At 45.1% G+C, this 144,179-nt stretch overlaps 6 protein-coding genes, 2 long non-coding RNA genes and 2 pseudogenes across 22 annotated transcripts; 3 read left to right on the top strand and 7 right to left on the bottom strand.

Annotated features, from left to right (window-relative positions):
* Positions 1-7,919: 7,919 nt before the first annotated feature.
* On the bottom strand, positions 7,920-14,288 carry LOC123088466 (disease resistance protein RGA5). Its single transcript, XM_044510676.1, has 8 exons — positions 14,064-14,288; positions 13,443-13,636; positions 13,107-13,365; positions 12,325-12,547; positions 12,095-12,218; positions 11,468-11,680; positions 10,468-11,381; positions 7,920-9,937 (listed from the first exon to the last, which is right to left on the bottom strand). Exons 2-8 carry the CDS (start codon positions 13,605-13,607, stop codon positions 8,041-8,043), a joined length of 3,795 nt encoding a protein of 1,264 aa, XP_044366611.1. The 5' UTR covers positions 13,608-13,636; positions 14,064-14,288; the 3' UTR covers positions 7,920-8,040.
* Positions 14,289-45,921: 31,633 nt separating this feature from the next.
* LOC123088465 (disease resistance protein RGA5-like) lies at positions 45,922-52,866 on the bottom strand (annotated as a pseudogene).
* Positions 52,867-55,462: 2,596 nt separating this feature from the next.
* On the bottom strand, positions 55,463-62,973 carry LOC123084473 (uncharacterized). Its single transcript, XM_044506058.1, has 4 exons — positions 62,904-62,973; positions 61,052-61,615; positions 57,177-57,247; positions 55,463-55,557 (listed from the first exon to the last, which is right to left on the bottom strand). The coding sequence occupies exons 1-4, from the start codon at positions 62,971-62,973 to the stop codon at positions 55,486-55,488; spliced, it is 777 nt and encodes a 258-aa protein (XP_044361993.1). The 3' UTR covers positions 55,463-55,485.
* Positions 62,974-67,087: 4,114 nt separating this feature from the next.
* LOC123088472 (disease resistance protein RGA5) lies at positions 67,088-74,431 on the bottom strand. Its single transcript, XM_044510680.1, has 10 exons — positions 74,181-74,431; positions 73,613-73,806; positions 73,277-73,535; positions 72,393-72,615; positions 72,160-72,283; positions 71,602-71,814; positions 71,386-71,514; positions 71,129-71,263; positions 70,057-70,973; positions 67,088-69,490 (listed from the first exon to the last, which is right to left on the bottom strand). The coding sequence occupies exons 2-10, from the start codon at positions 73,775-73,777 to the stop codon at positions 67,561-67,563; spliced, it is 4,095 nt and encodes a 1,364-aa protein (XP_044366615.1). The 5' UTR covers positions 73,778-73,806; positions 74,181-74,431; the 3' UTR covers positions 67,088-67,560.
* Positions 74,432-75,446: 1,015 nt separating this feature from the next.
* LOC123088474 (uncharacterized) lies at positions 75,447-77,304 on the bottom strand. Its single transcript, XR_006441921.1, has 2 exons — positions 77,178-77,304; positions 75,447-77,071 (listed from the first exon to the last, which is right to left on the bottom strand). It is a non-coding gene; the product is annotated as an uncharacterized lncRNA (long non-coding RNA).
* A 22,011-nt stretch (positions 77,305-99,315) lies between these two features.
* Positions 99,316-100,319, bottom strand: LOC123088468 (probable L-type lectin-domain containing receptor kinase S.5). The gene has a single exon (XM_044510678.1). The coding sequence runs from the start codon at positions 100,307-100,309 to the stop codon at positions 99,500-99,502; it is 810 nt and encodes a 269-aa protein (XP_044366613.1). The 5' UTR covers positions 100,310-100,319; the 3' UTR covers positions 99,316-99,499.
* A 5,250-nt stretch (positions 100,320-105,569) lies between these two features.
* LOC123088470 (uncharacterized) lies at positions 105,570-110,567 on the top strand. 15 transcript variants are annotated; one of them, XR_006441917.1, is made up of 7 exons: positions 105,573-106,017; positions 106,549-107,992; positions 108,117-108,278; positions 109,007-109,089; positions 109,702-109,787; positions 109,890-110,089; positions 110,166-110,567. XR_006441917.1 is itself a non-coding variant. In XM_044510679.1 (2 exons), the coding sequence occupies exons 1-2, from the start codon at positions 105,765-105,767 to the stop codon at positions 106,833-106,835; spliced, it is 540 nt and encodes a 179-aa protein (XP_044366614.1). In that variant the 5' UTR covers positions 105,570-105,764; the 3' UTR covers positions 106,836-107,993. The 15 variants fall into 15 exon arrangements, 1 of the variants encoding a protein (XP_044366614.1); XR_006441918.1 differs by having other exon boundaries at positions 108,983-109,089; XR_006441920.1 differs by having other exon boundaries at positions 108,117-109,089; positions 109,972-110,089.
* Positions 110,568-112,817: 2,250 nt separating this feature from the next.
* On the top strand, positions 112,818-115,387 carry LOC123088475 (uncharacterized). Its single transcript, XR_006441922.1, has 4 exons — positions 112,818-113,222; positions 113,301-113,360; positions 113,495-113,683; positions 115,157-115,387. It is a non-coding gene; the product is annotated as an uncharacterized lncRNA (long non-coding RNA).
* LOC123088473 (disease resistance protein RGA4) lies at positions 114,020-118,100 on the bottom strand. The gene is made up of 4 exons (XM_044510681.1): positions 117,265-118,100; positions 114,985-117,038; positions 114,542-114,865; positions 114,020-114,081 (listed from the first exon to the last, which is right to left on the bottom strand). The coding sequence occupies exons 1-4, from the start codon at positions 118,098-118,100 to the stop codon at positions 114,020-114,022; spliced, it is 3,276 nt and encodes a 1,091-aa protein (XP_044366616.1).
* Positions 118,101-118,133: 33 nt separating this feature from the next.
* LOC123088467 (disease resistance protein RGA5-like) lies at positions 118,134-125,813 on the top strand (annotated as a pseudogene).
* Positions 125,814-144,179: the final 18,366 nt, after the last annotated feature.

Raw genomic sequence — 144,179 nt, 5'->3', positions numbered from 1 at the left:
GTCTTTCTTACGGTCCTTACTGTGCCATCGCATCAACTTGGCATGCTCTTCGTTTCTGAACAGACGTTTCAACCGTGGTATTATAGGAGCATACCACATCACCTTCGCAGGAACCCTCTTCCTGGGGGGCTTGCCGTCAACATCACTAGGGTCATCTCGTCTGATCTTATACCGCAATGCACCGCATGCCGGGCATGCGTTCAGATCATTGTATGCACCGCGATAGAGGATGCAGTCATTAGGGCATGCATGTATCTTCTGCACCTCCAATCCTAGAGGGCATACGACCTTCTTTGCTACGTATGTACTGTTGGGCAATTCGTTATCCTTTGGAAGCTTCTCCTTCAATATTTTCAGTAGCTTCTCAAATCCTTTGTCAGGCACAGCATTCTCCGCCTTCCACTGCAGCAATTCCAGTACGGTACCGAGCTTTGTGTTGCCATCTTCGCAATTGGGGTACAACCCTTTTGTGTGATCCTCTAACATGCGATCGAACTTCAGCTTCTCCTTTTGACTTTCGCATTGCGGCCTTGCATCGACAATGACCCGGCGGAGATCATCATCATCGGGCACATCATCTGGTTCCTCTTGATCTTCAGCAGCTTCCCCCGTTGCAGCATCATTGGGCACATCATCTGGTTCCTCTTGATCTTCAGCAGCTTCCCCCGTTGCGGCATCACCGTATTCAGGGGCACATAGTTGTCATCGTCCTCTTCTTCTTCGCCGTCTTCCATCATAACCCCTATTTCTCCGTGCCTCGTCCAAACATTATAGTGTGGCATGAAACCATTGTAAAGTAGGTGGGTGTGAAGGATTTTCCGGTCGGAGTAAGACTTCATATTTCCACATTTAGGGCATGGACAACACATAAAACCATTCTGCTTGTTTGCCTCAGCCACTTCGAGAAAATCATGCACGCCCGTAATGTACTCGGAGGTGTGTCTGTCACCGTACATCCATTGCCGATTCATCTGCATGCATTATATATAATTAAGTGTGTCAAAAACCATTACAGAACATCATGAATAGATAATTAAGTGACCAAATTAATAGAAGTTCATCATCACATTAAAATCAAAGTACATACATGGTTCTCATCTAACAACATAAAGCTCTCCAGAGCATCTAAATTAATTAAACCATACATTGAAACTATGTAAACCATTTCAATGCGAAAACAAATGCGATCATAATCGCAATCAAGGTAACAACTAATCCAACTGCATAATGATACCAAGCCTCGGTATGAATGGCATATTTTCTAATCTTTCTAATCTTCAAGCGCATTGCATCCATCTTGATCTTGTGATCATCGACGACATCCGCAACATGCAACTCCAATATCATCTTCTCCTCCTCAATTTTTCTTATTTTTTTCCTTCAAGAAATTATTTTCTTCTTCAACTAAATTTAACCTCTCGACAATAGGGTTGGTTCGAATTTCCCGTTCAACAACCTCCTAGATAAATAAAATCTATGTCACGTTGGTCGGCATAATTGTCATAAACAATAAATGAACCAATAGTTATGAAAAGATAATATATACCACATCCGAATCATAGACAAGACGAGGACCGACGGGGGCGGATACCAAAATCATCGCACTATATAATAACAAGCAATAAAATAGTAAGAAAATTAGACAAGTATCTATCTAAAGCAAGATTTTTTTTCTTTTAGAAAAAAGATAAGAACAAGAGGCTCACCACGGTGGTGCCGGCGACGAGATTGGCGCGGGCGATCGACGACAGTGAAGACGGGGATGGGGCGTGACGGGCCCCTAATATAAACCTAGACAAATCTCTGGAAAAATAGAGTTCGGAGGCCGTGCTTCGAGAGGAGAAAGCTTAACTAGTGTGGCTCAGGCATTTCATCGAACACCTCATGTGCATAGGAGGTGAGTTAGAGCACCACAAAGCCCTCCCCTCCCCGGCCAGAGAAAAACACAGCAGTGGAGTGCTCTGCTCATGGGCGAGGGGTATATATAGGCACCTCAACGGTCCCGGTTCGTGGCACGAACCGGGACTAAAGGGCAGCCTGTTGTTCCGGTTCAAGCCACCAACCGGGACCAATGGTGGTGGGCCAGGAGCCAGGCCCATTGGCCCCGGTTCGTCCCACCAACCGGGACCAAAAAGTCCAAACGAACCGGGACCAATGGCCCACGTGGCCCGGCCGGCCCCCTGGGCTCAGGAACCGGGACCAATGCCTCCATGGGTCCCGGTTCTGGACTGAACCGGGACTAATGGGCTGACCCGGCCTGATCCAAAGCCCTCTTTTCTACTAGTGAGAGTTTGCACAGGTGGTAGCTGCTTGCAGTTAGTACCATCTTCCCATTTATTTCTAGGCTTGAGCCCAGTCTGCATACAGGAACACTGCAGAATGAGGCAAAGCTCACAAACATAATGTTTGCATACAGGAACAAATAGATTGGACAAGCTTTTCACTTGATGCGATTATATTCAAAAGTTGTTTAAAAAAAGAGAGAATAGAGATTCACTTTCAAGCTTCAAAAGCTGTATCAGCTCCCGTCCAATCCCCACTAGTAGAAAACCAGCCATTAGTCCCGGTTCTTAAGGGCCTTTAGTCCCGGTTCATGAACCGGGACTAATGGGTCGTTACTAATACCTCCACCCATTAGTCCCGGTTCAAACCAGAACCGGGATCAATGTGCCTCCACGTGGCCCTGTGTGCCCACCCCAGTCAGGGGGCCTTTTGTCCCGGTTGGTGGCTCCAACCGGGACCAAAAGTCATTTTTTTAAAAAGTGGCTGCTTAATTTAGGGGTTATTTTTAGGTTGTTATTACAGCTAGCTAATAGAGAGAAGTGTCCTCTCTTATATCTTGGTCCTTGGTTTATCAACGCTGCTGCTATGTTCATTGCACCCGCAGATATAAAATGCTCATGCATGCTTGCATCATACATCATCATATATATATAATAACAAGTCCTACTAATCATGCATCATCATATACAACTTCTACTCATTATTAATAATCAGTCATACGATCATCATCCTCACAGTCATCGAACCCAACCCTACATAATTGTTCTTAGCACATGATCATCAGTATCAGGTAGGACCTAAACACCCTTAAGGTAAACTAGCATAAAACAATATAGACCCTGACTCTCCATTATGAAGAATGGCGATCATCCTGTCTCCAATTTTTGCCCTTCGCTGAATGTTGCTTCCAAGAAGCTCCTTACGACTGTCCATACATTTTTTCCATTCTTTGATTATCATGTCTTCACTTCTTTTAGAAACCCGGTATGGACAGTTGAGATTCGTAGGACGACCTGGGTGTATGTTCAAAACATGAAGGCTACCCCGTGTATACATCAGATGAGGCACACAATCATTTGGGATTATCTGTTAAAAAATATAGTAATAACTTCGTAGTTAGCAATGATATGATGTACTAGTTTTAGAAGTGTGCAAAAAGATGCACGAATGTTGTAATAGTAAAAAATCATACCAGGGTATCCCCATTGTAGTTACCGTAGTTCAACACGTGCACTAGTGGCACGTATTGACCATAATGTTGAGGAGTTCGATTGTAGACATTGTAATTCTCAAGATCAGTACAAAATCCGACCAGATGATTTTTCTCCTGATAAGTTAGTTCAGAGCCTTCGGTGTAGTAGGTTCTGTCTACCATCTTCCGCACATTCTTTGAAGAATGAAAATAAGCTGTCAATGGAGAATAAGTTGTCAACTATTTTCAAATAAACAATATAAATTACTTAATAACTATGTTAAGCTCACATGGGGGAAGAATTGGAGGTGTATCCACAAGGACGAAAATCGTAGGTCTCTCTTGCTCGATTGTAGGATCACCAAGATCCATGGTAACAAGCATACCCTCATCAAAACCATACATCTTGCAAAGTGCTTCCCAATTTTTGCAACCAAAATGGGTTACACTCTGAGCATTATACAGCTTTACTTGAAAATCCACACCATGATGGGTACTTAGGATAATTTTTTTGGTTTTGAAACTTTCATGGTCTTCAAAACCCATCCTCTCCAAGACATAGCGTCTTGCAAAGCATGGGATAAGCTAGTCAAATTGGAAAAGATGAAAAATATTGTCATGATTAAAATAGTTGAAGTCATGAGTAATTACGAAAAAAAACTATTATCGTCGGTTGCGTACCGTATGAACATCGAAGGTCTCCTCGAGCTTAATGCTGAAGCGCCGATCTTCGTCCAGCACAATGAACCAGTCGCAGATACCTCGGTCGTCGTGGCACCAGTCGTACTGCCCTGGGCGGTTTTCGTCGTCCGATGAGTACGACATTTCCGGCCTATACGTTCATAATTCAAATATTAAACTAGATCATTATTATTAATCACGGGTTGACTATCGATGATCGATGTACGTAGCTCCTCCTTTCATTCTCGAATGCATTATTAATTATATCAAATTGTCTAGCACACGGGAATGAAGGAGAAATTATCCAATATGAGCATTCAAATTAGCATGCATTCAATAATTATAAGCAAAAGTACATCATCTCTTGGTGTACGTACATCGTCGAATATTATTACTAATACAACCAGAACCGTAGCTCCCAACGGGTATCGACGCGGGCGGTGGACACCCAAAGATAAGGAACCATCACAGGATCATAGCTCCAGTGAGATCCCTGAAGAACCTGCCAGGTATTGTCGAACCTCCCCTCCAATGCAACCATGTAGCGACGGATGTGCTCGTCCTCCTCGCTGACACGGTGATGTACCACCTCCGCGGTGTCCGGATGCCTCACCACCGTCACTGGCCCACGCGACCGCCACCAAACAAGGATCGGGTCAACAACGGGCTGCCTCCTCACCAACCTACGTTCCCCGGAAGGTAGCACCTCCCAATACCAACCCGGCGGAGCCCAGTCCCGAACATGGCCCTGATCAAGCAGGCCTCCACCGCCGAGTCGACGACGACGAGGATGCGGGATAGGCATCGCCGACGTCGACGCGGGAACTACTTCTATATATAGTTAAATAAAAGTAGTTTTATTAATTAAATCAACTATGTAGTTCAACTACTAAGCACTTACTATAAATAAATACTAAAAACAAACTACTTCTATATATAGTAAAATAAATTAGTTTATTAAATCAACTAGCTAGTTCAACTATATATAAACTACTTCTTATTTTTTTTCCTTTTTCTAAATACTATGAACAAAAAAATCATTAAAATTCTATGAACAAAATTAATTACACAATCTAAATATCACCAAAAAAATCTATATAGGCGGCGCGGTGCAGGGGCGACGACGGGCTCGGGGCGGCGCGGGGCAGGGGCGACGAGGACAGCGGGCTCGGGGCGGCGACGGGGACGGCGGGCTCGGGGCAGGGGCGACGGCTGGCGACGACGACGTCGGGGCGCGGGACGCGGGCGGCATGACGGGGCGGCGCGGGACGCGGGCGGTGATTGGGGCGGCGATGGGGGCGGCGACGACGGCGGGCTCGGGGCGGCGACGGGGACGGCGGGCTTGGGGCGGCGTGGGGCGGGCTCCGCGGCGACGGCGGCGAGGAGCAGAGGCTCGGGGCAGGGGAGAAAGAGATGGGATTTGGCGAAAACAGCCAAGTCCAGTATATATAGCAAGAGCATTGGTCCCGGTTGGAGGCACCAACCGGGACTAATGCCCCCTTTAGTCCCGGTTGGTGCCACCAACCGGGACCAAAGGCCTCATTTCAGCAGCGCAAAGGGCGGGAAACGAAGACCTTTGGTCTCGGTTGGTGGCTCCAACCGGGACCAAAGGGGGGCATTGGTCCCGGTTGGTCCGACGAACCGGGACCAAAGATTTGCATTTGTACCGGTTGGTTCCATGAACCGGTACCAATGGACCCGTGTAACTACTTTTTTATTTTTTGCAGCTATTTTTTTGTTGATTCTTCCTGCAGCTGTTTTTTTAGTCCCACCTCGCCAAGCGAGAGGCAGTCGCAGTTTATAAGCCCTGAGTGCAGAGACGATGACGAAGAGGCTCAATGCTCCTGCACGTTGGTTAGCTTCAAGCCTTGAGGAATACGGTAGACTGCACAGAGCTATGTGCAGTGCAGTTGATACTATTCCGAAAGGCTTGAAGCAAATTAACGAGCATTGCACCTCTTTTTTATTTTTAATGACTTTACTAAAAAATAATTCTGACCGTTGCAGCCGGCGATGGTGGTCATCTCTTTAGTCAGAGGTGGTCGGCCTGAGGCTGGGTGTTCGGATCTCGGGATCCGTCATCTGGCACCAGCTGCGAGTCGGGGAGACGTAGTTGCCGGTGAAAACCGAGCTGACGACGGGCGATGGCGGCGTTCCATGTCGTTACCATGATGAAGGCATCGTCGTGTGACTACCGTTGACCCACTCGTATTGCTCTGGAGGAAAACCCTAGGATCTGGTGTTCCAGACCGGACGATGACGGCACTGCGGTGTTGTTTCTCTCTTGGGAGCATTGTTTTGTGGAGCAGCGCTGGAAGTCAGAGGAAGGAGGTGGAGCGGCTTCGTCTTAACGAGCATTGCGCCTCTTTTTTATTTTTAATGACTTATTACAACTCAGAAATAAAAACAAAAGAATAAATATAACAGAAAAGAAAAAAAACTATATAGAAAACTACTCAGAAATGAATAGAAGCAAAAAATAGTTGTGATTAACTGTACTAAAAAAGGAGCATATATCCTTATTTTTAATGGCTTATTACAACTCAGAAATAAAAAGAAAAAAATAAATGTAGCAGAAAAGAAAAAAACTATATAAAAACCACTCAGAAATAAATAGAAGAAAAAATAATTTTGATTAACTTTACTAAAAAAATAGCATAGATGTTTATTTCTAATGAATTATTATAACTCAGAAATAAAAACAAAAGAATAAATATAACAGAAAAGAAAAAAAAACTATATAGAAAACTACTCAGAAATGAATAGAAGCAAAAAATAGTTGTCATTAACTGTACTAAAAAAGGAGCATATGTCCTTATTTTTAATGGCTTATTACAACTCAGAAATAAAAAGAAAAAATAAATGTAGCAGAAAAGAAAAAAACTATATAAAAAACCACTCAGAAATAAATAGAAGAAAAAATAATTTTGATTAACTGTACTAAAAAAGGAGCATATATCCTTATTTTTAATGGCTTATTACAACTCAGAAATAAAAAGAAAAAAATAAATATAGCAGAAAAGAAAAAAATATAAAAAACTACTCAGAAATGAGCATAGATGCGCTTATAGAGGAAAATCAACTTAAATTCATAACGAATTTCAATCGAAATCCGTATGAATTTAGGCTAATTTCCCTATATAAAGGCATCTATTTTCATTTTCAGAGGAGCTCAATAAGGCAGAGAGGGAGGGGCTTATAAACTAGTCCGATTCCCCTTCGGTTGGCGAGGTGGGACTAAACTCTGGCCACAACGAGGACCAACCCTTTAGTCCCGGTTGGTGGTATGAACCGGGACTAATGGGCATCCTTTAGTCCGGTTCGAGCCTCCAACCGGGACCAATAGTGGTGGGCCAGGAGCGAGGACCATTGGTCCCGGTTCGTCCCACCAACCGGAACCAATAGGTCCAGACAAACTGGGACCAATGGCCCATGTGGCCCGGCCGGCCCCTGGGGCTCACGAACCGGGTCCAATGACCCCATTGGTCCCGGTTCTGGATTGAACCGGGACTAATGGGCTGGACCGGCCTGGACCATTGGCCCCTTTTCTACTAGTGCCCAGTTATGTACACAGGCATACGATGTTAACTACCTGACCTAGCAATTAACACCAAGGGGTTTAAGTTAAGTATAAGCAAGCATGGTACGTATACTAGACCAAATGCATCCTCAATCCTAGCATTCCTGATCTTCCAATCACAAAATAATCAGAATACGGCACATGATGCATCCACCTGCTTAATCATCAGGATTGCAGCCATTATAGGGAAGATCAGGAGCTAGCATGCATTCATTAATAATCAGAGTTACAGCCATTATATACATTTAGTTTACAAAAAAATCTAGTTCTTGATCTTCTAGATGTGAGCCAACAAGCTGTTACTTTACCTACTAACGGAAGGGCGGTTTGGGTGCACCAGCGAAGCCTCCTTGAACGCGCACACAACATCATGAGAGGCCCCGTCAAGTCGGATCTCCTGGAGGTGTAACAGGTGCTCCATGCCGACTGGTATGGTACCACCCCAATGCACCACACTGAGACAGAGGATTCGTAAGTTGGGCATAGCCCCTGCCTCGAACCCCAGGTACGCTGTAATGTCTTTCCGAGAACTACAATAAAAATACTCCAGAACTAGGAATAGTCCTGTGCCTAATATAGCTCTTTCAGCAGGGATTTTACCCGCTCCAAAGTTGAGGTAGACGAGGGAGGGAAGCTCTCCAAGAAGATGAATCTCCTCAGTTGACGTCTCCTCAACCTGCAGCTCAAGGACGCGCAGACAATGGAGACCATCCATCCATTTCGGAACTCTGCAGAACCACCATGTTCTCATGCAAAGTCGCTCCATATGTTGAAAAGGATTGGATAATGAGCCCAGCTGCAGGTTCTCACTCTCAAGATGGCAACCAAAGATGCGCAGACATTCGAGGTTACGGAGCTTTCCAATGGACAAGGCCAAAGCATCAACTTTTTGCGTCCCCAAACTGAACTCTTTTTTCACACTCAGTTCCCTCAGATTGGTCAGCTTGCTGAGATCCATAATATACTTCAGGGAGATCTTTTCCAGGTCAAACTCTTGCAGAGTGCGCAGTGATTTCATATTCTCGATACCTTCCGGCGGGTCTGTACAATTTGGAAGACCCAGATAGGACAGGCGGGGCAAATGAACTATATCTGAAGGGATGCTCTTTACCAGCCTGCATTTCTGTATGTCCAGCGTCTCCAAGTAAACAAGCTTACCAAGTTCAGTAGGGAGCTCTATTTTCCCATCGACTCTAACCATCACACACCTCAGCTGAAACAGTTGGCTAATGGCAGTGAGGTCAACTGTATCCTTTCCCCTAACAATGATGAGCACCCTGAGATACTTGAACCACAAAAAAGGTGGTATGGGATTCTCAAACAATATAAATGATCGAACTTGTGGCAGTCTAGCAGCAATAGCCATATCATACTCATATGTTGCTCCACCAATAGCCATGGAGCTCAGGGATAATCTGCGAACATTGTACTTGCAGCCATGCATCAGTCTTGCCATGTCCTCAGAATTGTACGCCACACTTAGAAAATTGTCTTCTACACACTTGATTAGGATCAAATCAAGCATCATGTCATGTACTGTGCAAGACAACACCTCTCCATACTCAGTTTTTGATGGCTGAATCATACTTCTATTGATGAGCTCATTGAAATAACTCCTGCCAATATCCTCCAAATCTGACCCATGTAAACTGCTGACGAAGCCTTCAGCTATCCATTGTCTAACAAGATGATCCCGCCATATAATGTGGTCCTCAGGATACATACCAAGGTACAAAAAACATGCCCGGAGATGAAGAGGAAGATGCGTGTAGCTAAGGTTTAATATGTTATTCATCTCTTTCAATGAAGGACTTGTGGCAGATTGGGCACCCAGAGATTTCCTTATGCTCTCCCAGTGTTTCCTTGACCTCACTTGAGTAGCTAATAGGCTAGCTATAGTGATAATTGCAAGAGGCAATCCGCCACACTTCTTCAGAATTTCAGCCGCAACGTCTTTAAGATAAGGTGGACAAACAACTTCAGACCCAAATACTCTGTTCGAGAATAACATTCTTGAATTCTGTTCATTGAGGGGCTTCATTGTGTAAATGCACTTACGGTCATTGTGACAGGCCACACTAGCCACATCTTCCACTCGTGTCGTTACTATTATTCTACTCCCATTTCCATTTTCTGGAAAAGCAAGACTAATAGTATTCCATGCTGATTGATCCCACAAGTCATCAAGTACAATAAGGTACCTGTTGAAATGTTTGCACAGGTTACATCGTATCAGAATATGACTAAGTTGAAGACAAAAGCATCAAAAATTAAAATGGACTAGATGAAAGAAATATGTTGCTCATATGGCTAAATTAGCATGATCACATAATATACAAGACGGGATAACAATGCCTGGCTGAAGAACGTTCATTATCATTTGGTCAGCTTATGCCTGTATATTGTAGCCACCTAGCATTCTTCACCTATGAGTATTCGGTCCTGTCTCTCAACCCCTACGAGTCTTTTCCAATAAACAACTAAGCAAGTTTTTACATTGAATGAAAAAACGTACAAAACTTCAATCAGTTGTTCCGAAGGTGTGTTTCTGCTCTAATGTTTTCTTTAAAATTTTGAATATCTATCACGAACATACAAAACAAGAAAACAACAAAACTTCCTACATGCATGGGAAAGCAACTCTAACCAAAATATGTACTAACCAATTAATTGCTACTTCAAATTGAAGATGGGCAGCCAATGCCAGTGACTATAGGAAGTAAGTAATTACCTTTTATCTACGAGATACTTCCTTAGCTCTTCAATGATGTCTTCAAACCCGCAATCATGAGAAGACACACTTATCCCAACTTTCAATTGTAGGCGACTGAGAAGCACTCTCATATCAGGCTTCTGTGAAACTGAAATGAATGCCACACTGTTGAAATGCCCCCTGATCTTATCATATACCTGTTTGGAAAGTGTAGTTTTACCCAGACCTCCAAAACCAACAACAGACACAACCTTGAGTTTTTTCTGAGTATCCATCAACCAATTGGCAACCTCCTCCCTTGGGCCGTCAATGCCCACAAGGCTAGTTGCCTCCTGGTAGACTGCTGACAGCCGAGGGTCGACACCCACAAAGCTAGGCTTGCAATCATCAATCTTGTAGCTCTCACGTCGAGCATTTGCTTCTACCACAAGAGTCTTGAGCTCTTCCATCTGGTTGGCAATCCTATGAAGCTCGCACAACCTCTTGTGAAGTTCAGCAGCCTCCCCGGTGAAGCTTGCTTCAGCATCCTCACCTCCAAATTGGCGCATGAAGTCATCAATGCAATTCTCCATGTCATAGGAGATCTCCCTGACATCATCCCTCCAATTTTTTACTGCTGGAGCGAGCTCATCCATGAGCTCCAGCTGCTCAAGGACAGCGTTTATGGTGCTCAACTCCTTCTTGAGGAAGGACGCCTGCTTCCTCACCTCTTTGCGTTTAATGTACTCGTCACCCATGAGCTTGGCAAGCTTGGCACTGAGGGTGCTCATCACCCCAGTCGCCACAATCACTGTTGTTGCCTTCCCCTTACTCTCTAGGCTCACTTTGCCATCCTCCTGCTCTACCTCCAGCACTGATGGCTGCAGTTCGGATGCTGCAGCGGAATCATCCATGAACTTCAATTCATCCACCAACTTGGAGGCAAAGCCTATCTGCAACAAAAATGAAAAGAAGGTCAGGACAAATCACTAAATAGTTAAATGGTGGATCATATACATTTACTATTGAGTAATTGTACCTGCCCTTCTGTCGAGGTAGCTACATCACTTGTAATAGACCAGTTTGAAATTTCCGCTTCACCCAGTATTCCACGAATGATAAACCATGTAGCAGGCCTATTCCTTGGGTCATAGTTCCTGCATTTTATCCCTATCTCAACACATACTTTTACTTGTTCCAATGTTGTCTGGCTCTCTGATACCCCGAACTTGTTTGCCCAACTTTCAACTACCTGCTAAATTAACAACTGTAATGAATTACGAAAAAAGGGTGGCATTTAGAATTGAATTGAAAAATGTGGATTTTAGAACTGGAAAATGGGAACACTGAACTGTATTGATTTAGGATTGGAGACCAAATGCAAGGCTACCTACCACAAACAATTTTAAATTTCTCACTTGATCGATTTCAGTGTTATTAATCTTTCGATGCACATAATGACTTCAAAAATCATAATCATTTCTATGTTACCTTTTTTGGAAGATCAGTACAAAGAGAACATTCAAATCTTGAAATTTGCAAACCCTACTGTTAATTAGATACTCTGATTGAATATGTGTTGCATTTTTGTTTAACAACGTTGTAGTTTGCGCTAAACATGTTGTCTACAATGTTCTTCTTGGAACCTCATATATAATATAATTACCTCCTCAACATTAGAGCATTCCTTATGTCTCATAAGGATCTCCATGATTATAACGCCCAAACTATATATGTCTGCCATGCAGGTAATTTCTCCATTATTTAAGAATTCTGGTGCCATATATCCCCTGCATAAAAATTAATGTAATTTATCTGATACTGATAAAGTGTATGCAAAAAAGTTGCTATATTACTGATAAAACATTAAGTCCTCAAAGAGAATTGCGAGCCTACATCGTCCCAAGCTTGTTTTCAGTAATAGCCCGACTCTGGCTCCCACTTAAGCGGTGTGATAGACCGAAATCCGCAATTCTGGGCACCATGTTATCATCCAATAGTACATTCTGAGGTTTGAGGTCCATGTGAATAATACGTTGTTGATGAAGATAATGTACGCCCTCACAGATGCCCTTGATTATTTGGTAACATGTGGTCCATTGAAGTTGACAAGATGCATCTGTGGAGAGTATACAATACAACAAATAGTTAGTACTATATGCGGTGGGATAAGCAGTCCAATAAAATGAAAAAGGGCCTTCAAGAATGATTGCCCGATTTTCAAAGCCAGTATGCTAACGAATTCAAAGGAAGTTCTCGAAAAACCTATCTCATTGCCAAAACGTGGGTGTCACAATTGGGGGGAAAAAGTAGCTACCACTTCAGTTCAAAATTCAGGTGCAAATATGTGGGCTTGCCAACATATTTGGCTTGGAAAACTGAGATGCTCTGAATTTTAGTTTGGTCATTCGATTAAGCTCTATCCACAACAGAAGATAGTTGTTAGAGCACTCTCTCTGAGGCAAAGAGGATGAGAATTCAAAATATGTCCAGACAGAAGAGTGCATGTTTTGCAGCGGTATAAGAACAGAGCTGAAACTACCATTTAGTGTGCAAAAAGAATTAACAAATCTCAGCAGAGTGGCAACCAATAAATACTCTGGACTGTAGTTGGTAGACATTTACTACTACTACATAGCAGAAATGCAAGGAAAGGTATAAGGCTAATCTGATTTTACCCGAGAGATAGTCAGCAAGGCACCCTTTGGGCATGTACTCGAAGCAGAGCAGCCTATGCCGCACGTCTGCCAAGACATGCTTCCCGTCATATGGCATCAGTACTTGCTGCGTTTCAGAGCAGTACCCGAGAAATCGCACGGTATTCTTGTGCCTGACCACCGCGAGACAGGTGACCTCGCTCTCGAAATTCTTGTCCAGGATCTCGTACCTCTCGAAGAGCCGCTTCACGGCGACAGTGCGACCACTTGGAAGCACTCCCTGCATCTCACATAGAACCGTGTCAGCTAGATTGTCTCTGGTAAATTAATTTCAAAGCAGAGGGTCTGGTTGCTTACCTTGTAAACCGCTCCGAACCCGCCGCTGCCAATTTCATTATCTTCAGAGAAGTTTCCTGTGATAGCCTTGAGAAGCGAGAAAGGCAGATCGACAGGATCGGCATTTTCGTCGAGCAACACTTTCTCGAGAGCAGCAAGTTCGCTGTCTTGGCCGCCATCCGTCATCTCGGTTGTGAAAGTCAGGTGTTATTCTCCTGAAGCATGAATAATTAGTGTTGTTCATTAGCCGTATTATTCAGTTGCCTGGAAAATAATCAGGTTACAAAAGTCGACTGAAACCAATACAGTACTATGTATTTGGGGCAATTGAAGAACTAGGGATTGCAGAAAAAATTAGTATATCTATCTGATGTCTGAAGTAGATCTGAAAAGTCTGAAAGGGACGGATGGACTTTTTCTCTTGATTAAAACAAACAAAAAAACATCTATGTGAAATCTGAAGAAGACGTCGATCTAAAAAGTCTGGAAGAGACCGACAGGACTTTGTTCTCCATTATTAGCAACAAAAAAGCATCGAAGAAAAAGGGATCCCTGATTAGATCTATGGATTACGGATCTAACACTAACTAACAAGGGGACGAGCACCCATCTATCACCATCTTAGTGGCTTACGGTAGGTACCTTTCTCTGCCGGGGAAGCGACGCCGCGGACCAAGGATGGCTGCCGTCGGGCCACAGAAGAACCTGACGGGATGATTGGAGGTGTGTGGAGGCGGCGCCCTCGCCAGAGAAGTACTTCCGGGGAGGGTGGGGGCTGGAGAGGCGGAATGCGGAGGGCGGAAAGGCCGTGCCGACAATGGAATGGAGGACGAGCAGGCTTGACCTGGATGAAGTCTGCGGGCGGAGACTAACTGAATGGAGTATGCACTCCAGACTTCACATCCGCGTTTGTCTACCTTTCCGTGATGCCCGTGAGGCAAGTTAATAGCATAAAACCATCATATTTGGGGCTTTTTCTGCAGAAAACCACCTGGTCCCTAATTATTTGCAAATCGCACCGCGCATTCAGTAAACTTTTTGCAAATAGGGTTGCTCGCTTTGCAGAGTTTGAGGGCGTTTCCGACAGGTGGGACTCAAAACAGGGGATGTGCCGTAACGGCCGGGCGGACGGCGTCGTTAGGTCGACACCTGGTCTAACCGATGCGGTCGGCTCACCCGATCGCACCAGCTCTCACTCTCTTGCCCGCACTCTCTCTCTGCAGTTCGTGCTCCCACTCATGGCGACGGCCAAATCCCGCGACGGAGGCGCTGCTGATGCTAGGTGCGGCGTTGATGGAGATCCGCCGGAGTTCGGTGGTAGCTCAAATCCATCTCAGCTGCAGCTTCCTCCCCAACTGCCGGCGGCAAACAAATCAGTTGAATCCGCGGCGGCGACTGCATTCGCCCGAGCTGTGAAGGAAGATCCGACGGGCAGCCAGAACTGAGCATCCCCGTTCGGCGGCGGCTGGTAAGTAATGCATACCTTCTCCCTTTTTTCCCCGATTGGGTTTGTAGGTTAGGTTTCTAGGGTTAGGGTTCTAGGGCTGGTGTTTGTGTGTTTGGGTTCTAGGGTTAGGCTTCTCAGGCCATTGTTCTTGCGTTAGTGTTCTAGGGTTAGGGATGATGCATTCTCTGAATATTAGTATACAGATGTGTTAACTGAAACTGTATATATGTTAACTGAATTTTTTTCTGAATATTTAAATGAAAATTTGTCTGAATATTTAGTTAATTGAAGTGTTACCTTATCTGTTAATTGAACACTTTTCTAGATATTTAGTTAATTGAAGTGTTAACTTATCCGTTAATTGAACATTTGTCTGAATATTCTGTAAACTGATAACTTTTTACTGCATTTTTTAACTAATCTATTAACTGAACTTTGAATATAACTTTTAAAGTATCTGTTTACTGAATAGTTTACTGTAATTTTGTTTGTAGTTTGAATGATGAAGTCTGGGAAGTTAGATGTTATTTCTTTGACAGAGATAACTTGGAGAGAAATATAAGCTTGTCAGACATAACTTTCTGCGATCTAGTTGCACTTGTAGAGCTAGAAGGCTATTGTTGTAGAGATTATATGTACTAGTAGATACCCCGCGCGTTTCGGCGGGAAATTGAGCAAAAAAAATTACTTTAAGAATAAAACCGTAAAAATATATAAAAAAGATGATTGAAAAAGAAAGAACATTATCATTCAGATTAAGCACATATCTTTATTTATAGTGGAATAATATTTTTCTTCAATTAAGAACCTTCTTTTCTCCATGTTTTTGCTTTCTCCAAATTTCTTGTCTAAACAGTGCAATAAATATGAGAGGGTGGTGGTCAGAGTTTCATATATCAAGCAAAAATTTAAACATTATGAACATAGTATTTGTGAAAAGCTTCCTCCCATATTTCCTTCTGTTGATGTTTGTGTCTCCTTTAATGCATCTTTTGGTTGCTGCATATATCTGTTTGGAAGAATTGACAAAAGAATATTAGTACTGCTAAACTATGCATGCTATACTTGAGGCAAATAAAGGATTTCATGAATCTGACTGAACCATATTGCATTGTCTAGTTGACAGAAGTATATTGGATAGACATAGGGTTAATCTGATTGAATCGTTTATTTTGTCGGCACCAGAAATTTATTCGATCAATACAAACGGAGTAAATCTTAACAGAAAGAACACTAAACATTCTTACCTTCCCAATCCTCTTTAATTTGGTAGATAGTAGAAGAGTCACGTCATCAAACATCTTTCTAGCAACCTAAGTATCTTGAATCAACAATGGTCATAAATTTGTTGTCATAGACTATAACACATCACTTAAATAGATGAAACCAGCATGTATTGTAATTCTGACGCAAGTGCATGTACCATCAGATGCCACGGATGGATGACGTGAGGTTGATTCTTGGTTTAGGATTCAAATCAATAGGTGGGTTCAGCAAAATCTGAAACAAAGGGAAAATATGTCGACTCATGTATATCTTGTAGTACCTGGACATGGATGTGCAAGTGGAGGTCGTCAAGCATCCTGCTGATGGACCTAATCAATTCCAAGGTCGTCGTGATGCTCGAGGATGAGACCATCAGCAGCTATCTTGCACGCGTGATCTCCCCTCGACGCCACGCCCACGCGGAAGTCTTATACAGCCCGTGATGTACACATCCGGCTGAACATCGTCAGGGCTGGTGTTCAAGACGATGATTTACGCGCTCATAAACTTGGGCTAATGAACCACAGTCGACACTATACTGGCCCTGCGGCCCTGTCGCGTGGTCGGGAAGGTGAGCAGAGGACACGCGAGACGCGCCGGCACCGAGCATGGTTCGCTGCCGCCACAGGGAGTCTTCCCGGCCTTCTGCCGAGGCCGCCGGCGCGCCTCCACAAGGTAATAGTCGGGCCGATCTCGGCGCGGCTGCATCCTCTGCAAGGTGCTCTGCTTCTAGTGCGGGGTGCGCCTACGGCCGGGAAGCCGGAGGCATAGCGGGGACGGCCGCGGAGGGACATCGTCAGTGGGGAGGAAGACCTCTCACCATCGTTCGTTGCCTCACGCATGACCGAAAAGAAATATCAGATGGGAGGAGCAATTGAATCGCCAGAGTAGTGGGATTTAATGAGGGAAAAGGAACCGTTTCTATTGCAAAATAATAGTGGGATTTGATGGAGATTGAAGAAGATAGAGAGGAAGTGGAATCCGCTTCGTGGGGAGACCCATGGGCTTTCAATGGGCTTTTTAGTCTCCAAAAATCGCCGAAATGTACGCCCAGCCAAAAAGTTGAGTCGGAGGCCAGCAGCGAGCGGTATTGCTGGGAAAAGAACGAATCGGTATACTTAGCGGTGGCAGTGCTTAGTAATTTCCTAAATCTTTGATCAAACGGCTGCGGCTTCTCAACTTTACTGAATCAACGGCTGTAACAATTGGGGTGACGTGGCTTCACGAGAAGGCAGGAAAATCACTTAGTGGGGTGCCCCTATTTAGATATAGAAGATTATGTGAGAGATCAAGGTGTTGGGATGACAAGGTGGAGGAGATGCTGGATGTGCTATCTAGTAATGGAAAAAATGTGGTTAATATTACAGTAATGAGAAGTGATGCTCCAACACCAGCTGATTTGAACAGAGGCACTATGTATGAAGAGCGGGTTCCTTTGTCTGAAATAGGTGTGCCACTTGTGCATGAGATAGATACATCTGGAGTTCTTTTCTCTAGTCCAGTGAAGCCACAACCTAAGCCAGTCCAGGTCATGCACACACATGATAGCATTGAACCAAAATTTGTAGTGGATAATGGTGAGGAGAGGCATGAATATTTCATGGATATTGATTAGGAGCAAGAGCAGATAGAGCAACCGATAGAGGAGATTAGGAATAAAGAGATTGAGAAGTTCAGGAGGAATAAGAAAATAAACACTTGTAGAAAAATGGCCTAATGTGAAGAATATTCATCCCGGTTTGTAACTGAACCGGCACTAATGGTTCCAACTGCTAGGCGGGCGGAGCTCATTAGTACCGGTTCGTGGCTAATCTTTAGTACCAGTTCGTGCCACGAACCGGTACTAAAGCGGTTGTGGCAGGCTGTGGCTAGGCTGGGGCCCCACCAGCACCTTTAGTACCAGTTCGTGGCATGAACCGGTACTAGAGTTTTTTAGTTGATTCTTTTTGCAGCTATTTTTTAGTCCCACCTCGCCAAGCGAGAGGCACTCGCAGCGGTTTATAAGCCCTGAGTGCAGAGACGATGAAGGAGAGGCGCAATGCTCATCTGCATGTTGCTTAGCTTCAAGCCTTGAGAAAATGGTGTAGACTGCACAGAGCTATCAGGGTTTCGGACGAAAACTACACATAGCTCCGTGTAGCCTACACTATTTCCTCAAGGCCTGAAGATAAGCAACGTGTAGGTGAGCATTGCTCCTCTCTTTCATTTTTTATAAATTATTTTAACTATGGACTTTTTGTGCCTTCATTTGCTATTTTTCATGCATTTACTAATTTGTTTTGAGCTGAATGACCCTGAAATTGAAAAACACTACAAATGAACTCCGAAAAGGTTAAAACTTGGCATGGTATCATCATTTCACCCATGTAGCATGTGCAAAAAAGTAGAGAGAATTATGGCAAAAACTGGATGCATTTCGTATACAAACTGGACAATCTCTTTCAAAGTATCAGGGTTTCAGACGAAAACTCATCTGTTACAAAGGCACTTCATTTTTTTAAACTTAATTATTACAACACTAGACTTTTTGTGTGTTCAGTATGCACCATTCAAAGCCACATCATCAACCTTCAACCTTTTCTGCCTTCATTTGCTATTTTTCATGCATTTACTGGTTTGTTTTGAGCTAAATGACCCTGAAATTGAAAAGCACTACAAAATGAACTCTAAAAAGGTTGAAACTTGGCAAGGTATCATCATTTCGCCCGCATAGCATGTGCAAAAAAGTAGAGAGAATTACGGCAAAAACTGGATGCACTTTGCGTACAAACTGAACAATCTCTTAGGAAGTATCAGGGTTTCGGACGAAAACTCATCTGTTACACCGGCTATTCAATATTTTAATACCTTAGTACAACTACGGACTTTTTTTGGGTACAGATGCACAATTCAAATACACGTCATCAACTTTCAACCCTTGCTGACATAATTTGTTATTTTTGATGCATTTACTGATTTGTTTTCAGAGCTAAATCACCCTGAAATTGAAAAGTAGTACAAAATAAACTCTGAAAAGGTTGAAACTTGGCAAGGTATCATCATTTCGCCCGCATAGCATGTGCAAAAAAGTAGAGAGGGTTACGGCAAAAACTGGATGCACTTCGTTTACAAACTGGACAATCTCTTAGGAAGTATCAGGGTTTCGGACGAAAACTCATCTGTTACACCGGCTATTCAATATTTTAATAACTTAGTACAACTCTAGACTTTTTTGCGTCAGATGCACAATTCAAATCCACGTCATCAACCTTCAACCCTTTCTGACATAATTTGCTATTTGCAATGCATTTACTTATTTGTTTTCAGAGCTAAATCACCGTGAAATTGAAAAGCAGTACAAAATGAACTCTGAAAAGGTTGAAACTTGGCAAGGTATCATCATTTCACCCGCATAGCATGTGCAAAAAAGTAGAGAGGGTTACGGCAAAAACTGGATGCACTTCGTGTATAAATTGGACAATCTTTTTCGAAGTATCAGGGTTTCGGACGAAAACTCATCTGTTACACCGGCTATTCAATATTTTAATAACTTAGTACAACTCCGGACTTTTTTGCGTTCAGATGCATAATTCAAATCCACGTCATCAAGTTTCAACCCTTTCTGACATAATTTGCTATTTTCGATGCATTTACCGATTTGCTTTCAGAGTTAAATCACCGTGAAAGTGAAAAGCAGTACAAAATTAACTCTGAAAAGGTTGAAACTTGGCAAGGTATCATCATTTCACCCGCATAGCATGTGTAAAAAAGTAGAGAGGGTTATGGCAAAAACTGGATGCACTTCGTGTACAAACTGGACAATCTCTTTTGAAGTATCAGGGTTTCGGAAGAAAACTCATCTGTTACACCGGCTATTAAATATTTTAATAACTTAGTACAACTCCGGACTTTTTTTGTGTTCAGATGAACAATTCAAATCCACATCATCAACTTTTAACCCTTTCTGACATAATTTGCCATTTTCGATGCATTTACTCATTTGTTTTGAGAGCTAAATTACCTTGAAATTGAAAAGCACTACAAAATGAACTGAAAAAGCACTACAAATTTGAATATAATGATAAAACACACTAATATTAAACATAAGAAACTCTAAATATAACAAAAAACTATTCAGAAATAAATAGAAGAAAAAATATAAACCACAAAAGAAAAAAACTATATGAAAAAAATTATTTCCGCGCTGCCCAGTGGGCCTGCTTGGCCTTGGGCGTGCTTATGCAGGCCCATAAGGCCCAGCAGGCTCACAGGGCAGCGCGACAAAGTTAGGCGCAGAGGCCTGCATTAGATAGGAGCTCAAAGGAGCAGCCGCGGCTGGGTTTATAAACCAGTGCGGCTGCCTTTCGCTCGGCGAGGTGGGACTAAACATTGTGCACCGCGGAACGGAAGCGCACCCCCTTTAGTACCGGTTCATGGCTCCAACCGGTACTAAAGGGCGTGTTATTAGTACCGGGTGGAGCCACGAACCTGTACTAAAGGGGGTCGCTTCCCGCCGCATCGCCTAGCCAAATATAACATTTAGTACCGGTTCCTGTCTCCAACCGGTACTAAAGGTCTCCCCTATATAACCAGCACTTATGAAAATTTTCAGTTATCTCATCTTCATCTTCGTCCCATCCCCGCGCCGCCCCGGTCGCCGTCATCGCCGCCCCCGTCACCGTCGTCGTCGCCCCCGTCCGTGCGCCGCCCTCGTCCGTGTGCCGCCCCCGTTGCTGTCGTCGCCGCCCCCGTCGCCGCCCCCCGTCGCGCCGCCCCCTGGCCCGCCGCCCCCGTGGCCGTCGTCCCCCCTGCCCCCTGGCTGTAAGATCGATTGCGTGCCCCTGCCGGCCTCCTGTGCACACATATGCACACACACAAACACACACAAACACACACACACACACACACAAATGTTTAATGTCAAAATGTTATATAAGAATTAGATAATGTTAGATGAGTTAGTTTTTTATACTTTTAGTTATAGATGAATTTATATTAATGTTAGATGAATTAATATATACTAAATTAAGGTATATGAGATTTGATCATCTAATTAAAATTTTAGTATATAGAACTAGCTACTTTATTTTTAGTAAGAAAATTAATAGAACTAGTTTAGTTGAATTAGTTGGACTAGTTAGTTGAATTAGGAGCTATACTTTATTTAGGTATATTTTTAGTAAGTGCTTAGTTGAATTAATTAGTTGAACTAGCTAGTTGAATTAATAGAACTTGTTTAATTAGTTGAATTAATATAACTAATAAGTGTTTAATGTTTCCCCTATCAACATAGGAAATGTCGTCTGACGACGAAAACAATTTCATTATGTGCGAAGACTGTGAAGACCAACGCGGCCTGTGTGACAAAAAATTTCTATTTAATGACAGACGCTTCAGCATCAAGCTGGATGAGACCTTCGAAGTGGATACGGTAAGTCACAACGAGAAGTCTTTTTTTGGAATTAAGCATGACTTATATATGCTTCATTTGCTTCAACTTATTATTTTAAATTTGCACTATTCTACTAGTGTATCCCCTGCCATGCAAGAATTTTTGTCTTGGATAAGATAGGTTTCCGTTCTAACAAACTATGGAGGTAAAGAGAGTTTACTTGAAGACCAAGCATGGTTATACCTCCAACGTCAAATTATACAACCATGACACCTACAGCCATTTTGAATGCAAAACTTGGCAAGCACTATGCAAGGCTTATGCATTTGAGCCTGATATGTTTATCACCTTTGATATTCGTCCCGAAGATGATATTGAAGGTAATAGAGACATTTGGGTCGATGTGCAGACGCCTCCAGTTCTACCATTATGTGAGTTTCTCAACCATATTTATGTTCGATATTGTTTTTTCAAAAATAGTTGACAACTAATTTCTATTGACAGCTTATTTCCATTCAAGCAAACATGTCTAGTGCTTGGTAGACACGACCGTCCACTGTCCCGGGGCTGAACTAAACTGCGGGGAGATAAGTCTATGGCCCTGTTTCGTTCGGCTGTGGATTTCTAAAAGCAGCTGTGAAAATCTGCTGTGAAAAAATAGCTGTGGAAAATCTGATGTGAAAAAGATGTAGGTCATTTCGCAAACCAGCTGATACAGCTTTTTCAGATTTTGGCCCGCAGCGGAATCAGATTTTGAAAAGCACGTCCTGGGCTGCTTCCGCTTTTGGTTCAGATTTTGGCAGCGGATTTCTGAAATCGGATTCTGCTGGGTTCGCCCTTTGGTTCAGATTCTGCTGCGCGGCATCATAATCCGTCGATAAAAGCTGAACCAAACAGGGCCTATATGTTTCATGGCTTGAGGATCTTGATGCTGTCAAGAGAAGTTATTTTCCTAGAGTTGCAGATCTTAGTACTCAAAACGTGCGACCAATAGTGTTCGTATTGAACTACGGTCACATGTATTTAGGAAAGGTGGTAAGATTTTTACTATTTATCCTCAGTGCATCTTTGGCATACATTATTTTTAAGCTAAACTTCATGTTGCTAAGTATGATACTATACGATGTTCTCTTCAACAGGGATTCCCGATGATAGTTGTGCCTTAGTGGATCTCGACTAACGGTCGCATGTCAATTGTTAGCTTACGGCCAAGACATCCTACATTGCACACGAGTGCATTCAGGATTTCTAGAACCGAGGAATGCTTAATAGTGAAAGACTGGAGCAAAATTGTGAATAGTACTAGGAGTTAACAATCAGAAGGGCAACCCACGATTAGGAGACAGGTTCATCTGCATGCTCCAATATGATGAATCGGGAGAGCTAAACATGTTCTATGCCATTTTACCTGAGAGAGAGAGAGAGCAGCATGAGTGATTAGCATGCTCTTAGTACTTGTCCTCTCATGTCCGTGTTCTTCGTCCGAAACTTAATCTCAAAGAGTGATCATGTTGAACTCGATGATATCTTTCCTTCCGGTACAAAATGAATGTTTCTTCTTTAAGCTAGTATTGGTGGTGATTAGATAGCGGTAATGACTATGATGATTAAATAGTGGTAATGACGACTAAAATGATTTTTAGCTAGCTAGTATATATACCGTTAACTTGTTGGTGATGATATATATAATGCAATAGCTTTTATATTAATATGATGATGATGATGAGTTATTATATCATTTATGAAAGAAACCGTAGATTAGTTTCAACTGGATGGATCCTAGCTAGCTAAGTGATCAAGTATATGCCATATCCATATTAATTACTTGCTCACCTAATATAAGTGATCAAGTAATATATATGGATATGGCATATATACTTTGATCATTTAGCTAGGATCCATGCATGCATCCAGTTGAAACTAATCTGCGGTACTTTCACCTAATGATTTAACAACTCATTATAATGTAAAAACAATCTCTAAATTAAATTGAAAACACAAAACTAAAGGAAAAATAAAAAATAAAACCAACCCCCCCGAACATTTAGTACCGGTTGGTGTTACCAACCGGTACTATAGGTCTCCCCCCAGCCGGCCCTGGCTCGTGCCACGTGGTGTCACTTTAGTGGCGGTTCGTACCGAACCGGTACTAAAGGGGGGGACCTTTAGTCCCCACCCTTTAGTGCCGGTTACAGAACCGGCACTAAAAGCCCTTACGAACCGGTGCTATAGCCCGGTTCTGCACTAGTGAAAAGAGAAATACGGAGCAGCTAAAAGGAAACTTCCAGAGTTGCTTGCTGAAGATTGTACTAACAGTGATACTAATAGTGAGATTCTAGCAGATGAGGACATAATTGCTAGGCTAGAGGCAATGAAGAGGCATAGAGATGATCCACTCAACCATTTTCAAGGTGGCACTGATGTTGAAGAGCTATATGAACCAGATGAGGACAAGGGAGTTGATGAAGCAGCAGAGCAGGAGGCAGCTGTGAATAGCAGCATAGGAGGAAGCAGTACAGGAGGAAGTTGCACAGGAGGTAGTTAGAGAAAGGGGCGAACAACCAGATCTCACGCAAGTTTAGATCAAATTATAGAAGAGGACTGGTACCCTTCCTCTGATGAGGAGAGCAACCCAGGTGACTTAAGCTAGGAAGACAATGATGGGGCTCATCCACTAGCTTTTAAGATTCCAGGTGGTAGGAAGAGTAGGGCCAAGAAGAAGAAACCAAGGGTTTGGTATGATGAGAAGAGAGAAAACCCACATGAGCAATTTGTGAAGAAACTATGTTTCCTAGATGTTAGCCAATTCAGGAGGGCACTTCTATTATTCCACATCTCACAGAACAGAAACTATTCCTTTCATAGGAAGTGTTCTGATAGGGTTATTGTTGTTTGCACTGCTGCAGAATGTCCTTTTTCCATTACAGCCTCTCAGATTGCACATGAGAAGACATTTTGTATAAAGAAAATGAACTTTGTACCACAATTGTGCTGCAGTAGGAGAGAGCACCAAAGTAACTGCCAAGTGGTTGGCACATGAGTGTGAGCAATAGTTGAGGGTAGACATTAACACACCAGTCCTGTCCATAATTCAGAATTTGAAGCACAAGCATGGTATAGAAGTGTCCATTCACATGGCCTACAGAGCAAGGAAAGTAGCTAAGATTGTGGTCCAAGGATATCAAAATGCACAATATACAAGGATAAGGGATTACCTCCAAGCTATATTGGATAATCCAGGAAGTAGATGCATTGTTACAACAAAGCATTTGAAGGCACATCCTAGCAATAATACTAGATTCCATGGCTTGTTCATGTGCCTAAATGCTTACAAAGAGGGTTTCTTAAATGGCTACAGACCTTTCATAGGTACTTAAGTGCTAATTGCTAGTACGAATCTATTTCTGTAAATGTGCACTGCTTTGTATCTAATATGCTATGTGTTGTTGTAGGTGTTGATGGGTGTTTTATAAAGATGACCACAGGGCAGCAAATCTTAGTTGCAACTAGAAGAGATAGTAATAACAACATTTTTCCTATTGCATTTGCAATTGTTGACAAAGAAGATACCGCAAGCTGGTCCTGATTTTTAACACAACTCAAGTATGCCATTGGTGGTGAGTTTGGCAAGTATGGCTACTACACTATCATATCTGATAGACAAAAGGAAACACCAAAATCTTATGCTCTGCAATGCAAATGCTTATTATTGTCAAAAAGTGCCTTGTTAGTAACACTTTAGTTGTTTCAAATAGGGTCTTATGAAAGCCATAAATAATATCTTTCCAAACTGCCCACAAAGATTCTTCCTTAGACATATTTCTCAAAACTTTCAAACTGTTGACTTTAGAGGTGAAGAGTTAAATAAATACATGGATCAGGCTAGCTATTCATATAGTGAGCATGGATATGATGTAGCAATGGATGGCATGAAAAGAGAGTGTGAGGTAGCTTGGAAATGGCTTAGTAAGATTCCCAAACATACATGGGCTAGACATGCCATGGACAATAATTGTAATACTGACTTGGTTGTCAACAACATTAGTGAAGTATTTAACAAGATGATACTTGATGTCAGAGGCAAGCCAATTAATACTATGGTTGATGGGATCAGAACTAAGTTTCTAGTTAAGTCCAATGCCAATAGGACAAAGACTGAGACAACCAAGTGGCAGATATGCCCAACATATGCTGAAAAGCTGGAAGAAGCAAAACATCATTCTAGATATTGTCAATCTATCAAAGCTGGACCTGATCTATACCAAGTTACAAGTGGAGAAACTATGTATGTAGTAAATTTGCAAGCACACACATGTGGTTGTAGGAAATGTGACATGACAGGGGTCCCTTCCAATCATTTAGTTTCTGCAATCAACAAGGCAAAATTACACCCAAAAGATTTTGTCAATGATTTCTTCAAGAAACCCATGTACCAAGCAGCCTATAGTGCAATAGTTTACCCTGTGCCTGGGCCTGATCTATGGCCAAAGACTGGTACCCCTGACATAGAGCCACCTGTTTCCAAAGAAAAGCCAGGAAAGAAAGAAACTAAGAGGAGGAAGAGTAAGTTTGAGAAGTCGGCTCCCAAGGATACTTCTAGGATGGGGACAATCACTTGTAGCAATTGCAACCTAACTGGGCATAGGTACACTAGCTGCCACAAGACTCTTAAGCCAGCTTTGGCAATGAGAAGGAACCAACATAAGGTAACTTTGTGACTCTGTCTAAAATTGCTTATGCAAGTTTCCTATCTTGTAATCTGTCTATGTTGCAATTCCAGGAAAATAGAAGAGTTGATGCATCAGCTAGGACAGCTCCATTAGCTCCTCCTGCTCCAAGGGCAGCAACAAGAGCTACAATAGTAGCCAGCAAAGCTACATCAGCTCCTCCTGCGGCAAGGGCATCAACCAGAGCTACACCAGCAGCAGCCATGGCAGCTCCATCATCTCCTCCTGCTCCAAGGGCACCAACAAGAGCTAAAACAAGAAAATCTCCATCAGCTCCTCCTGCATCCAGGAGAGTTCCAAGGGAAACAACCACTACTGCATCTTCTGGTGGGCCCAATTCCTCTACAACTACTGGGCCAAGCACCTCTACTACTGCTGTTGTTGTTAGGCAAACAAAAAACTTCTTGCCTCCAAGAGCAGCAGGTACTGGAAGAGTCAGAAAACCATCTTTTAAGATGTCTGAGTGGTTTAATTGTTCAAAGGGCAGTAGGTAAGTTTGTGTTGACCTGGTGACGGTAAAATCATTAGTAAGTATGTTGCCTGTGTTGGCACAATACTGTTTGGAATTGGTGATGGTTGAACCATCTACTGTTTGGAACAATGTAAGTTATCTAATTATGCTTGTGTGTGAGACTTTGTTGTAAGTTACCTAAGTATGTTATGTTGAAGACTTTGATGCATGAGTGCTTGTTGTTATGATGATTGCTTCTCTATTGTATGGTTCTTATGATGATTGCTGATGATGGTTGTTCTAAGGATGCTATCTTCACTATTTGTTGATGATGGTTGTTGTCGACAAAACCCCAAATGATTATATTAGGTCATTTGGGGTGGATCGAGGTCGACCAAACCCCAAATGAGTAAGTTAGGTCATTCTGGGTCGATCGAGGTCGACAAAACCTAAAATCATTATGTTAGGTGCTACATCTTGAGCTTGCGTTGGTTTTCCCCGAAGAGGAGAGGATGATGCAGCAAAGTAGCGCTAGTATTTCCCTCAGTTTTTGAGAACCAAGGTATCAATCCAGTAGGAGGCCACGCGCAAGTCCCTCGTACCTACACAAAGCAAATAACTCCTCGCAACCAACGCGAATAGGGCCAATTGATTTCACTAGTGGCTTCTCTCAAGAGCATAAGTATTTTACGGTGGGTGAACGAATTACTATTGAGCAATTGACAGAATTGAGCATAGTTATGAGAGTATATAGGTATGATCATGTATATAGGCATCACGTCCGAGACAAGTAGACCAACTCCTGCCTGCATCTACTACTATTACTCCACTCATCGACCGCTATCCAGCATGCATCTAGAGTATTAAGTTAATGAAAACAGAGTAACGCCTTAAGAAAGATGACATGATGTAGAGGAATAAATTCATGCAATATGATAAATACCCCATCTTGTTATCCTCGATGGAAACAATACAATACGTGCCTTGCCACCCTTTCTATCACTGGGTAAGGACACCGCAAGATTGAACCCAAAGCTAAGCACTTCTCCCAATGCAAGAACTACCAATCTAGTTGGCCAAACCAAACGGATAATTCAAAGAGACTTGCAAAGATAACTCAATCATACATAAAAGAATTCAGAGAAGATTCAAATATTGCTCATAGAAAATCTTGATCATAAACACAAAATTCATCGGTCTCAACAAACACACCGCAAAAAGAAGATTACATCGAGTAGATCTCCACGAGAGAGGGGGATTACATTGTATTGAGATCCAAAAAGAGAGAAGAAGCCATCTAGCTACTAACTATGGACCCGAAGGTCTGAGGTAAACTACTCACACTTCATCGGAGAGGCTATGATGATGATGTAGAAGCCCTCAATGGTGGAATCCCCTTCCGGCGGAGCTCCGGAACAGGCCCCAAGATGGGATCTCGTGGATACAGAAAGTTGCGGCGGTGGAATTAGGTTTTTGGCTCTGTATCTGATCTGTTGGGGGTACGTAGGTATATATAGGAGGAAGGAGTACGTCGGTGGATCTTCGGGGGCCCACGAGGCAGGGCGGCGCGCCCTAGGGGGGGCGCCCTCCACCCTCGTGGCCGCCTCCCTCCTTTCTTGATCGAGGGTCCAAGTCTCCTGGATCTTATCTGATGAGAAAATCACGTTCCCAAAGATTTCATTCCGTTTGGACTCCGTTTGATATTTGGTTTCTTCGAAATACTGAAATAGGCAAAAAAAACAGCAATTCTGGGCTGAGCCTCCGGTTAATAGGTTAGTCCCAAAAGTAATATAAAAGTGGAAAATAAAGCCCAATATAGTCCAAAAAAATAGATAATATAGCATGGAGCAATCAAAAATTATAGATACGTTGGAGACATATCAGGCATCCCCAAGCTTAATTCCTGCTCGTCCTCGAGTAGGTAAATGATCAAAAGAGAATTTTTGATGCGGAGTGCTACTTGGCATAATTTCAATGTAATTCTTCTTAATTCTGGTATGAATATTCAGATCCGAAAGATTCAAGACAAAAGTTCATATTGACATAAAAATAATAATACTTCAAGCATACTAACTAAGCAATTATGTCTTCTCAAAATAACATGGTCAAAGAAAGTTCATCCCTACAAAATCATATAGTTTAGTCATGCTCCATTTTCGTCACACAAGAATGCTCTCATCATGCACAACCCCGATGACAAGCCAAGCAATTGTTTCATACTTTAGTAATCTCAAACCTATAAACTTTCACACAATATATGAGCACGAGCCATGGACATAGCACTATGGGTGGAATAGAATATAATGATGGGGGTTATGTGGGGAAGACAAAAAAGGAGAAGGTCTTACATCAACGAGGCTAATCAACGGGCTATGGAGATGCCCATCAATTGATGTTAATGCAAGGAGTAGGGATTGCCATGCAACAGATGCACTAGAGCTATAAATGTATGAAAGCTCAACAAAAGAAACTAAGTGGGTGTGCATCCAACTTGCTTGCTCATGAAGACCTAGGGCATTTGAGGAAGCCCATCGTTGGAATATACAAGCCATGTTCTATAATGAAAAATTCCCACTAGTATATGAACGTGACAACATATGAAATTCTCTATATGAAAAACATGGTGCTACTTTGAAGCACAATATATGAGACTCGCTATATGAAGAACATGGTGCTACTTTGAAGCACAAGTGTGGAAAAGGATAGTAGCATTGCCCCTTCTCTCTTTTTCTCTCTTTTTTTGGGCCTTCTCTTTTTTATGGCCTTTCTCCCTTTTTTTTATTCCTCACTTGGGACAATGCTCTAGAAAATGATGATCATCACACTTCTATTTATTTACAACTCAATGATTACAACTCGATACTAGAACAAATTATGACTCTATATGAATGCCTCCGGCATGGTGTACCGGGATATGCAATGAATTAAGAGCGACATGTATGAAAGAATTATGAACGGTGGCTTTGCCACAAATACTATGTCAACTACATGATCATGCTAAGCAATATGACAATGACGAATGTGTCATGAAAAATGGTATGGTGGAAAGTTGCATGGCAATATATCTCGGAATGGCTATGGAAATGCCATAATAGGTAGGTATATATGGTGGCTGTTTTGAGGAAGATATAAGGAGGTTTATGTGTGAAAGAGCGTATTATATCACGGGGTTTGGATGCACCGGCGAAGTTTGCACCAACTCTTAATGTGAGAAAGGGCAATGCACGGTACCGAAGATGCTAGCAAAGATGGAAGGGTGAGAGTGCGTATAATCCATGGACTCAAATTAGTCATAAAGAACTCACATACTTATTGCAAAAATCTACAAGCCATCAAAAACCAAAGCACTACGCGCATGCTCCTAGGGGGATAGATTGGTAGGAAAAGACCATCGATCGTCCCCGATCGCCACTCATAAGGAGGACAATCAAATAACAGCTCATGTTTCAAATTTGTTGCATAACGTTTACCATACGTGCATGCTACGGGACTTGCAAACTTCAACACAAGCATTTCTCAAATTCACAACTACTCAACTAGCACAACTTTGATATTATCACCTCCATATCTCAAAACAATTATCAAGCATCAAACTTTTCTTAGTATTCAACACACTCATAAGAAAGTTATTATTATTTTTGTGTACCTAGCATATTATTATTAAGCAAATTACCATGCTATTTAAGACTCTCAAAATAATCTAACTAAGCATGAGAGATCAATAGTTTCTTTAAAACAAATCCACCACCGTTATCTAAAAGATATAAGTGAAGTACTAGAGAAAAACTATAAAGCTCAAAAGATATAAGTGAAGCACATAGAGCAAAACTATAAAGCTCAAAAGATATAAGTGAAGCACATAGAGCAAAACTATAAGGCTCAAAAGATATCAGTGAAGCACATAGAGTATTCTAACAAATTCCAATTCATGAATGGCTCTCTCAAAAGGTGTGTACAGCAAGGATGATTGTGGTAAACTAACAAGCAAAGACGCAAATAATACAAGATGCTCCAAGCAAAACACATATCATGTGGTGAATAAAAATATAGCTCCAAGTAAAGTTACCGATGGAAGTGGGCGAAAGAGGGGATGCCTTCCGGGGCATCCCCAAGCTTTGACTTTTTGGTGTCCTTGGATTATCTTGGGGGTGCCATGGGTTCCATAATCCATCAAAAAATATTCACCCAAAACTTGAAAACTTCACAACACAAAACTCAATAGAAACCTCATGAGCTCCGTTAGCGAAAGAAAACAAAAGACCACTTCAAGGTACTGTAATAAACTCATTCTTTATTTATATTGGTGTCAAACCTACTGTATTCCAACTTCTCAATGGATTATAAACTATTTTACTAGCCATAGATTCATCAAAATAAGCAAACAACACACGAAAAACAGAATCTGTCAAAAACAGAACAGTCTGTAGTAATCTGTAACTAACGCAGACTTCTGGAACTCCAAATATTCAGACCAAATAGGACGACCTAGGCAATTTGTTTATTGATCCGCAGCAATTGGAATCACTATTTTATCACGTTCTAGTCATTTTTTACAATTGTTTTCGTGAACCAAAAGTTCCTGGAAATTACAGCAAGATCAAATAACTATTATCCAAGAAGATCCTATAGGTTTAACTTGGCACAAACACTAATTAAAACATGAAACCACATCTAAACAGAAGGTATGTGGATTATTTTTTCCTAAACAAAAACAAAAACTAAAAACTAAAAATAAAAACTAGACATAAAAACAAGCGCTATCGTTTAACGCCTCTAGCTAGGCATAAAAAGAAGGATAGATCTAACGGGTGCCATCTTTGGCAATCGGAGAGGAGTATTTCTTTTCTATGTCATTCATTCTTCTATTTAAGGTAAGCACATGCCATTAATGGAAGAAGTAAGATTAAGCATGTTACGGAAGTTTGCCTCTAAACTAGACTTCATCTCTTTAATAATTTCATTTTGATAAAAGCACAAGAGAGTAGTTGATTCAACCTTATCATTCATGGGGTGCCCAAATATAGTTTTCATTTTTTCATAGGTGTCTATCGCATCCCCTTCAAGAAAACCTTCATCAAAAATAGAGTCTAGAACTTGTTTGAAAGAAGCAGGCAATCCAATATAGAAACTTTTTAGGTAAACCTCAATTTGATATTGTGGTACATAGCTAGCACGAATCCTTAATAACCTATCCCAAGCATCTTTTAAAGACTCATCAAGTAAATAACGAAAAATTCCAAAGTCATCTTCATCAAAATTATTTAAGCTCTCATTGGTAACCCTGGTGGGTCTTTCCGTAGCATCATTATTCATGAGCTTAGAGAGGATAGAAGGGTTATCCAAGGTACTAGAGCCCTGGAAAGGACCCTTAGTCCTTTTTGACTTGGCCATGGCAACGGGAAGGCAAACGGAAAAAGGAGAAGAAGATATGGAAAGAGAGGGCAAATAAAATGGCAAGGGTGAAGTGGGGGAGAGGAAAATGAGAGGCCAATGGCAAATAATGTAATGCGAGAGATAAGGGATTGTGATGGGTACTTGGTATGTTGACTTTTGCATAGACTCCCCGGCAATGGTGCCAGAAATCCTTCTTGCTACGTCTTGAGCTTGCGTTGGTTTTCCCCGAAGAGGAGAGGATGATGCAGCAGAGTAGCGTAAGTATTTCCCTCAGTTTTTGAGAACCAAGGTATCAATCCAGTAGGAGGCCACGTGCAAGTCCCTCGTACCTACACAAAGCAAATAACTCCTCGCAACCAACGCGAATAGGGGTTGTCAATCCCTTCACGGTCACTTATGAGAGTGAGATCTGATAGAGATGATGGATAATATTTTTGGTATTTTTGGTATAAAGATGCCAAGTAAAATAAATGGCAAAATAAAAAGCAAAGCAATAATAAAGCGTAGGAAGATTAATATGATGAAAATAGACCCGTGGGCCATAGATTTCACTAGTGGCTTCTGTCAAGAGCATAAGTATTTTACGGTGGGTGAATGAATTACTGTTGAGCAATTGACATAATTGAGCATAGTTATGAGAGTATCTAGGTATGATCATGTATATAGGCATCACGTCCGAGACAAGTAGACCAACTCCTGCCTGCATCTACTACTATTACTCCACTCATCTACCGCTGTCCAGCATGCATCTAGAGTATTAAGTTAATAAAAACAGAGTAACGCCTTAAGCAAGATGACATGATGTAGAGGAATAAATTCATGCAATATGATAAATACCCCATCTTTTTATCCTCGATGGCAACAATACAATACATGCCTTGTAACCCTTTCTGTGACTGGGTAAGGACACTGCAAGATTGAACCCAAAGCCAAGCACTTCTCCCAATGCAAGAACTACCAATCTAGTTGGCCAAACCAAACGGATAATTCGAAGAGACTTGCAAAGATAACTCAATCATACATAAAATAATTCAAAGAAGATTCAAATATTGCTCATAGATAATCTTGATCATAAACCCACAATTCATCGGTCTCAACAAACACACCGCAAAAAGAAGATTACATCGAATAGATCTCCACGAGAGAGGGGGAGAACATTGTATTGAGATCCAAAAAGAGAGAAGAAGCCATCTAGCTACTAACTATGGACCCGAAGGTCTAAGGTAAACTACTCACACTTCTTCGGAGAGGCTATGATGATGATGTAGAAGCCCTCCATGGTGGAATCCCCTTCCAGCGGAGCTCCGGAACAGGCCCCACGATGGGATCTCGTGGATACAGAAAGTTGCGGCGGTGGAATTAGGTTTTTGGCTCCGTATCTAATCTGTTGGGGGTACGTAGGTATATATAGGAGGAAGTAGTACGTCGGTGGAGCTTCGGGGGGGCCACGAGGCAGGGGGCGCGCCCTAGGGGGGGGGGCTCCCTCCACCCTTGTGGCCACCTCCCTCCTTTCTTGACCGAGGGTGGAGCATGGAGCAATCAAAAATTATAGATACATTGGAGACGTATCATTAGGTCATCTAGGGTGGATCGAGGTCGACAAAACCCTAAATGATTATGTTAGGTCATTTGGGGTGGATCGAGGTCGACAAAACCCCAAATGAGTAAGTTAGGTCATTCGGGTCGATCGAGGTCGACAAAACCTAAAATCGTTATATTAGGTCATTTGTTGTGGATCGAGGTCGACAAAACCCCGAATGAGTAAGTTAGGTCATTCGGGGTGGATCGAGGTCGACAAATCCTAAAATGATTTAGTTAGGTCATTTGGGGTGGATCGAGGTCGACAAAACCCCAAATGAGTAAGTTAGGTCATTCGGGGTCGATCGAGGTCGACAAAAGCTAAAATCATTATGTTAGGTCATAGGATCATAGGGTATCACAAACCATAACATAAAATAAAGAACACATCAAAATGACCATAATTGACAAAACTTAGTACTTAAGATTCATAGTTCAAGGATTATACATACTTAGTACTTAAGATTCATCACACAACTTAGGTCACACCTTACAAGCCATAGTTCAAGGAAATAATATAAACCTAGTACTTAAGATTCATAGGGCACCCATTACAGTCCATAGGGTACTTAAGATAATGACCAACAAGGTCAGATCGTCTAATTATTCTTCAACACAAATACCCCTTATCTCCTTGAGATTTCTCTTGTTTGTTTCACCTGCTTTTTTCAGGCCTACAATGCAGCACTCAAGGGTCTTATTATCACGGACCAACTTCTCATTACCTTTCATCAGCTCAGCAATGATGCAATCCAGGTTACTCTTCTCAATGCACAACTCATCCTTCTCTTTCTTCAAGTCAGCAAAGGAAAACTTCAAAGTGCTATTATCAAAGCTCATCTTTTCCTTCTCTTTAAGATGATTTAACTTCAAATTCTTATTGACATTGCTTTGAGCAACATGAATGAACTTCAACTGGTCAACAACAACCTTCAATTTAGTGATCTCAGCATCCTTTACAACCAGTTGTTCATTCAGATCTCCTCCATTGCTCTTATCAACATGGATACTATTGTTCTCCTCACCAATGCTGGTATGTAGCTCTGGAAGGTTATCTTGACAATCCAGCAGGTTGTTCAAATCTTCAACAAGCTTCTGATAAGTTTCCCGCAACTGATTTTTCTGTTCTGTCAGATTGTGGACAGTAGATGAATGTTCCAGTCATGCAATCCTATTGCAATGTTGGCTATCCTCATACATATATAAGCCAGAGTTTGTGAAAAGCATTCTGCAGATGATCTGGCCAGTCCTCATCTAGCCATTGCACTACTCCACAATTACTATCTCCCTGCAGTTGAAGATTCAGATAAATAGACAATTCTTTTTCAAAATTAAAGATTCAAGTAAATATCTAGTTAAATTGAACATCCAGTTCAATTAACAATTAGTTAACAATTAACTTAAGGATTCAGATAACCGTTAACTTAAAGCTTCAGTTAACACTTAAGTTGAAAATTCAATTAACACTTAACTTGAAAATTCAGTTAACATTTACTTTATGTAACTAAACATTCAGCTAAATATTCAGTTCAGTTTTGTTAATAGTTCAGATTAAACTAGTTAAGTGTTAAATCAAAGGTCTTGTTAACAGTCAACCTAGAACATGAACACTCAAAAGTGTGTATGAACATTGAATAGTGCCTAGTTAACCCTAGAACAAATTCTAAGTACTGGAAAGGAGAGCTACAACTGAAAAAACAGAACTAATTTGCTAACATACTACAATGCCACAAGCAATGAACCTCCTCCAAGTGCTAATCCCTTCGAATGCAAACATACTTCTTCCCTCGTTTGCCATGCTCGCACGTCACCTTATCATCGTCACCAAAGTGGTACCTGTCATCTATGGTAGCTAGGATCTGGTCAAAACAGAAAGACCAATTTCAAATGGACCGAAAGTAGCAGAAACCCTAAATCTGCTAGAACTTAACGAACTGACCTTCACACGGCAGCCGCAGGAGGAGATGTACCGCGCCAACGACGAATCGCTACTATCGCCGTCGTCCGACGACACCTTGGCCGCCGGGTGGCGGCGAGCAGAGCAGAGAGGAGAGGAAGGGCTCGCGGTCGCCAGAGAGCAGAGAGTGCAGGCGAGAGAGTGAGAGCTGGTGCGGTCGGGCGAGCCGACCGCGTCGGTTAGACCAAGTGCTGACCTAACGGCGCCGTCCCCCCGCCGTTACGCCACGTCAGCTGTTTTGGGTCCCACCTGTCAGAAAGGCCCTCAGACGCTGCAAAGTGAGCGATCAGTGCTATTTGCAGAAAGTTTACTAAATGCGTGGTGCGATTTGCAAATGATTAGGAACCAAGTGGTTTTCTACAGAAAAAGCCTCAAATGTGGTGGTTTTTATGCAATTAACTCCCCGTGAGCCAAATGCTCGTCTCTGGGTGCATCTTACTACTAGTTTCCAAATAATTACAACACCGTTAAACCAACAGTAATCCAAGTTTCCTAAAAGAATATATAATACCAGTTTGGACTCGATTTATTATTTGCTTTTCAAAGCAATATCCACCCTACAACTAGGAAAGGAGGATATATATAACAGGAAATATTTGATTTGCTGAAAGAACTCGCCAACGAATATAGTATGTCTGTTTTGCCAAAATATAGACTCGCTAACACTATCTGAATTACTTATGATACTAGTAGCTGGGATTGAGTAAATTGCAAAATACATCGATATTGAAGGCTAGGGTTGCAGAAACCACGATTCTATATTTTTGTGTCAAAAATCACTAATTCTTAGCCTAATTTTTTTTGCAAAAACACTAGTTGATTGCTTAGGCCATTTTGATGATGATTATGACAGGTGGGCCCCTCTTTTGCTGACATGGCGTAAAAGTTCTGACTAGATGCCGTTAGACGTTTTTTTGTGCAAAAAACTCCTTCCTTAAAAAGCTCACAACTAACTCGTCCATCCTCCTCCCGTGACTGCTCAGGTGCCTCGCCGCCGGCAACCCTGCTCACGTCGCCGCCCCTCCCACCCCGAGCCCCCGCAGTCGCCCCAGCCACGCCCTTCTCCTTCCTCCTCCTCTTTCTCTCCCTTCTCTCTCCCCTGACATCTCTCTCACTTCGCTCTAGGCGCCGGAGCACGCAACACAAGCGGCCCCGCCCCCAAATCCTCACCGCCACGCCGGTATTTGTTGCCTTAGCCGGCAACCGCCTGATCGAGCTCCGCCGCCGCGGCCATCGGATCGAGCTCCTCCGCCATTACGGCCATGGTTCCCAGCTGCGCCACGGCAGGCGACGATACCCCGTGGGCACATTACTCCCAGACCCTGGCGACACTGTCCCTCGCCGGCGACGAGACCCCATGGGCCGCGACCCGCCATGCTGCAGTGCGCAGGGCAGCTCAGGGGCTAATTGTTTATTTGTTTCTCTCTAAAGGGTGTTTATGTAAAATTCTAGGTCTTGTGTAAATCTGGGCAAACCTCTGTCTAACGCCGTCTGTGCGGAACCGTTACGCCATGTCAGCAAAAGAGGGGTCCACCTGTCATAATCATCATAAAAAATGGCCTAAGCAGCCAACTAGTGTCTTTTGCAAAAACAATTAGGCTCGGAATTAGTGGTTTTTGGCACAAAACTGTAGACTTGTGGTTTCTGCAGGCCTAGCCTTCAATGTGGATGTTTATTTGCAATTCACTCGCTGGGATTCGGTCCTCTGGTCACTGTGGCAAATGTTCAGACACAGATGAATATGAATGGCCAGCTCATGACGAATGTAAAACTGTTACATGCATCTGACCGAGAGTGATTGTTGCAGATGTTTGCAAACTGCCGTGATCCAATGCAGACCATAAAGCGGAGTTTCAGTAAGTGAAAACACCCATTCAACTGGGTTAACGATGCAGTTTCAGGAAATTGCATGTTGTTCGAGCAACAGACAGCGTACGTCATGATCTCCACAACACTCCGGGTTATCTCTGTCTATACTGAACTCTGGTGTATTTGACTTATTCACCTTCATGCCCCAAACAGAAAACCATGGTGTACAACACTAGGTACACCGTGCATAAGCTCCCTCTTCCCCCGGATACAGATTTTGTTTTGACATTCGAGTATGCTGTTTACTTCCCAAAAAAAAGCTTCCAGCATATATTTTTGCACAACTACACCAGTACATTCTGTTGAAATTTCCTTTTGCCATTGAAGTATTGTACAGAGAAAAAAGGAAAGAAGCAAAAGTCATGCATCTAAACGAATGTTCAGAAACAGAGTAACACAATATTGCTTCATCCAACAGTCTTGAGCTCAGTCCTGAAGGGACATTGCAGGATGAGGCAAAACTCTTGTGTACGTTTCAAAAAAATTAATTAGGTGCCAGATAGCACCACTTAACTGACACGAATGACTGTTTGAAAGAGAAATAGCGTATGTATGCATCCATAGAGCTTTGCCTTTTCTTAATTATTGGATCGCATGATTAAACATTGAAAGTAGCTTCCTTTGTTTAATCAAAGATGCAGTGGGTGCAGGGTGGGGAGATCGAGGTCAGAAGAGTGCCTAAGAGTCCAACAAGAACGCTGAGTTAATTAACGATGATGCCCTCGATCGGTTGTCGTTGATCAAGATGCTAACATAAGTTAATTATTAGTTGTTCTGATCGAGTCGAGCATACATTCATAATATACTCCAAGCTTTGCTAGCAACAGCATACTTTATCCATCTGTAAGCCATGGCAGCTAATTCGTAGTTCATATTAGTAGTACACTACACTCCGGCCAGTCCGTGCATCTTTCTCGATGCAGATCTAGCTGGTCCCAATCCCATCGTAACTTCAGATCCAGGTCGAGCTAGAATCTCAGGCTGATTTCGAAAAGGCGTACGGTAATGTTAAATGGCTATTTTTACAACAGGCCTTCCGTATGAAGGGTTTTGATACCGCTCGGACGAAGCTTGTAGAATCCTTTATACAAGAAGGCAGTGTCAGGATAAAGGTTTATGACGGCACATGTTTCCAGACATAGAAGGGATTTAGGCAAGGGGATCCAATGTTTCCAATCTTGTTTAATATCGTCGCTGATATGCTGGCAGTCCTAATTGATAGGGCCAAAGAGGACGGTCAGGTGGTGGGCTAATGCTATATCTTGTGAATGGTGGTGTTTTCATTATTCAGTATGCCGATGACACTATTATTTTTTACTCCATCCGTCCCAAAATTTTTGTCTTAGATTCGTCTAGATACGGATGTATCTAATACTTGATACATCCGTATCTAGATGAATCTAAGACAAAATTTTTGGGACAGAGGGAGTAGATTTGGTAAAGGCTAGGAATATTAGGCTAGTTTTATGTCTCTTCAAACAACTGTTTGGCTTGAAAATTGATTCCAGCAAAAGTGAACCGTTCTACTTTGATTGCACCTAGGAAGAGCAGAATAATTATAGATAATTGTTTTGCTGTGAGTTGGGATATCTCCCGTTTAGATATTTGCAAAAACCAATTCATCATCGAAAGCTCACCAGCAAAGAGTGGAAGTGCATAGAGGATCAATTTCAGAAAAAAGCTTAGTTGTTGGAAATGAAAGCTTATGTCTTATGGGGGTCGGCTAATCCTGATAAACACCATGCTTACAAGTATGCGGATGCTCCTTTTGTCCTTCGTCGAGGTACCTATTGGGATATGGATAAGATTGAACTTTTATCAATGACGCTTCTTTAGGCAGAGCGATGAGTCTAAATCTAAATATAGGCTGGCAAAGTGGGATATATACTATGCAAGAAGAAGGATCAAGGTGGTTTAGGTATAGAAAACCTTGAGATAAAGAACAAATGCTTACTCAGTAAGTGGTTGTACAGACTTTATGTAGATGACGAGGGAGTATGGATACAATTATTGCAAACAAATATCTACACTCCAAAACCCTCCCACAAGTTAGGGAGCAACCGAATGATTCTCCTTTTCGAAAGGGCCTTATGCGGACAAAGGTGGCCTTTTTCAATAGGACCAAATTCACTGTTGGGAATGGCAATTAAACTAGGTTTTCAGAACATACTTGGCTAGGGGACACGCCATTGGCCATGCACTATCCAACCTTTTACAATATTGTACAACGAAAAGAGGTTTTCGTTAGTACAATTATGGAATCAGTTCCCTTAAACATACAGTTCAGAAAGTCACTTATAGGGGAACAATGGTATAAATGGATACATCATGTGCGCATGCAGGTTGATGCAGGTTGATGCAGGTCAGCCTTTCTCATGAGCTAGATACACTGCACTGGAGACTTTCGGTGTCAGGAGTATTCTCAGTGAACTACACATTTGAAAATCAAGGTGCCCATAAAGATCAAGATTTTTATGTAGTTTGTTCACAAACAAGTGGTCCTGACTAAAGATAATCTGATAAAACGTAATTGGGTGGGTAGTAAACGAAGTTGTTTCTATGATAGAGATGAATCAATTCAACACTTGTTTCTCGACTGTCCACTTGCCAAACTACTGTGGCACACAGTGAATATGGCATTTAACGTCAGTGCACCTAATAGCATAAATACTCTTTTTGAGACTTGGCTAAACCGTGTTGAGCCTAAGTTAGCGGCGCATATTCGAGTTGGAGTGTTTGCATTACTTTGGGCCATTTGAAACAACCGGAATGACACGATTCTTAACATACAACCCATCACAATTTTTTTGCAGGTATTATACAGAGCAACCGGCTAGATCCATATGTGGTCATTACTCAAAATTGTGTAAGACAATAAGCATATGGCTTATGGGTGCAACCGATACGTACAATCGGTTTGGATGGCAGTCCAACAATATTCATCTAGTCCTGATTTGCTGGATGTGGCTTTGAGTTCTCCTTTTATTTATCTCTTGATGAGTTTTTGTATCATACTATACACTTGTTGGATCTTTTGGTTAATATAAGATGGTTGCATGCATAGTTTCGATTCAGAGGCCGAGGTTAATCCTCCTTTTCATAAAAAAAAGAAGTGTCAGGCTTCTCCAACTCATCTGATGAAGATAGGCAGAGTGGACAGAGTAGCAAGAAGTACCGGCGGGGGTGGAGAGACTGTGCCAACCACGTGTCTGATAAGTTCCTTGGCTTCTGGTTTCGGCCCAAAGAGGCGTTGCCCGAGGTGGAGATGATCAACAACTACGCCGTATTCACGGGGTGCCTCTCCATGGTGGTGAGGGGACTGGGTTTCCTCATGGTGACATGGACCACCGGCGTCCAGCTCGGTGGCTTCGTCTTCGTGCATACATGTGAGCTGTGTCCCTGGATCGAGGTCAGAATAGTTCAACAAGAATGCTGAATTAATTAGCGACGATGACCTCGATCGAGTTGCTGCTGGTCAAGATGCAAACATAAGTTAATTATTAGTTGTTCCGTTCGAGTTGAGCCTACAATCATAATATACTCCAGGCTTAGCTGGCAACAGCGTACTCTACCCATCTGCCGGCCATGGTAGCTAGTTGTTCATATTGATGAAACACAGATCATCCAATTCATGATTTAAGAACAAGAGAACGAGATATTGACTTCATAGTTCATATTAGTAGTACACTACACTAATTTGAAATTTATGCAGCAACCAACAATTGAAATTTAGCATCTTTTTCAATAAAGGGCGCTTTATTATTTAAAAGGTTTAAGCTCGAAAGTTAACATATGTATTTATAGTATACTACTAAACATTATGTTGATTGGCGACCAATTTGAGATTGAGAGTGGTTGTTGCATATAGTTATTGAACTGTAAGAACTGCACGTTCTTATTTTTGGTGTCTATTCAACTGGTTTAACATATACCCCGTCCCATGCCCCCCCCCCCCCCCGTGCGGTGGCGCCGCCCCACACCGGGGAGCCCCCTCCCTCCTCCTACAGCCGCGCCTCACTTCCTCTCCCCTCCGCCGCCGTCACCCGGGGCGTCACAGGGCAAAGCCTTTGTGGCGTGGCGGCAGCGGCGGTTTTCTCCTCGGATCTCGATCTGGATGGAGGCGGTGCTCCTTTCCGGCTAGACCGGCGGCGGTGGTGCAGATCGGCGGCGACATGGATATGGTGTGGCGGCGGTGGTGGAGGATGGCACCAGCAACGGCAGATCTGGCCTTGACTTAGTCGGGCTGATTCGTTGTGCTACCGATCTCAATCGCCGTCAACAGTGCACTGCTCCTGGACTTGATCTGCAACACGAAGATGTGTGGGGCGCCGACCCTAGGCTTGGTGGTGGTGGCCTTCTTCTTCGTCGGAGTTGGTCGGTCGGCGGCGGCGGAACATGGCCACTGGCAGCGGCAATGTTCTGTCTGGATCCCGGGACGGCGGCCCTGGATGGTGGCGGCCGGTTAAGCTAGGGCTTCCCACGGCGGCATGGCGTGGTGCAGTCCCTGTCCAAGGCGGATCTGTGATGGCGATCTGATCTACGGATTGGTTCGGATCAGAGACGGTGACGAGCCCTCCTCCTAGGATCCATCTCGGCGGCTCTCGCGGCTTGGCGAGGCGGGGTGGGAGCCCTCCTCCTAGGCTCCAGTGGTGGCACACTCAGGCGGTGGCGGTGCGCCAGGGCTCCTACAGTGGCACTGCTATTGCGGTTGGTCGCCAGATCTAGGTGGCTAGATCTGGGGCTTTGAAGGCGGTCCAGATGATGCACAGGTTGTCGGGTGGATTACTTGGGACGGATCCGGGTGAAAACCTAGTCTTCGGTCGATGGCCGGAGCCGGTGATGACGATGCCCTTATCATCGTTTCCTTCATGAAGGCATCATCGAGGTGAAGCTCCTACCTCCACTCAATACCTCCGGGGGAAACCCTAGATCAGCTGATCGGATGTTGGCGGCAATCATGTGTCGTTACCCCCTTGGGGCGGCATTCTTGGAGGTGCACTCGGTCTCGCGGGACCAGCGGACGACTTCTTTGCTGGAGCGGTGCTTCATCCTACACATTGATGGCGACGGATCTCAACGGCATGGCGCACTGCAGATTCAGAGTTCGATGTGCGAAGATGGACTCACGCAGGAGGACGACGCTGTCTGGCGTCGTGGTGGCGTCGATGGCAGAGAGACCTGGCACGGTAGATGCAATAGTACAACTCTGAAGATGGATCGGTGGCAGGTGGCTGCGGCGGCCTCATACCCGGCAGGGGTCCTGGTTGAGGAGTGCGCCGGACTGGTAGGTGCCCCATACCCGGCAGGCGTCCTGGTTGGGACCTCAGGTCTTAGATGTTTAGGTTTGGCTGCGAGGTCTGTTTGGTATTAGGCCCTGACTATCAGCATCCCTTCATCAACTGGATAGGAGTAACGACAGATGTTGCCTAGACGGTGGCTTTAGTCTTACTGTTGTATGACTTTGTAATTAATAAAATGGCCGCATGCATCGTCCAGATGTAGAGCCCGGGGGTCCTCCTCCATTTCTAAAAAAAAAGTATCCGAAAGGCCACCGACCGATCTTTATTATGAGGGTGAAAACAGAGGTTACAAGAAGAAACTCAACAGAGGGAGCTGAGGTATAAAGCAACTCCAGCTACAAAACTGCATGGCTCCCTAGTCCCTACACTATGTAGGAGTTGGAAAAGACATAAGAAAATTCAAATTTCAAAATTACAGCCGGTTGCCCTCCTATATCTCGCATGTTTCCGGAGGAAGCTGCAATGGAGCCCATTAAAGATTTTCCAAACTCGCCAATGAACAAGGATTGCCATAGTGTCGAAGTCATGCCACAGGTTTTGTGGAGCTCTCTTTCTAGCCTGTAGCCACCATTCTGCAGAAGCCTGATGCTCAGCAGCTGGAACAGGGAAGTCAGCAGCAGTCCACGCTTGCACACGATTCCATAATACACTCTGGGCGAATCGGCGGTGTTGAAGATTGTCAGTTGTTGCTTGTTACTAGACAGTGCTGATGATACACTAGGCACATAAAAGACTTGCACTTAGCAGGTGCTTTAGATTTTTCATTTGGACTGACACCATTAAAACCAGATGTTTTTATTCACACTTTCTTTTTGGACGCAGTACGTTTGTTTCTGACTTTTAGGCCATACACTGACTCGAGGATGGCATCGTACACATTTTCGATTGCCCCTTCACGATATATATTATTAGTTAATGCTCTCCACTGCTCTCGAAAGGAAAATATATATACAATAGAGGAACAGAAGAAGAATAGACTTTTTTTTAATTCCCTCAAAAAAAAGAATAGGCTTTTTATTCTTTGCACCTTCTAAAGGCATCTCCTGAGGCCAACGATGCCAAAGTATCTGAAATGCTGCTGCATAGCAAAAAAAAAAAAAGGAATCATCAGTTATGCTACTTCCTTATGATTTTATTTTTTCAGAGAACAGGCGATCCTGCCGAAACATTTCTCAAAGCGGCCAGGTGGTACCTGGAGCATGCCATGGGGCACCTGAAAAGAGGTGTCCATTCATCAACTGGGTTAACGATGCAGGAAACTGCATGTCCTCCAAGCAACCTACAACTGGGTTCGATGCAGTTTCAGTTTCTGGGTTATGTCTGTCCATATTAACAACTCTCGTGTATTCACTTCTTCTCTGCATACTGCCCCAATAAGAAAACTATGGCGTACAAGTACAACACTGGTTATATATATCTCTGAATGTAAAAGACTTTTTTGCATAAACATAAAATGGACGTAGAAGACTTGTAAGACGTGTACTGACAACTGAAGCCAGCCGTGAGATGACAAGAGAAGACCAAGAGATCACAGCAGCACAAACAGAGGGATGAAATAACGAAATCTTTCTAGGAATATTGTATACCAGAGTACCCGGCCCCCGCGTCGCCTAGGTTAGGCGACAGGGGCGGCAGCCCCTCACCGCGTCGCCACCAGCCCCCCCTCCTCCGGCTACTCCCCTCGCCGCCGCCGAAAGCCACCACCAAGCGAAGCTCGCACTGTGGCGGCGGCGGTGGGGCCTCCCCCCGTTGAGCGGCTCTCCTCGCGCGGCGCCTCGCGGCTGGTGGCCCGCGTCGAGTTGGTCCGTCGGCGCCTCTCCCAGCGTCCTGGCCGCCGGCGGTGCGCCTCCCGGAGGCGGATCCGGTGCCTCCGCTCCCTCCAGCGTCTCCCCGTGGTCGTCCTGGCGGTGCTCCTACCCGTGACCCCTCCTGTTGGCGGATCTGGCATCGCCTCGGCGACTCCTCCTTGCCGTCGTCGCCGGTGTTGCCGGTGCGGCGCGTCCTCCTCCCACCCTCCCCTGCGCTCCACCTCACCCGGCCACCCATCCCCATGTCCCTGGCTGTCCGGCGTCCTCCCGGCGGGAGGACCTCGTCCCGGCCAGGCCTCCTCTCGGACTGGCCGTGGTGGTGCTGTGGGCCCTCATGCATCCGGCGTCCTCCCGGCGGCCGAGCCTCATTCCGGCCATGCCTCTTCTCGTGCTGGCTGCGGTGGGCTGATGGCGGCCGATTTGGGCCTCCCCTAGCTCGACCTGGTCCACGGTGGTTGTCGGTGGTGGTGGAGCGTCCGGCGGCGCCCTTCGTCACCTCCCCCGGTGCTGGGTGCGGCTCTTCTTGCAGCAGTCGTGGTCTTGGCTTGTCATGGTTTCCACTTCTTCGATTCCTGATCCGCTGCTTTTGGGATTGCGCGGACTTTGGCCAGGGCGAAAGCCCTGATCGGCTCGCCGATGCTGGCAGCGTCGACACCTTGAAGGCGCCTCCATGGCCTTATTTCCATGCCCCTACTCGAGTATTAGGGGAAACCCTAGATCTAGTTCCCTAGATCGGATGGCGGCGGTGGCTCCTCGCTGTACCCTTCATGAAGGCGTCGTCTTGCTGCCTGTGTTATGTTCGGTGTTGGATTTAAAGACTGTGGACGCTTTGCTGGTCCAGGCTGCTCCGCGCGGGGTGGGCATCCGCGGCGCAATGTACGGCCTCGACGACGCTCTCTCCATGACTTCTCCTCCTAGTCCGGCCTGGTCCTGCACCCCACTTTCCGATCCTCTATATATGCGCATAGGTGTGAGGTACGTTGATTCAGTCCGGCCTGGAGTTGTGGTTGTGCGACGATGGTACTTGGAGTCGGTCGTGACGCTGTCTAGATGCCTTGTATCTCGTCTCTTTGCCTTTTGCATGGAGTTCGAGCTAGGAGAGCTTTGTGTTGTGCGTATCTCTCTTTGTTCTTTCCCACACCTTGTGTGGTGCTCTTCTTATTTTCGCATGTATGCCTTTGTTTGTTCTCTTCTACCTATCAATGAATGATACGCAAGCTTTGCGTATTCGCGAAAAAGAAATAACAAGGGGTTTAATAAATGAGCAGGTTAAGCAAGCAAACATGGTAGACGTACTAGAACAAACGCAGCCTAAATCCTAGCATTCCTGAACCTCCAATCACAAGATAATCAGAACATATGACACATGAAGCATCCCCATGCATGCAGCATTGATTTTTTCTTGGGGGAGATCAGTAGGAGTATTCAGTCATCAATCATCACTCAGGATTACAGGCATTACAAACAGGCTGTTTATATGGAAAATCTAATACATCTTGATCCATAAACACCATTTGCTATAAACAAAACCAACCTATTTTACACAAAGATCAGCAGCCACATCGGCAACCACAACATGAAAACTCAAGTGACACAGCTATAGTCAAATAACTATTAGCTATATATAGCACGTTAATCAGCTGATTAACAAGTTCATCAAAGAACGAAACTCCAGACAGCAGCTATTGCAGCTGCTGATTCACAGAGACCTGGCTACAATCCACCACTTCTCTGGCAGGGCTACGAAAGGTAAGATGCATGTGGGAATTATATCTAGCTAGGTAGCTAGGATTGCATACCAAATTCATTTCGAAGCCCGCAAAACTAATTAAAGGGTCCACTAAGCAACTAATAATTGTTGATAAAAGAGACAATCTGAGAAACTCACACGCCATTCCCATTAATAGAAGGGCGGTTTGGATGCACCAGCGAGGCCTCCCTGAACGAGGAAGTGACATCATCAAAGGCCCCCGGCCCATACACTAGGATCTCCTGGAGGTGTAACAGGTGCTCCAAGCCGTCTGGCATACTGCCGTGCCAATGCATCACTTGGAGACAGAGTGTTCGTAAGTTAGGCATAGCACCCGCCTCGAACCATAGGAACGCCGTACTATCCACCTCACAATATAAATCGAAGTACTCCAGAACCGGGAATAGTCTCGCACCTAATATTACTCTTTCATCAGGGACCACTCTCCCTCCTAACTCGAGGTGGACAAGGGATGGAAGCTCTCCAAGAAGATGAACATCGTTAGTTGACGGCTTCCCAATCTGCATCTTGAGGAAACACAGGCAATGGAGAGCACCCATCCATTTCGGAACTCTGCGGAACTGCCAGTATTTCAAGTCAAGACGCTCAATATGTTGAAAAGGATTGGATAATGAACTCAACTGCTGGACATTCTCACGCTCATAATAATTGCCAAAGATGGACAAAGATTTGAGGTCACAGAGCTTTCCAATGGAGCAGGCCAAAGCATCAGCTCTTAGCGTCTTTGAATTTATATGTAGTCGCATACCCAGTTCCCTCAGATTGGTCAACTCACCGAGACCCATAATACCCTTCACTGAGCTATTTTGCAGGTCAAGCCCTTGCAGAGTGCGTAGTGATTTCATATTCTCGATACCTTCAGGCAGCTTTGTCCAATTTGGAAGAACTAGATAAGACAGGCGGGGCAAATGAACTATATCTGAGGGGATGCTCCCTATTTGTCTGCAATTTCCTGCGTCCAGCGTCTCCAAGTAAATAAGCTCACCAAGTTTAGTAGGGAGCTCTATCTTCACACGGTCATAAACTGTAACCATCAGATACCTCAGCTGAAACAATTGGCTAATAGAGGTGAGGTCAACTATATTCTCCCCCCTAGCAAAGATGACGAGCACCCTAAGATACTTGAACCAGAAAAGAGGGGGTATGACTGCGGGTTTCTCGAACAACATAAATGATCGAACTTGTGATAGGCTAGCAGCAACAGCCGTGTCATATATTGCTCCACCAACAGCCATGGAGCTCAGGGATAATCGTCGAACCTTGTACTTGCAGCCATGCAGCAATCTTGCCATGTCCTCAGAGTTGTATGCCACACTAATAAAATTATCTTCTACGCACTTGCTTAGAATCAAATTAAGCATCATGTCGTGTACTGTGCAAGACAACACCTGTCCACACTCAGTATCTGATGGCTGAATCATACTTCTATTGACAAGCTCATTGAAATAACTCCTACCAACATCCTCCAAATCTGGCCCATGCAAACTGCTGACAAAGCCTTCAGCTATCCATTGTTTAACCAAATCATCCCGTCCTATGATATAGTCCTCGGGATACATACCAAGGTACAGAAAACATGCCCGGAGATGAAGAGGAAGATGCTTGTAGCTAAGGTTTAATATAGTATTAATCTCTTTCAGTGAAGGAACTGTGGAAGACTGGGCACCCAATGATTTCCTTATGCTCTCCCAGTGTTTCATTGATCTCCGTTGAGTAGCTAATAGGCTAGATATAGTGATAATTGCGAGCGGCAATCCGCCACACTTCTTCAGAATATCAACCGCGACGTCTTGAAGATGGGGTGGACAAACAGCTTTGGACCCGAATACTCTGTTGCAGAATAACATTCTTGAGTTATCTTCATTGAGGGGCTTCATTGTGTATATGCACTCACTGTCATTATGACAGGCCGCACTGGCCACATCTTCCAACCGTGTCGTTACTATTATTCTACTCCCATTTTCATTTTCTGGAAAAGCAGAACTAATAATCTTCCATGTTGATTGATCCCACAAGTCATCAACTACAATAAGGTACCTATTGAAATGTTTGCACAACTTATATTGTAGCAAAATATGACTATAAGTTCAAGACAGAAGCATAAAAAATTACAATAAACTAGATGAAGGCAAAGCTGTTTCTCATATGGCTGAATTAGCATGATCGTATGCCTGAATAAGAGTGCAATCAACAGTACTGAGTATGATTTATCAAGGATGGGATCTTTATTCCAAGATATAAATTTTCAGATGCGTGTAGGTCTGTGTGTTGTAAGCTTTGAACGCTGTAATAGAGAGTGTTATGTAGCACAGCACACGCCTTAGCGGCGCATGGTCTCTGTATGAGAAGTGGTTGCTTCAAAACCTGGCTCGGCAACTTCTCAGAATTGTACTAAATGTTGTTGCTGGAGACTTGCCTGACGTTCTAGTGTGATGGAATACATTGTGTTCCTTCCAAAAAAAAATTCCTGACCGAACATTTGGTAGCTTATGCCTGTGATTTTTAGCCACCTAGCAAATTTCTCCCGAGAATTTTATTCGGATACTCTCTTCCTCCTTCCCTGCCAACCTACTTACATACCTATCTACCTACCTACCGACCTACCTACCTATGAGTCTCTTCCACTAAGCATCTCAGCAATTCATTACACTTAATGAAAAAAAGTACAAAACTTCAATCAGTTCTTCCAAAGATATGTTTCTACTCTGTACTCTGATATTTTATTTATAATTTTGAATCTCTATCACCAACGTGCGTACAAACATGAAAATTATCAAACTTCCCACATGCAAGGGCAAGCAATCGTAATTGAAACATGCACTGACTAATTACTTCAATTTAAGAGGAATAGCCAATGCAGGTGACTATTGGAAGTAAGTAATTACCTTTTCTCTACGAGATACTTCCTTAGCACTTCAATGATGTCGTCAAACCCACGATCGTGAGAAGGAATATTTATCCAAGTTTCAACTGTAGGCGATTCAGAAGAACTCTCACATCAGGCCTCTGTGAAACTGAAAAGAAAGCCACACAATCAAATTGCCCCCTGATCTGGTCAAACACCTGCTTGGCAAGTGTAGTTTTACCTAGACCTCCGAAACCCACAATAGACACAACCTTAAGTTTTCTCTGAGTATTCATCAACCAATTGGCAACCTCCTCCCTTGGGCCATCAATGCCCACAAGGTTGGTTGCCTCCTGGTAGACCGCTGGCAGTCGGGGGTCGACAGCCACAGAGCCAAAACTAGGCTTGCAATCATCAACTTTGTAACTCTCACGTCGAGCATTTGCTTCTACCAAAAGAGTCCTCAGCTCTTTCATTTCGTTGGCTAGCCGATGAAGTTCGCACAACCTCTTATGAAGTTCAGCAGCCTCCCAGACGAAGCATGTCTCAGCATCTTCACCTCCGAATTGGCGCATGAAGTCATCAATGCAATTCTCCATGCCGTAGGAAATCTCCTTGACATCGTGCCTCCATGTTTTTACCCATGGAGCGAGCTCATCCATGAGCTCTAGCTGCTCCAGGGAAGCATTTATGGTGCTCAACTCCTTCTCGAGGAAGGAGGCCTGTTTCCTCACCTCTTTGCGCTTCTTGTACTCGTTGCCTCTGAAAGTGGTAAGCTTGCCACTGACGGTGCTCATCACCTCAGTCGCCAAACTCACTGTTGCTGCCTTTGCCTTCCTCTCGTCGCTCACTTTGCCATCCTCCTGCTCCATCTCCAACAGTTGGGAAGGTGCAGCAGAATCATCCAACAACGCCAAATCATCTGCCAGCTTGGAGAAATTTATCTGCAAGAAAAATGAAAACAAGGTTAGAAGAAATGACTATATAACACTTATTGTACTTTTGGCTCATGAACATGGAAAGATTGCCACTGAGGGTGCTCATCAACCCAGTCGCCATACTCACGGCTGATGCCTTCCTCTTCTTCTCTTGGCTCACTTTGTAATCCTCCTGCTCCACTTCCAGCTCCGATGATTGCTGTTGGGATGGTGCAGCAGAATCATCCATCAACTTCAGCTCATCCGTCAGCTTCGAGGCAAAACTTATCTGCACCAAAGATGAAAAGAAGATTAGGAGAGATAACTAAACCTTTACAAATGGATCATATACGTTTACTATTGAGTAATGTACCGGCCGTTCTGTTGAGGAAGCTACATCACTTGTAATAGACCAATTTGAAATTCCCGCTTCACCCAATATTCCACGAATGATAAACCATGTAGCAGGCCTGTTCCGTGGGTCATAGTTCATGCACGCTATCCCTATCTCAGCACATGATTTCACTTGTTGCAGTGTTGTATGGCTCGATGATGCCCCAAACTTATTCGTCCAACTTTCAACTACCTGCCAATTGACACCCATAGTGAGTTACGGAAAAGGACAACATGCATTTTCGAACAGAAAACTGAAAACACACAACCATATTGATTTAGGACTACAGACCAAATGCAAGATACCTACCACAAACTATTTCGAATTTCTCACTTGATCAACTTTTAGTGTAATTAATCTTTCGATCATAATGACTTCAGAAATCACAACCATATTTTCACGTCTATTTTTGGAAGATCGGTACAAAGACTACATTCAAATATTTTAATTTTCACATTCTAATTACATACACTGATTGAATATGGGTTGCATTTATGTTCATCAACATTTTGGTTTGTGCTAAACATGTTGTATACAATGTTTTGCCTCGAACCTCATATATGATACAATTACCTCCTTAACATTTGAGCATTCCTTACGTCCCATTAGGATCTCCATGATTATAACTCCCAAACTATATATGTCTATCTTGAAGGTGATTTCTCCCTTGATTATAAATTCTGGTGCCATATATCCCCTGCATAAAAAAAATATTACAGTTTGATGATTAGTAAATATAGTGTATGCAGTAAAGTTGGTAGATAACTGATAGTAACATCAAGTTCTCAAGCTTGGCGGTAAAGTTAGTAGCCTACATCGTCCCAAGCTTCTTTTCAGTAATAGCATGACTCCGGCTTTCACTTAAGCGGCGCGATAAACCAAAATCCGCAATTCTGGGAACCATGTTATCATCCAATAGTACATTCTGAGGTTTGAGATCCATGTGAATAATACGCTGCCGATGAAGATAATGTATACCCTCACAGATCCCCTTGATTATTTGATAACGTGTAGTCCACAAAAGTCGACAAGATGCATCTGTGGAGAGTATACAATACAACAAATGGTTAGTACTATATGCAGTGGGATAAGCAGTCCAATGAAGGGAAAATTGCCTAGTTGATTGATTGCCCGATCTGAAAAGCCTCGGAACACCTATTTCAGTGCAAAAAGGTGGGTTTGACAATTGGCAACAAAGTAACCACCACTTTATTTAAAATTCAGGTGTGAAGATGTGGGCTTGCCAACATATTGGCTTGGCAGATTGAGATGCTCAAATTTTTCTTTTGGTCGTTGGATTAAGCTGTAACTACTACTCTTTTGCAGCAGAAGAGAGCAATTATGTTGTCATGACATTTGTTAGTGCACTCTTATCCCCTGAGGCAATGAGGATTAGAATCAAAATATGGCAAAATGGAACAGAGCTCAGAACTACTGTACCAATTATTTTCCAAAAAGAATTAATGAAGCTCAACATGTTGATGCGATTTTACCAGAGAGATAGTCCGCAAGGCACCCTTTGGGCAGGTACTCGAAGCAGAGCAGCCTCTGTCGCACATCTGCCCATATAAGCTTCCCGTCGTACGGCATCATTACGTGTTGCGTCTCAGAGCAGTATCCGAGGAATCGCACCATGTTCCTGTGCCTGACCCCCACGAGACATGCGACCTCGCTTTCGAAGTTCTTGTCCAGGACCTCGAATTTCTCATAAAGCTTCTTCACAGCAACGGTAAGACCACTTGGAAGCAGTCCCTGCATCTCATATAAATCATGTCAGACTAACAGAGTATTATTCAGAGGCCCACTTAGCTGATTTGAAATCTGATTGTATCTGGTTAATACACACACAGCACAGGGTCTGGTTGCTTGCGTTACCTTGTAGACCGCCCCGAACCCGCCCCTACCGATTTCGTGAGCTAGGGAAAAATTCCCTGTGATGGCTTTGAGAAGCGAGAAAGGCAAATCGACTGGATCCGCGGTTTCATCGAGCAACACCTTCTCAAGGGCAGCAAGTTCCTTACTGTCCCGGTGGTCGCCGTCCGTCATCTTGGTCCCTGATCCACTTTGGATCTAAGAAACTTTGGTGTTATTCTCCTGAACCGAACATAATTATGTACATACATGTATTTAAACAACTGTTGAGGAATTAGATTAGAAATCAGCTGACTGTTAATTACAGTAGTATAGAAGTAAAAAAATTATCTACCAGAAGCCTAAATGAGACATACTTTTTTTCTGGATTAGCAGCAAGCATCAAAAGAACAGGGGGTCGGGGGAAGATACGAACCCCGGATTAGATCTATGGAGGAATGCGAATCTAGCTGTAACTAACAGAGGATCAGTCTCCATAACCATCGCGTATTACCTTTTCTCTCTTTCTCCGCTAGAGAGGAGGCACCAGGGCTTGAGCTCGCGCGACGAAGGGGATGCCCTCAGTTACAGGAGGCACAAGGGCTTGAGCTCGCACGACGAAGAGGATGGCCTCGGTTACAGGAGGCGGCGCCCTCGCCGGAGAAGATCTGAGCTTCACGTGAAGGCCGTGACGTGGAGAATGGAGGAAGACCAGCCTTGACCGAGGAGTATGTGCGCGGAGACGTGTGCCCACTGCCTGCTGCGAGTTTACTCTACTATTGGACCATGTGATGTATTCGTTCTAGGGATAAGGGTAGCAGGTAGGAGTACATGTTTCTATAATAATGCAGCTTGATCACTAGATGAACTTTTTCTGAAAAAAGAAATCAGATTGTTAGCTCAAGCATCTTTCTTGTTATGTACTCCCTCCGTTCCTAAATATAAGTCTTTGTAGATAATTCACTATGGACCACATACGGATGTATCTAGATGCATTTTAGAGTATAGATTCACTCATTTTGCTCCGTATGTGGTCCATAGTGAAATCTCTCCAAAGACTTATATTTAGGAACGGAGGGAGTACTATTTCAATGAGGTGTCAAAAGTAGCCACCAACCCACCAGCCGAATGCTCAACCCAAGATGGTAGCAGGTACACGCTTCTACTCCCTCCGTTCCTAAATATAAGTCTTTCTAGAGATTTCAATATGGACTACATACGGAACAAAATGAGTGAACCTACACTCTAAACTACGTCTATATACATCCGTATGTAATCCATAGTGAAATATCTACAAAGACTTATATTTAGAAACGGAGGGAGTATATTAATATGGATGAAATTATAGTAACATGAGTAGAAATATGGTGCTAACTAGCAAAAAAGTGTGTTAGGCAGTCATCACCGAGCATATATATGTATAAGTAAACAGTGTGTCAGCCCAAGCACCTCTCCCACTTAGAGCATGGTTAATAGTATAGCTAGCTGCTGGCTATAAGCTAGTGCCATGTCATTTTATAGCCAACATGTACAATAGTAGATCAAAAAAGTGTATTATTTTTTATTATGTGGCCATCTTTCATTCTCACAAAGTGCCTAGAAGCACGTGCTAGAGCTGGCTTTTCACGAAGAGCCCGCTTACCTTCTCTCTTCTCTTCTCTTTCCTCCAACTAAGCAGAAATATACTAATTTATTCCTTATAGCCCGCTGACTCATCTTTATTATACTTGCTCTTATTACACTTGGTTCTTGCTGTCTAGTAGTACTACTATTTCATTTAAGTGCCGGCAAGTTATGTATGGGACTAAGAATAAATATAGTTCAGTTGCCGTATGGGTAGCTCTTTTACTGGGGTGGTCGCGGGCGCCTCCCTCCGAGCACTCCACCTCACGCGCATCGCCGCCTAGTCGGCGCGGCGATCCACGACGGCAGCAGGCATCGGGACTGGGCCAACAGTGATCCCACAAGGGAATCAAGTGGCCCTAATGAAATTCTATTGAGGCAAATCAACGGCTGGCCAGGCGGCTGATCTTTTAAGATCAGATCAGCGAAGTCCCTCCCCCCTCCCTCTCTCTCGTCCGCGACCGCGCCGCCCCCGCGGGCGGCCGGCCACGCCTTCCCTCCGTCCCCGCGCGTGTCCCCCTCCCTCCTCCTCCTCCCTACCGCCGTCGCCGGCGCCCGCCTCGGCCCTGGCCCGGGCGGCGTTGGTGGCGGCGGCCCCCAGCCCTTCCCCCTCTGGGGTTTCTCCGGCGCAGGACGGAGCGGCTCCGGGCGGTGTCCTCAGGCGGCGGCGGTCCTGCGCGGCGGCGGGGGCGAGCTCTGGGCCGCGGCGGCGCCGTTGGCGGCAGGGCTGCGCGGCGGCGCGGGCTGGCGGTGCCCGCCCAGCCCAGATCTAGGCCCTTTGGGCTCCATCTGGGTCGGGCGGGCCGGCGACAGGCGTGGCGTCTGTGTGGCCTCCAAGAGGCGGTGGCAGGCAGCGATGATCGGCAGGGGCTGGCGGCGTCGACGCCAGCTTGCTGCAGCGTGGCCGACGGGGCTTAGCGGGCCTGTTTCGGGCCTGGCCGGGCCGGGGTGGCCTGGTATGCCCCGCTGCCGTGTCCGGACGGCTACCGCGACGGTGCCGGAGGCGCGGGCCTCCCGCACGATGGCGGTGGAGGTGGTTCCCTCCCGCTCGGCCTTGATGCTGCTGCTCCCGTCGCTCAGATCTTCTCTCCGCTCTTCTTGGCCTCGTGGTGGTGTTCGCAGCGAGACGGTGTTGGTGACGGCGCAACCGTCGTGGCGCATAGTTGGGCGGTGTGACGCCCTCGATTCAATCGTACACTAATCATACACGCAAATGTGTACGATCAAGATCAAGGACTCACGGGAAGATATCACAACACAACTCTAGACACAAATTAAAAAATAATACAAGCTTTATATTACAAGCCAGGGGCCTCGAGGGCTCGAATACATCAGCTTGAATACAAACGAGTCAGCGGAAGCAACAATATCTGAGTACAGACATGAGTTAAACAAGTTTGCCCTAAGAAGGCTAGCACAAAAGCAACATCGATCGAAAAGGCAAGGCCTCCTGCCTGGGAGCCTCCTAACTACTCCTGGTCATCAATGGTCTCCGTCACGTGGTAGTAGGCGCCCTCGGGGTAGTAGCAGTCATCAAAGGTGGCATCTGGCTCCTGGACTCCGTCATCTGGTTGCGTCATCCGAGAAGAATGGAAAAGGGGAAAAAGAGGGAGCAAAGCAACCGTGAGTACTCATCCAAAGTACTCGCAAGTAAGGATCTACACTACAGATGCAACATTATCAAAGGAAGGTTGTATATGTGGACTGGGCTGCAGAAATGCCAGAATAGAGAGAAGGCCTAGTCCTATCGAAGACTAGCATCTTCTGAAACCACCATCTTGCAGCAACAAGAGGGAGTAGAGTAGCATAAAGTAAAGTAGTAGTGTTATCAACCTCGGCCAGAGATCCTTTCTCGACTCCCCGCGAGAAAGCAATCCAGAGCCATACTATCCAATTATCACCTCATCACAATCCAATTCTCATCACAAGTATCCAGTTCTAGTTGTATCGATCGGGATACAACTCCAAGTGTCCGTTACCGTAGGACAGGCTATGCATAGATTAGTTCTTCCCTGCAGGGGTGCACCAACTTACCCACCACGCTCGCTTAACTCCAGCCGGACACACTTTCCTGGGTCATGCCCGGCCTCGGCCAAACAATACGCCGCAACCCGACCTAGGCTTAATAGAGAGGCCAGCACGCCGGACTAAACCTATGCCCCCAGGGGTCATGGGCCATCTCCCCGGGAACTCCTGCACGTGGCGTACGCGGCCGGTGAGTAGACCTAGCTACCTCCTTCAACAAGGCAGGTGCTTACGCAGTCCAACCCGGCGCGCGCCGCTCAGACGCTGACGTCTATTAAGCTTCGGCTGATGTATACGACGCAGAACGCCCATACTATGCCCACGTGATGGTTAGTGCTATCAGGCCAGAGGCCCCTCGGATCAAATATCCAAATCGTAGTGGATTAGGAACGCGCGGTAACAAGCAGAGACTCACGAAAGATGTGACCCCGTTGCCCCGTCTCGAGGACTTGCGGCAAGGGCTAAGAATGCCCGGCCACGCCTCGTATTCAACTCTCGCGTACCCTCCAGGTCAACCCGTCTCCACATCACTCGCAATTATGCTCGCGCGGGTACCCCTCAGGGTCGACCCGTCTTTAGTAACATGGTCCAGTGTAAAGTCATAGTAATCATAGTAACTGTGTGTCTAAACATCAAGGGGAAAACCCGAGGAATCACCCCCGGTGAATTCCACTTGATGTAATCATCAAGGTGAACGTAAGAGGAATCACCCCCGAGGTTCACACATGAGGGGTTACACGACAGAGACGTATCGGAAGTGGTTAAGGCGGAATCACCCTCGATGACCACGACCGAATAGCTACACTACATGGTTAACATCAAAAGTGTTGTAGAGGTCTCACCCTCGGCACTCGATAGTAACCCAGCAGTGTCGAGCAACTAAGGGGAAAGTGATGTGCGATGCCTGGGCCTGGTCTTCGATCCCGTTGATCGGGTCTTCAATGATGAAGCAGGGGCAACAAGGACAAGGTGGGGGGTCACTGATGGATCACTAACCAACCTATACTAAGCAGTTTAGGATAAGCAGGTAAGGTAACAATAAGCATGTTACAAAAGCAGGCTATGCATCATAATAGGAGCAAACAATAACAGTAGCAAAATCTAATGCAAGCATGAGAGTATAGAATGGGCGATATCGGGATGATCAAAGGGGGGGCTTGCCTGGTTGCTCAGACAGGGAGGGTCGTCGGTGATGTAGTCGAACATAGTGGCATCGGCAGCCGTCTCGGGGTCTACCGGAAAGAAGTAATGGAGAGGGAACACAATAAAAAACAGAGCAATCAAAGCATCATAAAGCATAACATGGTAAAACGAGGTGTTAGGAGCGATCTAACGCGGTGCTAGGTGATACAGACGAAGAGGGAAAACATCCGGGAATGTTATCCCGGTTCCGGACATCTGTCAGACAAATGAACCGGAGGGGAAATGTTCGAGGTTTGCTAAGCTAGGGACGTGTGGCGGACGAACGGGCAGCATATTCGAATTCGTCTCGTCGTTCTGAGCAACTTTCATGTAGAAAACATTTTCATCCGAGTTACGATTTATTTATTATGATTTTCTAAAGTTTTAAACATTTTTTTGAAATTATTATATTTAGCTTAAACCGAATTGACTAAGTCAATTTTGACTAGTCAAAGGGCAGTTGTGACCCACATGTCATAGACTAATTACCAAAACAAATAAATAAATCTAACTTATTTAAAAGGGGCTTACATGTCATCTACTAGTATCTTCTATATCTAAATAGGAGCCCCCTAGTAGCTGATTTTCCTAGCCTCGCAATCCTCCACGTCACTACAAATGTGTTCACCCGTTTGATTGACTATGAGTGGCTAGATCTACAGCTCACGAGTTGACCATCCTCCCGCAGTCCATCCACCTTTCTCTACCTTCCTCGGCTCCTCACATCCCAAAAAACGCACACCACTGCCTGATTCGCCTTCCCGTTCCACTTCCACTACTCCTCCTTTAATTCCCATCAAGTCCGGCCATCCCGCTCCGTCTTCTTGGCTTGCCTAACAAATATGCCTCCACTGCGAGATGCCTCCAACAGTGCTCGCCAGTCCACGCCAAATAGGCCGCCGCAACCACATGTAGCTGCGTCCAGCTACCGCGGGCGGCTGCCGCTGCTCGAACACCATCGATTTGGGTTGGTTTCGGTGCTCCCGATTCCCGCTCGCGTCGCGGCCTCGCAGAGTCGCAGAAACTAAAGCGGCCACTAGAAGAAATCTGGTGAGAACCGCCCTTCTTCTCGCTGTTCCCCTCCACAAAATCCCATCTGAAATTTGTTGTTGCGTTGTGGCCCGCAGGTGTAGTTTTGCAGCCCTGATGGAGCCATACCGATGCCAAATACTGAGAAGGCTGCCTGATCCCAATCGAAATAGTGCGTCTATCACAAAGTACGTATGAGCAGGAAGATGAGGTTGGTCCTGTCCCTTATTTATTTGTTCAGATCTCCATGCCCACGCCTGAAGGCGTATGTGTTTTGTAGTGGAAGAGATGCATGTGTATTACTTACATGACGTTACTGTTTCATTTTTTCTAGCGATTGGTATATGGATCGGGGTCATGTACAAATTCTAGAATGTATGGATGTGGTGGTGCTGGATTTGTTTCGTGGTGAATCTCAGGCAACCCTTCATCAAGCTTATCCATTACTCCTCACATTCCAACATCTTTCGCTAACTTTTGGGGTAAGAGGAGGCCATGGGTTTGGTTTGCTTTCTTTTCCATCCAGTATAGCTGACCAAATCGATTTGTTAATACTGAACCTGTGTTGTGTGATGTATCTTCCATGTATGTATTATGTGCTTCTCAATACCGATGGGGATTTCAACATCTGAAAATGTATGATGTAGGCAAATAGTTATTATGGCTTGCAAGGTTAACTTCTTGATTAATGGATACTGTTCGGCTTCTATAATGAAATCACAAGGTATACTTTTGCTTCACACTTTTTATGCCTAGGTACTATTTCTCATCTGCTGCCAACCATAGGTATATCGCTTACATATGCATCAGCCTGCAGTAGTTGGTATAAATCACAACGTTCAAATCATATTTGTTTGTGATATTTAATTATTTTCTGAAGTTTTAGCTTTCACCAAATTACCTCTATTTGAGAAATTATTGCACCTTGGTTGGGCTGCAGGGATCCATGCCATCCAGAGAGGCGATGAATTGGCTACCGAGCGACCATACGACGCCTACTCTCTCTGCTGCATCTGCGATTCAGCATGAGTGTCTTGTGCTAGAATGAGAACATCACATAGTGTAATTGCAGCCAATCCCTTCCTTATTTTTTCTCAGCATGCTGTGCTCCAATTTAGTGTAGTGGATTTGAGGGGCTCCAGAGGTGATATGTCTTCAAATGCTACCTCATCACTTTTCATTTGTGGTGTTTCTTATAGTTGTTTCAGTAAGAGATCAATGGGAAACAACCATGTGTTTGGATAAGTTATTTATGTGAAAAGTTATCTACTAGGTACTTTCCGTAACTTATCAGAAACTAATTCCATCAAATTACGTTCATGGCTTTCCCCGCTAAATTAGCATCTAGGTTGGGCTTTATTTGAGCATGTACCCTAGATCAACACATTTCACATTTGTTACCAACAGGAAAATTAGTTTTCATGTTTGTCTTTAAGTTTCATTGTGCATTCATAGATCTTCAAGTGCAGTACTAAAACATTTCTTGCTTATGATACTTCTTTACTTTCAGAAATGTCAAACTAGATAGCCTAACAATATGTACTTTTCAAATTCTTGCAATGATGAATATTTATCTTCAAATGTTCAATGATTTGTAGACTCTGGTGTTAAATGTCTCCTACTTCCTGTTTCTGTTTGCAATTTAGTGTGCTGAAAATGCAGACTTGAAGCAGCGCAAGAAGATCATGAAAATGTTGGTGTATAATTGTTGTACATATTCAAGGTGCTGCAATTTGTTCATTTCATTTTTCATATCTTATAGATAGCTGTCAGTCTAGAGTGCCCATCATTTCTCTTAAGCTATTTGTCTCACTAATGTCCCGCAGCAACGCGCGGGGCATCACCTAGTTAGACTAACTTAGCAGAACGCACACACCTAGTAGTACTAATCTAAGCAAGGGCCTGGCCACTACTGGGCATAGCCCAGCCGGCCACACGCACGGCGCACTCACACACCACGCTGCACACACATCTGTTTTCTGTTAATAAAAGATAGCATTTTGTGATTTTCGTAGGATTTATTCCATGCATCAAATGGATTTGGTCCAGTGGGGTAAAATGGAGTTTGTCAAATATACTACCTTCGCATATTTTTTTTAAGTCCTGTTAACGATTGTTTAACCGCAGATTAGGGGCTGTAGAGGGGATTAATCAATGTAAAAACTAAAAAGCTAGCTAGCAGTACAGTAGCTAGCAGGAGTACAGGCAAGCAGCGGTGGGGATTAGGGGCAGTAGCAGAGAGCAGAGGCGTAGCGGCAGGATGCAGTAGCAGCACCAAAGCAACGCTAGCGGCGGCGGCTAGCAGGATAAGAGCAGCAGCAGCACGGCCAGCAGCGGGAGTAGCAGCAGTTCAGCGGCACATAGCAGGCGCAGCAGCACGGCATCAGAAATAGAGCAGCTGCGAGCGGACGCGAGGCCACGGCAGTACGTAGAAGCAACAGCAGTACAGGAACAGCAGTACAGCGGCAGGGCCGCGGGCGGCTGCGGCACGGCACCCGTGGGCGCACGGCCGGGCGAGCCAGCGCGCAGGGGCGCAGCGGACACAGGACTGGGCACGGCCAGGGGCGCGGTGTGCGGATGTGCGAGCGGGGGCGGCTAAAGGGGAGCGCGCGAGTGGCGGCCTCGACGTGCTGTGAGGAGTGGGGGCGGACGAATGCGTGCGTGGTCGCGCGTGACGGGCAGCAGCAGGAGGAGCAACGCGAACAGGCGAGGAGTGGATGTGCGCGCGCGGACGCGGAACTCCGGCCATGGCGGCCTCGGGCGAGCACGGGTCTACGGCGACGGATCGACAGCGGGACGAGGGGGGATTCAGATGAGGAGCTCACCGTGGAGGCACAAGTAGGCCCGGTGGAAGCTTAGGAGCGCAGGATTGGACGAACTTGAGGAAGAACGCCGGCGGCGATCGAGGAAGATGAAGCTCGATCCGCACGATGCGGTGGCTCCGGGCTTGAGCTCGTGGGCGAGGAAGACGAAGCAGACGACAGCGGTTCCGCGGGACCTCCCAGCTCGGCGTGGGGGCGACGATGGCCGCGAGATCGACGGCAACAATGGCGACGGAGGCGTTCGGGAGTGGGGCTGAACTAAAGAGGGGAACGCCTGGGAGAGGGGAGAAGTGGATGAGAGCGGGAGTGAGGCCAGGGGGGAACCGAGGCGCCAGGGGGGCGGCCTTATCCTCCCGTCGGCGACGTGGCAGTACGGGGCGGCGCTCGGTCCGGCGGGGACGCGCCCCGGTCGGAGGAGCAGTGAGGGAGGGGATCGACCGCGCGGGGAAGGTGGGCCGGCTTGTTGGGGTGGGCTAAAGCCCGGTGTGGCAAAGGGGTGGGGTGGCTTCTCTCTTTTCCTGTTCGCTCTTTTCTTTTTACAAAAATAAATGCTATGCAATATTTGAGCTGCCAAAAGGAGTTCTGAAAAATGTGGGACTTGGCCAAATAAATACATTACAATATTTTGCACCTGCCACAAATGGTTTGGGAGGAGTTGGAATTGATTTGGATTTTTCACAAACGGAAAAGCATTTAAAAATGCTGATTTGGGACTTCTTTAATTCCCAGGAGAAATTAGCTACCTCAAATGATGTTGAATCACTCATGACATTTAGTTAGTGAAAATTTGCAACCCAGCGAACATTTTTGTTTTACTATTTGGAGAAATAATTTATTTGACTTTAATTTAAAAATTGAATTTGAATTGGTTTTGAATCAAAGTGAGATTAGCAACAGTAACAGTGATGACTTGGCATCATTAGTGGGGGATTACTGTAGCTTGATTATCCGGGCGTTACAGGCGGTGGTTTGGCTGGTCGGCTCCGATTGGCTGGTGGGGTTTGGCGTGCGGGAGAAATCCTCGCCGGTTCGTCCGGCTCCGATGCAATGACACCAGCGGGTGCCACTATCCCTTCTTGGAGGACGTCGGGAGTAGCTATCCCCCACCTCCCTCTGCATACTGGGGGAAACCCAAGGACTTGTTCGGGCAGCAGCATCGTCGGCGTCGCATCCCTTCTTGGAGGTGCTGCTTAGTTCGCGGTAGTTCGGAGCCTTGGGCTGTAGTGGTTTGTTTCTGGAGGGCGCAGCGGTCGCGGGTCATCCGCGCTTTGTCGAGCTGCCGTTGTTGGCATTTTTTCTTCTTCTTTTTCTTTGGGCTTGTTGTGCTGCTCGCCCCAGCATTGCGATGTGTACTTTGGTGGTTTGCTTTGGAATACAAAGCGGGGGGAACCCTTTTTCTTTTTCTTTTTTTTTTTGCGGGGAGGGGGGAACCCTTTTTCGGTAAGACCAGATCAGCCGGCTGACGCCTAGTAGCTGGATGAACATAAATATGCAGGGCAAATCCGCAAAAGGAGTTCACTTCATTTTTTTGAGCCGAAAAAGGAGTCCACATTGGATCCAACAAACTGTGAAAACTACATATAGGAAAAATGCCAATACCACTGGATCGAGATTATATATGAGGGCATGGCCAGTGCGTCGCCCCAGCCTTGTGGCATGCATGCCAGGTAGGCTCGGACGCCACCGTGGCGACTCTGAAGAGTGCTCCGCAGGTGTCAGAGACTCCTATATGCAGGAGGCGGTCTCTCCAAGAAAGAAAGAAAGAAAGAGAGAAGAAAAAGGAAAGAAAGAGAGAACACAAGGGGAAGAGATAGAAAATGTAAAGAATGGGAAAAAGGAAAATGGCTAATGTTACAAGGCCACACGCGCGTTGGATAGATGCGAAGCTGCATGGTGGTCTCAGTTCCATGCACTGATGCTTCCATGCCCTGATGCTAGCGGTGACTCAGTACTTTGTTCAGTGTGGCAAATGTTCAGACTGACAAATGGATATGGCCATCTCTTTATGAACTGTTACATGCCTCTGACCCAGAGTGATTGTTGCAGATCGATGCTGGCCATTTATTATATATCATAAAGCCAAGTTTCAGACTTCGAAAACCCTAACCCATTCAACCGGGTTAACGGTGCAGTTTCACGAAGTTGCGTGTTCTACGAGCAACCTACAGCAGATGGCATGATCTCTACAACATACTGTCTGTACGCACACTGGTGTATTGACTTACTTCACCTGCTTGGCACAACACTGGGTTTCTATCTATGTCTGCTTCAACCCGGTTGTGAGATGGCAGCAAAGTACAAAGAAAGGGATGAACTTAAATATGTAGGTAAACCTGGGAATAGTTTGTAATCCAAACTTAACCCAGGCCAAGCCATACATGATAAGTCCTGCAATCAAACCAAACCAGACCAAATTGCAAATGCTACAATCCAAACCAATCCAAACTGAATGTATTATCAAGCCAAATCCATCCAGACCTTTTTCTACGTACAGTTTGAACCCAAAGTTTCAAACCATTGGTCAGTCAAACTTAACCTGTACGTACAGAACTACAAAAGGTATGCATGAGGCCGTATGAATGGCGGCAAGCTTGGTGTGTGCTTAGTGTGAGGAGCTTCAGTGAATGTAGTGTTAGGAAAATAAGCCACGGCAGGCTCGGGTCGTACGTGTGTGTACGCGCTGGGCGCGTCGGGTCTGGCCCGTGGCAGGCACGAGTGCGTGTGTGCGTGTCCGTGGGTGTGTGTGTGCGTGAGTGAGTTAGTTGGCGAAGGATCCGGGGGTGTGACCGCGTCGGGCGTGGGATGCGGCCGCGACGATCGCGTGCGTGCGCGATGGGCGCGCGCAAGCCGGAGCGCGTGGGACGTGGCAAGTGGGTGAGAGGGTGAGTCGGAGCGTGGCCTGGCATGTCAGTGCGGGCGGGTATAAGAGCCTCTCCCTCCTATGTACTTTGCGTGGTGATCGGGTTCGTGCTTGAGGTGTAAAACGGAAAACGCCGTCGGTACGACAAGGTGTTTGTGCGCCACCAAATATTCTGCGTTCATCTTCTTCCTCTCTGGTCGTGCCTCCGGTGATCGCCGGCGAGTAGTAGGTCGATCTGCTCCAACATGTAGTCCGTGCGTGGACGGAAGAGCAGATGGTGGCGCCGGCACGGTGGCCATGGTCGGCTGCAAGACCTTGCCGGACGTGTGCGAGACCTTTGGCAGGTCGTTGGGCCGATGGTCCTGACCGCAGTTCCTCATCGGGTTCGTCACCGTCGCCTTCGTCGGCCACATCGGCAAGGTCGAGCTCACGGCCATCTTCACTGTCAATAACATCGTCCAGGGCCTCGTCTTTGGGTTCCTCGTGTTCTGCATGGAGTTGACTATTGTCACTGGAGATCTCGGTGGTGGCGGGGCGGTACGTGCGCTCATGCCACTCATCTCCGGCAGCGGCTGCACCTAAACCAAGCGTTGGTCTCACATGACGCTGACTGTGTGTGGTTAAACTGGTTGCAAGACTGGGTTTTATCCATGGACTAAAACGGTCTGAGACCAATTTGTCTCTGTCCAGACCAAACCAACCCAATCTATTAATTACAAAAGGCTACACCAAACCAAATTATGAAAGGGAAACGTTTGTGGCCGGCAGACCGGCCGAAGCTTTCGGCCGGTCTCACGCGCGGGCGCAGGATCTAATCTAATCGGGCGTCCTGCAGGTCACGGGTTAACCATGTGCACACGTTCTATTCTGATGGGTCCCACTTCGTACGTCCTCACCCATCACTCAGTCCATCCTTATCTCCTCAGCCCAGCGATCCCCTTTTCTCTGGTTCATCCCCAGCCGCCATGGAAGGACTCTCTCGAGTTCTACCTTCCTCCTCTCTCTACTCTCTCTCCACACGTCCTCATCCATCACTCACCACCATGATTCTGCCCCAACACGTCCCCTCTAATCGCGACGAGAAATTCGGGACGAGAGGATGAGGTCACCGGTGGCATGCTCATGGGACGAGTTAGCCATGGCCTTCCAGCTCACTGACGATGTTGCATCCGGCCATCGCGATTGCTGGAATTCCATGCAGAAATGCTGGAACCGGCAACCTATGGTGCTGGAACCAGCAACCTATGGTGCTGGAACCAGCAGTCCTCGCGTGCTTTCAACAACACTTCTACGATGCAGAGCTGCAACCGGCACATGGAAATGCTGGAACCAATGTGATTTTTTGCTTCCACTGTACGCCGACGATGCAGGAGCTGCAATCTAATGGTGCGCAGAACTGCGGCTGTCTGCATCCGAGCCTCGGCGGCGCCACGGGATGTTGCAGCCATCCATGGCGAAGCTGTAACTAGCAGAGGCCATCCCATGGCAGTGGTGACCATGACCAGGTCATGGTGACCACGACCCGATGGTGGTGCTGCAACAGCGACGCCCACATGGCCGTCATTCCAATTTTTGTTGCAACCAGCCCCAGTTTCTGCTACTACCGTCTTTGGATTTTGCTGGAACCAGCCTAATTTTTGCTACCATCTGTCTTTGTTTTGCTGGAACCGGCATCTCATTTTGCTCCCACCATGTTGTGTTTTTGCTGGAACCGGCGTTTTCATCTTTTTTTGCTTCCACCGTGTTGTGTGTTGTGTTTTTGCCTGGAATCTGTGCCTCACTTTTTGCTTCCATCGTGTTTTGTTTTTGCTGGAACGGTACATGATTTTGCTACCACCGTTTATGACGAGCGGGGTCGCACCATTCGATGCTGCAACCGGCGACGAGGACGGCCTGCCAGGACGACCAGCGAGTGCGAGGACAACCGGCGACGAGGACGACCTGCCAGGACCGCCGGCGACTGTGAGGACGGCCTGCAAAGGACTGCCGGCGAGGACGACCGACGACGAGGACGGCCTGCCAGGACCGCCGGCGACTGCGAGGACGGCCTGCAAAGGACTGCCGGCGAGGACGACCGGCGACGAGGACCGCCGGCGAAGATGACCGGCGACGAGGACGGCCTGCGAGGATGGCGACCGGAGAGCATGCGCAGCCGGCGAGATACAAGGAAGCAACGAGATGCAGGGAATCTTTCATACGCGTGCGTTTGAAGAAGGGCATCGGACGGTTTAGCATCAATCAGATCGGATGGCTACGGGCGGACCGGCCGAAACTTTCGGCCGGCGCACCGGCGCCCAGTGCTGCCCATTATGAAAGAGGCTCAACCCATTTCAACCGAACCAAAGCAGGCCAACTGGAAAACCAAATTGAAACTATGGTTCGAGACCAAACTATTCCCACGTCTATATGCAGGGCAAATCAAGAAAATAGTTTCTGCTCTCATCGTTTCCCCCCCCCCCCCCCCCCCCCCCCCCCCCCCCCCCCCTCTATTGTAATTCTGAGGGGATTACTAAGATCTATTCTGCTCTGTGCTGTGCACATTCGTTTGCACTGGATTACAGGTAATTAACATGAGAATTCCTCTCTCCAACAAAAAGGGAATGTCAATTCTTCTCTGAAAGGAGCTTCTCCTACAACGGAAGGGATTAGCTCCCGTGCCACCTGCTCTGCTCTAGGAGGTGCCATCTCCCCTGCATAGGAGATAGCCTTTGCCATGGACTTGGTTGTTCCAACAAATGACAGTTAAGGTTCACAGACACAGTTTGCACACAGTCGGTTAGTTTCTTGCAGTTACTGCCATCTTCCTATTGTAAACACTTCAGAATAAGGCAAAGCTTTTGCCAGCGCTTCAAAGAGATATAAGTATATATTCACATACAGAAGAAAATACAACCTCCGTCCCACAATATAAGATCGTTTTCCAAGCTGACAATCTTTCACTTGACAAGATTCTGTCTAAAAGCTTGAAAACACGAGAGAATAAAGATTCACTTTCAGAATTACAAGGTTGTACAGTTCCCATCAAATCCCACTTATGTACACAGGCTTAAAAGTGTTGACTACCCCACCCAGCAATTAACACGACACCAAGGGGTTTATGTTAAGTAAGCAAAAATGAAGCCTGAATCCAGCAATTAACACGATACGTACAGTGTACAGAATTAGAAGGTTGTATGCAATTGAAAAAACGAGAGAATAAAGATTCACTTTCAGAATTATAAGGTTTTATGTACAGTTCCCGTCCAATCCCACTTATGTACACAGGCGCGTACAGTGTTATCTACTTAACCTAGCAATTAGCACCGCACCGAGGGGTTTAGGTTAAGTATAACTAGACCAAATGCAGCCTGAATCCTAGGATTACCTTTTTCAGGGCGATTAGGAGGAGCATTCATTAATCATCAGGATTGCAGCCGTTACAGAGAGGCAGATTACAAGAAAAACAAAGATCTTGATCCATAATCCCCATTAGCTGTCAAAAACAAAGATTCAGAGGACACAATTGGCAGTACAACCACATTAGGAAAAGTTCCTTGATCCAGCGGACACAGGTAAAGATCGGGAGCGCCTTAATCAGCTGCCCCTTTTACTTCTCCCGCAGGGGTATGAAAGATAGACATAGTACAATTCTTGCAGGAATTATGCTCTGCTATTAACTAAATATGACGGAAGGCCGGTTCGGGTGCATCAGCAAGGCCTCCTTGAATGCGTCCTCGGCCTCTTGCAACCTGTCCACTGAATCCTTACTAATGTAGAGCGTATGCACTTGGATCTCCTGGAGGTGTAACAAGTGCTCCATGCCGACTGGTATAGTGCCGCCCCAATCGCACGCACTGAACCAGAGTGTTTGTAAACTGGGCATAGCACCTGCCTCGAAGCCCAGGTACGGCGTAGTGTCTTTCTTAGACCAGAAATATAGGAACTCCAGAACTAGGAATAGCCCCGTCCCAAACATAGCTCTGTAACCAGGGATTTCAAATGCTCCAAATTCGAGGTGGACGAGGGAGGGAAGCTCTCCAAGCAGATGAACATCCTGAGTTGATGTCTCTTCAACAAACAGCTTAAGGAAGCGCAGGCAATTGAGACCAAACAACCATTTTGGAACTCTCCATAACCGCCAGTAATGCAATTCAAGACGCTCAATATGTTGAAAAGGATTGGATAATGAGCCCAGCTGCTGGCTGTCCTCACGCTCAACATGATCGCCGCCAAAGATGACCAGAGATTCAAGGTTACAGAGCTTTCCAATGGAGCAAGCCAAAGCATCAACTTTTGGCAACCCCAAACTACGACCTACTGACATACGCAGTTCCCTCAGATTGGTCAGCTCGCTGAGACCCATAAAACACTCCAGCGAGCTCTTCTCCATGTCAAGCCATCGCAGAGTCCGCAATGATTTCATATTCATCATACCTTCAGGCAACTTTGTCCCATATGGAAGAAGCAGATAGGACAGGCGGGGCAAATTAACTATATCTGAGGGGATGCTCTCCATCAGTGTGCAATTTTCTATGTCTAGTGTCTCCAAGTAAACAAGCTCACCAAGTTTAGTAGGGAGCTCTATCTTCCTAGCTCTAACCATCAGATACCTCAGCAGAAACAATTGGCTAGCAGCGGTGAGGTCAACTATCTCCCGCTCATTAGAAATGATTAGCACCCTAAGGTACTTGAACCACAAAAGAGGGATTATAGCGTCCTCGAACAGTAATGATCGAACTTGTGACAGCCTAGTAGCAATAGCAGTGTCATATGTTGCTCCACCAACAGCCATGGAGCACAGGGATAATCGGCGAACCTTGTATTTGCAGAGATGCAGCAGTCTTGCCATGTCCTCAGAATTGTGTGCCACACTTACAAAATTATCTTCTACACACTTGCTTAAGATCAAATCAAGCATCATGTCGTGTACTCTGCAACACAACACCTCTCCATACTCATTTTCATCATTTTCTGCCAGCTGAATCATGTTTCTATTGATAAGCTCATTGAAATAACTCCTGCCAACATGCTCCAAATCTGGCCCATGCAAACTGCTGACAAAGCCTTCACCTATCCATTGTTTAACCAGATCATCCCGTGGTATGATGTGGTCCTCAGAATACATACCAAGGTACAGAAAACATGGCCGGAGATGAAGAGGCAGATGGGTGTAGCTAAGGTTTAATATACTATTCATCTCTTTCAATGAAGGATTTGTGGCAGAATGGGCACCCAGAGATTTCCTTATGCTCTCCCAGTGTTTCTTTGATCTCACTTGAGTAGCTAGTAGGCTAGCTATAGTGACAATTGCAAGCGGCATACCACCACACTTCTTCAGAATTTCAGCCGCAACATCTTTAAGATGGGGTGGACAAACAACTTCAGACCCAAATACTCTATTGGAGAATAACATTCTTGAGTTCTGATCACTGAGGGGCTTCATTGTGTAAATGCGCCCGCGGTCATTGTGACAGGCCATGCCAGCCACATCTTCCACTCGTGTGGTTACAATTATTCTACTCCCATTTCCATTTTCTGGAAAAGCACAACTAATAGTATTCCATGCTGATTGATCCCACAAGTCATCAACTACAATAAGGTACCTGTTGAAATGTTTGCACATGGTTATATTGTAGCAGGATATGACTACGTTGAAGACAGAAGCATAAAAATAAATAAAAACAAACTTGTTGTAAGCAAGTCTATTGCTCTGATGGTTGGTCCCTCCCGCTCCCTCCCTCCCTCCCTCCCTCACAAGACTCTTCCAATAAACATCTTAGCAATTTTTTAACAGAGTGAAAAAGGTACAATACTTAAATCAGTTTTTCCCAAAGATGTATAGAGTGGGATCTGCTAAAGAAACATTATAGAATAGCACCCTTTGATGAGAGATATGAGCCAGAGGCTTCAAGAAAACTTGTGTTTTCAGAATTATATGAAGCCAGTAAAGAAACAAAAAATCCATGGTTATTTGAACCCGAGTACCCAGGCAAAAGGCAGAGTTTCTGCTCCAACATGTTTTTGTAATTTTGAATCTATATCACAAACGTAAAAACAAGAAAGAAGTCAAACTTCCCACATGCATGGACAAACAAGCATAACGAGAACAAGGACTGACCAATTACTTGCTACTTCAAATTTAAGATGACTATAAAACGTAAGTAATTACCTTTTATCTGTGAGATACTTCCTTAGCTCTTCAATGATGTCGTCAAACCCGCAATCGTGAGAAGAGGCATTTATCCCAAGTTTCAATTGTAGGCGATTGAGAAGCACTCTCAAATCAGGCCTCTGTGAAACTGAAAAGAATGCCACACAATCAAAATGCCCTTTGATCTTGTCAAACACCTGTTTGGCAAGTGTAGTTTTACCCAGGCCTCCAAAACCAACAACGGACACAACCATTAGTTTTTTTTGAGTATTCATCAACCAACTGATAACCTCTTCTCTAGAGCCTTCAATGCCCACAAGGTTGGCCGCCTCCTGGTAGACCGCTCGCAGGCGAGCATCGACAGCCACAGGGCCAAAGCTAGGCTTGCAATCATCAATCTTGTAACTCTCACGTCGAGCATTTGCTTCTACCGCAAGAGTCCTAAGCTCTTCCATCTGGTTGGAAATTCGATGTAGCTCGCACAACCTCTTGTGAAGTTCAGCAGCCTCCAAGAAAAAGCATACCTCAACATCCTCACCCCCGAATTGGCGAATGAAGTCATCAATGCAATTTTCCATGTCGTAGGAAATCTCCCTGAGATCATCCCTCCAATTTTTTACCCCTGGAGCAAGCTCATTCATGAGCTCCGGCAGCTCAAGAGCAGCGTGTATGGCGCTCAACTCCTTCTCAAGGAACGACGCCTGCTTCCTTACCTCTTTGCGCTTATTGTACTCATCGTTGATGAAAGTGGTAAGCTTGCCACTAAGGGTGCTCATCACCCCGGTCGCCACACTCACGGTTGATGTCCTCCTCTTCTTCTGTTGGCTCACTTTGCCATCCTCCTGCTCCACCTCCAGCGATGATGGTTGCAGTTGGAGTGGTGCAACATAATCATCCATCAACTTTAGTTCATCCTCCATCCTGGAGAAGCTTATCTGCAAAAAAAAAATTAAACAAGATTAGGAGAAATCACTAAATAGCACATATTGTACTAGCCGCCCATGAATGTGGTAAGCTTGCCACCAAGGGTGCTCATCACCACAGTAGGCAAACTCATTGTTGATGCCTTTCTCTTGTTCTCTTGTCTCACCTTGCCATCCTCCTTCTCCACCTCCGGTGCCGATGGTTGCAGTTGGGATGGTGTGATAGAATTATCCATCAGCTCACCACTAGCGACAGAATTACACATCAACTTCAGCTCATCCGCTAGCTTCAAGAAGCTTATCTGCAATAAAAATGAAAACATGTTTAGGAGAAATCACTAAATAACTCGTATTGTACTCGTTGTCCATGAACGTGGTAAGCTTGCCATGGAGGATGCTCATCAGTCATCACCCTAGACGCCACACTCATGTTTGATGCCTTCCTCTTCCTCTCCTGGCTCAATTTGCCATCGTCCAATTTGCCATCGTCCAATGTAACAGCAGAACCATCCATTAATTTCAACTCATCCGCCAGCTTGGAGGCAATGCTTATCTGCAACAAAAATTAAAAAAAATGGCCATGACACATCACTAGAAAATTACTGGTAGATTATATACATTTACTATTGAGTGATTATACCTGCCCTTCTGTTGAGGTACCTACATCACCTGTAACAGACCAATTTGAAATTCCCACATCACCCAGTATTCCACGGATGATAAACCATGTAGCTGGCCTGTTCCCTGGGTAATAGTTTGTACATTCTATCCCTATCTCGGCACATGCCTTTACTTGTTCCAGTGATGTGTGACTATTTGATGTCCCAAACATGTCCGCCCAGCTTTCAACTACCTGCAATTTGATAACCGTGGTTAGTTATAAAGAAGGATGACATGCATTTAGAATATAAAAAACACGCAGCAGTATTGATTTTTGAATTTCTCACTTGATTAATTTTAGTGTTATTAATCATTCGATGCACATAATGACTTTAGAAATCAAAACCATCTTTATTTTATTTTTGGTGTGGAAGATCATTACAAAGACAACATTCAAATCTTGTCATTTGCAAATTCCAATGTTAATTAGATACTCTCAATGAATATACGGGTTGCACTTTTTCCCAAAAAAATTGTGGTTTCTGCTAAACATGTTATCTATAGTGGCTTTTTTAAACCTCATACACAATATAATTACCTCCTTAACACTGGAGCTCTCCTTATGTCCCATAAGGATCTCCATGATTATAACACCCAAACTATATATGTCTGTCTTGAAGGTGATTTCTCCATTATTTAAGAATTCTGGTGCCATATATCCCCTACATAAAAATTGGTACAGTTTGTTCGATTAGTGAATAAAGTGTATGCAGCAAAGCTGGTAGATGACTGATAAAAACATCAAGTTCTCAAATAAAATTGCTAGCCTACATTGTCCCAAGCTTGTGATCAGTAATAGCCCGACTCTGGCTTCCACTTAAGCGTCGTGATAGACCGAAATCCGCAATCCTGGGCACCATGTTATCATCCAATAGTACATTCTGAGGTTTGAGGTCCATGTGAATAATATGCTGTTGGTGAAGATAATCTAAGCCCTCACAGATCCCCTTGATTATTTGGTAACGTGTGGTCCACTGGAGTCGACAAGATGCATCTGCATAGAATATACAATAAAACAAATAATTAGTACTATATGCGGTGGGATAAGCAGTTCAGTGAAGGGCCTTCGTGAATGATTGCCCGCTTTCCAAAGCCAATATAATAACAAGTTTGAAGGAAGTTCTGGAAACACAAATCTCATTGCCAAAACATGGTTTTGACAATTGGGAAAAAAAGTACTCCCTCCATTCACTTTTGTAAGACCATTTAGACATTTAAGATAGCACCTAAAACAGTTCAATTTCAGCTGTCCTAAACGACTTACAAAAGTGAACAGAGGGAGTAGGTACCGCTTCATTTGAAAATTCAGATGCAAATATCTGGGCTTGCCAACATATTTGGCTTGGAAAATTGAGATGCTATGGTTTTTCGTTTGGTCACTCGATTAAGCTCTATTCACAACAGAGGATATTCGTTAGTGCGCTCTTCTCTCTGAGGCAAAGAGGATGAGAAATCAAAATATGCCCAAATCGAAGAGTGCATGTTTTGCAGTGGTATAAGAACAGAGCTGAAAACTACCATTTAGTGTGCAAAAAGAATTAACAAAGCTCAGAAGAGTGGCAACCAATAAATACTGTGGACTGTAGTTGGTAGATATTTACTACTACTATATAGTAGAAATGCAAGAAAAAGCTATAAGGCCAGTCTGACTTTACCGGAGAGATAGTCAGCAAGGCACCCTTTGGGTAGGTACTCGAAGCAGAGCAACCTCTGCCGTACGTCTGCCCAGACCTGCCTCCCCTCGTACAGCCTCATCACGTGTTGCGTCTCGGAGCAATATCCGAGGAATCGCACCGTGTTCTTGTGCTTGACCCCAACAAGACAGGCGATCTCACTTTCGAAATTCTTGTCCAGTATCTCGAATCTCTCAAAGAGCTTCTTCACGGCAATGGTACGACCACTTGGAAGCACGCCCTGCATCTCACATAGAACTGCATCAGCTAGATTGTCTTCAGTTAATTCATTTCAGAGCGGAGGGTCTGGTTGCTTACCTTGTAAACCGCTCCGAACCCGCCACTGCCGATTTTATTATCTTCAGAGAAGTTTCCTGTGATGGCCTTGAGAAGCGAGAAAGGCAGATCGACGGGATCCACACTTTTGTCGAGCAGCACTTTCTCCAGAGCAGCAAGTTCGTTGTCTTGGCCGTCATCCGTCATCTCAGTTGTGAAAGTTAGGTGTTATTCTCCTGAAGCGTAATTATGTGCAAATAAGAAGAAACGGCAATTTTTGCAGAAAAAATTTACTAATATATATCTATCTGAAGTTCTGAACTCTGAAATCGACTTCGATCTAAAAATTCTGAAAGAGATGGACAGATTCTTAAAAAAAGAATCTATGTGAAAGAAAATACACAAGTGATATATATCTATCTGATGAAGTCTGAAAGAGACGTCGATCTAAAAAGACTGAAAGAAACGGGCGGACCTTTGTTCTCCATTACTTTTTAGCAACCAAAAAACGGGATCCCCTAATTAGATCTATGGAGGATACAGATCTAGCAGTAAAAAAGCAGGGGACGAGTCCCCATTTATCACCACCTTCTTGGCTTACGGTAGGTACCTTTCTCTGCCGGGGGAAAGCGGCGCCGGGGCCCGGAGGTCAAGCGTCAAAGAATGGTTGAGGTCGGGCGGGCAGGAGAAGAACTCGACGGCAAGGGTGGAGGCGGCGCCCTTGCCGGAGGGTAGGGGTGGAGATGCGGAGGGGGAAAGGCCGTGCCGACAATGGAGGACGACCAGCCTTGACTTGGAGTCTGCGGAGTTGAGACTGGAGAAAGAAACCACGCACTACTCCACGCCACTCCAATGATTCATGGTCCGTGACTCCGCCTGTGTTTGCCTTTCCGTGGTGCGCGTGAGCCAAATGCTTTTGGAAATTACCTCGCAAAAAAAACTTTTGGAAATTTTATTTACTCTTCTCTAGGTGCATCTTAGAGCGTCTACAACCGGACTTGGCAAATCCGGCCCCTATACGCCCATGGGCGCGTTCATGTACAGCTCCCGCCGGTCCTTCATATGTTGCGCCGCATATCCACATACCTCAAATTCCGATCCTCAAATCCATGCACTTTATGCACGTCGATCATACGATACAAATTGTCCAAATTCAAAAGTTCGAAACAAAAAAAGCAAATCATAGTTTAACAAACCAGACATGCCAAAATGAAATCAATAACCGAGCGTGACGGATGGCCTCGGATCACGTCGGGCGCCTCTTCCGAGAGGAATGCGTCGTGCTCCACGCGAAATGCGTCCTGCTCATCCTACTCTGCCTGCATTCGGGCTGCCTACTCTGCCTGCATCCGGGCTGCCTGCTATGCCTGCATCTGGGCTTCCACCTTCTCATGCATCCGTGCCGCAGCTGCCCTCGCCGCCTCCTACTCTCTTCGTTCGTTGATCTCCTTCTTGTCCGCAAGCCACTTCTTCGCATGCCCATCCAAAAGGGTTTCGTCCGCCAACATGATCCTCGCATCTTTCGCGTCCCGTGCGAGTTTTAACCTCTCCTTCTCAAGCTCTATGTCGCCAAATGTCTTGGCCTTCCCGAGTTCCAATTTGATCGCCGCTTTTCGCTTCTCCAATTCGATCTTCTCCCTCTCAATTTCGAGCTTCTTATTTCATTGACATTGATGCAATTTCTCTGTGATTAAAAGATCCAAAGCTCTACTGAATTCATTAGCTAGAGCAAACATACATAAAAAGAACTTGCTCAAAGGCGGTGTTTTATGAAAATACTGAATGAATAATGTCAACTAGACATTTGCAACAGTAACCAGTCTGATTGACCCTTTCACAACACTATGAGGTTCACAATCTGCAACAGGATTTAGGATAACCATAATAAACTGATTGTTATGGAAAGGAAGAGCAATTACAGTAGAATTTAGCCACATGGAACTAACACATGCCCCGAACAATAACCAGTGCTAGGCAACACAGACCAAGAGTAACAATGTTCTTTGCAAATGACATTATGCTTCACCTGTAGTTTGCCAGGCATTGCTCCGAACTGGAAATCAAGCCAGCAGGAGTGTAAGCAGTAGCAAATTGAGCATCATGATTGAAGCAGATTCCAAAGTACACAGACAAATTGTTCAGCCGAAAGAAGAGACGGTTCTTGGGAGGAAGCACAGGGGTGGTTTGAAGGTAAAGCTACTGCCCATCTGCATCTGGTAATGACTCTGAGAAGAGAGGAACATAGGGTAGAAACCGTTTCGGTTTTGTAATGCCTTTCTCAAGATTAAGGATACAATGAACTTTCTGATGTTGCATATCATACGCTACCAAGGTATCACCTCCAGATGACATCAAGAAAATGGTGTCACAATCTGGATGAATCTCGGCCACCATGTACTTCTCCCCAATCATGCTCATTAGCTCATTGATGTTGGCAGAACGCTTGAGAACCAATTCTTTACTGTCACGATCCTTGAGGCACCAAAGTGTTATCCCAGAAACTAGGATTTCATTACTATCATTGACTGAAACAGTTGAATCTACAATATAGTGTAAGCACCCTTGTGACACTCCAATCGTGGCAGATCTTTGGCCGTACGGCAAAGGGATAATCTTCCACACTTTCCCCTCCATGTCCACCACCATCAGGACGTACTTGTTGTTGAAGCCCATCAGGCTGCCAATCAAATACTCCCTCCGTTCCGATTTACTTGTCGTGGTTTTAGTTCAAATTTGAACTAAAACCACGACGAGTAAATCGGAACGGGGGGAGTACATCATACCGCCGACGAAGACACATTTACTACGGAAGGGCAGCACTTTCTCAACCATCCTACTACTCCTGCAACTCCAGGCTCCTGTCCGCGACGAGTAGATGCTCACTCCTGTGATGTAAGTTCCCGGAACGGCCTGCTCAAAGTGAAGAACGTAGAAATGAGATGAGACTGTCGGATCAAAAGCAAGACCTGTGGTACAGCTATATCTGTTTGCGGGCACAGGCGGCCGTGGGGGCAGCTCCAACCACCTCCCAGTGGCGGGATTGCACACTAGAAAACCGAAATCATCCCAACTCTCCATCTTCTTCTTGAAGGCACAGTATAGAAGGAGGCCATTGCAGGCATCCAACTGGGTGATGCCGCCATACTTGTTATTGTGCAGGTAAGGGATGGAAAGGTCGAACGGGGCTGCACCGTTGCCGGAGACGCTGGCAAAGTGGTGGCCGAGCCTGTTGTTGATGGTCATGTAGAAGAAGCCAGTGAGGGTCTGGGGCAACTTGTTGCGGTTGGCGGGGTCGGCGATGAGGTCGCGCCAGGCCACGGAGACGCACTTGAAGCGGTGAAGGGATCTGACGGGGAGGCGGGAGAGGATCTCGAGGATGAGGTCATCGGTGAGCAGGGACAGGCCGGCCGTTGGCCCCGGATGGCTGTCCAGCCAAGGCTTGGTGTCCCTCTACAAGAGCTCCCCTTTCTCCGCCTCCTCCATGGAGGGCAGGGGTCAGATCTGCAGATGGAGAGAGGGAATCACGAATCAGGCCAAGGAAAATCAGGTAGTAGCAGCCGGTGGTGGTGACCTCTTCCTCGCCGTGGTGAGTCGGGAAAGGTAGTACCTTGGGCTGGTTTAGGGCGGCGACGGGCGGCGGGGATGCAGCCGGCGGCGACGAGTTTCTTGGATCACAGGAGGACGAATGTGTGTTCCAGCCGGACTGAAACAAAAAAGCCCAGTCCGGTTGGAGGTGTCCGTTTGGGCTTTTTTTTTTGTTCTTGCCCCTTATAGGTCCGACTCACTATTTTTTAACCTTGGAAATTACGCAAAAGCTTGCAACAATGCCTCATATAACTACAAACGAGCTACAACTACAATTCATTCGTAGATTTATTTACGGAAAACGTTTAAATTAAGTCGGATGATAACTCTCTCCCGTAAGCCGCTTTTCCTGTGCTACACGTGGCACTGTGGGGCCCGCCCACCACTCCAATCGCCACCTTATCTTCTTCCACGAAACATATCCTCCACCGATTCTTTTCCTTTCCCTTCTCTTGTTCTAAGCAACATCACCACAGCGGAGGAGGTGACGGCCGTCGGCCCATGGCTGATTCACCCTCACGCCGCCGGGGATGCAGTAGAGCTTCACCGGAGCTGCATCACAGCATCCCCACGCTCCACCGCAGATTCCGCCGTCATCGCAGCTTCCGCCATGGCTGCCGCATGCCGCGTCGCAGCATCCGCTGTCATCGCCGGTGATGCAATGAGTGCGCCCGTGGCTGCAATGGAGGGTAGTTGGAGCTTCGCCGCGGCTGCAATGGATCACCGTTGGGGTCGTTCAAGCTTCGCGTGCCTGCAATGGAACTCCACCAGAGCTGCAATGGTGCGCCGCCGGGATGCAATGGAGAGTCGCCGGGGATCGTCGTCGTTCGAGCTTTGCCGCGGCTGCAATGGACCTCCACCAGAGCTTCAATGGAGCATCGCCGTGAAGGAAATATGCCCTAGAGGCAATAATAAAGTTATTATTTATTTCCTTATTTCATGATAAATGTTTATTATTCATGCTAGAATTGTATTAACCGGAAACATAATACATGTGTGAATACATAGACAAACATAGTGTCACTAGTATGCCTCTACTTGACTAGCTCGTTTATCAAAGATGGTTATGTTTCCTAGCCATGGACAAAAGAGTTGTCATTTGATTAACGGGATCACATCATTAGGAGAATGATGTGATTGACATGACCCATTCCGTTAGCCTAGCACTTGATCGTTTAGTATGCTGTTATTGCTTTCTTCATGACTTATACATGTTCCTTTAACTATGAGATTGTGCAACTCCCGTTTACCGGAGGAACAATTTGGGTGCTACCAAACGTCACAACGTAACTGGGTGATTATAAAGGAGTGCTACAGGTGTCTCCAAAGTTACATGTTGGGTTGGCGTATTTCGAGATTAGGTTTTGTCACTCCGATTGTCGGAGAGGTATCTCTGGGCCCTCTCGGTAATGCACATCACTTAAGCCTTGCAAGCATTGCAACTAATGAGTTAGTTGCGAGATGATGTATTATGGAACAAGTAAAGAGATTTGCCGGTAACGAGATTGAACTAGGTATACCGACGATCGAATCTCGGGCAAGTGACATACCGATGACAAAAGGGAACAACGTATGTTGTTATGCGGTCTGACCGATAAAGATCTTCGTAGAATATGTAGGAACCAATATGGGTATCCAGGTCCCGCTATTGGTTATTGACCGGAGACGTGTCTCGGTCATGTCTACATTGTTCTCGAACCGTAGGGTCCGCACGCTTAAAGTTACGATGACAGTTTCTTTATGAATTTATGTATTTTGATGTACCGAAGGTTGTTCGGAGTTCCGGATGTGCTCACGGACATGACGAGGAGTCTCGAAATGGTCGAGAAATAAAGATCGATATATTGGAAGCCTATATTTGGACATCGGAATCATTTCGGGTGAAATCGGCATTTTACCGGAGTACCGGGGGGTTACCGGAACCCCCCGGGGGGTTATTGGGCCTACATGGGCCTTGAGGGAGAAGAGAGAAGGAGGCAGGAGGTGGCCGCGCGCCCCTCCCCTTCCTAGTCCGATTAGGACAAGGGAAGGGGGGGCGGCGCCCCCCCTTTCCTTCCCCTCTTCCTCCTCTTTCCCCCCTTCTCCTTCTCCAACTAGGAAAGAAAGGGAGTCCTATCCCGGTGGGAGTAGGACTCCCCCCTGGCACGCCCCTCCTTGGCCGGCCGCCCCCTCCCCTTGGCTCCTTTATATACAGGGGCAGGGGGGCACCCTAGAAGACACAAGTTGATCTTCGTGATCGTTCCTTAGCCGTGTGCGGTGCCCCCCTCCACGATATTACACCTCGGTCATATTGTAGAGGTGCTTAGTCGAAGCCCTGCGATGGTTGAACATCAAGATCGTCACCACGCCGTTGTGCTGACGGAACTCCTCCCCGAAGCTTTGCTGGATCGGAGCCCGGGGTGCGTCATCGAGTTGTACGTGTGTCAAGAACTCGGAGGTACCGGAGTAACGATGCTTGGATCGGTTGGACCGGGAAGACGTACGACTACTTCCTCTACGTTGCGTCAATGCTTCCGCTTCGGTCTACGAGGGTACGTAGACAACACTCTCCCCTCTCGTTGCTATGCCATCACCATGATCTTGCATGTGCGTAGGAATTTTTTTGAAATTACTACGTTCCCCAACAGTGGCATCCGAGCCTAGGTTTTATGGTTTGATGTTATATGCACGAGTAGAACATAAGTGAGTTGTGGGCAATATAAGTCATACAGCTTACCAGCAATGTCATACTTTGGTTCGGCGGTATTGTTGGATGAAGCGGCCCGGACCGACATTACGCGTATGCTTACGCGAGACTGGTTCTACCGCCGTGCTTTGCACACAGGTGGTTGGCGGGTGTCAGTTTCTCCAACTTTAGTTGAACCGAGTGTGGCTACGCCCGGTCCTTGCGAAGGTTAAAACAGCACCAACTTGACAAACTATCATTGTGGTTTTGATGCGTAGGTGAGATTGGTTCTTGCTTAAGCCCGTAGCAGCCACGTAAAACTTGCAACAACAAAGTAGAGGATGTCTAACTTGTTTTTGCAGGGCATGTTGTGATGTGATATGGTCAAGATATGATGCTAAATTTTATTGTATGAGATGATCATGTTTTGTAACCGAGTTATCGGCAACTGGCAGGAGCCATATGGTTGTCGCTTTATTGTATGCAATGCAATCGCCCTGTAATGCTTTACTTTATCACTAAGCGGTAGCGATAGTCGTAGAAGCATAAGATTGGCAAGACAACAACGATGCTACGATGGAGATCAAGGTGTCGCGCCGGTGACGATGATGATCATGACGGTGCTTCGGAGATGGAGATCACAAGCACAAGATGATGATGGCCATATCATATCACTTATATTGATTGCATGTGATGTTTATCTTTTATGCATCTTATCTTGCTTTGATTGACGGTAGCATTTTAAGATGATCTCTCACTAATTATCAAGAAGTGTTCTCCCTGAGTATGCACCATTGCCAAAGTTCGTCGTGCCCAGACACCACGTGATGATCGGGTGTGATAAGCTCTACGTCCATCTACAACGGGTGCAAGCCAGTTTTGCACACACAGAATACTCGGATTAAACTTGACGAGCCTAGCATATACAGATATGGCCTCGGAACACGGAGACCGAAAGGTCGAGCGTGAATCATATAGTAGATATGATCAACATAGTGATGTTCACCATTGAAACTACTCCATCTCACGTGATGATCGGACATGGTTTAGTTGATTTGGATCACGTGATCACTTAAAGGATTAGAGGGATGTCTATCTAAGTGGGAGTTCTTAAGTAATATGATTAATTGAACTTAAATTTATCATGAACTTAGTCCTGGTAGTATTTTGCAAATTATGTTGTAGATCAATAGCTTGCGTTGTTGCTTTCATATGTTTATTTTGATATGTTCCTAGAGAAAATTGTGTTGAAAGATGTTAGTAGCAATGATGCGGATTGGATCCGTGATTTGAGGTTTATCCTCATTGCTGCACAGAAGAATTATGTCCTTAATGCACCGCTAGGTGACAGACCTATTGCAAGAGCAGATGAAGACGTTATGAACGTCTGGCTAGCTCAATATGATGACTACTTGATAGTTTAGGGCACCATGCTTAACGGCTTAGAATCGGGACTTCAAAGACGTTTAGAACATCATGGACCATATGAGATGTTCCAGAAATTGAAGTTGATATTTCAAGCAAATACCCGAGTTGAGAGATATGAAGTCTCCAACAAGTTCTATAGCTAAAAGATGGAGGAGAATCGCTCAACTAGTGAGCATGTGCTCAGATTGTCTGGGTACTTCAATCGCTTGAATCAAGTGAGAGTTAATCTTCCAGATAAGATAGTGATTGACAGAATTCTCTAGTCACCATCACTAAGTTACTAGAACTTCATGATGAACTATAGTATGCAAGGGATGACGTAAACAATTCCCGAGCTCTTCGTGATGTTGAAATCGACGAAGGTAGAAATCAAGAAAAAGCATCAAGTGTTGATGATTGACAAAGATCACTAGTTTTAAGAAAAAGGGCAAAGGGAAAGAAAGGGAAACTTCAAGTAGAATGGCAAACAAGTTGTCACTCCCATGAAGAAGACCAAAGCTGGACCAAAGCCTGAAACTGAGTGCTTACACTGCAAAAGAAATGGTCACTGGAAGCAGAAATGCCCTGAATATTTGGTGGATAAGAAGGATGGCAAAGTGAACAAGGGTATATTTGATATACAGGTTATTGATGTGTGCCTTACTAGTGTTTATAGTAGCCCCTGAGTATTTGATACTTGTTCGGTTGCTAAGATTAGTAACTCGAAACAGGAGTTACAGATTAAACAGAGACTAGTTGAAGGAGAAGTGACGATGAGTGTTGGAAGTAGTTCCAAGATTGATATCATCATCGCACACTCCCTATACTTTTGGGATTAGTGTTAAACCTAAATAAATGTTATTTGAAGTTTGCGTTGAGCATGAATATGATTTGATCATGTTTATTGCAATACGCTTATTCATTTAAAGTTAGAGAATAAATTGTTATTCTGTTCACATGAATAAGACCTTCGATGGTCATACACCCAATGAACATAGTTTGTTGGATCTCGATCGTAGTGATACACATATTCATAATATTGATACCAAAAGATGAAAAGTTAATAATGATAGTGCAACTTATTTGTGGCACTACCATTTGGGTCATATTGGTGTAAAGCGCATGAAGAAACTCCATAAAGATGGATTTTTGGAATCACTTGGTTATGAATCATTTGATGCTTGCGAACCGTGCCTTTTGGGCAAGATGACTAAAACGCCGTTCTCCGGAACTATGGAGCGAGCAACTGATTTGTTGGAAATCATACATACTGATGTTTGGAATCCAATGAGTGTTGATGCTCGTGGCAAGTATCGTTATTTTCTGACCTTCACAAGATGATTTGAGCAGATATGGGTATATCTACTTGATGAAACATAAGTCTGAAATAGTTGAAAGGATCAAAGAATTTCAGAGTGAAGTGGAAAAATCATCGTAACAAGAAAATAAAGTTTCTGTGATCTGATCGCGGAGACGAATATTTGAGTTACGAGTTTGGTCTTCAATTAAAACAATGTGGAATAGTTTCACAGCTCACGCCACCTGGAACACCACAACGTTATGGTGTGTCCGAACGTCGTAATCGTACTTTACTAGATATGGTGCGATCTATGATGTCTCTTACTGATTTACCACTATTGTTTTGGGGTTATGCATTAGAGACAGTTGCATTCACGTTAAAAGGGCACCATCTAAATCTGTTGAGACGACACCATATGAACTGTGGTTTAGCAGTAAACTAAGCTGTCGTTTTTTAAAGTTTGGAGTTGCAATGCTTATGTGAAAAAGGTTTCAACCTGATAAGCTCGAACCCAAATTGGAGAAATGTGTCTTCATAGGATACCCAAAGGAGACAGTTAGGTACACCTTCTATCACATATCTGAAGGCAGGACATTCGTTGCTAAGAATGGATCCTTTCTAGAGAAGGAGTTTCTCTCGAAAGAAGTGAGTGGGAAGAAAGTAGAACTTGATGAGGTAACTGTACCTGCTCCCTTGTTGGAAAATAGTACATCACAGGAACCGGTTTCTGTGACGTCAAAACCAACTAGTGAGGAAGTTGATGATGATGATCATAGAACTTCGGATCAAGTTGCTACAGAACCTCGTAGGTCAAACAGAGTAAGATCCGCACCAGAGTGGTACGGTAATCCTATTCTGGAAGTCATGCTACTAGATCATGATGAACCTACGAACTATGAAGAAGCGATGGTGAGCCCAGATTCCGCAAAATGGCTTGAAGCCATGAAATCTGAGATGGGATCCATGTATGAGAACAAAGTATGGACTTTGGTTGACTTGCCCGATGGTCGGCAAGCAATTGAGAATAAATGGATCTTCAAGAAGAAGACTGACGCCGACGGTAATGTTACTGTCTACAAAGCTCGACTTGTTGCAAAAGGTTTTCGACAAGTTCAAGGGATTGACTACGATGAGACCTTCTCACCCGTAGCGATGCTTAAGCCTGTCCGAATCATGTTAGCAATTGCCGCATTTTATGATTATGAAATTTGGCAAATGGATGTAAAAACTGCATTCCTGAATGGGTTTCTGGAGGAAGAGTTGTATATGATGCAACCAGAAGGTTTTATCGATCCAAAGGGAGCTAAAAAAATGTGCAAGCTTCAGCGATCCATCAATGGACTGATGCAAGCATCTCGGAGTTGGAATATACGCTTTGATGAGTTGATCAAATCATATGGTTTTATACAGACTTTTGGAAAGGTCTGTATTTACAAGAAAGTGAGTGGGAGCACTACAACCTTTCTGATAAGTATATGTGAATGACATATTGTTGATCGGAAATAATGTAGAATTATTCTGCAAAGCATAAAGGAGTGTTTAAAAGGAGTTTTTTTTAAGAAAGACCTCAGTAAAGCTACTTACATATTGAGCATCAAGATCTATTGAGATAGATCAAGACACTTGATAAGTTTTTCAATGAGTACATACCTTGATAAATTTTTGAAATAGTTCAAAATGGAACAGTCAAAGAAGGAGTTCTTGCCTGTGATGCAAAGGTGTGAAGTTGAGTAAGACTCAAGACCCGACCATGGCAGAAAATAGAAAGAGAATGAAAAGTCATTCCCTATGCCTTAGTCATAGGTTCAATAAAGTATGCTATGCTGTGAACCAGACCTACTGTATACCTTGCTCTGAGTTTGACAAAGGAATACAATTTTGATCTAAGAGTAGATCACTGGACAGTGGTCAAGAATATCCTTAGTGAGGACTAAGGACATGTTTCTCGATTATGGAGGTGATAAAAGAGCCCGTCGTAAAAAGTTACAACGATGCAAGCTTTTACACCATTCCAGATGACTCTAAGTCTCAATCTGGATACATATTGAAAGTGGGAGCAATTAGCTATAGTAGCTCCGTGCAGAGCATTGTGGACATAGAATATCTGCAAAATACATACGGCTCTGAATGTGACAGACCCGTTGACTAAGCTTCTCTCACGAGCAAAACATGATCACACCTTAGTAATCTTTGGGTGTTAATCACATAGCGATGTGAACTAGATTATTGACTCTAGTAAACCCTTTGGGTGTTGGTCACATGACGATGTGAACTATGGGTGTTAAACATATACAGATATTGGTGTTAAATCACATGGCGATGTGAACTAGATTATTGACTCTAGTGCAAGTGGGAGACTGAAGGAAATATGCCCTAGAGGCAATAATAAAGTTATTATTTATTTCCTTATTTCATGATAAATGTTTATTATTCATGCTAGAATTGTATTAACCGGAAACATAATACATGTGTGAATACATAGACAAACATAGTGTCACTAGTATGCCTCTACTTGACTAGCTCGTTTATCAAAGATGGTTATGTTTCCTAGCCATGGACAAAAGAGTTGTCATTTGATTAACGGGATCACATCATTAGGAGAATGATGTGATTGACATGACCCATTTCGTTAGCCTAGCACTTGATCGTTTAGTATGTTGCTATTGCTTTCTTCATGACTTATACATGTTCCTTTAACTATGAGATTATGCAACTCCCGTTTACCGGAGGAACACTTTGGGTGCTACCAAACGTCACAACGTAACTGGGTGATTATAAAGGAGTACTACAGGTGTCTCCAAAGGTACATGTTGGGTTGGCGTATTTCACGATTAGGTTTTGTCACTCCGATTGTCGGAGAGGTATCTCTGGGCCCTCTCGGTAATGCACATCACTTAAGCCTTGCAAGCATTGCAACTAATGAGTTAGTTGCGAGATGATGTATTATGGAACGAGTAAAGAGACTTGCCGGTAACGAGATTGAACTAGGTATTGGATACCGACGATCGAATCTCTGGCAAGTAACATACCGATGACAAAGGGAACAACGTATGTTGTTATGCGGTCTGACCGATAAAGATCTTCGTAGAATATGTAGGAACCAATATGGGTATCCAGATCCCGCTATTGGTTATTGACCGGAGACGTGTCTTGGTCATGTCTACATTGTTCTCGAACCGTAGGGTCCGCACGCTTAAAGTTACGATGACAGTTTCTTTCTGAGTTTATGTATTTTGATGTACCGAAGGTTGTTCGGAGTTCCAGATGTGATCACGGACATGACGAGGAGTCTCGAAATGGTCGAGACATAAATATCGATATATTGTAAGCCTATATTTGGACATCGGAATCGTTTCGGGTGAAATCGGCATTTTACCGGAGTACCGGGGGGTTACTGGAACCCCCCGGGGGGTTATTGGGCCTACATGGGCCTTGAGGGAGAAGATAGAAGGAGGCAGGAGGTGGCCGCGCTCCCCTCCCCTTCCTAGTCCGATTAGGACAAGGGAAGGGGGGCGGCGCCCCCCCTTTCCTTCCCCTCTTCCTCCTCTTTCCCCCCTTCTCCTTCTCCAACTAGGAAAGAAAGGGAGTCCTACTCCCGGTGGGAGTAGGACTCCCCCCTGGCGCGCCCCTCCTAGGCCGGCCGCCCCCTCCCCTTGGCTCCTTTATATACGGGGGCAGGGGGCACCCTAGAAGACACAAGTTGATCTTCGTGATCGTTCCTTAGCCGTGTGCAGTGCCCCCCTCCACGATATTACACCTCGGTCATATTGTAGCGGTGCTTAGGCGAAGCCCTGCGACGGTTGAACATCAAGATCGTCACCACGCCGTTGTGCTGACGGAACTCCTCCCCGAAGCTTTTCTGGATCGGAGCCCGGGGTGCGTCTTCGAGATGTACGTGTGTCAAGAACTCGGAGGTGCCGGAGTAACGGTGCTTGGATTGGTTGGACCGGGAAGACGTACGACTACTTCCTCTATGTTGCATCAACGCTTCCGCTTCGGTCTACGAGGGTACGTAGACAACACTCTCCCCTCTCGTTGCTATGCCATCATCATGATCTTGCGTGTGCGTAGGAATTTTTTTTGAAATTATTACGTTCCCCAACAGTGGCATCCGAGCCTAGGTTTTATTGTTTGATGTTATATGCACGAGTAGAACACAAGTGAGTTGTGGGCGATATAAGTCATACTGCTTATCAGCATGTCATACTTTGGTTCGGCGGTATTGTTGGATGAAGCGGCCCGGACCGACATTACGCGTACGCTTACGCGAGACTGGTTCTACCGCCGTGCTTTGCACACAGGTGGCTGGCGGGTGTCAGTTTCTCCAACTTTAGTTGAACCGAGTGTGGCTACGCCCGGACAGATCTTCGTATTCGGCGGCTTTGCACTGCGGGCCAATTCGTTGGCCGTCTGGAGCAGATCGAAAGCTACGCCCCTGGCCATCAGGTCAGATTTGGAAGCCTAAACTTCACGGCTGACATCCGCGGAGACTTGATCTTCGACGGATTTGAGCCACAGCCGAGCGCGCCGCACTGTCACGATGGGCATGATTTAGCTCTACTGCCGGATAGTGCCCTGGAGGCCGCACATAAGTTCGCTCCGACCCTTAATTCGGAGCCGACCGCGCAGATCGAGGACGGATGGCTAGACGCCGCCTCGTGGGCGGCAACCTCTACGGCGATGGAGCCGAACACTGACCTTGTCCCTTATAAAGCCCGTGACTCCGAGGTGCCGGACTCCTCGCCGGACTCCGAACCTCCTGCGCCCCTGCCAATCGAATCCGATTGGGCGCCGATTATGGAGTTCACCGCCGCGGACATCTTTCAGCACTCACCCTTTGGTGACATCCTAAATTCGCTAAAGTATCTCTCGTTATCAGGAGAGCCCTGGCCGGACTGCGGTCAGGACGGTTGGGATGCGGACGACGAAGAAATTCAAAGCCCACCCACCATCCACTTTGTAGCCACTGTCGACGATCTCACCGACATGCTAGACTACGACTCCGAAGACATCGACGGCATGGACGACGACGCCGGAGACGACCAAGAACCAGTGCCTACTGGGCACTGGAAAGCCACCTCAAATCATGATATATATATGGTGGACACCCCAAAAGGGAGCGATAATGAGGAACAACGGGACGCGGCGAAGGATAATTCCCCCGAAAAACAACCAAAACGGCGACGCAAGCGCCGCTCCAAGTCCCGCCTCGATATCAACAGCACCCATAACGACCCAGCCGTAGAGCAGGGCAAACCAGTGGACGGTGAACACGCAGTCAAGCAACCATCCGAATAGGATGAATCGGACAATCAACCCATCCTCGGCGAAAACAACAGTCCAGGCGATCTCATGCCAGACACACCACTGGAGCACAAGAACCTGCACAAAAGGCTTGTCGCCACTGCAAGAAGTTTGAAGAAGCAGAAAGGGAAGCTCAAAACAGCGGAAGACATACTCAGATTGAGGTGGAGCAAAGTACTCAAGACCGCGGACAAATACGGCAACAGCCATCAAGCAAAGAGCTACCCGAAGCGCAAGCTGCTGCCAGAATTCGACGAGGAGGCCGTAGAGCCCCCACAATCGAAAAGTAAAGAGGCCGCCTGGCCGGATAGACGACTAGATGACAGGCCAGGAGCGACAAGCGGCATCGCACACAAGCCGGCACATGACACACATAAATATCCTCGCAAAACAGATGGCCCGGTCAGGTCCATTTATGGGCCAAAAAAGAGGGCCCCAGGAAGCAACACAGCACGCCGAGTATTTGAAGATAACGACACACCTAAATACAGGGGCGCCGCACACCCACTATGTTTCACCAATGAGGTGCTGGATCACGACTTTCCTGCGGGATTCAAGCCCGTAAACATAGAAGCACACGACGAAACAACAGACCCCGGAGTCTGGATTGAGGATTACATCCTACACATACATATGGCTAGAGGAGACGATCTCCACGCCATAAAATATCTACCCCTCAAGCTCAAAGGGCCAGCTCGGCATTGGCTCAAAAGCCTCCCAGAAAATACCATTGGAAGTTGGGAAGAGCTCGAGGACGCGTTTAGAGCAAATTTTCAGGGGACTTATGTCCGCCCTCCAGATGCAGACGATTTAAGTCACATAACCCAACAGCCCGGAGAGTCAGCGCGCAAATTCTGGAACAGGTTCCTCACTAAAAAGAACCAAATAGTCGACTGTCCGGACGCCGAAGCCCTAGCAGCTTTTAAACATAACGTCCAAGACGAATGGCTCACCAGACACCTCGGCCAGGAAAAGCCAAGAACAATGGCCGCGCTAACGAGACTCATGACCCGCTTTTGCGCGGGGGAAGACAGCTGGCTGGCGAGGTGCAGCACCAGCGACCCAAGTACATCCGAGATCAGAGATGGAAATGGAAAATCACGGCGCAGAAAGGATCAGCGCTGAAACAAAGAAAATGGCCCAAAAAACACGGCGGTCAACACCGGATTCAAAAGCTCGCGGCCGGACAACAAAACACTGCCTCTTAAGGATAACAATGACGAGCTATCCAACCTCAACAAAATTTTGGATCGGATATGTCAAATCCACAGTACCCCAGGGAAGCCTGCAAACCACACCCACCGAAGTTGTTGGGTCTTCAAACAGTCCGGCCGACTCAATGCCGAACACAAGGGGCTCGACACGCCAAGCGAAGACGACGACGAACCCCACCAGCAGAGCGCCGGAAAACGAAAGACTTTCCCACAAGAAGTTAAAACAGTAAACTCACTTCATGTGATTATACGGAACAATAGTGCGGCACCCGCCACAGTACGCGTCGCACGGTCCACCCCAGCGGAATCCCGAGATTGGATGTCAAAACCAATTACTTTCGACCGTCTAGATATTCTAGAAGTATTCGAAATGCAGGATGGACTGCTATGATATTGGATCCTATAATCGACGGAATACAATTTACACAGGTCCTCATGGATGGCGACAGCTATTTAAACCTGCTATATCCGGACACAATTCGCAAGTTGGGGATAGACCCTACTAAAATTCGCCATAGCCGCACCTCCTTCACAGGAGTGACGCCAGGCCCTTATGCCAAATGCACGGGCTCCTTACTACTAGAAGTTGTGTTCGGATCACCTGACAACTTCCGTCGCGAAAAGCTAATCTTCCATGTCGCCCATTCAAAAGTAGCCATCAAGCACTATTGGGACGTGAAGCTTTCGCCCGCTTTAACGCAATACCGCACTACGCGTCTCTTACACTTAAAATGCCCGGTCCACGTGGCATCATCTCATTAAAAGGTCGTTCAAGACCTTGGACACGGCTAGACGAGTCCGGCATAAATAAACTAGGGGCTCCCTAGCCGCATACCCCTTCACAAGGGGCTGCGCGTACAAACAATAAAGAGCCACTAAAAGCTCAACTTTATTCATTCATTCATACTATGCTTTCAATAAATTTTTTGCACGATTTCTTTTCAAGCTAAGTTCCTCTCTTTTTACAGATGAACAACGTGTACACCCATCCAGGATACGGCACAATGGAGACACAGGCGCAGACGTGCAGCAGGGACCCGTGGCAAGGATTCTTTTCAGATTAAGACCCTGCGTAAACCTTTCTTACTGTCTCTTATTGATTCATATCCCACGGTTTTTTACCATAACCAACAAGGAGGCTGGAGTTTTGGCATCGGCCGCGTCAGAAATTCTCGCCTGTACCTGGACACTAGGGGCTTAGGGCATTGTTCTGCCCGTTATCATAAAGACCGAATACCTTAGGGAGTGTTCGGCGTCTCGAGTTAGGCCTTATATGCATCAGCTCCGAATCATGTCTTTGGTCAAATGTTAGGTTTGCCCGGCTCCTGTGTTTTGCTACCTTACGTTCTGTATCATCGGCTAACGCGGCACCAGGAGAACTACTGCGATTGTGCCCCAGTTCGGCCGGGCGAGCACATCAGTAGAGAAAGCCGAAAACTGACTGTCATGATACAGCGAGAGACTGGTCAACCACTCGATCGACTACCGGAATGTTTAGAATTCCTCCGCTTTGACGAAGGACCGTTTTTCGGTCAGGCACATACGCGCCCCGAATTCGGAGAGCGCGGTGCCCCTAGGGGCTATTATCGTAGCCCCACCCTCGAACTCCTATGGCTAAGTGAAAGTGATAAAGCATTATAGTCCGGTTGCCTCGTTTGCTACGCTACCACCTCCTTCACAGGACCAAGACGTTGGATTAAGTGTGAAAATGCGCTATTTTTGCAAACACCCCCGCACCATGTGCGTGGGGGCTGAAGCCGAAGACTGCCATCTTTCAGGTTATACACAAGTATACATTAACGGCCACACAGGAGATATTTCAATACTTGAACGCACAAGTATAAAAAGCACTTATATTATATATATCGTTTTACAAATCATAAAAATCATTTAAACATGACATTCTTTGAGCACTACGACTCTATTGCACGAGCACCCCGCAGAACTTCCCCAAAATAGTGCTCGGCGGGTAACCGGCTCTCGTCCGAACCCCGGGTTGCAACATCGGTGGCATCCATCTCCGTCCAGTATGTCTTCACACGGGCGAGGGCCATCCGTGCACCCTCTATGCAGGTCGACCGCTTCATCGCCTTGATATGCGGCACCGCCCCAAGGAATTGCTGCAATAAGCCAAAATAACTCTTCGGCTTGGGCCTATCCGGCCAGATATGAGTCACTACATCCGTCATGGCAAGTCTGGATAATCTATTCAGCTCAGCCCACTCGACCAGCCGATCGGTCAACGGAAGTGAACGCTCTGGACTATGGAATTGAGACCAAAAAAGCTCTTCCGTCTCGTGATCCTTTTGACTTCGGAAGTGCACAATAGCATCTGCCGCACTCGCCGCTAAATCCATATAAGGATCCTCCGGACCCCACAGCTGGCCAAGCTGAGCATACTTCGGATCTGTGAACCTCCTGCGCAGCAGAAAAGGCTTACCAGCCGCAATGTCTCCGGCCTGACGCAGCTCCTCCTTTATAGCCCTCATTGCAGAACGGGCATCCCTGGCTTCGGCGGTGGCCTTCTTCAGGTCTTCTTGCTCCGCTCGGTGTTCCTTTTCAAGAACCTCATAGCGGTCGGTTACATCTTTCAGCTTCACGGCCATTTCGGCCATCTCCCCCCTGCTTCGGCAGTGAGCAGCCCTTTCGGCTTCTAGCTCTTCGGCCGCCTTCGGGGCAGCCGCATCACTCCTCCGGGCCTACTCCTTGGCTTGAGCAAGCTCTGCTCGAAGGTCCTCCACAGCAGCGGCACCATCTGCATTAAGCATACATGCTGTAAGGAGTGAGCATTAGCTCCCTAACTAGGTGATCACGGAGAAACAATCTACCTTGTGACTCGTCAAGTCGTTTATTGACCAGCGCGATGTCTGCGTCAGCAACGTCGAGTTGCCGCTTTAATTCAGCAACTCCATTAGTCCGGCTGGCCACCGGACTATCCGCCACCTGCGTAGGAAATGCGGAAATTAATGCCTGAGATTATGATCCTCGGCACGCTGTCGTTTTTGACAACGTATCGAGTCTCAGGGGCTACTATCTATACAGGGCACACTTTATGTGTAAACCTGTCAAAAGGTATGTCATTTTTACGTACCTCAAACCCGGCAGCAAACTTCTGACGGCATCATGCAACCCACCCTCGGCGGATGAAATTCTTGCAATCACCGTACTCATAAATGTACGGTGACCTTCTGAGATAGACTCCTTCTCAAGCAGATCCCTCAGCTCCCCCGGCCGTACACCAGTTGGCGCCGAACTCTCCAGCCCGGCCGGACTCGGGGATACCCTCCGTGATGACACCTCAGGGTCGTCCGCCCCGCCTGACGGTGCGGCAGATGGAGGCGTTTCGCTCTCCATCATCTCCGTACGAAGGTCCCCCGAAGACGAGCTCAGCTGAGAAGGACGGAGATCCGAACTACAAGGTAAAAACTTCGGTTATCCTCATAAGCAAAAATAGGGATGTCCCTTATTACAAAACTCCCCTTTTTCTACTTACGGCTCGCTGGAGGGATGATCCCTTGGGGGAGAGGGTGCGGCCGGGGCTTCCCCGGGCGCAGGACCCTCCGGTGAAGATCTCTTCCCCCGCTTTGAGGCCTTGGCCTCCGGGTTTCCGGAAGCGGTCCTCTTCTCCCCTTGGAAGGGGGGATTCTCGATCCCTCCTTTCTCGAAAGCCTCCTTGGTAGAGGCGGTAGTTTCTCTGTTTTCCCCTTCGCCTTCCTCCGAAGGCGCAACCTCCAGCATCTTGACCAACACGGGATCCGGCGTGGTCTCCGGGAGGGGGGCCGGACACCGTATCAGTTTTGCTTGCGCTATCCACTCCTGTTCAGAGGACAATTGGTTAAAAGGCAAATCCAAGATATGCAAACTAACGGTATGTCCGGACACAGAGCTACTTACTTGTGTATCCGGGCGATTGCAGCTTAGGCCGGCGTCCTCGGTCAATTCCGGACACACCTCTTGTGATCCGAAGAACAATTTGTACATCTCCACGGGTGTCGTACCCATGAAGTGTTGGAGAACTCGTGGTCCCTCCGGATTGAATTCCCACAGCCGGAAAGGACGACGTTTGCAGGGCAGAAGACGCCTAATCAGCATAACCTGCATCACCACGACCAGATCGATCTCCCTCTCTTGGAGGTCTCGAATCCGGCCCTACAATAGGGGTACGTCCTTTGACGGCCCCCAGTTGAGCCCTTGGTTGACCCATGACATCAGCCGTCGTGGAGGTCCCGAGCGGAAGATGGGCGGCAGCTTCTGCCTGCTGCCCCTGGGAGCGGTAATATAAAACCACTCCTGTTGCCACAAGCCGAGCTCCTCTTGGAAAGAGCCCTCGGGCCATGGAGCATCGGCCCTATTGCTTACAACCGCCCCGCCGCACTCTGCTTGACGCCTCTCGATCATCCTCGGCTCCACATTGAAGGTTTTGATCCACAAGCCGAAGTGAGGGGTAGTGCGGAGAAAGGCTTCGCAGACGACAATGAATGATGAGATGTGGAGGATGGACTCCGGAGCCAAGTCGTGGAATTCCAACCCATAGTAAAACATGAGCCCTCTCACAAAAGAATCCATCGGGAAGCCTAAACCCCGACGGAGGTGGGACATGAACACGACGCTTTCACCGGGCTCGGGAGTAGGAATGACTTGCCCTTTTGCGGGCAACCTATGCGAAATCTCGTAGGTCAGGTACCTGGCTTCTCTCAGCTTTAGCACGTCCTCTTCCGTGACGGAGGAGGGCATCCACCGGCCCTGTAGGTCGGAGCCGGACATTGTTGAAGGTTCAAGAGGCGCTTGAATCTGGGGCTCTGGGTGTTGGAACTCAGGGCGAGGCGCAGATTCGATTAAGGATTGAAGAAAAAGAAACGAGCCTTGGTCCCATTATAAAGAGGGAGAATACCAAGAGCCGTCCCCGTGACCGTTTGGGACTCGCCTTCGATAGAGGAGGCGTGGCAACGGGCGCGGTTGGGTTACCCACGTCCGTATTGATGGGAATCCCGGAATAAGGGGAACACGATCTCTGCTTCGACAAGACGTGCCAAGGAAACCGCTTCGCTAAACACGCTAAGGTGGTATAATAAAAACGATTCAAGTAAAGGCTTGGTAGTGGTGTGACGTCACGCCACAAAATACGTCAGCAGATTGAACTTGTGTACATACTATTCTCTCTATGGTGGTATGTGGAATTTATTTTGTAGAGCCGGACACTATCCTGGTGTTCACAATTTTCTATGAATTATTCGGAGGAAGAACCCGCCTTGCAATGCCGAAGACAATATGCGCGTCGGACTCGTCGTCATTGAAGCCTGGTTCAGGGGCTACTGAGGGAGTCCTGGACTAGGGGGTGTCCGGACAGCCGAACTATCGTCATCGGCCGGACTCCAAGACTATGAAGATACAAGATTGAAGACTTCGTCCTGTGTCCGGATGGAACTTTCCTTGGCGTGGAAGGCAAGCTTGGCAATACGGATATGTAGATCTCCTACCATTGTAACCGACTCTGTGTAACCCTAGCCCTCTCCGGTGTCTATATAAACCGGAGGGTTTTAGTCCGTAGGACGAACAACCATTACAACAATCATACCATAGGCTAGCTTCTAGGGTTTAGCCTCCTTGATCTCGTGGTAGATCTACTCTTGTACTACCCATATCATCAATATTAATCAAACAGGAGTAGGGTTTTACCTCCATCGAGAGGGCCCGAACCTGGGTAAAAACATCGTGTCCCTTGTCTCCTGTTACCATCCGCCTAGACGCACAGTTCGGGACCCCCTACCCGAGATCCGCCGGTTTTGACACCGACAGGCGGCGTGAGGCATTTGCACATCCTGGTCTGCAAAGGTCTTCACCATCTCTTGGTCATGAATGAAAATCCTACTACGGTTCGTCGACACCACCCGCTCATCCTCGATGGACTCCAGGATGGCGCCGCATTTGAGCAATGAGGGACGGGTTGTCACAGAGTTCGACGAGGGTGGAAGTGTTCGCGCGCTCCGCCTCGAGCCGCACCTCCTCCGCGAGGTGCTCCTCCACCACTGAGAGGCGGAAGTGCTCCCACGCGTCCTCCATCAAGAGGTGGTGGTGATGCCAGCCCGCAGAGAACGCGGTCCGCCATCTCCAACATGGGGTCAATCCGGTCGATCGCGAAGACCACCTTCTCCAAGCCATCCCTCTCCTTGTCCGAGCCTTCTCTAGAGTTTTTTTCCCCACCGGTTTGAACCTTCCCTGAACCAGCTTTTCATGTTTCTTTTGTTTTTTCTTCTTTTTATTATTTTTCTTTTTTACTTTTTGTCTGATATCCTTTCCTTTCTTTGTTCACATTCACACAAAAAAATTAATACGTGAACTTTGTTTTCCAAATCACTAACATTTATTCAATTCATGCACATTTTTAAAAACTTGTGAACATTTTTTGATCTCGGTAAAAAAAATTAATTCATGAAAAAAATGCAACATCACAAAAATCCACAAACATTTGTTGAAACTGACATTATTTTTCAAATCCATGATTCTATTTGAATTGAAAAATATTTTCATGGAATTCACGATCAACTTTTTGATATTCATGACAACTTTTTAAAACATGCGAACATTGTTTGATGTTAGTGAAATTTTATTGAACTTCGGACATTTTTTTTATTTCATGAACAGTATTTATAAATCATGAACATTTTCCAAATTCATGAAAATATTATCTCAAAATCGTCAACATTTTTGGAAAAATTTGTGGACCTTATTTTCAAATTATGAAATATTTTTAATCCATAAACTTTTTTTTGCAAATTTTTCTGGAATTCATGAGCATTTATTAAATTCATGGCTTTTTTAAGTATGCAAACATTTGTTTCGAATTCTGGAACTTTTATGAATACAAGATTTTTTTCAAAATTAAAAATATTTTTGAAGGCATGAATATTTTTTGAATTTGAGAACATTTTTTTGAACTGGTGAACATTTGTTGAATCCGGGAGCATTTTCAAATTGTTGAAGATTTCTGAAATTTGATTTTTTTTTTAATCCTGATCAATATGAAGCAAAAAACCGAAAGAGAAAATAAAATGAAAGGAAAAATAGGGCACATGGGCCAGACCAAATGATGAACAGGAGGAAGAAGGCATGCGTGTTTGTGCCCTCTCGCAGGCTCAGGTCGCTAAATAGGACGAGTCCTTTTTTTTCGTACTTTTTGAAATTGCGTGGTGACGCTTTATTACGATGTCAATAGAGTTACATCATGGATTACATAATGCAAGAGAAAATCGGGTGGACGCTGATACCAACCAAATCCAGCATCAGACTCGTAAGAATATTTTGCAACTTGATTTGCTTCTCTCAAGCAGTGATAAAACAAAATACCATTAATCATATGTGCTCTAGTGAAACTCCTTTTTAATCTAGCCAACTTTATTCTAAAAGGGAAAGGATAAAAACTAGCCCAGAGACCGCCGCCTTCTTCCCACCTCCGGGGCTCAGCGCCGCGGCGGTGGTGCCTCACCGATGGCCCCGGCTCCCTCCTTCTAAGGATGTCGCGCGCACAATAGCCACTAGCACCGCCACTGCCGTCGCACACGCAGGCCACACCCTGCAACGTCGGCGGCAGATTCCTCAGGAAATGTCCACGCCTTCCGAATCTCCCCAGCTTGCTAGGACGAAGCTCAACTTTTCCAGGGGCACGCCAGTCTTCGCAAGCTGCTGGACGTCTTCATCTGCTACTGCGACGATCGGTTCGTGTCTTCTACGGTTTAGAGATTTTTCCGTGTGAATTTTATCGCTAGTTAAGCGACTAACTTAGCACTGGAATTTCTAACAGCTGGAGATTTAGCGAGTCCAGCTCCCCTTTCAAGCATACCAGGCTCATATTGCCAAGTCTACACACCACTGTTCAATTTCAGCACGAGTGTGAATTGGCATGCTAGCAGCAGGATTTCTGATATGGTAAATTCCTTGCTTATCATCCTCTGAGCTTCTCATTAGCATACCAACAAACAGCTCGTTTGATGGTAGTTACTAGTTCAAATTTGTGTCCGTGGAGTACTTCAAAGGGCTCCGAGCAGCGTTAGTCCAATGGAGATGTTGGGTGGCACCGCCGGTGTGCGGGAACTTCGCCAGGTGGGTGTGATTGGTCGGCACGGCCAAAGGGGTGAAGCGGAGGTGAAATTGTGTCAGAGACGGTGTGGTGGTGCGGCGGCGGCTGGCAGGTTGGGTGTGAATAGCTTCCGGTCCTAAAGCTTGACCTATTTCCAGCGACCATAGGTTCGAACAAGTCAGTAAGTTACAAACTAGGAGCAAGCTGGTATTTCTCAAACCCTTTATTTGTTCAAGAACAGTGGTGGAACAAGGTGTACGGAATATACAAGAATTGAGGATGTTGGCTGTATTGAAAAGCATTAGACTTCAGGTACCGTCAGAAGCTTCACTCATTTCCGACTGACAACCACATAGATTCGGATAGGTCGGTAAGCTACAAACTATCACCAAGTTATTATTTCTCAAACCCTAAATTTCTTGAAGAATAATGGCGGAGTCAGAAAATACACACACGGGGCACAAACATCGAGCACAACAGATTGAATATCGTCCTGACTAACAATTTTTAGTTGAATCGCACACGATGTTTCGTTACAATTGAATTTATTAACAAGTTGCTTCTGTCTTGAATCCTATTGCAATCTCTTTCTTAACGTAGATCAATACGCAATCTCTTAAAAAAAATTAGAAAAGGAGGATGACCCCCGGCCTCTGCATCTGGGCAATGCATACGACCACTTTATTACTTATTCTCACAAGACCTTACAAAATCAATACAACAGTAAGACTAAAGTTTTCGTCTAAGCAACAAACTGTCGCTACACCTATCCAGTTGATGAAGGGGCGCAGATAGCCTGGGCCTAATACCAAACAGACATCGCAGCCAAGCCTAACATCTAAGACCTGAGACCCCAACCTAGCCACTTGCCGGGTCTGGGGCACACACTGGTCCGGCGTGCTCTCGGAGGCCGCCGCCGCCAACTGCCACCGCTCCATCTTCAGAACTGTACTGATGCATCAACCTTGCTCGGTCCAGCTATCGTCGACGCCACCACGGCGCCTAACGGCACCTCCTCCCTGCGCGCAAACAGCTGAACACGTCGCGGTCGCCACTGATACACCTCAGCGCCATGTTGCCAAGTATCACCAGCCGACACAACTTGAAGTCCTTGGAGGATCTGTCGTGCGTAGCACCTGCCGACCAGGCATGACCAAGCGTAGCACCTGTCGGTCAGGCATGACTTGACATCTCCACCGAAGCTCCGTGCAAGACGAAGCCGCTCCACCTCCTGCTTCTGACTTCCAGCGGTGCTTCACAAACGATGCTCTCAAGAGAGAAACTACACTGCAGTGCCGCCATCGTCCGATCTGGAACACCAGATCCTAGGGTTTCCCCCGGATCAGCACGAGTGGGTCGACAGTAGTTACACGACGATGCCTTCATCAAGGTAACGGCGTAGAACGCCGCCATTGCCTGCCGTCGGCTCGGTTTTCACCGGCAACCATGTCTCCCCAACTCGCAGCCGGGACTAGATGATGGATCTCGAGATCCGATCACCAAGCTTCTGGCCGGCCACCGCCGACGAAGAAGATGACCACCGCCACTGGCTACACCTGCCAGAACAAATCTGCCATGGGTGCCGCCAAGCAGTCCACCAGGCCCTCGACACCGCCGTCGATCTAAAGCCAGATGACATGCCGCCGAAGACCGCGTCGCGCCGCCGCCTGATCCAGGCCAGCCACCGCAGTAGCCGCCTGTGGCCCGAGGCAGGGCCGACCGCCGCCGCCGTCGAAACCAACACCGTCGCTTCTAGATCGGCCGCACCTCCACGCATGTTGGGGTCCCGCCACCCCTGAGACGCAGGAGGGAGGAAGAGCCCCCGCCACCGCCGTCGACCTCCGGGTGCATGTTGGCGGCGTCCTCCCGCCGGGAGGAGGATGGGCTAGGCTCCGGCAGCGGCTAGGGTTGGGGAGCCCGAGTCGCCCGAGCGGGGGGCGACCCCAGCCAAATCACCTATTCACCAATCTCTTAAAAATATGTCTTCCATTTTATCTGAGTCTTGTTTTGGTATATTAAAAGTTTATAGCGGGCAAAAAAAGACAAAAAAGGGACATGCTAAGAAATCATAAGACAACATCTGAGCATTCGTTTGATAGGTCCTGTTTAAGTGATTAAAAAGAACCAATACATGTATAAAATTATTCGGCTAGAATACAAGCAGGAATGTAACGTACAACTTCACAAGCACACCATAGTGAACACTCAACACTCTCAATACAATAGTATAACTTTCCACAATACTCACTTTCCCATGAGAGAAGTAGAGGTGATGGAGCAGAAACTGTTGTGCTGTCGAGTCCCTCCCGTAAAGAGCAACCCGACATCCGACAACTCCATCTCCGGCTAATTGCTGCCCGAAGGCCAGTGAAACACAGGCTTATTCATCTATCATGGTGAAGTTCCATGACTTTATCTGGTTCAGCTGGGTGAAGTTGCCGGTGGAACCTGCAAATACTAGATATATCTTGTCCTGCAGAAGCTGTGATAGATCAATGTAGATATATCCTTGGTAGACATACCGCCCACGGATGCTGCTTTGGACCAAAAATACTTGAAACAATTTTGATGTGCCGTGGTACCTGATACTAACCCATACATCAGACCCACTTGAGAGGATGATGGAAACATTGCTAAGCGGGTATTGCCGAATAGATTTGATGCTGTTGATGTCGATGCCAATATGGTTGTCGTCAAGGTCATCCTCATAGCTCTTCCTCGTGTCAAACTCGACAGCTACTACTGGGTCCGTCTTCATGCCATCTGTCGTGGCATTGCATATGCCAAGCCATTGGCCACTGCTGTTGCTAGGCAACGATGGATTGTTTGTGAGCACAAATGCCATACCTTCTCCAGCCCCATTCTGACCGGGAAGGATGTTGAGCAGGAAATCAGTCCTGAACGAGGTGGGCGCCATGCGCTTGCTGTTCCACAGCTTGAGGGTCTCCCTTACATAGACCACTCTCATTGACTGGTGGCCCATGTTTCCAGTACTTGGGGTGATCTGCAAGGCACCATTTGCAATTGTTGAGCCTGGGCTGAAACTAAAATCATCCCTATTGATTGTGTTGAAGTTGGGATAAGTAAACTGCAAGCAATTGCAAGTTCTACTGCCTAGGGCTAGGACGACAACAGCTGCATAAGCTATATGGGAAAAGCTCAACATGCTATTGGTATTGGGCATTGTCATGCTAAATGGTTCCTATAGCTTCCTGCAACCTTCAATAATGAGGAGTATTTATATGATCCTTGTACTTTGAAACTTCTCATTATGGAGGAGGGGAGGAGTTGACAAAGTACATGGAAGAGACATAGTCAATGGGAATCGTTAGGATAATGCCTAGATAATATTTGTGCATCTGCGGAGAAACAACGCAATGTTAGACTAAGAAGCGGTGCGGGCAAAATGTTGTGACATATGCTACTCACCAGCAATATGTTTGACTATGCGATTTCTCACCTTCTTTTCACAAGAGAGGGATGAAAAGAGGGACATCTGAGAGGAACAACAAGGTCTGTTTAACAAGCAGAACAATGACATTAACATAGAAAAACATTGATAGGTGGAAGAAAACTTATCCGTCACAGCATGATAGTGCCAGCTATGGACTTGGGTAGAAATCCCTTTCATCCAATAATTCTTTATATTGGACTCCTTGTCAATGCAGAACTTGTCTCCAGGAAAGCTCTTACAGTTTACAAGTGTACCACATGATGTAGTCAAAGAAAACAAGTATTGTAACTCGACTCACTTAATAGATATGTAAGTTATACTTCGACAAGATATAGCCAATGGGAATCATCATGCACAGCCGACAACAAGATGTTCAGAGTAATATGTTTGACTATGCAATCATCTCCTTTCCCCCCCCTAGCGACAAACTAAAAGAGGGGCTTATGGGAGGAATAATGAGGCTGTTGAACGAGTAAAACAATGTAACATACAAAAACGCTAAGAGGTAGAACAAATTTATCAGTGACAACTTGATGGTGTCATACCTCTTTCTTTTTTTGTGAGTGATGGTGCCATCCCTCAAGTAGTCTCCACTGGCATGTAATACTGTGGAACGTTGAACTTGATGATCTTATTCACGCGTTTGATTTGGACTTGGTGCTTTTGTTTCTGTCTTTTATGCTGGTGTGGAGATCTTGACAAAATTTTGATTGCCCTACACTTGGAGATGTTGTCTTCTAAACAATCTCTTAAGGGGATAAGTTCATGGTTTGGATCTGACTCAAATAGGCCTTATCTGCACTGCTCTTTATTCCATCATATTTTTTTTACATGGTCTATCAATATTGATATGATAAATTTGCAAAGGTGATGATAGCCAAGGCAACTCTAGCATGAACTTGCACCGCAGCACCATTTACATGCTGCCTGTGTTCCCACACCAAATATATGTGCCAATTTGCGCAAAAAGATTAAAAAAATTGTTTCTTCTGAAGGCATCTCTTGAAGCCAACAATGCCAAAATATCTGAAAGTCTACTGCTGACTGAAAAAAAAAATCAGAGAAAAAAAGATTATCTTCTGTTATAATATTTCCTCAAGGCAACTGGGTGGTACCTGGAGCGTGCTATGCTGTTCACAGTTACCTGAAAAGAAGTGTCCGTCCTTCGACCAGTTTGCCATATATGATGAGCAGTGTTCCCATGTATATTAGACCAAGATTATGTGATGAGCAGTGTCCGTCTGGGATTCAATCATCTTCTCACCATGGCAAATGTTCAGGCTGACAAATGAATGGTCGGCTCTCTATGACCAAGGGTGATTGTTGCAGATGGTGGCCACTTGTTACAAGCTGCCGTGATCCAACACGGATCATAAAGCAAAGTTTCAGCCTTTGAGAACCTACAACGGATGTTGTGATCCCCACAACACTCTGGTTATTTAAAGTGAACCCAGCCATGGTCGAGAGATCAGAGCAGCGTACAAAGAGAGGGGCGAACTTTCAAAATATGCAGGCAAATCGACAAAGTAGATTCTGCTCTAATCATTTCCTTTTTCCTTTTGTTGTTATCAGAGTATTTTGACCATTTCTCCCCTCTCCTTGTAATTAATTCTAAATAAACGGCTTTGCCAAGATCTACTCTGTATTCTACACTCGCTTGCACTGGACTGCGGATAATTCATCTATTGTAACAAGTCGATTCTTTTCTCTACAAGGGAACTCCCGAAATTCCAAAAGGAGCTTCTGCTACAAGGAGGTGCCTTCTCCACTGAGGAAGTTTACAATGGATCCCTGGTCATAAAGCTTGTGACATTGCAATGTTCAGAAAGTTAACAATAGAATGCTGTCTGCTTCATCCAAGATGGTCCCTGAAGCACAGCAAGTCAACACTGAAACAGAGCAGCCAACAAGCGATGAATCAAGCGACGATGGAGGATACGTCAATCCAGGGCAGGTTCAGGCTAGAGGCTGGACCAGAGCTCAAACGGACAGAGCTGAGGATGTTTCGTCCAAACGATCCTTCAAGTGCAGGAACTGGCTTGGGGAAAACGCATCGTGTACGATCTGTAACTGAAGAAAGAGCTCTGTTCTGCATCTCACCTTGCCTCCTTCCTCTATATCCCCATATATCTTCACCAAAATGTACCCCAAAACCAGAATATTACTTTGAGATATTTAAATCAATATAAGAGCTTTTTGTTTCGACAAAAAAAAAATTAAAAATACAAGAGCTTCTGGTTGAAGTACGTCTGTTACAGACACAGGCTTTAACCGGATTCTGAAGAACATATTAATTTCAGAATGAGGCAAAGCTTTTGCCAACGTTTCAAAAAAAAATTATGTTACATACATGAACAAATGGATTGCACAAGCTTTCACTTGTTCAGACTCTGTCAAAAGCTTTTAGAAAAAAAAATGAGAGATAAAATCGTCATTCACTACTACTTCTGTTCCTAAGATAGGACGTTTTGGCAGTTTAAATTCGAAATAGTCAGAACATGACACATGTAGGATTGCTTTTTCCCAGGGATATCAGGAGCATTCATTCATTAATCATCACTATTACAGCGATTACAAACAGGCAGCTAACAAGAAATTTCGAATTCTTGATCCCTACTAAAACACCATTAGCTGTCAAAAACAAAACCTGTTCTGCACCAAGATGGAGCGGCCACACCAGCAGTCCCAAGTACAACTACAACTGTAAAAGTCAGTAGAACTTTCCTGCTCAACAAACGTATAGTATGATGCACGCAGGAATGATACCCAGCTAGGTAGCAAAGACTACATACCAATATAGTTTTTTGAGGGAAAGATTACAAAGACGGCAAAACTAAGAGGTCTGCTGAGCAGCTCATTGTTAAGATTGAGAGACTGGCCGAAACCAGAGAAGCTCAAGTGCCCTTAATAACGGAAGGGCGGTTAGGGTGCACCAGCAATGCCTCCTGGAACGCAGAAACGACATCATCGGAGGCCCCATCAAGTCGGATCTCCTGGAGGTATAGCAAGTGCTCCATGCCAACTAGTCCAGTGTCGTGCCAGTTGTACACACGGAGACAGAGTGTTTGTAAGTTGGGCATAGCCCCTGCCTCGAACCCTAGGTACGCCGCAATGTTTTCCAAAGAAGAGACACCAAAGAACTCCAGAACCGGGAATAGTCCCACACCCAGTATAGCTCTTTCATCAGGGATTCTAATCACTCCAGAACCAGACAGGACAAGCGGGGCAAATGAACTATATCTGAAGGGATACTCTTTTTCAGTACACAATTTTCTATGTCCAGCGTCTCCAAGTAAACAAGCCCACCAAGTTCAGGAGGGAGCTCTATCTGCCAAACTCTAACCATCAGATATCTCAGGAGAAACAATTGGCTAACAACGGTGAGGTACATGTTGATGCAGGAGTTTTGGCAGGAAGAGGAGGCTCAGTAGCGGCAGTATGCAGAATTGAGGGGGAAACTATAAGGGGAGTTCGGCACTAGTTGTCGAAGGAGTTCTTGATCTTGCCACCCTAGAAGCTATAGCTTGCCGGGAGGCTCTCTCTCTTGCAAAGGACTCGGGCATCCAAAACTTTGTTGTGCCTTCGGACTGTCAGCAAGTCGTATCAGATATCAACATGAGTGCACGGGTGGCATATGGTGCAATTATCATTGAAAAAAACCTTAAGGCATCTACCTTTTTATTGTAACTTTTCTTTCGAGAGTCATGCTGTTAATAATGAAGTACATAGCTTAGCCAAGTTTTCACTTTGGAGAGGTCCGGGTCGCCACATTTGGTTTGGCGCACCCCACGACCAAAGATATATCCCACACCATGTAGACTTTGATGAACACACTTGGTTTCACCCCTAAAAAACTATTAATAGGAGAAACGACATACGAGGAGGGTGGTCGGATGGAAAGAGAGGTCCTATTTAGAGACATGTGCGCCCAGGACACGAGAATGCGCACACCCCCGCGCGTGCCTTGTTTGGTCGACCCATGCGTGGGGCAGGACGCCCCCCACCCCTCTTTTGTTTTCATTTTTACTTTTCCTTTTTATTTTCTGTTTTTCTTTTATTCTATATTAAATAATTTGGCATTACTAACATGTTCTAAATTGCAAAAAAAATTGAATTGTGAATTGTCAAAAACAGTTATTGAATTAAAAATTGTTCATGATTTAAAAAGAATGAGAATTTTTTAATTTTAATGAACACTTTTTATTTTGATGAACAATTCTTTAATAATGATGAACATTTTTTTTGTATTTCACAAACAAATTTTGAATTTGATGAACACAATTTGTATTCAAGAACATTTATAAAATAATGGATGAACAAATTTTGAATTCGATGAATTTCTTTATTTTGATGAACAATTTTTTGAACTTCATGAACACAATTTGTCTCAAGGAAATTCATAAAAATAATGGATGAACATTTATAAAAATAATGGATGAATTTCCCGCTCTGTCTTGCCTTCCAAGACCAAGAAGGACGCCTTTGGCGACGGCAAGGCCCTTCCAAGACCAAGAAGGACACCTTTGACGATGGCGTCGACAAATATATACCAGCCGTGAGTTGACGATGTCGCAACCACTAAGGGAGGAGGGCGGCTCGACACGACGAACACAACATTTGAAAACCAAAATCGTAATGGTCGGTAGAATTAAATTTTAACATTTTGGAATGACACCTCCTTCCGAACCCCCATTAAGTATAGTCCATTGTTGTTGACACCGAAGCTTAGAGAAACTTGTAATAAAGTTAAAATTAGAATTCTCAAATCGAAATATCTTTATCTTTACTCTTATCTTTACCTCTTTACCTACTAATAAACCAGCGATTGCTTCTAGTCGTCCGTCGTGGTTGTTTTGCAAAACAGCCCCTCGGTTTACACGAAATCAACCCGCAGTCCCTGTTTTAGTGGCTACCAGAGAAAACGTTTCGTTTTTACAAATAAGACCCTCCATTTTGGTGTATTGAACCCGCGATCCTGGCTCTGAGAAAACATTGCAAAAAAGACCCGTGCATAACGAGCGACTGGGGGCGGCGGCTGCTCGATGCGGAACGACGCCGGCGTCTGGCGGCGGCGGCTGCTCGATGCGGAACGACGCCGGCGGCTGGAGCTTGCAGGGGCCGGATCCGTGTGCGGCAGAGGCTGGGGAGGCCGATTCGGAGGCGGGCGGCAAGGCAGGGGTCGCCGGTGACGATGAGGAAGGCCGGAGCGTGGTTTCCCTGGCAGATCCATGGCATCCGCGGCTCCTGGGCAGAAAGAAGAATGGAGATGAGGGAGAGAAGAAGGAAGAAAGGAGGGGCGGTGCGGTGTCCTAGGCAGGAGCTCGCCGGAGCCGAGCGACGGAGGACGTGCGCTGCAGACGGAGGGATCCAGAGCCGGCCGGTCGGGCGACAGTACACCAACCAGGCCAGGGGTGGCGTACGAATGAGGACTTCATCACCATCAGGTAATCCATTCATCTCCTCTCTTTTCCTAATTCCCCACGATCTGGTCATAAATCGCCATGTTTTTGAACTGCAGAAAATCACTCATTCACCATTTACTTGAGTTGCAGAAACCATTGGTTAACCAAGTTTTCTGATACATTGCTGTCAAATTGCATGAGCCTATCAAATTTTGTAATATATAGATGATGTTATGCTGTCAGATTCCATCCATCTACATATTCATGTGCAAAGTAAAGAAATTAAGATGTTGCAGGTTGCAAACAAGCAAAACCATGACCTGTCATCTGCAGAATTAACTTACATATAAATAAGATTTCTCTTCCAACCATCTTTCAAAGATAAAATCGTACAGTGAATGGGTCAGTTTTAACTAATACAAGTACACACAACATTCAGCTCGACAATTGGTCATCTCCCTCCCATTTTTTCTTTTCTGTTTCCAGTTCAATCAAGTCAGGACATCACATGTCTACAATGCCATTTTTTCCTCACATTCATAGCAAGCTGCAAGTTCCTTCTATTAACAACAGGACCTAGCACATACACAAGTTTGTTGGCCGCTGGAGTTGTTGCACTCGTGGTCGTCGGAGTCTACCACCACGCTCATGCTCCACATGCATGTGGTCTTCGAGTCAGTGCGACGCCCATGTGGCTGTCCTGTAGCAGAGCCAAGTTGACCGACCGTGGGAGCCAGAACCTTGGTGTCGGGCTGACGGCCATGCCGCCTGTGGTTATCTTGGTGTCGCTGACTGTCAGGACGCCTATTTCTGCTTCCTTCTGGATGAACAAGGGAGATGGACGTGTCAGTAGAATTTGATCTGAATTGATTGATCGGCTTGTTTTGATGGCTTTTTGCGACATGTTTGTTATGTTTTAGGATCTTTTTTAAAATGAAATTTGAAAAGAGCATGAGTTGTGATAGGATTTTATATATTCTTCGGTTGCTTACTGTAATCTTTTTGAAACTGAAATTTGAAAAGAGCATGAGTTTTGATAGGATTTTATATATTCTTCGGTTGCTTACTGTAACCTGTACCTTCTGGTCGATTGATATAGATAGAATCATACTGATTTCCTATAATTTTGTCGTCACAAAGATGTTCTATTTGTTTGGTTTGCTGTATTGTGATGACCATCAGAAATTACCTATATATGCTATTCGTACTGTTAAATTTAGTTCTAGCGACCCCGAGGAAGTAATGTGTTGTACGCCTGACACATGATTGAGAATTAACTTGCTTGAAGATATGGTTCAGCTCAAACCTCTTTTCCAAATATCAATGGGCTGCTGTTTTTGGAAATTTTGATCAACACTCCGGAAAAATGTATGATGTACCTTTTTTACTTTGGAGTATCAGTATGCAAACTCCAGAATTGGAGTATTAGCATGAAAACTTCAGAAAGTTTATGTGGTCCTGATACACACATCATGAAGTTGGTAACTGTTGTGGTATTTATATTCAGATTTGACAGGAATAAAAACTGAACCTATTAAATAGTTATGTTAAGCTAGATGGTTTACTCATATTCAATCGCTAGATGAACTAGCCGCAAGAAGCACGGTTAAAATTCAGCTCCATTTGATTTACATTCAGATCATCTTGCTGCAACACCACTACTTTTCTTGATAGCAAATAACCAGTTTCAGTCATCGTTTCTGATTTGTTTATTCTATTATACCATAGATATCATAAGAGATAGTTAATCGCTTAATGAGAGTGTTTTGTTCAGTCAATTGAGTGCCTGCTGGTCTGATTAGTTTATGTATGTGACAGTTCCTTTTAATAATTATAAGTTGCAATTCCCAGACAAGGCATATGTTCTATTGTTTCCCAGGTTTGTGCATTCCAAGCCTGCCTTAGGACACCCCTTGTGATAGTATGCCTAAGATAAAGATAGGCCGTGTCGAATATACTGAAGGGTGGGTGCTTATTGAACCCACAATCTGTGAGCTGGATGCCAAAATTAGAGAAGGTATGCACGTTATTAAGCATGCTATCTATCGATGTGACCTTTTCAGATGTCGATTGATATTTCATACTACAGGATGAGTACTAATATGATCTGCACGCACATCTGAAAATGATACACATGACAGGAAGAGAAAGTGCGAAGCACTCTACCCAATTTCCCGCATTTCAAGAAGCCATTACATTTATGATCTTTTCTATAGAAGAAGGAAGGATATGTCAAATGATCTGTATGAGTTTTGCCTGGACCAGGGTTATGCAGACTGTAATCTGATTGTAAAGTGGAAAAGGTCAGTTGCCTCAACTTTATATCATTTGAGCTAGGGACCAAGATGGATAAGGTTGATTTGGCTTGATCATGCCAAAGAAATTTACTTCCTTTTTGGAAAATGAAAACATGTTTTGGAGGTTCAGGGTTAAGTTTCCAAAACTGAGCTTTATAGCAAGGCAAAGAGGATCAAGAGAAGCAGAGTAGGATAATAAAGGTTCACATAGATGTAGTAATCTGTCACTATCAGCTAGCTCAAGTATGTATGACTGTATGATAATACAGGTTCACATATATATGTAGCAATCTGTCACTATCACCTAGCTCTAATTGAAATTTTCTTGGAGCAGTTTCATTTGCAAATAGACCAGCTACACGGGCACACACATACACACACACGAGATATCATATTACTTACATGATGTGGGTTTATTCAGGTTATTATGATAAATTATTTGACTGATCATTGTAAGCTTTCAAATCCAGTGGGTAGATGGCTAGGCTGCCTTTAGATCCAATGTACTCCAAGGCATTGATAGTGTCTACCAAATTCAAGTGCTTGGAAGGAATGTTGATTGATGTTAGTAGCTACAGTTGTCTGTAAGCTTTCAAATCCAGTGGGTAGATGGCTAGGCTGCCTTTAGATCCAATGTACTCCAAGGCATTGATAGTGTCTACCAAATTCAAGTGCTTGGAAGGAATGTTGATTTATGTTAGTAGCTACAGTTGTCTGAATGAGACAACGTACAGGAGCAATAAGAAGGATCTCATGCTGTACTTATGGGCTATCGAGCAGAACCACATATAGCCGTGTCTCCTTTGCTGCATAAAAGGTCAGTAACCTCCAGATTCATTGCTTCTTGGTCTTTATTTTGTTGGTGAATAAATTGTAGTACACTGAATAACACAGAATGGATCAGAGTGACTTGAGATTTTTTTTAATGTCTAGGTGAATAACAGAATTTTTTCTTATCACATAGCATTCTGTTTTGCTATTTCAAATGTGCTCTTTATCGAACAATCTTTTGGCCTTCGAAGTTTCGAACCATTCTTTGTCACAATTTTTTAGATCGGTTGTAGATTTTATTGACCCCCTCACGTAAACTCGGAATTGAGTGACTCTTTTTACTCTGGAAAGCTTAAGTCAATAAGCATCTTGAGAAAAAATATAAAAAAATGGTAAAAATATTCAGAGGATAAGTTGAAGAGAGAAGTTTCATTAATTGTACATGTTTTGGAGCTTATATTTTTTATCGAGAGCTAGGTTTGTTGGTCCTTTTGTGCAATTAAGCTCGTGCCGCTGGAACCATGTGTACATTTAATCAAGGCATTGGGGTCCACAGATCTTGTTACGACACGAAAATATTTGATGATTATCATTGCAGACGCCCTCAGTCTCAGGAACACTCTCGCTATGTCTTTGATTCTGTTAAAGACCCATGTAGGTATGCCCAACCTGCCATTTGTTTATGCTGGCGACTTCATCAAAGTGCTACGGCAAAAGCATGCTTCCAAAAGCTATTCCGAGATGGTATCTATCCTCTCTTTTTTCTTTTCCATTAAAAAATATATTTATTAAGCTGAAACGGTCTGTTTTGAGTCTTATATTCAACTAGAATTGCAATTTTGGCAGATCATATATATCGAAGCATGTGAAAGTGGCAGTATCTTTGAGGGATTAATGCCACAAGACCTTAATATTTATGTTACAACAGCAGCAAATGCGGAAGAAAGTAGCTAGGGAGCATACTGCCCTGGGATGGAAACACCAGCTCCTCCTGAATGTATGACCTGCTTGGGTGACGCATACAGGGTTTCTTGGATGGAAGACAGGTAAAAAGCATCAGGTGTAATATTTATGCTCTGTATGTTGTCTTGCTATTCTGAACCATGGGATCCTACTGTGCAGTGAAACTCACAATCTACAGAAGGAAACCATCAAGCAGCAGTACGAGGTGGTTAAAGCAAGAACGGCACCCCCAAATGACTCCATTATCGGTTCTCATGTCATGGAGTATGGTAAAAAGACATTCAAGGATGACAAGCTTTTCCTTTATCAAGGTTTCTATCCTGTGAAGTCAATGATTGTTGTGCATGCGTGCTATGCATATGATTCGTATTTGTGGATTTTGACATCAATAGTTTATCCAGAAGAAATATTGTAATCTCGTACAGCAAAGCCGACTAAGTTTTCTTCAAAAAAATATTGTCGAACGTGAAGGATCATACAGGCATATGCTTGACTAAATTGATATTTATAAAAAAAATTTGAATTAGATGCACTAATTAGAAAATGTGCATTTAAATTCAATCATCGCCTTTCGCCTCTACTTTGAGCTAGCTATTTTTTTAAATGAGTTCAGCTACTAATTTTAAAGACCCCTAAAAAATCTACCAACTTTAAAGGGTTGCTAACGGAGCCTCAGACACCTTTTCAAGCCGTTGGATACATGCACACTAAGATTATGTGCTACCAAACTTTCCTTTTTTATTGTGATCTAGAACTGAAAGAGATGCGTGTGCGATTCCGGACTCTACAAAATGTGCGTGTTTTTTAAAAGAAAGAACCTACAATCAACACGAGAAGCTTGTGTTTGGGCCAAGTCCAAGAAGTGCAAAACGGAAAGAAACTTAATGTAATATTGCAAACCAAACAACCAACATTTTCTAAAAATAAAATCAACATAGCAAAAACATGCTTGCTTTTGAATATTAACAAATAACTATATATAAAAATCTCACTTCAATGCACCACTACTCCTATCCGGTGATAGTGTGGTGCTGATTGAAGCAACATCGAAGGACATGAATGTGGGTTCATCAAGTTTTTCTGAATTGCGAACACCAAAAATCATATCATCATTGAGGATGGTGGCAAACATGAAAAGTGGCAACATGAATGAGACACTAAAAACATGCGATGATTTTCTCCTTCTGATGGGACGCACGACACATTAAATTGCTGCATATAAAAGTTAGATGGAACCTTTTGAAAAACACGGTACAAACAGAGACTCACACACATACATACACTAACCCTTTGAGAGACTGACTGGACGGGTTTTGAGATTGATGAACGCACCACAAGTGTCTCGCTATCGACGCGAAAATCGCCACCTAGAAAAATAATATTTCACCTTCGTGAGACATGAAAGCGTCAAAGCTAGATTTTAATTCCTGTTGGTATTGGGTACCACCACCCTCCAAACCATCCAATCCAACCAGAGGTTGGCTGTCTTAAAGAGAAACTGACGAATCTATCGGCATGCATCTCCCTACCCCCGCCATGCTATGATGATGTGTGTTTTGGTGGACACATCAATATTCCCTCCTTTTGCAACGCATGTGCATATTTGAACTCTTCCAAATCAAACAAACAATTATCTCTAAAAAAATCCACATAGTAAAAATCCGTTTGAATTTAAATCTTTTGAAAATTCTAACAGGACTTTTGAATTAGTTAATAAACTCTTGATTAGTATAGAACATTCTAACATTTGTATGACCCACTAAAAATAAATGCACCACTTTTCCACCCAGTAATAGTGCTAAGCTGAAAGAGGCGCCATCAAAGGACAACACTACAACTTCTTTAAGAGCAAGTACAATAGGATGATGTAGGCGGATTGTAAGGGTTTAAATATTATATTTTTGATGAGTTGGAGGAGATAGAAGATGAGAGAGAAGAGAAGCGGGCATTGATTAACAGTCGCCTGTAGCACGCGCTCCTAGACACTTTGTGAGAGAGAAAGGTGTGTCATGTATCACCAAAGTAGTACATATTTATATGTAACTATTATACTTGCTGGCTATAAGGTAGGATATAGATGATGTGGCAAGATCATATAGCCAACGGCCGGCTATACTATTAACCATGCTCTAACTCTATACTCCATGGTCCGGACACCAGGAATCATTTTTTATTTACAGGCATTGGGCGTGTGTTTTTTTTAAGATAATGAGAGTTTCTAATTGTTCTTGGTTTAAAAATATATAAACATATTTTAAATATGTTCACACTTTTAGGAAATGCTGAAAATTCCCAAAAAATTGTTTCAATTAAAAAACATATATAATTGTTCACAAAATAAATAAATAAATTCAAAAAAATAATGTGTTCATAAAATGTTTGGCCTCAAAACATGTTCCAATTCCAATTAAAAAAACTTAAAATTGTTGAATTTCTTAAAAAATAAACAAATATTTTGTGTTTTTTTAAAAAGCAAAACATATAACCGACCCACATACTATTTCACCACTACTCTTTCACTAGATGAAGCAAGTTAGGTTGGTTCTTCACGTCCACACTTCATGCTCCGAACAACCTTATTATCAAGATTTATTGAGTTGGTTATAAGAAATGGCACAAGGTGGCACACGAAGTAGGTTTTGTAATTTTTTTGACCCGTTGCAACGCACGGGAATTTGTACTAGTATGGTCTAAAATACCCAACACCGCAACATCGTCCACAGTTTTGACCATGGTTTTGTGTCACGTCAACAAGGCAGATCGACATGGGCCCACCTGTCATCCCTTTCCCCATCTCTTACCTCCCCCTTTGGATGCACTCGCCAGACCAGATTGGACGCGGCTAACCATCGGCGCCGCCGCCGCCGCCGACGCCATCCACCACCGCAGCAAGTCGCCGGTGGATCCCACCTCGCCGCTCTGCGGCCAATCGAGGAGAGCGAGAAGACCCTCGCCCTCGGCCTCCTCCGCTGGCGGTGGCGCTACCCGGCTGACCACGGCCTCTCTCCATCGACGCATTTCGCGCACGCGATGGGCACAAGTACGGCCGCCGACGCCTCCGCACGGCCGCTCTTGATGTACCGCCAGCGGCAGCCTTCTCCGGAAATGTCTCCACCGTCGGGATCGAGCTCATACCCTCAGGCAGCTCCGTCCACCTCTGGCCCACCCCTACCCGGACCACGGCGGACCTTCGACGCTGATGATTTTGGTATTCAGGTACGAATCTACTATTTGTGTTGTTCTAATTCCACTAGCTTGGTTCAGGAACTAATAACCCTGCATTGCAATTTTCAGACAGGGGACCAAACTGGGATTGTCAAGTCTGTACACTGCTGAGCAAATAGCGCGTTGCAAGTATGGTTCAATTTCATTGTGATCACCAATTAGTGTGCTGGCTCGACATAGTTTTTGCTTATTGTCTGAGCTTCTCAGCTCCATACCTAACAGCTTGTTTGATGGTAGCTACTACTTCAAATTTGTGTCCTCAGAGTACTTCAAACAGCTCCGACCAAGGATTAGTCGCATGACAATGCTGGATGGCGCACAAGGAGGGGCGTGCCAGCGACGGGTTCTGATGTCTCTCATGCTGCTTGGGGTAACTCCTGTCCGGCAGTTGCAGCTGACTTCCTGTCAGAAACTTCGCCCATTGCTGTTGACCAGCACGTAGGTTCCGACAGGTCAGCATAAAACTAGAACCAGGCTGTTTTTCTCTTGGACCCTTTCTTTTTTTCGGCCTTAGTTTCCATGCTAATTATTGTATACTAACATGAGGATTCAAATTATTAAAAGAAAAGCAACAAGAAAAGCTGTCCACAAAATGCAAGAACAAATATTATTGTCAACAACATCAAATGCCAACCTGATACTCAAAGCAAACCTAAGTACTTTCCCGACTCTCGAGCAAGACTGACCCAAGCTTGCAAACACGGGTACTGCAGGCAAAACAACACCATAATCTGGGATCTGCCAACCGAGGCACCAATGACTCACATCCACTTCTTTGATGGAAAACCTCACTTTCCACTGGAGACAGCAACTACGAGCCCAGGCACTGTTTGTTTTGTTGGCCTCGATTCTGCAAGCCAGTCAAATGACTATAACCATTGTGACAACAAAAAAACAGATAGCAGGATATTCTAAAGTAAACAGGGTATTTGTAGATTTCCATATGGTCCAAACTAAAGCAACATCTCCAACAGCCATCAAATTTCTAACATTTCCAATGAACTTCAGAACCCAACTGCACAGACAGTTAAAGGAAACAGGAATAGCCTGAATATTCAGTGTGCACTAACTTCACAGATATTTAGGAACAGGGCATACAAAGAATCAAAATTCAGAGGCACACTGTTGGACTTCTCCTTGCTAGCTATAAAAGAACTACATCTAGCAGCTTATAAATCTCTATCACTTGAATAGATTTATTACCTGAAGAATATTACTTGCAAACATCACCCCTCTTTTACTAGTTATTCTCACTAAGAGAAATATTGGAAGAATTTAAGACAGATGGAAACTCGGAACTTGTAAATTACCTTGGACATCCTCCGGGTTCTTGCGCTTCACCCTATCAACAACCTTGTCCATTGAATTGTCTTCACCAATGTCCAACCTTGCCCTCTTTCTTCTGTTCTCACCCACCACCAAAAGTACAACATTTTTGTCAGCCTGATCAGTAGACTGAGTGACATCTTCCATCTGCTGATCCTCTAAACCTACCATTCCTTCCATCCCCTGTTCAAAACATTCCTTGTCCACTTGAGGGTCCAGACAAGTCTTGCTAGCAAAATCCTCTAGGATATCAATTTTATCTGTATCTTCTTTCTCATCATCATTCTGTTGCAGATCACCACAATCAACTTGTGCTGCACAATAAAAGACGTCACATAGATGCGTGAAGAGGCAGTATATATAACTCAACACCAATTAACCAAAGTACCAACAATTAAGCAAAATAAGATGCGTGACACTTGATTACCAGACTGTCCAGTAGAAATATCTGCAGGTTCACTTCCCATATCGACATCTTCTGCTGTCTTAACAAACAAGAGATTGGGGCGTCTGGGGTGTTCTTTTGCTGCTTCCTTCCACTTTTGTTTTGTTTCATAATTCACTCCGTCATGGAGGGTGACCTCCTTAATACGCCGCAGGGACTGGATCGTCGTGCAGCAAAAGCCATTTACATCCTTACATAGCAACTGGAGCGACTCGAGGAATGGCAGAGCTCCCTCTTGGACTTCCAGTTCAGTCATGACTTCAACCACGATGCATAGTCCTCGCAGGCTTCCAAGTGCACCTTTTATGATGGCGAGTTTGTCCAGTTGAGATGCAATCAGCTTCAGGTACGCCAAGCTGCGCACTCTGCTCAGGGCAGTAAGAATATCCCCGCTCAGCTGATGATGAGGGGATGAAAGGCACAGCTTAGTGAGACCACCTAGCATGGTAAGAAATGGAGGCAGGCTGCATATGTTGCCCCCTTGTAGCTTGAGCGAGCTAAGATAGCAGGAGGAAGCTTCTTCTTTTTCTAGGGACAAGTTCACGAGCAAGTCTTGGAACCATTTATCATTGAAATGTATTGAGAGTGAGTGAGCCTTTTTCACGTCCGTGCTTCTCTTGATGAACCTCTTGATGGCATTTGAGACATGAGTGTAATTGTTGGTGCTGCTGTTGCTGTCACTGGCAGTGGGATCCGTGCTATTATTAGTGGACTGCTCGCACCATATTTTCACCTTCGTCAAGTGCTTCATATGCTCCATGAGCCGTGCAAATCCTCGGCTCTTGTTGTTGTCCACAACAAATCCTGCTACTGTTTCCAATTTGCTATTCTCTGAGAACCAGGTTTGTAGCTTATGCATTTTCCGGCTTCCTACACCTTCTTGGAGCTTGAACTTTCCAAATAGATGAATCAAGCATGGCAGCTCCATGACTTGTGTTGGCAGAATCTCTATCTTGGTTCTTCTTACATCCAGTGTCTCCAAAAGTTTAAGCTTTTTGATCTCTTTGGGGAGCATCGTAACCTTAACAGCAGCCCCAAGGCTTAGGTACCTGAGCAGCAATAGGTTACTGCATATCTCCCTAAGATGCTTGTCCTCCAAGTGGTTACCACATTCTTCAAGATCCAAGACCCTCAACAATTCATACCTGGAAAATTCCAAGACAGATACATGCGCCCTTCCGAAAATTGTCAGAGACCGGACAAGAGATAGATCATTGGCTACTTTGGCACTTGCGTCATGGAGGGAGAGCCAGCGAATTTTATTGGGTGGGTGTGAGGGAGCTAGCTGATCATATAACAATGTAATGAAGTTGTCACACTTGGAAATGTGCAGGATGAACTCAAGCATCATGCCATGAGTATGGTATGTCTTCACCTGATCTACGCTATTTTTGCTGCTGGTGTCTGTACGCTGGATGATACTCCGGTTGACCAGATCTTTGAAATTGCCGGTAGCAGCATCCAGAGCATTACACATATAATCACCTTGGATAAACCCTTCAGCACACCATTTCCTTATCAAGCTTCTCCTCCTGACTGTACGCCCACTTGGGTACATACCTACATATAGCAAGCAAGTCTTGACATCATGTTTAACAAGGCTGGTGTAGCTTTGGACAAGCACACACTTCATTCTTGCTAACATCTCCTTCGTTTCTAGGTGTGCTCCCAGGTTGTGGCACAATGTTGCCCAGTTTTCACGCGTCGGATTACCTGTGCTTTGCAAGTACCGGGCTGTAGTAACAAGAGCAAGGGGTAAACCATCACACTTCTTCAGTGCTTCCGAGCCAAGCTGATCCTCTTTACTGACTGGCGGATCGTTGTCTTGGAAAGCTTCCTTGAAAAACAACTGCCTCGAGTGTCCATCAGGGAGAGTTTTCATTGTGTACACATGATCATGAGCTGCCGAGCTGCTGCAGGCATTTGCTACTGACTGAATAGCCGTCGTCACCAGAACTCTGCCATTCAACCCCACAAAGGCATCTTTAATATCATGCCAAAATTCTGTCCTCATGTCACCGAGTACGATGAAGAACCTATGAGGAGTACATGATCAGAATTAACATGCAGAGATATGAAGTGGAGATTAAATTTGGAGTGATTTCATTTTATACCCACAAAGATGCCAATAGTGGGTGAAGTCAAACTTGAAGAATTTCTGGACGGTACAAAAATATAAAAGAGGCAGACTGCTGTAAATCAAGACCAAATCATCAAACAGAGACAGAGTGGAGAAAATTACCAACGGTTGGAATTAATTACCTCTTGGTTTGAAGGCACGATCTGAGGATTGCGCAGAGCTTGCTGAGGCTACCTCCACCACTGGTGAATGTGGTGGGGATGGGAAATTGCTGGAGTATCACTTCGAGAACATCGCTTGCGCCCCTTTGCTCGGCTGCACAAACCCAAGCCCATACTTCATATTGGCTCATCATACTCTGGTACACATGCCTGGCAAGGAGGGTCTTGCCTATGCCATCGAAGCCAACAATCGAGATCACCTTGAGGTGCTGCTGTTGCTGCTGTACCAGCTCCATAAGCTCATCTTGGGGAGTGTCCATGCCCACGGGGCTGCGAGTTGAAATGGTGTCGTCTATGACCATCTCTGCTGTCATCTCAGGTGTGCATGCCACTGCGAATGGTGAAGCTGACAATGAGGTGTCAGCACCGGTGCTGGCGTTGTAGTAAGTTTCTCTCAGCTTGGATGAATCTTGTGATATCTTCTTGAGCTCGCGGATCGTCTTGGCAAACTCCTTACGGACTGTCACCGTCTGCAACCGGTGGAGAGCCTGACGGATCCACGTTGATGTCCTGGAGATGGTCAGCCGATGCATGAAGCGGTCGATGCAGTCCTCAATAGCATGCGCCAGTTCACGTATAACTTTGATCCAAGCCCTCTGCATGTGCTCGCTGCCTCCGCTGCTCCTCCAGTGACGATCATCGTCTTGCTGAATGGTGGCAGAGATCAACGCAAACTCATTTCTAATGTAAGTGATTTCATGCTCCAGGTTCTGCCGAAGCCTGTGATTTGCAGCTAAGAACTCCAACAGCTTCGGAGCTATCCTACAGGCAAAAGCAGTGGCCACTGCAGCCTCCATCCCCCCCCCCCCCCCCCCCCTCCCCTACCTCTCCCCTCTTGTTTTGGAAGATCAATTCATGTAGTTCCGTGGATACAGAAAAGAGGTTAGGGAGGACACAGAACAGCAGCCATGGCCAACTAATGGGTAGCTAGAACTGCCGGCCTAGAGAATATATTAGTACAGTTTACATCCAACCCACGCCACCTTCATGGAGGAGTTAAAATTGTTTGCATTACATATTATGGTACCAATAATTTGCTCAAGTGGCTCCTTTTCGCACACGGACACGGTTCAAATCATAATTTGGACAAATTGTTTATATTATAACTTATTGATAAATATAATAGTAAAATTTGGATATTATGAATGTATTTCTCACGACAAATCTGCACATGTTATTTACAAGTATCGGATATAAATCTCTACTCCTATAAAAGACACAGTTGGTGATGATGGTGTGTCTGCCATCCGTCATTTCTAACCAATGGATCTGCATCTAACGACTGTGAGATAGTTGTGGCCTTTTTACAATAATAGCCCACTTCTCTACTCCAAGTTACAGAAAACCCCTTATTATCTTCAAAGCAACCATATCCCTCCCTCACCTCATCAAAACAGCCCAAGGAATATATTTTGAGTGAAACATAATATATGTTTAGTGATATATGTATATCAAAACTAGAGTGTTTTCTTTCAAGTTTGTGAACAAGTATTATTCTACTTTGGATCCGTTGCAACGCACGGGCACATTGCTAGTATATAAAAGAATAATAGTCAAAATTTAAAAGTTTGACTAAAATCATGTGTAGAACATCACACTTTTTGTGAACTAAAATCATGCATATTGTTTTTTGAATCAAAACAAAGCGCTTGCCTCATTCAATTAATTAAGGGAGACTTCATGTACAAGAAAACACAAACAAAAAAGGTTCATATTACAACTAAAGGCTACACTCCCAATCTTAAGTGGCTCAAATATGTCGTACTGTCATCTCTGGCGGATGGAAAGGGCAGATATGTCCCAAATCCCAGGTCCCCCGTTCACCACGGAGGAACTGTTCTCCATGGTAGACAATTATTTGAATGTGGACAAAGTTGCTTGCTGAACAAATGAGGTCCATCAAGAGTTTAGGGTCAAAGAGACCAATGCTGGTAGATGGGACCGATGCGCTTCGCAGGTACCTATGACAGCGGCGGGACATCCAAGAAGAAAGATAAGGCGAGGCCCTCTTCACCCGAAGAAGAGACCCTCTTCTGTAGTAATGTTACTTTACTAGGAGAAGGTGCAATAACCGGCCATCGTTTTCCAGAAATTAGACCAAGACCTGTGCAGACTAGTTCAAGAGTCATTTTCCTTAATTTTATTTTTCACATTGGTATGAACGGCATAATACATTACATAATCCTGTTAAGACGGAGTCATGCATGCTTCTACTTTAATGTGTTTTTTCAGCAAGCATCTTCCATCATTCACCAAGGAGGAAATGTTCTCTATGGTAGACAAATATTTGAATGTGGACGAAGATGCTTGCTGAAAAAACGAGGTCCATCAAGAGTTCAGGGTCGAAGAGACCAATGCTGGTTGATGGGACCGATGTGCTTCGGAGGTCCCTATGACCGTGGCGGGACATCCAAGAAGAAAAATAAGACGAGGTCGTCTTCACCCGAAGAAGAGGCCCTCTTCTATGTTACTTTAGTAGGAGAAGGTGCAATAACCGTCCATTCTTTTTTTAGAAATTAGACAAAGACCTGTGCAGCTTAGTTCATGAGTCATTTTCCTTGATTTTGTTTTTCACATTGGTATGAACGGGTAATACATTAGATAATCCTATTAAGATCAAGTCATGCATGCTTCTATTTTAATGTATTTTTTCAGCAAGCATCTTCCCTCGTTCACCACGGAGGAACTGTTCTCCATGGCAGACAAATATTTGAATGCGGTCGAAGATGCTTGCTGAAGAAGCGAGGTCCATGAAGAGTTCAGGGTCGAAGAGACCAATGCTGGTCGATGGGACCGATGTGCTTCGGAGGTCCCTATGACCGCGGCGGGACATCCAAGAAGAACGATAAGACGAGGTCGCCTTCACCCAAAGAAGAGGCCCTCTTCTATAGTAATGTTGCTTTAGTAGGAGAAGGTGCAATAACTGTCCATTCTTTTTTCCAGAAATTAGACGAAGACCTGTGCAGATTAGTTCAAGAGTTATTTTCCTTGATTTTCACACTGGTATTAACGGGTAATACATTACATAATCCTATTAAGACCGATCATGCATGCTTCTATTTTAATGTGTTCTTTTTTCAGCAAGCATCATCAGCCGTTCACCACGGAGGAACTGTTCTCCATGGGAGACAAATATTTGAATGCGTTCGAAGATGCTTGCTGAAGAAACGAGGTCCATCAGGAGTTCAGGGTCAAAGAGACAAATGCTGGTTGATGGAACCGATGCGCTTCGGAGGTCCCTATGACAGCGGCGGGGCATCCAAGAAGAAAGATAAGACGAGTTCGTCTTCACCCGAAGAAGAGACCCTCTTTTGTAGTAATGTTACTTTACTAGGAGAAGGTGCAATGACCGGCCTTTGCAGATTAGTTCAAGAGTCACTTCCCCCTAATTTTGTTTTCACATGGATAGGAACAGCATAATACGTTATATAATCCTATTAAGACTGGGTCATGCATGCTTCTGGTTAATCCTTTTCTACTAAGAGACAAGTGCGTAAGTTCAAACATCTTTGCCGGCTTATGCTTGCTATGTATTTCAGTTAGTTGTCAGTAGCCACCAGCCAGATGCTCAAACCAAGGTGGTAGCTGGTAGATCTTTCTATTTTAATGTGGGTGAAGTTTTAGGATCATAGGTGGAAGTTTTTTTTTTCTTTGACAGAATTATGCCTTATATTTTGAACAGCGGATATGTATTTCAGAGTTGTGACCAGAACTAAGGGGAAGGGAGAGCCAGAACTGATGGGAAAAAAAATCAAGCAAGGCCATGGGAGCTCGTGGTTTATGCTGGTCATAAGCAACACTTCTCAATGACACAGGAGAGAGCACCCCTCCAGCCAAATCAGGGAAACAAAGTTCTGGCTCAGTTCTTAGACATCAAGCATTGATCAGATCACCACACCCCGGGGTGTTGGCTAGCTCTCAGGAACTGGTCGGGTACCATCTTATAGGCAGAGAAAGCTCAAAAAATATACGTAATCAATGGATAGATCGCCGTTCTTGAAGAAGGGCCCATGGACGCCGGAGGAGGACAAGCTGCTGGTGGACTACATCCAGAAGAATGGCATGGGCAACTGGGGGGCCATCCGGCGGCTCACTGGCCTCGACCGCTGCAGCAAGAGCTGCCGCCTACGCTGGACCAGGCACCTACGCACTAACATCAAGCGTGGCGGCTTCACTGACGACGAGGGGAAGCTCATCATCCAACTCCACTCCATCCTCGGCAACAAGTATGCATTATTCTTCTGTATTGCTTCTGTTGTATCTACCGTCTGCTCCAGACTCAGGTGACTGATCGATCGAGATTGGTTTAGGTGGGCACAGATCGCGGAGAAGATGCCGGGGAAGACGGACAACGACATAAAAAATTACTGGAACATGCACCTGCGGAAGAAGTTATTCCGCAAGGGCATCGACCCCAACACACACCGTCTGTACCCCTACCTCAGCCCCATCGCCGCTGCCGCCGGCGGTAGCTCAGGCACTGGCGCCGGCTGGGACATTTATGATCTCATGCTCCAGGTTGACAGCGCCATGAACCACCTGCTCCAAGGCCATTGTTCGGTGATCAGTTCTTCGTTGGGCGCCATGAGATCCCTTGTTGGGAAGCTGGACATGCTGCTGCTAGCTCCTTCATCTCGTCAGGGGTTCTCCTCCAAGAGGGTGAAGGATGGGATGCGCCTCCTTAAAGATGATGTTGAAGAGATAAGCATCTACCTTGATGAACTGTTAGAGGTGGAGGACCCTCCCCCGATAGCCATGTGCTGGATGAATGAGGCACGCGAACTGTCCTATGATATGGAGGATTACATGGACAACTTATTATTTGTGCCACCTGACTATGTAAACAACAACAGGCAGAAGAAGAAGCGGAAGAAAAAGAAGATGATAAAGAAGAGGATCAAGTGGTACAAATAGATTGAATACACTGCACAAGTGTCAGATGATGGTTTCGAAACCAGAAAATACATTCATATGAATGTTTTCCCTCGTCTCCCTGATAAGCCCAAGATTGCAGAAACAATATCAGAATTCAGGATCTATATCCAGGAGGCTATTGAACGGCACGATAGGTATAAGCTCCATTGTTGCAGTAACTTGAGAAGGCGTACATTCTTGTCCACTGTCCATATTGCTTCGAATGCCGTACGAAGAAACAGATGATCACATAGTAATCGATGGCCGGATGAATGAGTTTATCTACTCTCTGGCTGCTAACAATGTGGATGATCAGCAGCAGCTCAAGGTCATGTCTGTTCTTGGATCTGGATGTCTAGGTAAAACTACACTTGTCGAAGTGTTGTACAACAGAATTGGGATGCAATTCGATTGCAGAGCTTTCATTCGAGTGTCCAAAAAGCCTGACATGAAGAGACATCTCCGTGACTTGTTCTTGCAACTCCACCCGAAGGAGCCACTACCTACCAACTCGAATGAACTTGGCATCAGCGACACTAATATCAGCAAACATCTGCATGATAAAAGGTAATGTCAATCCTGTTCTCTTATACTTACTATTTATTTTATGTTAACCCACCAAACATCAATTTTTACTATTAGCCTAACACAATATATGCAATATGTGTGAATTCTTGCCATACAGGTATCTGGTTGTTATAGACGATCTGTGGGATGCATCAATATGGGATATTATTAAACATGCTTTTCCAAAGGGAAACCATGGCAGCAGGATAATAATAACTACACAGATTGAAGATGTTGCGTTAACATGTTGCTGTGATCACTCGGAGCATGTTTTTGAGATGAAACCTCTGGACGATTATCACTCAAGAAAGCTATTCTTTAACAAACTTTTTGGTTCTGGAAGTGAGTGTCCCGAAGAATTCAAGCAAGTTTCAGATGAAATTGTTGATATATGTGGTGGTTTACCGCTAGCAACAATCAACATAGCTAGTCATTTGAGAAACCACCAGACAGCAGTGTCACTGGATTTGCTGACATACATACGCGATTCGTTGAGGTCCCATCTGTGGTCAAGTTCTACTTTAGAAAGAACGGGACAAGTACTGAACCTTACCTACAATAATCTTCCTCATTATCTGAAGACATGCTTGCTGTACCTTCATATGTATCCAGAGGGTTCCATAATCTGGAAGGATGATCTGGTGAAGCAATGGCTGGCTGAAGCCTTCATTGTTACACAAAAAGGGAAAAAGCAAGATCAAGACTGGTTGGAAAAAGCTGCAGGGATCTGTTTTGATGAACTTATTGATAGACGATTCATCCAACCTTTATATATCAACTACAACAACAAGGTTTTGTCCTGTACGGTTCTTGAAGTGGTACATGATCTTATTGGACACAAGTCTGCGGAAGAGAATTTCATTGTGGCAGTAGACTACAATCGAAAGAATATAGCACTTTCTCATAAGGTTCGTCGACTATCTCTCTTCTTTGGCGATGCAAAATATGCCAAGACGCCAACAAATATCACAAAGGCACATGTTCGATCACTTAATTATTTTGGATTATTCAAGTGTATGCCTTGTATTAGAGAGTTCAAGTTTATCCGTGTTCTGAACCTTCAACTATCTGGTGAATGCGGCAACCCTGATCCCATAGACCTGACTGGGATTTCAGAACTGTTTCAGCTAAGATATTTGAAGATTACAAGTGATGTCGGCATAATACTACCAAATTGTATGCGAAGGCTGCAATATTTGGAAACATTGGATGTTATGGATGCAACAAGAGTCACTGCTATTCCATGGGATATTATACATCTCCCACACTTGTTGCACCTGACTCTTCCAGTTGACACAAATCTGCTGGAATGGATTGGCAGCAGCCTGAGTGGCTCTGTCCTCAGTCTGTGGAACCTTGGCAAGCTGAACCACCTGCAGGATCTACATCTAAACAGTTCTTCCACACACCCTTCCCACCATCTGCAGAGAAGCATGGAAGCTCTGGGTTCTTTGATCGGAGGACATGGCAATCTGAAAACTATAGTAGTGGCTCATGGCTCCTCGGTTGAAAATATTGTGATTCATGGCGCTCCAGAAGTAACCATTTCATTGGGTCGCATGGCACCTCCCCCTCTTCTTCAGAGATTTGAATGCTCGCCACACAGCGGCATCATATTTTACCGAATTCCTAAGTGGGTTACAGAACTTGGCAACCTGTGCGTTTTGAAGATTTCAGTTAAGGAACTTCAGATGATTTGTGTTGGTACTCTTAGAGGATTATATGCACTGACTGATCTGTCGCTGTATGTGGAGACGGCACCCCTTGGCAAGATCATCTTTGACAAGGCCGGGTTCTCGATTCTCAAGTACTTTGAGTTGAGGTTCTCGACTGGTATAGCTTGCATAAATTTTGAGGCGCATGCAATGCCTAAACTCTTGAAGCTCAGGCTTGTTTTCAATGCCATTCCACCGGTGGACCAACTTGTTATTTCTCCCTTCCATCCCCCATATGAACGGTATAAACCGGGTAATGCACTAATTACTATTGAGGTTATGCCAGGCCTTAGAAATATCTCTGTAAAATTTGGGGGTGCAGCTGCTGATCTGGAGTATGCCTCGAGGACCTTCATTAGTAATCATCCGAGCAACCCTATTATCAATATGCAGTTGGTGGATTATACCTCCTGTGGTGACACGAGCAAAAAACAGATTGAAGAATCATATTGGCTTAATGAATTGCTAGGAGCAAAAGGGATTATGGAGGAAAAACAAGCTGATGAGAACAAGACTGTCTTTAACAAGATAATAGAGCCAGATTACTCATATCATTTGATGGGATCAAGTTTTCTTGCACAACATTACCTTGACAAGAGGTTGGAACCAGAAGGGATTGTGGGGAAGAAAAAGATCAATATATATGACAAGACAATGGAACCAGATGAAGACGCATTTGGTATATCAAGTTGGTTTGACAAGACACTTGAACAATCTATGACAGGAGATGGGAGCTCGACCAGCTGATAAAAGGTAGTTCCAGCATTCCTTATGTAAACAAGCAAAGATGTCCATTAATTCAACTTTCTTTCCTCAATTAACCCTACTTTTTGTCCTTTTGGTCTGGATTTCAAGGTCAGTGGAGTCCTCTTCGTGTCAGGAAGTTCCAGGTACTTTTTTTTGTCTCAACTTGTGCCGATAGAGCAGTTTTGCCATCAAGTTAACAAGTAAATTTACTTAATCAAATAAGAAAGAGCAGTGACCGGCCGCTATTTTTTTCAGAATTTGACTGAAGGCAGAGCCCTCGAGGGCCAGCACAACAAGTACAGTAGGAGGCTAACCAAGGTCGTCGCAGCAGCCAGCAAGTACCTGCTTTTGTTTGAACTTGTAGCAGGTAGCAGATTAGTTCAACTCGCACTAAATGTTCTTGGTACTATGTACAATTTCAGTTAGGTGCCAGACAGCTATGTATGTATATATAGGACAAAAATAAATCTATCTCAGTTGCCCTATGGTAGCTCTTTTACCAGGGTGGTTGCCGCTCGCCGGTGCCTTCCCTCTTAATAAGATGGCGTCGCGCCCGACCGCCATACACCTCCTTCACGTCGCCCTCTCTGGTCGCTCGACGACGACCTCCTGTCTCCATCTCCCACGGCCGCCGATATCTGGATAGAGTAATCCGGCGAGAAGTCGCTTGGGACGGAGAGTGCACTCGGTGCGGGTGGAGGAACGAAGTGAACGAAGACGCTGTAAGACAGTGTGTTTTGTGTTTTTTTCTTTTTTGATGGAACTACTCTTTTTTAACATAAGAATTGCCAGGCTTTATTGATCCACTGGAATAAACATTGAGATACATATTGGGTCATACGATCGCCCAAGCCACAAATGACGACCCTGATCAATAGTATTAGAGCAGTGGTGTAGACAGAAAACGGCTGGCTTCTGCTAATGGGCGAAGCGTCCGTCTGTTACGCCCAGTCCTACTGATAATGAAGAGGCAGGCCCAAGCAAAGAAGCCCAAGAAGAGATCGAGCCCGTGGAGCGTGGGCGGCAGCCAGTTCAGCAATATGCTCCCCTTTGTCTAAAATAAAAAGCAATACGCTCCCCTAAAAAAAACTCAGAAATACGCTTCAAGCGAGTGGGTTAAGAGCATATAGACATGTGCGTGCTTGCGGCATTAATACCCCCCACCTGCATGCAAGGAAGGCATAAGACTAGCCATAATGGGTAGTAACATAGAGTAGTAACATCGACATGTTACTAGTCTATGTTACTACCTCTATAGTGGGTAGTAACATATGTGTGATAACATGCAACCCTTTATTTATTAGGCTATAGACACATCTTGCCTTGATATGTGTGATATTACTACTACTACTAGTAACTAGCTATGTTACCACTTTTCTCTTTTTTTTTTCATTTATTGCTTGCCACATCATCTATTTTATCTAGATATGTGTGATGTTACTACCTATGTTACTCCCATTATGGGTAGTCTAAGTAACTGGAAGCTGCTGCTTATTTTCAACTGTCGAGGTATAATGCAATTGTAATATCAAGTTCATCACTGTTTTTGGGTTGAAACTAGGCAGGCTAGCTGATATAAATACACAAGTCAATGGCTCAATGCTGTTGAAATTGTCCTTCACTCCTTCGTAACACTAAAGTAGATCCACGAGTAGTTACATTCATCTTTTCTTTGACTAACAGAGTAACAGGCATCTCTCACAGTCACAGCTACGAAAGCAATGTGAAAATGAAACAACACGGGCACACATAATTACAGATAGCGCACCTACATTGACTTGTGGTCAAAGCACATCAAGGGTCGGATTTGCAACGATTTGCCACTCCACTACTAATGGCTTTGTTATACAAGATCGGTGGTGCTCGTTTTTCCCCCGAAAGAGCATGGAACAACTTTTTGTAGCCACAAAGATAGCCAGATCACGGGAACATGCCTTCGAGGAACTCTTCGAAACCTTCTTCGTTGTTTGCTGAACTCCTTGAAGCTCCCTTCCGATCTGCAGCATTTTTGCAAGAGTAAGTTTCATGCCGCTCGAATCTATGGCACCCCTAAATCCCCAATAAACAAACACAAGATGCATGCATGAGCACAGAATAATCGACAAAGCCCAAGGCTGTCGCAGGTTCTGGTGAGCCCAGTGCAGGTATATGTTCTACTGAGCGCAGAGCCATTTGTGTACATGAATAAACACCAGATCTGTGTTCCAAATAGGCCTTATTTACAAGGCCCGAGATCAGCCGTGACCTGGGCCCATTCCTAGGTGGAAACTACACACACAGTTACCCTGAGTCAAGTGAACTCAACATTTAGGTGCCAAATATCTTGAAAAGTGCTGTTCGGATTTTTTTTCAACAAAAAGGATGGTGCCAATAGGCCACGGGGATGTTATAAAGTACAGTAGCCAAGCAAGCCATTAACTAAGCATTAGACCCTTGCCCCCCCCCCCTCCCAACCCAACAAAGGTACATTTTTTTTAGAGAAAAGGCGAGAGCCCGACTTTATAGATAAAGCCACCAGGCAGAGTATATGACCAACAACCAGCACCCAACAAAGTATCACACGAGGAAGATAAAATATCATTACAAGGCCAGCGACCTCACATGGCACGCAGGCCAGCCTAAACCAGACACCAAAAGAACATTCAGGAAGCCGTCCTCAAAGAAAGCCGAAGAAGCCCAGATGCCGTAGATTTCATCTTGGATAGCATGGCGTCGAAGGCCTGGAGGTCCCCTTCTTTAGTCAATAATCTCCACTGCTGCAAGAAACCATTGGCTTTAAATAAGCAATTGACAGGATTAGCTGGAAAAATACGTTCAATCGAGAACTTATTCCTAGTAGTCCACAACGACCAGCCAATCGCAGCCCATCCCACTAAGAATACTCTTTTAGAATGGCCAGAGAGCAGATTGACACAATGCCTCAGGTCTTCAAAGGAGGAAGGGGACCAATTTACATGTAACCAAAGTCTGATGCAACACCACATAAGTTTAGCTAAAGAGCAGTGAAAGAAAATATGCTCGGTGTTCTCCAGTGCCCCACATAGCACACACCTGTCGGACCCCGGCCCGTTTCTTTTCTTAATCTGATCGGCCGCCGGAAGCTTACCCCGGACAGCTTGCCAGAGAAATATCTTGATCTTAGGAGGAATTCGAGCCGACCAGATATGCTTGAACTTGACCGGGCGCCCCCCAGGGATAAGCTTGGAGTAAGCAGATTTAACCGAAAAACGCCCCGAAGAGGAGAGGGGCCACACCACGGCATCCTCTTCCTCCGAGAGCAGGGGGAAGCAAGCAGTAAGGCGCTGCCAATCTTCCAACTCTTCAGGAGAAAGAGAACGACGAAAATCCAGAACCCAACCCCTAGCCGAGAGTTCAGAGATAGAAACCTCAGTATCATCGCAATATGAAAATAGAACCGGAAAAGCAGCAGCCAGCGTGGAGTCCCCGACCCACCAATCGAGCCAAAATCGAGTAGACTTACCGTTCCTAACTACAAATTTAACAAGGGACCGAAAGATCGGCCGGACTTTAACCAGTTGATGCCAAAATTGCGACCCACCCACAGCCGGCGCGAACATAGGACTCGAGGAAGGGAAATATTTAGCTTTTAGGATAGGGAGCCAGGGTGGCAGTTCCTCAAGATTCATAATCTTCCACCACCATTTGATCATAAGACAATTATTCATCACTCGCGTATTAATAATGCCCAGACCCCCTTTGGCCTTGGGGCGACATATAATGTCCCATCTGACCATCCTGTACTTACGTTTATTGTCCGCTGTGTTCCAATAGAAAGCACCCCTATGCTTGTCAAAACCATTATGAACCCCACTAGAGAGAAGATAGAATCCCATTAAGAACATAGGTAGCGAAGAAAGACAGGAGTTAGTAAGGGCGACCTTGCCCGCTTGCGTATTGTATCGCCCTCGCCAAGGGAGAACTCTGTTGCCAACTTTGGTAACCACCGGTGCGAAGTCTTTAGCCAGAAGTTTAAGCGGGGAAATGGGAAGGCCTAGATATTTGAGAGGGTAGGATCCCAAAGAACAGTTCAGAAGATGGGCCACCCGCTGCGCCTCTTCGTCCAAGACCCCAGTCACTACAACCTCACTCTTAGAGAAATTGATTTTAAGACCTGAGAGCGCTTCGAAACAAAGCAGAAGGAATTTCAGATTGGTGAGACTATTTTCGTTAAGCCCCATCAGAATGATAGTATCATCCGCATATTGGAGATGAGAGATACCATTAGGGATAAGATGAGAGCTCGCCGGAGTTATATGACCAGCCAAGGCAGCTCAAGAGAGAATGCGAGATAGAGCATCAGCCACAAAGTTGAAAAGTAAAGGAGACGCTGGGTCCCCTTGCCTGAGGCCCCTACCATTAGCAAAAAACTGGCTAATTTGGCCATTGACAGCCACAGCCGTGTGCCCCCCAGAAACCAATTGCATCAAGCGCTGCATAACAGGCCCCTCAAAGCCCTTAGCCAAAAGAACTTGCCGAAGGAATTTCCAGCTAACCGAGTCGTAGGCCTTTTCAAAGTCCAGTTTGAGAACCACAGCCTTGGTCCCTCGCACCCGCAGATCATGAACAATCTCATGTAAACAAAGTACCCCGTCCAAAATGAACCTCCCTTTGATGAAAGCAGACTGGAAAGGGCTAATGGTCCGATGTGCAATGGGAGATAGCCTAGTGGCCATGCCCTTTGCATGCATCTTTGCGAAGTTGTTGATTAAAGCAATCGGCCTAAACTGAGAGATCATATCCGCACCCTTGACCTTAGGTATGAGGGAGAGAACCGCGTAGTTAAGTCTAGAGATGTCAACCGAACCCAGCCAATACCCTTGGATGACTGCAGAGATTAAACCTTTTAGTTGGGGCCAGAACTGTCGAAAGAACGGAATGGAGAAATCATCAGGGCCTGAAGCCGCATTAGAATTAGCCGTCCGAATAGTATAAAAAATTTCCTCCTCAGAAGAGGGAATCAACAGAAGCTCATTATCAGCGTGAGAAATCCTATCAAGGGGAGCCCAGAAGCCCGGGGCCAGCGCGAATCCGAGGTCTGGTTTAGCCGAAAGCAGGTTAGAGAAGAACCGCACTACGTGACGGAGAATAATCGGCGGTTCCGAGACCCTAACACCGTCAATAATGAGGCTGTTAATCAAACATCTACGCCGTCTGCCATTCGCAATGGCGAAAAAGTAAGCCGTGGGAGAATCACCCTTAGGGGTCCAATTTATCGTACCCCTTTGCTTCCAATACACTTCCTCTTGGCGATGAATAGCCAGAAGCTCCTTCTCAAGGCCATATCGAACTTGCCACTCAGTAGCCGAGAGCCCACCATTGTCCGCACGGGAGTCGAGGGCACTAATTTGAGAACTCAGCCTAGATTTGTCGCGCCTCGCCTCAGCAAAGTGATTTTTGGCCCAGCCTCTAAGAAACTTGCGTAGGGAGTAAGAAACATAATGCCAGTCATCCATAGGGCCAAATGAACGATGGGGGGAGGTAAGAAAGCCTAAGATCTTCTGAGCCAGCATATCAGGGAACCCCTCCACTAGAAGCCAGGACGCGTCAAATTGAAATCTTTGGCAACCAATGGGGCAGAGACCATCGTCAAGGATAAGAGGAGCGTGATCGGAACCGACGATGGGGAGGGCCCGAAATGAGCAACGAGGAAAAAGGCCATCCCAAGCAGGGCAGATAAAAACTCTATCAAGAACCGAACGAATAGGACAAGTCTGTCGGTTGGTCCAAGTGTAGCGGGCCCCAACCCTCGGGATCTCACGGATAGCCGTGTCCCTGATGAAAGCATTAAAAGCCTCGGCCAGCACCCAGGAGAAATTGGCAGAACTCTTATCAGAAGGATACCAAAGCAGGTTAAAATCACCCCCAATCAAGAGTGGCAGTTGGCAGGCATCAATTTTAGAAAAAATCTCATCCAAGAAAATTTGTGACAAGGAATGATCAGCCGGACCATAGAATACCATAAGTTCAAGGAGGGTGTTATTGGAACGAAGGGAAACTACCATACTAGCCCAGTATACACCATGATCAAAAGCCACAAAATCAAAGGTGTCATTATTGGTGCCCAGAAGAAAGCCGCCGGACTGACCAACGGAAGCCACGAAATTCCACCTAAATCTATCAATCCCAGCAATCGCCGATAGTTCAGAAGGAGAAAAGGAAGGTTTAAGAGTCTCAACAAGCCCGATAAAATCAATTCTTTCAGCGCGCATTAGGTCCTTCAATTGGTCTCTGCGCCCCCTAGCGCAGAACCCTCTAATGTTCCAAAACAGGGCCTTCATCTTAGGGAAAGGTTTTTAATTCTCAAGCTCGACCTGCACGGAGCCTTGCAGGTTTTAGCACATTTCCCGGCCCCGCATTTCTGCACCGGAGACAGCTGCCCCCTAGCAACCTCGTCCGGTTCCCCTCCGGCCACAACCAGAGGGGCAACCATCCCATTTCCGGCCTCCTTGGCCTTGGCGATATCAGCCTGAGCATGTTCATTAGCACGAATCACCTGCAACAGAGAGGAGGGAGAACCCACGCTAGCGTCTAGACATATCCCCACATCAGCTAATATCGAAAAGAGATGTTCATCGGAGTGGGAGGGTAAAACTAGCCTAACAGGAGACTGAGCCAAAGGGGGGGGGGAAGGAGATGAGGGTGAACCCAAACCTGAGGAGGGAAGATCACGCGCCGCCGCATGCCGAGCCGCCCGATCCACCACGCGCTCGCCACTGTTGGAGACGCGGCCACTCTTGCGAGCGGTCGAGGCAGGAGAGCGCACAGGGACCGGAGGGGCCCGACCAGGGGAAGCCGCCGCCGAAGAAGGGCCCGAAGCCGCCCCCAGGTCCACCTCCAGACGGCGGCAGAGCCCAGCCGCCGACTGTCTGGAGTCCCCCGAGGCCCGGCTCTTCGCGGAAAACTTCTTCACCGAGGACTTCTTCCTTTTCTTGGCCGCGAAGGTCCCACAGGAGGTAGATCTTCAATGCCGGACAGCGAGGGGGAGGTGGGGCGCACGTGCATGTTGGAGCACGCCCCCAACAAGGGGGTGCCCTTCGAAGCGGCCGCGGCCGCAGGACCAGCCACCATACCAGGCACCGAGCCCTGAACCCCACCACCCGCCGGAGCCGGAGCACAATCCTTCATCAGCTCCTGCTCAGCAGGAGAAAGCCCATCCCACGCAGACTGGGTGAAGCGGGGATCCGTGCCATTCAGCGAGTCCCCAGGACCCCCCACCCTTCCGACTCTTGTCATCGTCACCCGAGGTCGGGGGAGGAGGGGGGGGGGGGAGGAGGAGCGGCCGCACCAGGAGCACCTTCCACCCGAACTCGAAGATGAAAACCACCAGCCGCCGGGAAAACATCAACGGAACCACGGATGCAGATCGGATCCACAACCCACACACGAAGGCGAGCAGGGCCAAGAACCGACAACGAGGTAGGATCGACCTCAATAGGTTTCCCGATAAGCACCCCGAAGGCCATCAAGAATGACGCGGTGCGCAAGCTGGGAGGCACATCATCAACGAGCACCCAGACATCAGATAGAGGAGATATATTCTTGGATCCGTTGGAAGCCGCTTTGACCGACACAACAAGTTGATTCACAGGGAGAGTGAAACTGGTACAGGAAGACATCATGCGAAGACTCTCTTTAGAGGGGAAGGTGGCCGCAAACTCAAAATCAGAGAGCTGGCGGATCTGCCAGTCCCAACCACCTTCATCCCACATACAAAGTTCATCCAAGAGGGCTTGAGGAGAGATACGCTTGTCTTGGACAGTAATGACACCCACACTGGACAGGGAGGGAATGGGCGCAGCTGTGGGGACTTCCTTGTCCATGGCAAAGAAGGAGCAACCCGGGAGGCCAATCCAATATTGGACGAAGGAGGGGGGCTTGATCCTACTTTGACAGTCCACCGTAAGGTGTCCATCCTCCCTACAGATGAGGCAGGATGGGGGGGTTCTCGCACCGAGACTGGAAATGGCCAGGGCGATGACACGCGAAGCATGTGAGGATGGGATTGGAAACCTGGGAGTGAGAGGAGTTACGATTCGCACCACGAGAAGGCGGCGGAGGGAGGATGCCATCTCCAGGAGAACCACCGACGGCACCCGCGCCGGCACCACGTCCCGCCGCAGGACCAACCGGACGCCGAGCCGGTGCCCCGGAGCCACCACGAGGAACGAAGCGGGACGGCTCGCCACCGGCGCCCGCGGCGGCCCACCCATGGGAGCAAGCGAGGAAGGAGATGAGGAGGGGCCCGAAGATCCCGCCCGGCTCCCCCGCGCCGCCTGTTCCCAATGGTCGACCACAGGCACCGGAGCAGCGGGCGCCAGGGACGGAGAAGCCACCAGCCCGGATCCAGACGCACGCATCGACGCGGCGCCCGCCTCCGACCGCGAAGCCTGGAGCTTGGCGCGGAGCGACGCCTCGTACTCCAGATCAGCAGCGGCGTCGCCAGAACCGTCCCGCCCCCGCTTAAGGCCGGAGACAGCCTCGCTGGAGGACCCACGGGAGCGGTCCATCGCCACCACCGACGAGAAGGGGAGAAGGAGGGGAGGGGGAGGCTTGGATCTGACAAAGCGGCGGATAGGGAAATGGCACCGTCGCAGATCAGCAGCGGAGGCAGGAAACCCTAGAAAAGGGGGAACCGACCCCTTCCGGACCCATAAATAGCCAGAGCAAGCCAGGCTGGGCTCTTTCGAAAGGGCCGAAGGGGGAGGTGGACGCAGGTAGGCCGGCCTAGGCCCATCAGAATCAGACACGAGGGGGGGGGGGTAAGTCAACCATGGAATCCAGCGAAGGGGCCGACACAGGCCCACACGGCCCGTCACCGACCAGAGGGACCCGGCCCACGGACCGAGGCACCAACGCAAGACCCGATCCCAGATCTAGGGTTTGCGCCGGCGCCGCTGACGTCGGGGAAGGGAGGTACCTGGACGGCGACGAGCCGGAGGGCACCGCCACCGAGGGGGAGGAGACGGGCGAGGCCATGGCGACCACCCCCGGGCTCACCAAAGAAGGATCCGCCGCCCAGGGAGCGGCGTGCCGGCACCCACGACCCACACGACGCCATCCATCCGGGCCCGCATCAAGCACACACAGCCGGCCCCGACCCCCTGGGGCAAACTTGCGCCGACGACCCGCCTCCAACAACGGCGGCAACCCAACCACCGAGGTCGAGCGAGAAGGAGGGGAAGTCTGAGGATCAGAATCGGAGCCAGATTCGTCGGAACCAAGGGCCCAGAACTTGTTGGCCCGTGGCGCTGCCAGGGCCACCGGGCAGGGAGGGGGGAACGCAGGTGGGAGGGAGCCCGGGGGGAGCACGGGGGGGAGAGGGGAGCAGGGGAGCGAATCTGACTTGGACGCCGGGGACGAGGGGGAACCGCAAGCCGACGACGTCCCGCGGGGAGGGAGCGAGGGAGGGGAGGAGAGAGCCATCTTCCCAACTGCCCTCACTATCACCGAAACATCCCCACATTGCCCAACAAAGTACATGACCAATATAAAAGGCGTATCCAATCAGCTGTACCTTTTTTCTTTCTTCTATCTTTCTTGGCCTCATCCTCAGAGGTTGTTGGGTTTCGTAGTAATTTCAAAAAATTTCCTACGCACACGCAAGATCATGTGATGCATAGCAACGAGGGGAGAGTGTTGTCTACGTACCCAACGCAGACCGACTGCGGAAGCGATGACACGACGTAGAGGAAGTAGTCGTACGTCTTCACGATCCAACCGATCAAGCACCGAAACTACGGCACCTCCGAGTTCGAGCACACGTTCAGCTCGATGACGATCCCCGGACTCCGATCCAGCAAAGTGTTGGGGAAGAGTTCCGTCAGCACGATGGCGTGGTGACGATCTTGATGAACTACAGCAGCAGGGCTTCGCCTAAACTCCGCTACAGTATTATCGAGGTATATGGTGGCAGGGGGCACCGCACACGGCTAAGGAATAGATCACGTGGATCAACTTGTGTGTTTAGAGGTGCCCCCTGCCTCCATATATAAAGGAGCCAAGGGGGAGGGCTGGCCGGCCAAGGAGGGGAGGCGCAGGAGAGTCCTACTCCCTCTGGGAGTAGGATTCCTCCCCCCAATCCTAGTTCAACTAGGATTCCTCGGAGGGGAAGGGAGAGAGGGGGGCCGGCCACCTTCTCCTAGTCCTAATAGGACTAGGGGAGGGGGAAGTGGCGCAGCCACCTTGGGCTGCCCCTTTCTCCTTTCCACTAAGGCCCATGAAGGCCCATATGGCTCCCGGGGTGTTCCGGTAACCTCCCGGTAACCCGGTAAAATCCCGATTTCACCCGGAACACTTTCGATGTCCAAACATAGGCTTCCAATATATCAATCTTTACGTCTCGACCATTTCGAGACTCCTCGTCATGTCCGTGATCACATCCGGGACTCCAAACAACCTTCGGTACATCAAAATGCATAAACTCATAATGTAACTGTCATCGTAACCTTAAGCGTGCGGACCCTATGGGTTCGAGAACAATGTAGACATGACCAAGACACGTCTCCGGTCAATAACCAATAGCGGGACCTGGATGCCCATATTGGCTCCTACATATTCTACGAAGATCTTTATCGGTCAGACCTCATAACGACATACGTTGTTCCCTTTGTCATCGGTATGTTACTTGCCCGAGATTCGATCGTCGATATCCAATACCTAGTTCAATCTCGTTACCGGCAAGTCTCTTTACTCGTTCCGTAATACATCATCTCACAACTAACATATTAGTTGTAATGCTTGCAAGGCTTATGTGATGTGTATTACCGAGAGGGCCCAGAGATACCTCTCCGACAATCGGAGTGACAAATCCTAATCTCGAAATACGCCAACCCAACATCTACCTTTGGAGACACCTGTAATGCTCCTTTATAATCACCCAGTTACGTTGTGACGTTTGGTAGCACCCAAAGTGTTCCTCCGGTAAATGGGAGTTGCATAATCTCATAGTCATAGGAACATGTATAAGTCATGAAGAAAGCAATAGCAACATACTAAATGATCGGGTGCTAAGCTAATGGAATGGGTCATGTCAATCAGATCATTCAACTAATGATGTGACCTCGTTAATCAAATAACAACTCTTTGTCCATGGTTAGGAAACATAACCATCTTTGATTAACGAGCTAGTCAAGTAGAGGCATACTAGTAACACTTTGTTTGTCTATGTATTCACACATGTATTATGTTTCCGGTTAATACAATTCTAGCATGAATAATAAACATTTATCATGAAATAAGGAAATAAATAATAACTTTATTATTGCCTCTAGGGCATATTTCCTTTAGAGGTATCATCACTTTCTTCATGTTCACTGTAGCTTGAACAGAGTCAAAGAATGTAGTGTAACAAAATAACGGGGTTGGACAAGAACAAGAACTTAAGATACCTCTTTCTCTTGTCCCTGTCTTTCAACTCAATTTCCTTTTCACCGTAGGGATCCTCCTCCTCTTTCTCTTTCTCCTTCAGGCTCTTATAAGCAATCTTTTCTGCACATCTTTCATAATGTACTACAATCACGCTAAATAATCAATTGGGCACTAGCTTGAACAAAATGAAAGCACAAAAGACAAAGCAAGATTCAGTGGTCCAAGGAAAAGTGAAAGAAATATAACTATCATGGTAAGAAAGAGCAGTGCCAAATCTGGTTCAAACAAATCCTATTATGGAACAGTGGATTCACTAACCTCTTGCAAGCTACCAGCTTCACTAGTGCTTGTTTCTGCTCCCCTGCTTCAACATAAGAAAAATTCACCTGAAAATGATAAGAGAAAAATGTGAGTGCTACAAATAGAGCCGACGGTTCTTTATAAAATGTGTTTTGTGTTTTACACATTTTAGCATGAGCAATAGGATTTTAGTCAAGAGCATACCTCATAACTACCTAGCCCATGTTTTTCATCACCATGCCTATTGCCACAGATAAATTGCCCTGCAGAAGAGCATATTCTGACCAATGCTAAAGATTTTGTATTGATTCTGAACAAGAAATATCTGATCTTGTTTAAGCAAATATACAATTAAAAAAACAAATTATGTATTTTCTACAACCTTAGTATAATTAGAAAAGAAAACTCGAATGATGGCTCCCAAAATCTAGAGATTCTGTTATGATTTGTTTGTGAGTTTGGTGGTAATTTGGTGCAAGCACCCCATCTGCACTCAGAAATACAGCTAAATGAAAGAAAAGTATGTGCAAAGAAATAAAACTTAACCTTAGTAACCTTTAATTACAATTTCTCTAAATACCCTTTTAAGTTCTAGACTTCCATTTGAATGGTCAGTTACTAGCAACAGAATACTCATACAATTTAACTTCAGTCATAATTTTCAGAGAATTATTTTAGATGGAAATTAATAAAGGGGATTGCTTAAGAATACCTTTGCCAGATATCACATCCTTCTCTGTTCTCCATCTCAATCCAATCTGCAGGAGATATACCCTTGTAAGATGAGATTCATATCCAAAACTACATATGATTTTAGAAGGAAAAAAAACTGGTTGGGCATCCATTCATCATCCTGCCACTAAAAATGCACGACTGCCATGTAGTTAATAGTTCTTCACTTCTGTGTTACAAGGATAATCAATGTTTGTGCGTGCCTGCCAGAACATAATATGAAAAATGGGCAGGTTGGCAAACATGGTTCTTGCAATATGCACATTGATGCAAGTTCACAACCAAAAAAACAATTTTCAAGTTATTCCTGCATGTGCATCAATTTTATGAAACAATTTTCTACCTTCAGGGTTCTCTTTTGTTCCCCAAAAAGCACCAAAATGTTTCAGCCCAATCCGAGAACTTTTATTTCTGCACAAAAAATGACATCATGGTAGTTCTGCAGAAAACAACGTCAGTCTGGGTTAGTTCTAATCAAATCATACCAAAACCATATAAAATTGTTGTAAACATGACATGAATACTTCATAAATTACATATACATTCGAGACGTATCAACACACAATACAAAGTTTCATCATGAAAAAATGCAACAAGGAAAGTAGAAAGCCATTTCATCATGAAAATTATTTTATTCTTTTACAAATTGTGTTGGTGGTATTTTCTTTTTGTGGATACTTGTTGAAATAAAATCTAATGATCTAAGTATAAACAAAGCACAAAAAATGACAATATGACATGCATACATACGTGGAGTAACTGTTCCATTTATTTAGAGATAACAAAACCAGTCATATGTCGGGTTTACTTTGGATGGTCTGCAGATGCATTGTGCTTGACATTTTATATGTATTATGGCATGTTTATATGTGTTTGTGCATGTTTTCTGTATAAATATCTTGCTAGGGGATTCTATGATGCACAAGTTTAGGAAATATGTTCTATTTATTTGATCTCCATTTTCACTATTATCCTACTATTAATTAGGTTATGTTCTCTACTATTACCGATTTCACGGTGTTTAGTGATGTCTAGTCAATGTTTGATTATATTCTACTTATACGGCATCTGAATAATGTAGTGTCAGAATCTGCCATGTATTGCCATGTAATGATGTTATTTTGTATATTAACAACTATATATAGTAATAAATACATGATGGAATAAAAGTTATCCATTCAAAATAAAAAAAACATTCAGCATTTTTATTCATTGGATTTTATTTTTCACCCTCTTTGTATCTGAAATAATGCTTACCCACGGTCCATCTAGGTAAAAAAAATTAAAATAAAGGGATCTTTCCCCCGATTTCATTAAAGAAACCAAGTAGTTCGATACATCCAAAACGCAACATAACCGGCCACCTTCAACGCCTGCTAAGAAAGAAATGCCCTACTACACAAGCGCATAGCATACCCCCACCCCCACCCCATCACTCACGCCTGCTAACAGCACGTAGGAGGGAGGGAAGACCACCATCAATTCCCAGACTATCTTATTACAACAAAGGAAATCAAAGAACCATCAGGCAACAAGATAAGCGAACTATCCAAACTTCGGCTTCAACCGTCCTCCAGTCTTGGCACCCAAGTCGCCCATCCTCGTCTTGACTGAAATAAATCACTGGCGACTCGATCCAGCAGCTTTGCGCCCCGTTGCAGCTCCACTTTTGCGTCCTCCTTCACCTGCAAGCAACTCCAATCATTAATCCAATGTGACATTCTAAACATCAAGACACTAGGATCATTAGGCCAAACATGTTGAAAACACGCTGAGTTTCTAGCTTTCCAAATGCTCCAGATTAGTGTTGCTATCCCAACAAAGATTTTGTTTTTATTTTCTTTCCCAAAGGCATCTAACCAGATATGTATGCACGTGTCCATGTCACTGAAATCACAACTGGATCCAGTGCAATAACTGACTACGTTCCACATATATCTAGCAAGCGGACATTGAAAAAAAGGTGGTTAATTGATTCTTTTTGTTAAAAAAAGACATTTCGTTTCACATTTCCCTCCTCTATGTAACAGAACATCTCTAGTTAGTATACTCTTATTCAAGACCAACCAGACAAAGGTTTTGATTTTTGGAGGAATTTTAACTTTCCAAAGAAAACTGTTAGGCCATTTGTCTCCTATTTGGAGAACAGAGTAGAAAGATTTCACACTAAAACCCCCTGTTTTATCAGGAATCCAGTGTAATTTATCACTCTCCTCAGTTAACTTCACTAATCTACACAATTCAGTCATGTCTCGCCATTGAATTTCTTTTTGCCCCACCAACGCTCTTCTAAAACGAAGAGTAGACATTTTGGAGGAAACAACTTCATGCACTGTAATGTGTTGATTTAGGGAAATATTATATAAAATAGGGAAAGCATCGGATAACCTCTGTTTCCCCAGCCATAATCTTCCCAAAATCTAGTTTTCTTTCCATTTCCCACCTTAAATCTGCAACAGTTTAAAAACAAAGGTTTGCATCTTAGCAGTCCCTGCCAAAAATGCGAGTCACCTTGTTTTTTATTAACCTGTCCGAGGGTGGAATTCTTAACATATTTATCCCACAGCAATCTTTGCCATAAGCTTTCTTCATTAAAAAGCTTCCACAACCACTTAGATAGCAGTGCAATATTCATAAAATCCAAATCTAAAATCCCCAAACCACCTAAATATTTTGGTCTGCACACTCTCTCCCAGGCAACTAGATGATACTTATGCTTGTTTTCCTCACCACTCCAAAGAAAATTTGATCTGGGTCCGTCCAATCTTTTTTGACTCCCTTTGGTAACCCATAGAAGAAGATCATAAAAAGGACTAGGCTAGTCAGGGAAGAATTAATCAGGGTTGTACGCCCAGCCATGTTAAGAAACCTCCCTAGCCAGCCCCCCATTCTCTTCTTGGTTTTGTTAACTGAAGGATTCCAATCACTATTCTTCAAACTATGCTCATCGACTGGGATTCCAAGATATTTAAACGGGAGTGCCCCTCTTTTGCAAGTGAGAATCTCCTCAAAAAGTTTAGCTCTATCACCCTCCAAGCCCACACATATTACTTCACTTTTACGAAAGTTGATTTTCAGTCCCGATATGATTTCAAAAATGCTTAGGATTCTCTTGATGTTTCTAGCCTGTTCCAAGTCGTCTTGGAAAAGGAGTACAGTGTCGTTTGCATATTGCAGAATGCAAATATCATTCTCTTTATGATTTTTGGCCAGGCCACAGACCAGACCCCCTTCAAACGCTCTATCCATCATAATAGCTAAATTATCCACAGCAAGATCAAAAAGCAAGGGTGACATCGAGTCACCCTGCCGTAATCCTTGATGTGTTTTGAAATAAGGTCCGATTTCTCCATTCACCTTAACAGCTACCTTTCCTCCCATCACAATTTTCATTACCCAATTTATCCATTTGTCTGGGAATTTTTTCATTTTAAGAGTTTGAAAAAGAAAATGCCATTTAACCTTGTCAAACGCCTTCTCAAAATCAATCTTAAAAAGAAGCCTCCGTTTCTTTGCTTTGTGCATGGAGTTCAAGGTTTCATGTAACACCAGAACCCCTTCTAAAAAATGTACCTTCCTTTTATAAAAGCAGTTTGAGAATCTCTAATTACTCCAGAAATTATTATAATCAATCTATTCACCAAAATTTTGGTGATTATCTTGAAAATAACATTCAATAGGCAAATTGGTCTATATTTTTGTATCTTATCCGCATCACTCCCTTTAGGCAAAAGAGAAATCACTCCATAATTCAGCCTGTCTAGATCTAGATTATGTTCGTAAAATTCCTCAAGTAGTGCAAACAAATCATCTTTAACAAGCTCCCAAAAATGCTGGTAGAATTCAATGTTAAAACCATCCGGACCAACCGCCTTGTTCTTCTCCATACCAAAAACAGCTTTTTTCAGTTCGTCCATTGTGAATTTCTTGACAAGAAATTCCTGTTCATTTGCAGTGAGTGTTTCCACACCACTGGAGTCCATGTTTAAAGTCCTGATCTCAGGTTCATTAAAAAGTTCTTTGTAAAACATGGTGATATACTTCTTCAAATTCTCCTGCCCTTCAATCACACCATCATCCTGCACAAGCTTAATGATTCTATTTTTCCTAAGTCTGCCATTTGCTTTAGCATGATAATATTTAGTGTTAGCATCTCCCTTCAGTAATTCAGTGTCATGAGATCTCTGAAGCCATTTGATTTCTTCTTCTTTAAGAATTTCCTTCAGAGACTCCTGGCATTCTTTTTTTATTTCCTTGTCATTAACACATGACTTCTCTTCTTCTTCCATTTTGTCTAATCTATTTAACTCCTCTAAGATTTCTTTTTTCTTTCTTCTAAAAATTGCTTCAATATTCAAATTCCACCCTTTTAAATCCTTCCTCAGCTCTTTCATTTTGTTATGAAACCTGTCCAGGATGGAACTCCCAGGAAATTTTGTTTCCCACACTTTCCTAACTATCTCATTTAAATCTGGCCTTTGAAACCAACTGTTTTCAAACATGAAAACTGAAGTTTTCGCAGGTGCATTTCCAGTTTTCACGAGCAGTGGAGTGTGATCAGAAAGCTCTCTAGGCAAGTCTTCAATGTAAACCAAAGGATATTTTTCCTCCCATGAGGTGGAAATTAGTACTCTATCTAATAAGGCATAAGTGGGATCCTCATGATTATTAGACCAAGTATATTTCCTCCCTGCTAAGGGAAGCTCTATCATTTGCCAAAAAGTAATTACTGAATTAAAAAGCATACTCCATTTGTTATAACCACCTGGCTTGTTTTTATCACTATCTTTCCTAGTCATGTTAAAATCTCCCCCTACCAGCATGGGACGTTTCGAATTTTTGAAGATGTGAACCAGCTCCACTAGGAATTTAGGTTTGCCTCTTGTTTGGGCATCTCCATATACCACAACCAGGTCCCAGAAAAACCCATCCCTAATGTTTCTGACTTTAATCTTGACAAAATATTCCCCTTGTTCTTTTTTCTCCTTAATGAGAGTTGCACTATTAATGCCAACTAGGATTCCCCCAGATCTTCCTTTAGAAGGCAGAAAATCCCACTCAAACTTTTCTGATGCACTAAGATCAGACAAGTCCAACTTGTTGAAATCTGTCTTCATAGTTTCCTGTATGCCCACAAAGTCTAAATTATTCTTCCCAATTTGTTCTTTAATAAAATCTCTCTTCTTCTTCTCTCCAATCCCTCTAGAGTTCCAAATTAAACCACTTAACATCCTAGCTGAGAAAAACTGCGAGATCACCCCAATTATCCTCGAAATAAAATTGACTAGAACCGAAAGAGAAGAAAATACTAAAAGGGCACAAGGACACTTTTCCCAACTGGGGACTAGTGAATGTTCCTTTTTTTCTTTCTTCTCAGTACAGTTTTTACTGGGGTTTTAACAGCTACAACCTCAAAATGAGCATCATTAGCTTTAAGCCCCATTCTAATCCCTCCAAAAATATCATCCATCCTCTCATCCATATTTTTCATCTTCACCATCTTTACTCAAACTTAAGAGGTCCTGAAGGATGTCATTAACATCTTCAGGTTCCAAAATGAGATCTTCCTCTTGATTATTAGGTCGCTCTTTAGAGCTGGCCGAAAAAGGTCTCTCCTAGCTTGTTCTAAAGAGGACAGCAAATCCAAATTATGCTCCACCATGTCTAAAGTAACCCCCAAATCTATTCCTAAAACATCAATTACATCAATAAATTTTAGATTTTCGGCATAAATATTTTCAGAAATCTCAGGATTGGAAGTCGTACCTTCAGATAGAACCATATTTTTGGCTCTAGCTAAAGTCATGGCTCTGTCCAGAATGGGTATGTCATCTCTGTTTTTTGACGCAATTCTCCCACTGTACCTCTGTCCCCCTTGATCTGTATTGTTAAATTTTTCATTCTCTTTGTTCTCCCCATCAGGATTTGATATCCCAAGTTTAGTACCAAAACTAACGGATTGAGATGCTTCGTATTCCTCTTCCATATCCTCACCAGATCCATCATTTAGCAACTTTTCTCCCTCAGTTTTCCCCTTCCCCATTAATAGACGCCGATCCAACCTCCTCATCCATGTTACCAGGCTTGTCTTTGTTTGCATTTTTGCTATACATCAGCATATCAGCAACTTCCTGTTCTTTCAGAGCAAGCATCTGTCTCTTCCACAACTATCTTGGTTCTTGTGCTTGCACACAACTGGTTCTGGGACACCCCTTCTTCATTGATCTTTGCCTTTTTAGCCTCTTTGCTTTCCTCTTCTTCTTGCTGAAAATCCATCCACTCCTCATATCCTTGTGACATCTCATCTTCCTCTTTATCCCAACCATTTTCCACCACTTCTTCAACCTCAAAGAAAATCCTGAACACCATTAAGTCAGGGGTTGTCAGCTTGGTCCATCTGGGAATTTTGGTGTGATCTACTACTGCAACTTTGAGGCGAACCTGACCAGTTTTGCTCATCAGCTCCATGTTAACCGCTTGGAGATAACCAATAGTTGAACCAATTTCACACAA

Source organism: Triticum aestivum, chromosome 4A (genome assembly GCF_018294505.1).
Source record: "Triticum aestivum cultivar Chinese Spring chromosome 4A, IWGSC CS RefSeq v2.1, whole genome shotgun sequence".
Lineage (NCBI taxonomy): Eukaryota > Viridiplantae > Streptophyta > Magnoliopsida > Poales > Poaceae > Triticum > Triticum aestivum.
This window is presented reverse-complemented; position numbering and strand designations above follow the sequence as displayed.

Bases quoted from the DNA above. Each gene is read 5' to 3' on its own strand.
- LOC123088466 (XM_044510676.1), bottom strand. From the start codon at position 13,607: ATGACGGATGGCGGCCAAGACAGCGAACTTGCTGCTCTCGAGAAAGTG. The intron at 13,366-13,442 runs GTAAGCAACCAG...TGTGAGATGCAG, and splicing joins GGTTCGGAGCGGTTTACAAG to GGAGTGCTTCCAAGTGGTCG. The intron at 12,219-12,324 runs GTAGGCTCGCAA...ATTTTTATGCAG, and splicing joins GAAAACAAGCTTGGGACGAT to GGGATATATGGCACCAGAAT.
- LOC123084473 (XM_044506058.1), bottom strand. From the start codon at position 62,973: ATGGAAGCATCAGTGCATGGAACTGAGACCACCATGCAGCTTCGCATC. The intron at 57,248-61,051 runs GTGAGCTCCTCA...TCTTTCCGGTAG, and splicing joins GGCCTACTTGTGCCTCCACG to ACCCCGAGACGGCTGCCGAT. The intron at 55,558-57,176 runs GCAAGCCCCCCC...TGACGCAACCAG, and splicing joins CTCCCTGTCTGAGCAACCAG to ATGACGGAGTCCAGGAGCCA.
- LOC123088472 (XM_044510680.1), bottom strand. From the start codon at position 73,777: ATGACGGATGACGGCCAAGACAACGAACTTGCTGCTCTGGAGAAAGTG. The intron at 73,536-73,612 runs GTAAGCAACCAG...TGTGAGATGCAG, and splicing joins GGTTCGGAGCGGTTTACAAG to GGCGTGCTTCCAAGTGGTCG. The intron at 69,491-70,056 runs GTAATTACTTAC...ACATTTCAACAG, and splicing joins AAGTATCTCACAGATAAAAG to GTACCTTATTGTAGTTGATG.
- LOC123088468 (XM_044510678.1), bottom strand. From the start codon at position 100,309: ATGACAATGCCCAATACCAATAGCATGTTGAGCTTTTCCCATATAGCT.
- LOC123088470 (XM_044510679.1), top strand. From the start codon at position 105,765: ATGAGGAAGGCCGGAGCGTGGTTTCCCTGGCAGATCCATGGCATCCGC. The intron at 106,018-106,548 runs GTAATCCATTCA...TATTAACAACAG, and splicing joins GAGGACTTCATCACCATCAG to GACCTAGCACATACACAAGT.
- LOC123088473 (XM_044510681.1), bottom strand. From the start codon at position 118,100: ATGGAGGCTGCAGTGGCCACTGCTTTTGCCTGTAGGATAGCTCCGAAG. The intron at 114,866-114,984 runs GTAATCAAGTGT...GTGCAGCACAAG, and splicing joins TATTTCTACTGGACAGTCTG to TTGATTGTGGTGATCTGCAA. The intron at 114,082-114,541 runs GTAATTTACAAG...ACTGGCTTGCAG, and splicing joins GAACCCGGAGGATGTCCAAG to AATCGAGGCCAACAAAACAA.